The following is a 142,919-nucleotide window of genomic DNA, read 5'->3' as shown; positions in this document are numbered from 1 at the left end:
ACAGGATGGTCTCGATCTCCTGACCTCGTGATCCGCCCGTCTCGGCCTCCCAAAGTGCTGGGATTACAGGCTTGAACCACCGCGCCCGGCCTGCAGAAGGCATATATAATTAACAAGGAGGATAAAATTTATGCTCTTGAAAATATAAACAAATTGTGCAAATTGGGTGGCGCAGGTGCTTAACTTTGAGACAAAGTTTCGGTTTCTTCCAGTGTGTTTCTAAATGCGACTCCCACCTCATTTTCCTGTAGAAACTATGTTGTTCATGATCAGGATGCCCAGGTCAGTCTTCAGGACCTATTTAACTGGTTCATACAAGTGAAGATTGGTTTTGTATTAAGAAACTTAACTTCCACCATGGCTAACAGTATTTCTAATGATTATTCCTTCATTCAACATAGGTCGTGAAAGACCTGACCCACAGGAATGTTCATTCAAACTCCAAATGAGGCTGCCAGAAACTCATCTTTCTCTGGTTGGAATTTAAGATTCCTTTAAATCTATAGCTTCTAGGAAGATGAGGGTGTATGGCACAGTGCAGAGCCAATAAGAAGCTGGGGCAAGCTGATAAGGAGTTTTGAAAGATTTCCATCTATCTGCTTTTGATATAAACAGTTTTGTTTGACTTAATACCCTGGGCCTTGGTTTCTTCTGGTCCATCAACATTTCCCCGCCCTTAGTGAATTAGGAATCTGTCAACCAGGTATAGGAATCTACAGTAAGATATTTGTAATCTGATTGTATAGACAGACTGGCAAACATGTGGCACTCTTTATTTTCTGGTAGACATAATTAATCAACCCCAGAAATTTTTCCTGCTGTAGTCAGATCGTAAGATCCTTCTCAATACAATGCTCTAGGTAGCCACTACTCATTTGGAGGTGACAATTCAGAATTTTTTTTTTTTTTTTGAGACAGTCTCACCCTGTTAGCCAAGCTGGAGTGTAGTGGTGTGATCTCGGCTCACTGCAACCTCCGCCTCTCACGTTCAAGCGATTCTTCTGCCTCTGCCTCCAGAATAGCTGGGACTACAGGGATGAGCCACCATTCCTGGCTAATTTTTGTATTTTCAGTAGAGATGGGGTTTCATCATATTAGCCAGGCTGGTCTTGAACTCCTGACATCAAGTGATCCACTGGCCTCGGCCTCCCAAAGTACTGGTGTGAGCCACCGCACTCCGCCAGAATGTATTCTTTATCCCTGATCTAGACAATAGGTGTTTCAAAAAGAGAGAGAGAGAGAGATCAACTTCTATAACTCTTGGTAAGTTCCTCTTAAAAAAAAAAAAAAAAAAACAAACTATCTAAATGGATGGATCTAGAATCCTGTAGAAAAGATTTAGAAACATAGGCCATATCATTGCATAGGGAGTAAGGTGAAGGTGAATTTGCAGCACTTGAATAATTAGCAAATGTCCAAGTGAAAGGGATATCCAGAGGGGAGTATCCTTTACCTGTCCTTCTCAACATCTTTATTCGTGATGTAGATGGAGATACAGAAGGTATCCTCGTCAAATTAATGGCGTCATCAAGCAAGAAGGAATGGTCAAACTGTTGGAAGTCAGAGTTAGGTTGTGAACTATCTGAGCAGGTTTAATGATGGTCCAAAAACAAAAGGGGAAATTTTACAAGGATCTGATGCATTTGGAGTCTACATCTAACTAACACAAAAAGAATAAAGAAAAAGACAAAGAGAAAAGAAAATCAACAGCATGGTTACGGAGTAAAGAAGACAGGACTTTTTAGCCATTCATGTGGAAAAAAAAAAAAAAATCTAGACGTTGTAGTTCACCTCGAGCTCAGTGTTAATTAAGATTGGGTTATAGGGTTGGGTGTGGTGGCTCATGCCTGTAATCCCAGCACTTTGGGAGGCTGAGGCGGGCAGATCACCTGAGGTCAGGAGTTTGAGACCAGCCTGGTCAGCATGGCAAAACCCTGTCTCTACTAAGAACACAAAAATTAGCTGGGCATGGTAGCGGGCACCTGTAATCGCAGCTACTTGGGAGGCTGAGGCAGGAGAATTGCTTGAACCCAGTAGGTTGCAGTGAGCAGAGATCGTGTCACCCCACTCCAGCCTGGGTGACAGAGCCAAGACTGTCTCAAAAAAAAAAAAAAAAAGGCCAGGCGCAATGGCTTATGCCCATAATCCCAACGCTTTGGGAGGCTGAGGCGGGCGGATCACAAGGTCAAGAGATCGAGACCATCCTGGCCAACATGATGAAGCCCTGTCTCTACTAAAAATACAAAAATTAGCTGGGTGTGATGGCGCGCATCTGTAGTCCCAGCTACTCAGGAGGCTGAGGCAGGAGAACTGCATGAACCCAAGAGGCGGAGGTTGCAGGGAGCCGAGATCATACCACTGCATTCCAGCCTGGTGACAGAGCGAGACTCTGTCAAAAAAAAAAAAAAAAAAGGAAATAAAAAAGATTGGGTTATACTTTTTAAAAAATATAATAACTTTGTTTAATTAATAGATGTAGATTTCAGATCAAAAGGAGTCAGATTTCAAAGCAGACATTTCTAGTCAGACCACTTTTGAGGTATTGCTTTCAGTTCCAGGCACCACATTTTAAGAGACAGGTAATTTTGCATTCTTAAGATAATGAGGAACTTAAGATTTGTATCTGACAAAATAATAGCTGTCTTCAGATGTTTTCAGATTTGTATTTGAGAAGAATACCCAGAACTGAGGAACAAAATGTGCAGATTTGCAGATGACTTAATTTGAGATCATTCAAATCTTTAGAGCTTCCAATGGAAAGAAAAAAATTCTTGTCAAGTTATGAGCACTCAGTCATTGAAAGTACTTAAGCAGAAGTATTTAAGCTGAATTATTATTGTATTAGTTTTCTATTGTTGTTGTGTTATCTGTTTACGATCTCCTAAGTCATCCAGTCTGGACTCTTATTGGATGAACCCACTTCCAAGATCATTCAGACTGTTGGCTGAATTCAGTTTCTTGAAGTTGTGCAACTGAGATCCACGTTTAATTCCTCATTATAAACCAGGGTCTTCTCTCAGCTCCTAAATGCCATCCACATTCCTTGGGATGTGACCCCCCAACTTCATCAAAGCCAGAAACAATGCATTGAATTCCTCTTGTGCTTTGTATCTCTGACTTCTGCTGCTGCTAGCTAAGACAAGTTTGTTTTAGAAGACTATGTTACTTGATTAGGCTTACCCGGATTATCCAAAATAATCTCCTGTCTTCACGTCAACTGGTTAATAACCATAATTACATCTGCAAAGTCCCTTTTACCATGTAATATAAAATATTTGTGGATGTTATATTTCATCCTGTTCACCCAGGGATTAGGGTGGGAAATCTTGAGGGGAGAGAATTTGTAGAATTCTGCCTACCACATTATCTTTCAGGAACATTCTAGAAGAGCTTATTGCAACAGGTATTTTTACCCATTTTTCTCTCCATGATCATAAATTAACCTTATATACTATTCTGCCTCTAATCAGAGTTGTATCTTTGAATTAAGCATATTTTTAGTCCTCCAAAGACATGGAACTTGTATTCCTGAGACTTTCAATCTCTAATAGTCACCTTTTAGCCTGAATTTATGGTACATACCAATCTGGCTTTACACAGCGTAATAACTACAGATATCTGTTCCCTTCTATAGTGGTAAAATACTTTATGTTTTATATTTTCCTATTGTGAAACAGCAACTATATTTTCCTTTTTTACCTGAAACTAGTCCTTTTCTGCTAGCATCATGTGACTTCCTACATGGTAGCTATAATTTAGAGGACTAAATAATCTATTTAGCTAGTTCCCTTTAGTATGTAACTCTTCAGTTATTTTTTAAAGTATGTTATAATTGGCTGGGCACTTTGGGAGGCTGAGGCAGACGGATCACTTGACGTCAGGAGTTTGAGATCGACCTGGCCAACATGCCAAAACCCCGTTTCTACAAAAATATACAAAAATTAGCCAGGCATGGTGGCACACGCCTGTAATCCCAGCTACTCAGGAGACTGAGGCATGAGAATTGCTTGAACCTGGGAGTCAGAGGTTGCAGTGAGCCGAGATCACGCCATTGCACTCCAGCCTGGGCAAGAGAGTGAGACTCTGTCTCAAAAACATAAAAATAAAAAAATAAGAAGTAGGATGGGCACGGTGGCTCATTCCTGTAATCCCAGCACTTTTGGAGGCCGAGACGGGTAGATCACCTGAGGTCAGGAGTTCGAAACCAGCCTGACCAACATGAAGAAACCCCATCTCTACTAAAAATACAAAATTAGCCTGCCATGATGGCACATGTGTGTAATCCCAGCTGCTTGGGAGGGTGAGGCAGGAGAATCACTTGAACCCAGAGGCAGAGGTTGCAGTGAGCCAAGATTGCACACTTGCACTCCAGCCTGGGCAACAAGAGTAAAACTCCATCTCAATAAAAATAAAATAGTAAATAAAAAGTATGTTATAGCTAGTTGCTTTTCTTTTTTCTTTTTTCTTTTTTTTGCATCAGATATAATCATGACATGAACAACCCCTCACAGTCAGAGTCCCACCTGGCCTTGTAATCTCAGCACTGACACAATCTCAGTAACTTTACTTACCTGTATAGGACAGACTGTGGTATAGCAACAAGCAGTTCCTCAAATCTCATGGCTGGAGTCATTAAGCTTTTTCTCATCCATGCACAGTCTGATGAGGGTTTATGGGGGCATTTCTCAAAGCTGTGACTCAAAATCTAGGCTTCTTCCATTCTGTGGTGCTGCTAACTCAACATGTGACCCCCAAGGTCATCGTGGGAAGATAAGAGAGAACTGAAGGAGGATGTTACCTATTCACTGCCTCATCCAGGAAGTGACACACATCAGTTCCACTCACAGTCTGTTGACCAGGCTAGTCACAAGGCTCTGTGAAGTCACCAAAATCTGGCTTCTTACTCCTCCTGGAGATGTAGAAGGAAGTATTAGCCCTGCTTCTCCTTAAAGTTAGGCAATGTCCGTGATTTACTCCAGGCTAATGACATATGAACTGAAGTCAAATGAGTGACTTCCAGGAAGAAACATCTAAGAGCTATGTTTGCCATCACACTCGGCATCACAGTGGGCTGTGGTTTCCGATGGCACAGCCTCCGTCAGTTCACATTCAGGAGTGAGGACAATGTGGAACAGAGTCCCAGACATCATACAATGAATCTACAGCATGAGTTAGAAAGAAGCCTATGTTTTTTTAACCACTGGAAAAGAAATAGGGCTGCTTGTTGTTGCAGTCCATCCTTGCCTGTCTTGACTAATGCTAGGAAGTCAGGACTGATGGATAGTACTCCTCCTAACTCAAAGTGTACCCACTGCAGCCTTCTTCAAAAAGAGCCTAGCAGCTTGAGTCCTATCTGGGGCAAAAAAGACATAAATCAAAAACAAGCAAACACAAAATCAGAGTTCTGTTTTTTTTAAATAAATTCATTTCTAATCTTATTTTCATTAAAATAATAAAGTAGCCACATTATTACCTTCTTTATCAAAACAATATGAAGGGCCAGGCATGGTGGCTTATGTTTATAATCCCAGCACTTTGGGAGGCCGAGGCGGGTGATCACCTGCAGTCAGGAGTTCATGACCAGCCTGGCCAACATGGTGAAACTCCATCTCTACTAAAAATACGAAAAATTAGCCAGGCGTGGTGGCAGGCACCTGTAGTCCCAGCTACTCAGGAGGCTGAGGCAGGAGAATGGCGTGAACCCGGGAGGTGGAGCTTGCAGTGAGCCAAGATTGCACCACTGCACTCCAGCCTGAGCGACAGAGCGAGACTCTGTCTCAAAAAAAAAAAAAAAAAAAAAATTAGCCGGGCATGGTGGCATGTGCCTGAAATCCCAGCTGCTTGGGAGGCTGAGGCATGAGAATCACTTGAACCCAGGAGGCAGAGGTTGCAGTGAGGCAGAATCATGCCATTGCACTCCAGCCTGGGTGACAGAGCGAGACTTGGTCAAAAAAAAAAAAAGTGTATATATATATATGTGTGTGTGTGTGTATATATATGTGTGTGTGTGTGTGTGTGTGTGTGTGTGTGTATGTATATATATATATGCAAAGAAAGGCTAGGCTCACATCTGTAATCCCAGCACTTTGGGAAGCCAAAATGAGAGGATCACTTGAGGCCAGGAGTTTGAGACCAGCCTGGTCAATATAGTGAGACCCCATCTCAAAAAATATATATATAAAGAAATACAAAGGCCCTTTCTGTACTGTGTGGCATGGTCATTTCTTCTGCTATCCCTTCACTTCTTTTCAGCTACCAGGCCTTTGGAAATTCCTTTATGTTCTTGGTCGGGTGGTCTCTTTCCACACAGATTTTTCTTTGGGCAGTGTTACTTATTTGTAAATAGGAGATATGTTCATTGTTCTCAGTTTACATTGATTTCTCCCCGTCTTTTCCAACTTTAACTTTTATACAACACATGACAGAAAACATGTCCTTTTGCTGTATTCAACTGGTATGCCTCTACTGTTGACTGTGGTAGCTTAATGGTTGTCTTTATACATTTCAGGAGTAAGTACTCTGAATTATAGATTGGTTAAGGTGTTAAAGCTACATTAACTTTGTCAGATGTATAACAAAGGAGCATTTGATAGTCTGTGTACTTCTCAGTTCATTAACAAATTACATGATCTCAACATAGTGTCACAGATCCAAATAGTAATGTCTGTTCTTTTCTGCATTTACACCTGTTCCTTTGGCCGTTCAATAAATTCAATGAGAAGGCCTTGTGTACTGTGACTTAAGAATAATTGGACAAATATTTCTGGAGTTCCTCTGAATCCCTTTTATAAATCCTATTATCTGATGTATCTTTTTTGTACATCTGTGTTTTTTTTTTCAATAAGTCCTTGTTCGAGGTCTTTAACTTAAAATTACACAAACCATGTTATCCGTTCATTGATACATTTCTTTGGGAGGCTGAGGTGGGTGGATCACCTGGGGTCAGGAGTTCAAGACCAGCCTGGCCAACATGGTGAAACTCTGTTTCTACTAAAAATAGATCTACTAAAAGTAATTAGCCCTGCATGGTGACACATGCCTGTAATCCCAGCTACTCGGGAGGCTGAGACAGGAGAATCGCTTGAACCCAGGAGGCAGAGGTTGCAGTAATCTGAGATTACACCAGTGCACTCCAACCTGGGCAACAAAGCAAGTGTCTCAAAACAAAACAAAACAAACAAACAAACAAACAAAAAACCACATTTACTTCAGTTTGCTTAAGGTTAAAATTCATTGTACCCTGGCTTCTATCATTATTCCACATTTCATTTCTTGAAGCTCTCCGATAACATCATGGCTTTAAAAGTTTTATTATGGGACATTTCATGCTTACATAAAAATATAATAGTACGATTAATCTCCATGTCCTCATACCCATCTACAACAAACAGAACTTAAGGGCACTTTGGTTTCATTATTCCCTCCCTAACCTCAACCTCACATTATTTTGAAGCAAATCATATTATTGGTAAAAGAAAATAAACTACTTTACAGTTCTTTGGCTGATCATTTCCTTTTAGTGTCTGTCTTTAAATGCTGCTAGAAAAGATATTTTCTGGATTATGGTAAATTTCCATAGGCTATATTTTTTAGGCTCTCATTTATTTCATTTCCAAATATATTAAGTTCTTTCATCAATTTTTCTTTGGGTTTATTCTTGTTTATCCAAACAGGCACTTCGGGGGCTTGGATCTGAGTCAACTATTTCTTTTGTACATGTTGGTTCTAATCACTTTAATAGCCTGTGTAATAGAGTTTAATACCTTCTGGCCTACATCTTTGAGCTTTCCTGCTTTGTACTCTAAATCCAATTTTAGAGTTGTATCAGCAAATGCGTCTCCATGGCAACATGTTCATTGTGATCTTTGTGTTTTCTTGATGTGGTGGAAAACGTTAGTATGGACTTTGATGTATGCTTTATCCTGGTGATTCTCAAACTGAATCAGGTTGTAAAGTTCAGTGAAAGCCAAGAAATGGGATGGCATGAGCTCTTGATTTACGTCAAATCTGTAAGTCAGGCATAATTTTACTACCAGAAAATATTATATGAATATAGATGTCTGCATTCCAACATAAAAGTAAAACTGCATACAAATTGCAAGGAATCACACATCCACTCTTTTCTTTGATCTTCTATTGATTCTTGTACGTTTCTGTGTGTCATCTGCTAACATGAGCTGGAAGACAAGAATGGGTAATAAAACTTGACAGTTACAAAAAAAATAGCCAGGCGTGATGGCAGGCGCCTGTAGTCTTAGCTACCTGGGAGGCTGAGGCAGGAGAATTGCTTGAACCCGGGAGGGGGAGGTTGCAGTGAGTTGAGATCACACCACTGCACTCCAGCCTGGGCAACCGGAGGGAGACAGACAACAACTTGGTAGTAAGTTTCGAGAAGGGAAACTTAAAATACAGCTTTTCTATCCACTAACTGAATTTCTTTTTAATTAGGAAAAGACCACCAGCATTCTCTTTTAGTAGCGGAGCATCTTGATTCTGCCCGAAGTACACCAGGGTTCTGAAGGTGCATCTGGTGATCTGGTATGCAGTAATCTGACCTTTTGACTAATAATACTGTGTTAATTGACTCAGGGATGATTCTTAGCTTTGAGTCACAAGGAATCCATACAGTTCCTCATGAACCGTCATAACATAAGTAAAGTGCTTATAAAAATGTAGTGTTGGCCAGGCACGGTGACTCACGGTGACCTGTAATTCCAGCTACTCGGGAGGCTGAGGCAGGAGAATTGCTTGAACCTGAGAGGCGGAGGTACAACTTCCAACCTAAAATTATACAAAATTTACTCCTGTACATTTTATCAGTGAGCTAAAATCACACCACTGCACTCCAGCATGGGAAACAGAGTGAGACTCTGTCTCAAAGAAAAAAAACAAAACAAAACAAAAAACCAAAAAAACTACTGTAAGCCTATGTGAAAAAGTCAAAATGGTAATTAAACAGATTTGTTATAAGAAGTACTGATCTCTTCCTAAACAGAAAAAGAAAAAAACTAGTTTTCTGGCATGGGTCATGTTTGGCTGAGAGAAAGCAAGGAGTGGGTGTCCCCTGTGGCTTCTCTCTCAGCACAAGCAAGGAACTTCTTGAGAAGACAATGGGTGCTTATCAGCACTCAAACCAGAGCGTTGGTGGTCACTGCTCACGTATTCCAGTTAATTTCTGCAGCCTGTGGGGTCCACAGGAGGAGCCCCTATCTGTAGGAAGGTATTATGCTTTTGCCCTTTTTTTTTTTCTTTTTGAGATAGATTCTTACTTTGTCGCCCAGGCTGGAGTGCAGTGGCGCAATCTCGGCTCACTGCAACCTCTGCTTCCCAAGTTCAAGCATTTCTCCTGCCGCAGCCTCCTGAGTAGCCAGGGCTACAGGTGTGCACCACCACACCTGGCTAACTTTTTTGTATTTTTAGTAGAGACAGGGTTTCACATGTTGGTCAGGCTGGTCTCAAACACCTAACCTCAAATGATCTGCCCAGCTCAGCCTCCCAAAGTGCTGGGATTACAGGTATGAGCCACTGCGCCCAGCCACTTTTGCCCTTTTTATAGATGGGCAAACAGACCCAGAAAAGTAAGTCATTGCTCCAGAGACACAGCCAATAAATAGGCCTGGAACTGTTCAGCTCTTTGGCTCTGATCAGGTTTACAACTTTGCAGACCCTTTGTCTAGATTCTAAATGCCAAGTGCATTTTCCAGAAAAATATCCATTAATGGTAGATAGGGTTATCACCATCATTATCACCATCACCTACTATTTTACTTTGCTAGGGGCATCATGACAATGTACTACAGACTGAGTGGCTTAAGCAACAGAAATGTATTACCTCATAGGTCTGGATTCGCAAAGTCCAAAATCAAAGCGTTGGCGGGGTTTGTTCCTTCTGAGGGCTGTGAGAGGAGGCTCTGTTCCAGGCTGCTGTCTTTGGCTTATAGATGGCCATCTTCTCCCTACGTCTCTTCATATCTTCTTCTTTTTGAGACAGAGTCTTGCTCTGTTGCCCAGGCTGGAGTGCAATAGCACGATCTCGGCTCACTGCAACCTCCGCCTCCCAGATTCAAGTGATTCTCCTGCCTCAGCCCCCTGAGTAGCTGGGATTACAGGTTCGCACCACCACACCCAGCTAATTTTGTATTTTTAGTAGAGATGGGGTTTCGCCATGCTGGCCAGGCTGTCCTCAAACTCCTGACCTCAGGTGATCCACCAGCCTCAGCCTTCCAAAGTGCTGAGAATACAAGTGTGAGCCATTGCTCCTGGCTACCTTATCTTTCATAGTGCCAGTGGTTGGCAGTGGATGGTTTTGTAATATTTGTTCTCAGTCTCTTCCTGAACCAACCTACCTACCTTCCTTCTTTCCTTCCTTCTTTCCTTCCTTCCTTCTTTGTTTCCTTTCTTTCTTTCCTTCTTTCCTTCCTCCCTCCCTCCCTCCCTCCCTTTTTTGTTTTTTTTTACGGAATCTCACTCTCTTAACCCAGGCTGGAGTGCGGTGGCCCGATCTCAACTCCCTGCAATCTCTGCCTCCTGGGTTCAAGTGATTCTCCTGCCTCAGCCTCCCTAGTAGCTGGGATTACAGGCGCCCGCCATATTTTTAGTAGAAATGGGGTTTCACCATGTTGGCCAGACTGGTCACAAACTCCTGACCTCAAGTGATCTGCCTGCTTTGGCTTCCCAAAGTAATTCCTGGAATTACAGGCATGAGCCACCGCGGCTGGCCATATTCCTGAATGTGTCTTGAAGATATTTCACCTGAGTATTGAATTGCTTTTTTTAAAAAAAAATTAATATTAAAAACGAAGTTCCATTCATGTTTTCAAACAGCAAGAAGATGTTAAAAACTTTAAGCAACCATCGCAGTAATGGATCTCTGTCAGAGAAATGAGACTGACTTAGAAAATGGTGAAAATAATGAAATTCAAAGCACAGAAGAAACAGAACCAACCTGTACTTGTCCAGATGGAAGAAGTGAAAAGAATCATGTTTATTGTCTTCTCGATATCAGTGACATTACGCTTGAACAAGATGAAAAAGCCGAAAAGTTTATTATTGGAACGGGATGGGAAGAGGCAGTGAGTATCTTTCTGAGTCACAGCTTTTCTATCTCTTGCACATCAGTGTTTTGGTGCAAGCCTCTTTTTTCCAAAAACAGTTAATATTACCAAAAAATGTAGAATCAATGACATGTAGAAACCCTGGAATCGAGGTAAAATATTACTGATGATAATAGCAGCACCTACTGTGTGTATTTATGACCACTTAGTATGTGGACAGGACAGTACTAAGTGCTTTGGATACATTAATTCATCTAACCTCTCAATAGCCATATGAGGCAAATATTATTCCCAGCCTCGCTTTGTGGATAAGTATACTGAGTCACCTGGAAGACAAAGTAACATGCTCGAGATCACCCGGCCAGTAAGTGGCCAAGGCAGGGCTTGAATCTAGTTCTCCTGAACTCTAGAACCCTGACTTCTTAACGGCTATGCTGAACTCCCTGAGAGAACTGAGGTTCTATCCTAATGGTTCCTACTCAGAACTCTGCAGGCTTTTATTTTTCCCCCCGCGATGAGATAGAGTTTCACTGTCGTCCAGGCTGGAGTGCAGTGGTGCGATCTTGGCTCACTGCAAGCTCCGCCTCCTGAGTTCAAGTGATTCTCCTGCCTCAGCCCACTGAGTAGCTGGGATTTTAGGTGCCCACCATGCCCAGCTAATTTTTGTATTTTTAGTAGAGACGGGATTTCACCATATCGGCCAGGCTAGTGTTGAACTCTTGACCGTAGGTGATCTGCCCACCTGAGCCTCCCAAAGTGCAGGGATTACAGACCTGAGCCACTGTACCTGGTCTGCAGGCTTGCTTTTAAACAATTCTTAGAATCAATAATAGAATCCTATGTTTAAAACTATAAGAAAACTAAAAAAAAAAAAAAAAAAAAAAGGGCATAAAACTATAAGAAAACTTGGTCTAATCCAGTGATTAAACATAGGATTACTAGATAACACCTCATTTATCAGTATAAGTATGTCCAAAATGTGATCCTGTGTTTTTATTTGGCAACCCTATTTTTTTTTTTGAGACGGAGTCTTGCTCTGTCACCCAGGCTGGAGTACAGTGGCCGGATCTCAGCTCACTGCAAGCTCCGCCTCCCGGGTTCACGCCATTCTCCTGCCTCAGCCTCCCGAGTAGCTGGGACTATAGGTGCCCGCCACCTCGCCCGGCTAGTTTTTTGTATTTTTTAGTAGAGACAGGGTTTCGCCGTGTTAGCCAGGATGGTCTTGATCTCCTGACCTTGTGATCCGCCCGTCTCAGCCTCCCAAAGTGCTGGGATTATAGGCTTGAGCCACCGCGCCCGGCCGCAACCCTATTTTAAGCGTGATCTCTGTGGCAAGATCAGCCAGAGGACTCTGGGCGTGGATGGGGAGTAGGTGTCCCTGGGTATGCAGGGCTCCTCTGCGTTCCAGGACTTGCCTCTGCTCCCGGTCTCCCTCCAGCCTCTCCAAGCAACAGTGTTCCCCAGGTATGGGAAGCAGAGACTGGCGGTGCTTGAAATCCTTGTTGGTGGGCCAAGTATGAGCGGTTTTCGTTTTATTTTAATAGCTTCGAATTTAAATGTGCATTTGAAAAGAAATATAGTCAGCACCTCAAAGTGGCCATTTACAAACACTATTGCTTAGTGTTTTCGTATTAACAAATGCCATTGCTAGTATTTAGGAGTAACAAATCCTATTACAAATACTGTTATTACTTTGTAGGGGTGAAAGTAGATATTACACTTTTTTTTCATGCTTTGAAACTTTGAAGAATTTGTTTTTAAGTGAATGAATTTTAAGAAAGTTATTGGTGGGGGAAGGGGTAGTAAAAAAATAAATAAAAATAAGAATATTGTTTCACGTAAGACTGCCAAAATAGGAATGTGGCCAAAATTGGAGCAGGGACAGTTTGGGCCCTTCGGCTGGGGGAGTAACATGATGCTTTATTTGCAGGTCCAAGGGTGGGGAAGGACTTCTCCAGCTGCCTGCATCTGGCCGAGGAAGTTACCAAAAAAGGCGAGAGTAGGGGAAGGTGCCTGCAGTGACTGCTTGGTGTGTCTTAACCTGGCCCACAGGAGCCTCGAGACCAAGCCTCCTACGGAGGGGGGCCCAGAGAAGGATCAGAGCAGCCCCTCCCAGACTCAGGCAGCCCCCCAGGGCCCCAGCACCGCTTCCAGGGCGATTAGCAACATCTGCTTTCCCACCTACTTTCGAACAGAGAAAAAAAGTCTGCAAATCAAGGAGTTTATTTGGTGCACCGAAGACTGGGCCATCCCGGACAGTAGTAGGGGCAAGGCCCTTCGGAACCCCAGTGGAGGGGCCCACAGAGGGCTGTCCATCCCAGGCCCCCTGACTTCCAGGGCCCTCCTAGTTCTGCCACCCCTGAAGGCTTCACTTTCAAATGCCTTGGATGTTCTGGGTAAGAAGAGTAAGAACTCTTTCTTGCAGTCAGAAGAGAAGGTGCTGAGTGTGGAAAAGGATGGGTGTCTGGCTTGTGCATATGGCTTGAAAACAGCAGATGGGAAAGGTGAAAAGAGACCCAGTGAGCTGGCCAAACACACTGTGGTCAACGACACGCCATCCTCCCCTTCCCCAGCGGCCCGGACATCCCTGCTGGCCGATCCGGAGCAGTGCTGCCTGCACTGGTCCCTCCTGTCTGAGAAAAACCTGGCGTGCCCTTCAGACTCCAGTAACGTTCGCTATCTTGCTGCCTTGCAGCTTCTGCAGAAACGGGGAGTGCAAAACTACAAATCCAAATTCCAAGCCAAGGATCCAAGACCTCCTGTCATCACCCAAAAGGCCAAGCAGGAAAACAGGCCCCAGATGCTGGAGACCAAAGTGTTCACAAGACCTCTCTTGCCATCCCTCACAGTGAGCAGAGTTGTCATTCCGGTCTCTACCCACAGGATCCTCTGAGCGGTCACGGGAGAACCCTGGGAATAAGCGCTGCGTGAGATGCAGCCATCCTTTCTCTTTCTTCTCTCTCACTTCTCACCCACCCCCGATTCTTTCTTTCTCTCCTCTCCGTCAGTCTGTTTTTCCTCTTCTTTTCCTCCTTTTTTTTTTTTTTTGTAGTACAACCGAAGAAAACTGAACCTCTGTGAATGGGTTGGGATTTATTCTCTAAAACACCATATTCATGTGTTACCTGCTTCTGCTACTTAGCCATTCACAAAATGCCAATTGATCATGCCAGCCCTGGCCTCTGCCTGCCTCATGTCCACACCCAGCAGAAGCCACACAGAAGGTGGGGAATCCAAAGGGCCTCCTTCCCTCCATGCTGGCCCCAGGCCAGCCCAGAGCTGTCTGGCAGGTGCCCTTTCGGCCCCACCCCCGTGCCTCAAACTAAGTATACTGGACTGGTTTAGACCAAACTGCCTCCTGATCTTTTGAACGAAGCAGGTAGCTATCTGCTGCCTCATTTGCTCTTGCAACAAAGATCTAAAGAATTGCTTTAATAGAAAACTCCAGGCCGGGTGCGGTGGCTCACGCCTGTAATCCCAGCACTTTGAGAGGCCAAGGCGGGTGGATCACCTTAGGTTGGGAGTTCGAGACCAGTCTAACCAACGTGGAGAAACCCCGTCTCTACTAAAATAATACACAATTAGCCGGGCGTGGTGGCGCATGCCTGTAATCCCAGCTACTCAGGAGGCTGAAGCAGGAGAATCGCTTGAACCCGGGAGGCAGAGGTTGCGGTGAGTCGAGATTATGTCATTGTACTCCAGCCTGGGCAATAAGAGCGAAACTCCGCCTCAAAAAAAGGAAAAGGAAACTCCAGCTTGTGTCCAGGATGTCCGAGGCATCAGAGACCCTGTGTGTCCAGGGTGTCACGCCCTCAGATTGTTTCCATGCATATACACTGTCTGTCGTTTCCTGCATGTTCAGATTGCTATATCCTCAGATTGCACCCTCATATTAATCTCTGTGTCTGGAAGTTTTAGCCACAGTGCTACAAAATCTAGCCTGGGAAGCAGGTTAAGAATAATTACTTTTTGGGGCCGGGAGGGGTGGCTCATGCCTGTAATCCCAGCCCTTTGGGAGGCCGAGGTGGGCGGATCACGAGGTCAGGAGATTGAGACCATCCTGGCTAACATGGTGAAACCCCATCTCTACTAAAAATACAAAAAATTAGACGGGCGTGGTGGCGGGCGCCTGTAGTCCCAGTTACTCGGGAGGCTGAGGCAGGAGAATGGTGTGAAGCCGGGAGGTGGAGCTTGCAGTGAGCCGAAATCGCACCACTGCACTCCAGCCTGGGCAACAGAGCGAGACTCCGTCTCAGGAAAAAAAAAACATTACTTTTTGGGAAAAAAATAAAAAGATCACTGTGATTATCACCTCAGATGCTTCCTCTGGCCTTTGCATCTAATATTTGGAAACCCTCAACCCCAGACACTTTTGGAAAGGGGCTGTTACTTTCTCCCTCTGTCCTTCCTCTACCCTCATTTTACCCCAACTCATATTCCCACAATTGTATCTAAATTAAATAACATTTGTAAATGAGTTATATTTTAAATGCCAACTGATGTTGCTATGTAGACAACATGTCCTGATGAACCGTTCTGTGATATGAGTAATCATTAAGCTGCTTTGTAATGACATAGTTTGAATTTGCTTAAGGTAGGTTGGACTTGAGCTCTGGATTTCCCGTCTCCTAAACGATGGAGTAGACAGAATATATGACTGTATTTGTAAATATCTGCCTCCATAGTGGTCTTTGTAATGTCTTGTCTGTTTGCCTAGGGTTTTTTTTGTTTGTTTGTTTGTTTCGTTTTTTTGAGACAGAGTCTCGCTCTGTCACCCAGGCTGGGGTGCAGTGGAATGATCTTGGCTCACTGTAACCTCTGCCTCCTGGATTCAAGTGATTCTCATGCCCCTGCCTCTCAAGTAGCTGGTATTACAGATGCCCACCACCACACCCAGCTCATTTTTGTATTATTAGTAGAGACCGGGTTTCCGGAGGTTGCAGTGAGCCGAAATCATGCCATTGTACTCCAGCCTGGGCAACAGAACAAGACTCTGTCTAAAAAAAATAAATAAATAAAATAAGAATCCAAGGCCTCTTCCCAGACATTCTCTTTTAATCCTGCATGTATGCATGGGAATCAGGGATCATTTTCCTCCTCTAACCCAAGGAGAAATTGTTCAACAGAGGGTTGGTTTTGTTCAGGACAGCATTAAGGTTTGTAGCCTGGGTTTCTGAAGGCTCAAACTATATTTCACAGGTTGGGGACATTTGAAATACTAGGTGGCAAATATCATGTGATATTTGCAGGAAGGAGGGCTCAAGAATGTCATTTCTTCCTGTAAGATGGGAACAATTTTCAGACACAGGATGTGGTGCAGATGACCAGGTAATGTATGTTGAACTCCAACAGAGATCTGTGTTTTTCCTGAATGTACTGAGCGGATCAAATATAACAAGCTGGATAATTTCCCTCTAATGAATGACTGACTATTCAAAATTGTATGGAAGTCCTTTGGCCTGCGAGCTGGCATTTGGATATTTGATGATGGGTCTTTACTCTTGAATGGGTTCTCAGAACTTACCTTTGCAACTTGTCAACTAAGGTGCTCCTTGCTTGGGTCCAGTCCATCTTAATTCCCTTGCCTTTTTCCTCATCCGGTTTTGCCTGTATTTCCACTGTACCAGTCTAAACACCATTACTGTGCAGATTAAGGCTTGACTCTTGTACTAAATTTGTGCATACGGAGGTGTTCCGGGAAAAAAACTTTTCAAGTTCAATCTCCTAGAACGAAAAGCATCTGTATATTTTCTTGGACACAGTCTCAGGATAAATCCAGTATTCACTGCAATAAGTAAGAATAAGAACCATCTTCCTTTTTCCTAGGAGCTGAGAACCATTAGGATGTATATTTTTTAATACCCCAACTTTGTCACTGAGCATTTCTGCCTTTGCCTATAAAATGAGGGAGTGATGTCTGAAATTTTTAATAGTTCTGTCATTTTAATGCATTTAACTTGTTATTATAGAGACTCAACATTTGTTAACAGTTGTTTCTGTTTTAGGTTTTGATCAGTCTTGCTCTGGATCCTGGATTTTCTAATGTGAAAATTAAAAAAAAAAAATACTAAATGAATTTCAGTTTATACATTTCAAAAGATGATGATAGTAAAAACCCTAAAGAAATTTTAGTTTTTTTAAACCTAAGACTATGGGGACTTACCTTCTCTACCAACACATACTTTTTTCGTTTGTTTGTTTTTTTTGAGACAGGGTCTTGCTCTGTGGCCCAGGCTGGCACGATCTCAACTCACTGCCTGCCTCCCAGGTTCAAGCAATTCTCCTACCTCAGCCTCCCAAGTAGCTGGGATTACAGGTGTGCACCACCACGCCCGGCTAATTTTCGTATTTTTAGTAGAGATAGGGTTTCACCATGTAGGCCAGGCTGGTCTGGAACTCCTGACCTCAAATGATCCACCCACCTTGGCCTCCCAAAGTGCTGGGATTACAAGAGTGAGCCACCGCTCCCAGCCCCAATACATTCTAAACAATATACATAACTTCTTAGAGGACTGAATGGGAGGACTGAATGGCCCAGGTGCGTGCTGTATTTACAGCAATGCTGAAAGCCACCCCATCACCTGGCCTATCTTTAGGACAGGACTTTTCAACCTTGGCCTTATTTGGGGCTGAATCATTGTGGTGGGGCCTGTATGTGCACTGCGGGATGTGTAGCAGCATCCCTGGCCTTGACATATTAGATGCCAATACCACCCCGTCATGACAACCAAAAACGTATCCAGACTTTCCCACATGTCCCTTCAGGGCAAAATACCCTAGCTGAGAACCACTGCTTTAGGGAATTAGGAATCTGGAGCCCACCACCTTTGCTGCAGCTTCTCTGACAGCTTTACTTACAGATCAAGCAGGTGCCTTGGTACAAGTGTGAAGGGAGCTGGGAGAACGCCCAGCTTGCCGCATCCCAGAAGGCACATGTGCTTTCCATTTTGTGCTGGTCCTCTAGGGTCTCCTGGTGGCACGTGCCTAGGTCCCTTCTAGAAAGAAGCTAAGAAGCAACCATAAGTCTGCTTTTTTTTTTTTTTGAGACTGAGTCTCCCTCTGTCACCCAGGCTGGAGTGCTGTGGCGCAATCTCAACTCACTGCAACCTCCCCTTCCTGGGGTCAAGTGATATCAAGTGATTCTCCTGCCTCAGCCTCCTGAGTAGCTGAGATTACAGGTGCCCGCCACCATGCCCAACTAATTTTTGTATTTTTAGTAGAGACGGGGTTTCACCAGGTTGGCCAGGCTGGTCTTGAACTCCTGACCTTTAGCGATCCACCTGCCTCGGCCTCCCAAAGTGCTGGGATTACAGGTGTGAGCCACCGCACCCTGCCAAGTCTGCTTTTCTCTGAGAAGAGTCAGAGTAACAGGAGGGTCCATTCAGCCAGGACCCTGAGTGACAGGAAGAGTTGTGGGCGTTCTCTTTTCCTGTCTTCAGGAGAATGTGCATTATCGGTTTGGCAAGGTTCTCAGGATAAGTTGAAGATGTTAAGTTAATGTATTTACATTTAATGCCAATATTCAGAGTTCTCTAATGTTTAACAATTCACTTTTCCACACTCACTGCTTGGGCTGAACGGGTGTAAATATGAAGAGGCAGCCAATACTATGTGGGATACAACTTAGCAAGCACTGGCAATCTGTGCTTCATATGTATATATCAAAGTGGCTGTTCTCTCCTGTTTAGCTTAAACTACAAATTTTCCTCCCCTGTGTTTCTTTTAAAATGAAACAGTTGGCCGGGCATGATGGCTCATGCCTATAGTCCCAGCACTTTGGGAGGCTGAGGTGGGTGGATCACTTGAGGTCAGGAGTTCAAGACCAGCCTGGCCAGCGTGGCAAAACCCTGTCTCTACTAAAAATACAAAAATTAGCCGGGCGTGGTGGCACATGCCTGTAATCCCAGCTACTTGTGGGGATGAGGCAGGAAAGTTGCTTGAACCCGTGCAGGCAGAGGTTGCAGTGAGCTGAGATCCCAACACTGCACTTGGCGACAGAGCGAGAGTCCGTCTCGAAATAAAAAAAAAAAAAAAAAAAAAAAAAAAAAAAAAAAAAGAAACAGTTTCTGTACGTATTTTATGAGACAGGGTCTCACTCTGTTACCTAGGCTGGAGTGCAGTGGTACCATCACAGCTCACTGCAGCCTTAGCCTCCAGGGTTCAAGCGATCCTCCTCCCATAGCCTCCTTAGCTGGGACTACAGGCACACACCACCAGGCCCAGCTAATTTTTTTTTTTTTTTTGAAGAGACGGGTTTTGCCATGTTGCCCAGGTTGCTCTCAAACTCCTGGACTCAAGTGATCCACCTGCCTTGGCCTCCCAAAGCGCTGGGATGACAGGCATGAGCCCCCATGCCCAACCAGTTTCACCACTTACTAAAACTTGAGGAGAGCTAGCTTGAAAACATAATATAGTTTCTTATTTTCAGCACCACACAAGGGTTCTGATGATTCACTAAGCCTCTGGGTTTTTTTTTCCTTTTTATCTGCCCGAGAATAACCATGATCACTAAACCTCTAAACGTGAAAGAACTGTTAGTGATTTCATTTGTTCCAATCTGCATGTCCTCTGAAGGTAAAAAGAAATCCGATATTGAATTTGGGATAAATACTACTGGCCTTACTACTGTTCATGACTCTATTTTAATTTCTTTGGCTGTTCAGCAAAATCCTCATGACTGACTTCCCTAAATTTCAGGAAAGTAGGATGTCTGAGAAATACTTGGTATTTTGGTAGTTAGAGAACTTTAACTCTGAAGAGTTCTTACTAGTTAAGCACATATCTTGTAACAGAATAGTGATTTAAATGCTTTAAAAATATACCACATCTTGGCTGTGAGTTTCTTTAAAAATAAATGGCATTGGCCGGGCACAATGGCTCATGCCTGTAATCCCAACACATTGGGAGCCCAAGGCGGGTGGATCACTTGAGGTCAGGAGTTCAAGACCAGCCTGGCCAACATGGCAAAACCCTGTCTGTACTAAAAATAGAAAAATTAGCTGGGCATGGTGGTGCGTACCTGTAATCCCAGCTACTCGAGTGACTGAGGCACAAGAATGGCTTGAACCCAGGAGGTGGAATTTGCTGTGAGCTGAGATCATGCCACTGTACTTCAGCCTAGGTGGCAGAGCGAGACTCTGTCTCAAAAAATAAAAAAATAAAATATATCACATGTGGCCAGGTGCGGTGGCTCACACCTGTAATCCCAGCACTTTGGGACGCCAAGGTGGGTGGATTGCTTGAGGTCAGGAGTTTGAGTCCAGCCTGGCCAACATGTATATAGATATATATATCTCATGTTACCAAAAAAGAAGGTGCAAAAAATTGATACCAGCTTGCAGTTCTTTAATAGTATTGACTCTAAAATATAACAAAACTAAAATTTCCATGAGCTGAAATAAGACAATAGAGAGTAAAAAATTCCTAAAGCATAGTTTGCCGAAGTGATGACTTCCCAAAATTAAAATCTTAATTTTGGTGGGCTCACTTTTTAAAAAGAAAAGTTTTTTTATTTTTTTTATTTTTGTTGTTTGCTTGTTGGTTTTTAGAGACTAGTTTCATCTACCAAGGAAAAAGTTATTGAGGGGAGTCTTAATGGTTGATTATTGTTTTGTCATAATTCAGATTCATTGACTTCTGCCACATTTTTATTGCAGCATGGGCTCTACATTTTCTGAAGTCACTAAATTTCTCGTTACAGCACAGGAAAAAGAAGATAAAGTAGGAGAGGGGTCAGTTTCACATTCAGTCCTAAGCAGCAACATGGTTGAGATGTAATCATAAAAGCAAATGTTTCACCCAGGACATGGAAAAGCGGTGGATCACCAGAAAGCAAAGAGTCAGACGCCGCAAGCAGAAGCAGTAAGAAGACGCCACGCTTGGAGCAAGGTCTTATTTAAACCTGCCATAGTCATCAGCTCGCTCTGTTAGGTCTCCCCAGCCCGCCCCTCAAAAAAAGGTTATATGCAGAGGTAATATAATATATGTACTTTTGAGAATAACAAAGTCACCGTGGAGATAATTTCAAAACTATTTTTTTTTCATTTTCAGATATATTGGACTATTTCACTGATGCTAAAAAGAGTATCACTTGTTTAAATTTTTTGTGGTTTCTTTTTTGCAGCCTAATGTTCTGTAATAGTAACTTGCTTCCAAGTAAAGTATCAAAAGCTAATGGAGGGGCCATGGCTGTGGTCACTCATGGATCAAACTTCACTATTTTGGAATGCGTGGAGTTGGAACAAAGTTTTTATTTTGTTATTTATTAGTAAAGCAATAAATAACATTATCTTACTAATATTCATTAGTTTTTGTTTTGTTATTTATTAGTAAGGCAATAAAACATTTAGAGTTTTTTCTGGAGTTTGTTGAAGAAACTGAATATTGATAGTGTTCCAGCTCAAGTATGGCATAGACAGTGCGGCTTTTACTTATTTGCATAGTTGGGGCCTTGCTCCTTTCAAGCAAGCTGATTTTTAAGCGCAGTGCCCCTGTAAACGTCAAGAACACGGACAACCTGAGAGCCATCTCTGTTTGTTTTTTTAGCCTGCTTCTCTGAATATGTAAACTAAAATATCAATGTATCTACTAATAAATACTGTTCCAACAACGGAGAGAATCCTTTGGATTTAAACATTGAAAACAATGTAGTTATCTTCTTGGCCTTAAGAACATTTTACTGGCTAACACTTTGCTGAAGAAACTAGATTAAAATTCATGGCTAGGCGCGATGGCTCACACCTGTAATCACAGCACTTTGGGAGGCCAATGTGGGTGGATCACCTAAGGCCAGGAGTTCAAGACCAGCCTGGCCAACATGGTAAAACCCTGTCTCTACTAAAAATACAAAAAATTAGCTGGCATAGTGGCACATGCCTGTAGTCCCAGCTACTCGGGAGGCTGAGGCAGGAGAATTGCTTGAACCCAGAGGTGGAGGTTGCAGTGAGCTGAGATTGTGCCACTGCACTCCAGCCCGGGCAACAGAGCGAGACTCCATCTCAAAAATAAATGAATACATACATGCATACATACATACATAAAATTCATGTCATTTAACAAATCAGAGCCATTTAGAAGTTGAGAGTATGAAGGCATATATGTTGTCCCCTCCTAGTTGTCGAATCTAATTAATGCAACTTAAACACACTTCAGAGGACAACACACATGGATATACTGTGAGAGACAAGGAAAATAAAACTGCATAGTACTTCAAAGCCTGCCTCCCTAAACCCCCCAAAGTGATACTGTTATACTGGGGGTCCTTGATTCCAGAGCTCCCAAGATGGTGGCCGGTAGCTTCCAAAATGGTGGTGGGCCGTTTCCAACATGGTGGCAAACCTCCAGTTCTCTGACCTGGGGTTCTCCGCCTCATGGATTCCAAGGAATGGAACCCTGGGCCATGCGGTGAGTGTTATAGCTCTATTAGAAGCTGTGGGTCACGGAAGAGAACCGTGGAACCCAGTGACTAGTGTTCAGCTCGATTGGGATGAACCTGGGCACTTAGCTGTGTGGGAACAATAGCAAGCCTTTAGCCTGATCGGGAGTGTGTTTCATGCGTTATTGAGGAAACATGTGTATTCTGCTGTGTTTTGGGGGAATATTCTGTCAATGTCTGTTAAGTCCATTTGGTCTATTTTGCAGTTTAATGTTGCTGATTTTCTGGATGATTGGTCCATTGCCAAAAGTGGAGTGCTGAAATCCCCTATTATTGTTGTATTGCAGTCTATTTCTCCCTACAGATCTAATAATATTTGCTTTATGTATTTGGGTGTTCTGGTGTTGGTTGCATATATATTTAAAATTGTTATATTAATTGTTATATAATGACTTCCTTTTTGCAGTTTTGACTTAAAGTCTGTGTTATCTAAGTATAGCTACTCGTGTTCTCCTTTGGTTTCCATTTGCATGGGATAACTTTTTCCATCCCTCCACATTAGTTTTTGTGTGACCTTGCATGTTAAGTGAGTCTCCTGCAGGCACCATGTAGTTGGATGGTGTTGCAGGTTTTATTTTCTAAATCCATTCAGCCACTTTATATCTTTAACTGGAAAATTTAATCTATTTACATTCAAGGTTATTATTATTATTATTAGAGGAGGAGTCTCGCTCTGTTGCCAGGCTGGAGTGCAGTGGTGCAATCCCAGCTCACTGCAACCTCCACCTTCCGGGCTCTAGCGAGTCTCCTGCCTCAGCCTCTTGAGTAGCTGGGATCACAGGCACGTGCTACCATGCCCAGCTAATTTTTGTATGTTTAGTAGAGACAGGGTTTCACCATGTTGGCCAGGATGGTCTCGATCTCTTGACCTTGTGATCCATGCCCCCTTCGCCTCCCAAAGTGCTGGGATTACAGGTGTGAGCCACCACACCTAGCCCAAGGTTATTATTGATAGGCAAAGACTTACTCCTGCTATTTTAAAAATTATTTTCTGATTTATATATCCTTTGTTCTTTTCTTCCTCTTTTGTTGTTTTGGTGGTTTTCTGCAGTGCTAAACTTTGATTCCTTTCTCTTTCTCATTTGTGTATTTGAGGTAATTTTTCTTTCTGTGGTTACTAAGGTACTCACATGAAAAATCTTATACATATAATAGACTTTTTATTTATTTATTTATTTATTTATTTATTTATTTTTTCTTGAGACGGAGTCTCACTCTGTCACCCAGGCTGGAGTGCAGTGGCCGGATCTCTGCTCACTGCAAGCTCCGCCTCCCAGGTTTACGCCATTCTCCTGGCTCAGCCTCCCGAGTAGCTGGGACTACAGGCGCTCGCCACCTTGCCCAGCTAGTTTTTTGTACTTTTTAGTAGAGACGGGGTTTCACCGTGTTAGCCAGGATGGTCTCGATCTCCTGACCTCGTGATCCGCCCGTCTCGGCCTCCCAAAGTGCTGGGATTACAGGCTTGAGCCACCGCGCCCGGCCTAATAGACTTTTTAAAGCTGATTAACAACTTTGGTCCCGTACAGATACTCACACAAAAAATTTTTGCCTTAATTTACATCTTTTTATATTGTGTTTTCCTTAACAGTGTATTATAGCTGTAGTTATTCACACTAGAGATCTGAAAGACATATGCCACCATTAGAGTAATGGTATATTCTGAATTTGATTATGAATTTACCTCTACCAGTGAGTTTTATACTGTCATATGTTTTCTTATGACACACAAAATGATGAAAGTAATTATCATCCTTTTGCTTTTGGTTGAAGTACTTCCATACCATTTCTTGTAAGGCCAGTCTAGTGGTGATGAATTCCTTCAGCTTTCGCATGTCTGAAATATACTTTATTTCCCTTTCATTTCTAAATGACAGGGTATAGCATTCTTGGGTGACAGTTTTTTGTTTTTTGTTTTTTTTTTTTCTTTCAGAACATTGACTATATCATCCCATTCTTTCCTGGGCTTCAAAGTTTCTGCTGAGAAATCTGTTGATAGTGTAATGGAGATTCCCTTATATATGATTTGATGCTTTTCTCTTACTGCTTTTAAAACTCGGTGTCTTTGAATTTTTACAGTTTGATTACAATGTGCCTCTGAGAGGACTTCTTTGGGTTGAATCTATTTGGGATTCTTTGAGTCCAATGGATCTGGATGTCCATATATCTCTTCTAGGACTTGGGAAGTTTTCAGCTATTATTTCATTAAATAAGCTTTCTGTGCCTTTCTCTATCTCCCTCTGAAAATCTCATAGTGTATCTGTTAATGATGTCCCCATAAGTCCTGTCAACTTTCTTCACTCTTTTTCATTCTCTCTTTATTTCCTTTGAATGCATTATTTCAAAAGTGCTGTCTTCAAGTTAACAAATTCTTTTTATTTTTTGACTGGGTGTGGTGGCTCACACCTGTAATCCCAGCACTTTGGGAGGCTGAGGCAGGCAGATCACCAGAGGTCAGGAGTTCAGGAACAGACTAGCCAACATGATGAAACCTCCTCTCTACTAAAAATACAAAAGTTAGCCAGGTGTGGTGGTAAACACCTGTAATCCAAGATATTAAGGAGGCTGAGGCATGAGAACTGCTTCAACCCAGGAGGTGGAAGTTGCACTGCACTGAGATGGCACCACTGCACTGCAGCCTTGGTGACAGAGGGAGACTCCGTCTCAAAAAAAAAAAGAAAGAAATTCCTTTTTTTTTCCTGCTTGATCTAGGCTGCTCTTGAAGCTCTCAATTGTATTTTTTATTTCATTCGTTAAATTCTTCAAAGATTTCTGTTTAGTTCTTTTTTAAATATATCTATCTCTCTTGAATTTCTCACTCAGATCAAGAATTATTTTGCTTATCTGTATTCTCTTTATGCCTTGTTGAGCTTCCTCAAGATCATTATTTTGAATTCCTTTTCAAGAAATTCATACATTTCTCTCTGACTTTGGGGTTAGTTATTGGAGAATTATTGTGTTTCTATGTTGGTGTCATATTTGTTTGCTTTTTCATGCTTCTTGTGTTCCTATGTTGATTCCTTTGCAGCTGATGGATCAGCTGCCTTTTCCAGTTCTATAGAGTGGCTTTCATAGGGAAAGGCTTTAACATGCAGATGGGGCCTAAGTATCAGTTGAGTAAGGCACATTGGCTTTGGTTCTGCATGGGTACAGTAGTAGTGTGGTCTTCATGCACATTCTTCAGCTGTAATCAATGTCAGCAATGTCTGCAAGTGCCTCAATGGCCTAGGCTGCAGGAGACTGTGTGGCTGGCATACCCGGTTGAGTATGGCTCCTTTGTGGATGGAGTATCAGGCTTTTTGCATGCTGAGGGATGCTGGGCTGGTCCACTGGCTTGAGCTTGGCTTCCTCGCTGAGCAAGACTTCCTGTTCCTTTGGAGGCAGGGCACTGCATGGGCTTGGGTGCTAGGGTCATGGCTGTTCTGCTAGGCCTAGGTTCTGAGTAGTTGAGTTCAGGACTGTGCTGCCTCTAGGATGGGTAAGATGGAGCACCTCTTGGGCAGCTTGTTCCCAAGGAGTAGGGAGCTGTAGCACCTCAGCTGGGGGATGCTGCACTACTGTGTGTGAGATGGTACAGTGACAGCAGAGCCTCAGGGATGGAGAGATGCAGTGGTTACTGTCCCCTAGAGCAGTGGGTCCAGTTTGAAAATGATGCCATGCTGTAGCAGCTTGGGTCACAATGTGGGCTTCTTCTCTGCAGTAACACGGCCATGTAAATTTGAGGCAGCTCTCTAAACTGGGCTCAGGGCCTGAGAGAACTGCAGGATTCCCCAGCAGAAAAGACTACAGGTGTCTGTGGTGGTAATGGGACCTGTTGGCGACCTTCTGCCTTTCTTTCCCCCAGACAGAAATCCGTCTTGGTTCTGAGCTGATCCTGACTGGGGAGATGGGGTGGCAGAGCAGGGTGTTTCACTTCCTTCTCTCTGTGGCCATCCTGAGTCTCTGTGTACCACAGGTTCTCCACCACTCCCCTGACATACTCCAGCATTTTCTTTTTTTTTGATGGAGTCTCGCTCTGTTGCCCAGACTGGAGTCCAGTAGCATGATCTTGGCTCACTGCAAGCTCCACCTCCCAGGTTCACGTCATTCTCCTGCCTCAGCCTCCTGAGTAGCTGGGACTACAGGTGCCCGCCACCACGCCCAGCTAATTTTTTTTAATTTTTAGTAGAGACGGGGTTTCACTGTGTTAGCCAGGATGGTCTTGATCTCCTGACCTCGTGATCGGCCCACCTCAGCCTCCCAAAGTGTTGGGATTATGGGCGTGAGCCACCGTGCCTGGCCTTCTCCAGCATTTTTTTTTTTTTTTTTTTTTGTGAGACAGTCTCACTTTGCCACCCAGGATGGAGTACAGTGGTACAGTCTTGGCTCACTGCAGCCTCTGCCTCCCAGGTTCAAGTGATTCTCCTCCCTCAGCCTCCCGAGTAGCTGGGATTACAGGTGCATACCACCACGCCTGGCTAATTATTGTATTTTTAGTAGAGATGGGGTTTCACCATGTTGGCCAGGCCGGTCTCGATCTCCTGTTCTCAGGTGATCCATCCACCTCAGCCTCCTAAAGTGCTGGGATTACAGGCATGAGCCATCGTGCCAGGCCTCATTTTCTTTTAGATACTGTAGTCAAAATGTATTTTATTCATTCTTTTGGTCCTTTTCTATGGATGCAACAAGCATTAGGGACCTATAGTCAGCCATCCGGCTGGTATTACCTGGAATGTCTTTTCTAGGAAAATTGTTAGCATATTTTCATGAACAAAAGAAAAACAATAATGAAAATAACTGGGTATGATGAAATAAAATCATTTTATCATATGGCTTTCAGAAGACAATGAGTGTGAAAACTTAAGGCAATAAAATAAGTCATATTTATGAGTAGGTTCAAGAATTCACAAAAAAGGTACAATTCTGGCTTCTCTTTAATCACTAAATTTCAGTTTTTACAAATAATTCAAGTTCAGGTTTTGAGGGGAAACAGTTCTTGTATTATTACATGCTCAATTTTTCTGTAAATAACTCTATTGGCTAGATTTACAAACGTCACAGAAACAAAAAAATTTTTTAAGCCATAGATCACTCCATTTATATTTACAAAACAGCCATAAACATGCATTTCTCCTTTATTAGGAGGACTTAAATAGAAGCTTGAATATTAAGGCAGTGATGATTCTAAAACATAATGAAATTCTAAGTTAAGGCTTTATGTTTGTTTTGAAACCCACACTCATAGGCAACTGTGACCAAAGCAAACTCTCACCTACTAGGTTGAGTTCATCTGCCCAGGGTATGTTATTTATCCATTACCAACACTTCTTTTGTATCAAATGTATGGGATAGGAATTAGTAGCAAAACCATCAATTTACTTTAATGAATCATTAGTCCCCTTACTAGGTTTTGAGGATTTAGCTTTCAGTAACACAAGGATGTACCACAGAAAGGAGCATTTGTGTGTGTGTGTGTGTGTGTGTGAGTGAATGTGGCGAACTTACAGGCTGCACTGATTCCTATTTGACTGGAACTTAGCCAACAATTAAGAATCCAAGATCTCCTAAATACAGAAAATCCCCAAAGTATACTTGATCATGCTCCCACCTCAAAACACAGAAAGCATTCTTGATTATTGAAGCAACAGGTCTTCACCTTCTTTGTTTTCTTTGAAGATTGTTTGGTATTATTCTCTTAAAAAAATGCAGAATACCGTATTTTAGATGAATCTATCCTGTAATTGCTAGCCTCAAGGCACAAGTAATATCCTTGCTAGATATCTTTTCTTATTCAAGAAAAAGATAAAGAATGGTGGATGGAAGGAAATTCCCTTTAAAATAATTGTAGATTGCACTCCTGTCCTATCAAGCTTAGTAGAAGTGCAAAGTATTGAAACCTAATGGGGGATGCCCCTTTCCCACTTTTCTTCTTGCTTTTGAGTGACAAAACTCAGATCCAGCCTGTGGGTGCACTTTGGGAAACAGCTCCAGAGCCCCCAACTCTGGCCTACTGTGGAGAGCAGAAAGGATCTTCACAGGGCACACCCCAAGATAAGGTCATAGGCCTGTTTCCGTAACTCCCTGTTCTCATGGTTTGGATAACCTACCCTTATTTAGCAGGAACACTACACTAGGTGCTTGCTGCTGGGTTTTGTTTGTTAAATTTTGAGACAGGGTCTTGCCCTGTTACCCAGGTTGGAGTACAGTGCCATGATCATGGCTCATGGCAGCCCCAGCCTCCTCAAGTGATCCTCTCACCTCAGCCTCCCAAGTAGCTAGGATCACAGGCGCATGCCATTATGCCTGGCAAATTAAAAAAAAAAAAAAAAATTTCCAGAGACACAGTCTCCCTATGTTGCCCAAGCTGGTGTTGAACTCCTGGGCTCAAGTGATCCTTCTGCTTTGGCCTCCCAAAGTGCTGGGATTACAGGGGTAAGCCACCACGCCTGGTCCACTGCTGTTTCCCTAGCTGATAATTTTACATCAATAAACCTCTTGTGTGTAAAGTGCTATACACTTGTATGCTGGTATCAATAGTTCATGTAGGGAAGAGGTGGCATTGATTACATGAAAACTGCTTCAAAGCTAAAGAGAGTTGTAGTTTTCCTTGGTGTCTTTAAATCAGAAAAGAGGCGTCAAAGCTGACGAAGGTGCAGGCAGCAGAAGTCTAAGAGTACAGAAGCACCACTGCTTAAATCCTACGGTGGCAGCATCTCATTTCTTCAGTGATTAGTAACAGGAATCAGGAATTTCTAACAAGCATGCCAAAGATATTTTAGGTGCAATTTAAGTATATTGCACTTTGACTAAAATGTTTTGAAGATCTGAGAAGTTTGTACCCTTGAACCTGGTAAGCTGGGCTTCAGCTAAATGGCTATAGGTTTTAAAGGTATGAAATACATTTTTTTTTAACATGAAAAGACTAGCTGTGAAAAGGCAAATGTAGGCAACACAAAAACAATTTAGATCAACATCTCAAACTTTATAATATACTCACATTTATACACAAATTTCTGTTTACAAGTTCAAAAGGCAAAGAATCGCAAAGAAGCTAAGCAACTGCATCATCAACTACATTCAATCGAATTAATACTGTTGTCCCTAGTCCATAGTTTTACTCCAGAGGAAATGGTAGATGCTGTTTCACACACGGACTCCACTGTTAGTTTTAGAAGTCGGAGACTGTGTGTGGTTCCGCAGAAGTCTGGGTTTCTACAGAGCTGAACTGAGACTCCATCGTGTTCCAGGCCAGATCGGCCAGAAGAAAGTCGTCCATTGCTGTTTGAGTTTCATTGCTGGTGAAGAACAAGCTCCCCAGGGTTTCAAACCCAGAACTCATGGTCTGTGTTTCTGTGCTATTCAACTGAACTTTGCTTTCTAGAGCAGGTATATTTTTAGCAGTAGAAATTCCTTCAGTTTGGGTCTCTGTGTCAGATGAATCGGTACTCATGGAAAAGCTGGAGTGTTTCAGAATACTTCCTAGAGGCAGATGAGGGCTACTGTCTAAGAAAAAGTTTAAGTCTGTCTGTGTCTGTGTGTCAAACATCTCAAGGCCTAAGAAGTTAGAATTTCCCCTACACCCGTAGGACTGAGCAGAGGTATCTGCGAGTAAGAAGTCCGTTTGAGTCTCTATGTCCAGTGACTCCAAAACTGGCTCCGTGTTCATGGTGCTAAGTTCACTCTCTTCAGTTTGAGTCTGGATATTTGAGGCCGAAAAGAACTCTTCAATATCAAAATCGATTCCAGGGTTCTGGGCTGGGCCAGATGGGAGCTGGGTGTCAGGTCCAGGATTTGTGTCAGACAAAAGACTACGATGATCCAATGTCTGAGCAGGTAGATTACTTGACAAGATGTTTTCCAAATCACTTAATAAATCTATGGTTTGGGTCTGATTATCTGTCATGTTCTGTGAAGGAAGCATACTATTCTGGGCACTGAAGTTTATAATTGGTGCAGATTTCTCAATATCTTGATTTAAAGTCTTAGGCTCATTCTGAGGTAACAAACTATGAGTTACTGTCTCTGCTACTAAATTGTTACTTATAATGTTACCTGGAGCAACATTATATGATGAATGAACACTCTCAAAAATGTCTCCGCACATTCTAGCTTGGTCCATCTGTACATGGTCATCTGTTGGACTTTGTATCCCACTGGTTTGAGTTTCTCTGGAGACCCCACCTGACTGGAAACAGGTGTCCATAAATGCATCAGTCTGAGCAGCTATAGATGAAGTTACCTTAGAGCTGGGCAAAAATGTCTGAGTGTGAACACTAATGGGAAGAGACACTTGAGAATCAAACGACAAATCAGTTTGAGAACAAGATGACACAGAGGAATCAGCGGTGGCCCACTGTGCAGAAGGTATAAAGTTTTGTGAGGCGTAAGAGAGATCTGTCTGCACGTTGATTGAAGAAATGCTGTTCTTTTGACATGTGTTCCCCAGTTCTTGTAAAGGATTAGATGGACTTTTACCCAAGTTCACTTGAACACCAGTACTTATTGGCTCAACAGCAACAGGATTAGCAATTTTGAAAAGAGGTAGGCTCTCCTTAAGAGAGCAAGCCTCTGAATCTAGGCCGAGGATCAGGGTTCCTACTGACAAGGGTAGTAAGTGCACAGCTCCTGTGGCAGAGCCCTGATCAACACCTAACACCGCAGGCTGGGCTGAGGAGTCGGCTGTAGGCACAAAGACAGGCATGAGAGAAAACTGCATCACGGGTAGTTTAACCAAAGCCACTTTGGGCTTTGGTAAAAGCAACTTCTGAGGATATCTTGGTGGTGTTGTAAGACTCTGCTTGTCAGTGTTAGAGCCACAAGAGTCTTCAAAAGATGGTTCTAGTTTTATTTCTGAAGCTTCTAGTTCTTGAGTGTCTGGTCTAGGGATTGGTTGGTTGTTCAATGATTCAATGGTCTTGTTGGATAACTTCTGGTTTTGCACACAGTTTTCCATTTTCCTTTTCTTACTAGGTGGGTCCCTGAAAACAATGACAGAGCAAAAAGAAAACCTTAAAATACAACTTTCTTTGACCATGACACTCTATCCTCACTGACAAATGTCATTTCCTCCCTCTATAGCAGAGGTCATATTCAACCCAGACAAGATAAATCCCTTCTTTCGCAACTCTGGGAGTTGGTCCTATTATGGCAGGTGAACGTTCAGAAACATGCAAACAGAAAAAGAGGGAAGCATACCTTTTTTTTTTTTGTTAAGATCTACGTACTAGAACTCAACTCAGATCTTTAAGCCAAAAGAAGCTAAAAGACTTACATAATGCAAGTTTTATCATTTCTAAGGCAGGAAGCTATCACACTAAATGAAAATTTGACCTTTAAATGAAGTAGTTTCATGATAAAATTTATTCGTTGGCAGTTTGGTTCCCTCTAATAGAAAATTCTAGAAGCCGAGATTTTCAAATGGAAATAACAACGGACCCTCAAAGAGGGTTAGCAGAAAAAACGGGAAAAAACTGAGTCAAAATTTCAGGCCCAGACATGGGTCATTTGCAAGACCTGCTTCCATTTTCAAAAGCTTCCTTCTTTGACGTCACACATTTTCTAGGATTCCTTTTTTCTTCCCACACCACTGGCTCTCCAGGATGTTTCATCTGAAATGCTTCGCATAGCTACTAACTTTTGTGCCATCATTTCTTTCCCTTCACCTGTGTTCTGCAGGGATCTCGTGGCCCGTTCGGTAGATGTGAGACTGCAATGCCGTTCTACTGGCGTAGGGACAGCCGCATGTGCACCGAAAGGTCTTGCCACAGTCCTCTGTGTGTCTTTTCAGGTCCCATTCTGTACCATATGAATTGCTGCACTTACTACATTTGTGCTTCTTCTCAGCATGTATTTTCATAAAGTGCTAGGAAGAACACAGAAGGGATTACTATGAAAAACAGCAACTGGTCAAAACATTTCAGAAACCGTCATCCACCCAAATAATGATTTTACACTGTTAATATAAATAACACATAAAATACAGCAGTCCAAGTCAAAAGAATGTAAAAGCAGGCACATTGCAGTTAAAATTATATATATGCCTCTTCCTGTTGCTTTGCTTTGTGAAAAGTGAGGGGATTGTTCTGGAAACAACTATGGTCCCCAGCATTTACACTCTGATCTGTCAGTGCTGTGGGCAGGAAAAACATGTCTTTCCAATGCTCTTCTCGGACACCCACCAGCAGACCCTCGGGGGAACATTTCAGATGCCAATCTCTTCCAGTTCTGAATCACCTCTTGTCCCAGTCACTGGGGCCCTCCCTCCTCTTAAGATTGCGGCTTCCAAAACGATTCTTTTCCTGGATTCTGCAGGTTCTTATTCCCCTGGGAAGAAGAGTTCCTTTGTGCCTTTGCTCTCGGCCCTCGGAGGTATGCAGACTCACAGAGGAAATCTGCGGGCAAACATGTTCTCATTCTTTGCTGAACTGGTTTACTCTCTCTATTTTAACTCACTTCTAGACATATTCCCTCCAGACCAAGCCGCTTTTCCTTCCACTTGTGTGACAGCATACTCAGGTTTACACCAACTGGGAGACACGCAGGCATCTCCTCTCACAAGCAGCTGTCTACTCCATTCTGTAGTTATGTCTGCTAAGTAATCAGAATGCACAATAGGTTTATAGCATCTGTATCTCATCCTCAGAGAAGTATATAGTACCTGTTTTACGAGAGAAAACTGAGAAAATGGTCTGTCAGGGCCTCTGGGGCAGCCTTCGATTGGACAACAGTAGAATTTCGGTACAGTTTTCAAATCTTTTCTTATTGTTGGATTGACTATGCCATCCTGCAAAATGAAAATTACTTTAAATAATTATTTCAAAAAACCAATACAACAGGCTGGAGTGGAAACAGAATGACTGAAAACAAGCACATTTTGTGAAATACTTTTAATTAACTTATAGTTTTTCCATCTAGTGTTAGCGGTAAGAGAAAAAGACTATGAGTAGATTAAATGAAATGTGGTGAGAATACTAAGCAAGACTCTAAAATCCAGCATTCATTTGACCGTTATTGAACTCCTCTTAGTCAATTTACATTCCAGGGAGATATCCCCCTTGTATGTTCCTAGGCTGTGAAATGCTCCATAAAACCACAGATTAGGATCACTACAAGATTCCTGCTCATTTTGAAGACATTGTCAGTGATGCTCGGTAATCCTTTCATCATCCCTTCCAACCTCCCTCATGCTCCCCCGTAGTGTGTGCTCTCATCGTTGAATGCCTTTTACTATCTCCTGTCCTCTTCTTTGTCAGTGCCCCTTCATTCAAGTCCTCCTATTTATGTGGATTTTGTCATTAGCCTCTTAATCTAATTTCTAGACCTTCAGTCTCTTTTTCACTCATACTTTATCAGATTCACCTTTCTCACGTATAGCTTCGATCATGTCATTACCTCCCTCAAACGTTTTCAGCAGCACCCCCGTACTGTTCAAGTCCCAACTTCTTGAGCCTGGGATACTCGAAGTCCCTTACTCCGGAGCTTCAAACTACTTTGTCTTCTCTCATTACTTCATGACACCTAAGAGAATGCGTTCTAATGCCCCACACCTTTTCATGGGCAGGGATTTATCTGTATCTTCTGTTGCCTTTGGGAATGTTTTGAACAGAATAAATGTTCAATAAAAACTGGTAGCATTATACTGAATCTCTTCAGGTGGCCGTCTAAGCCAAAACTATCATGCCTGGGGAAGAGACCACTAAAGACAGTCAAAGTGGATGTTAATAACCTCACTGTCATGGCAACAAGCTGACACTGCCCATGCTCCTGCTTTCCGAGAGCCAACACCCCACCACTCGCCAGCACAGCAGCCTCCTCCCAGCCCCACCTGCTGCTTTTGGAGCCTTCTTCCCATTTCTGTCCTCAGAGAATAAGCTCAAGGGTAGGATGGCTGAGATGAGAAATGGCAATGGCATGATAAAATGGAAGTTCAGTGAGAAAGTGGTGTTTTTATTCTGAAGTTCTATATACTTTCAAGACTAAAATGCACTAGACTTTTTGTACTGTATCTTTTGTGCGCATAACTGAATAAAGAACCTATGAGAGGAAACAATCCAGTAACAAGACAGAAAGAAAACACACAAGAGGAAAAGGAACACACAGTTGAAGAGTAGAGGGTGAAAAGAAAGGATTGTAAGAACTATAGCAAAAACTAGGAAAAACTGTCTTTCTAGCTACTTTAGCACCACCTGACTGCCTTCCGAGAAAGCATCCAAGAAGGAAACGGTTTGCTTTGTCATCTTATTCTAAATTTAAAATTAGAAATCTTTGCACAATATAGTCTATAGAGCAACTTGGAACCTTTCCTTTCCTTAAAAAATTTCTGGCAAATCATTAAAAGCAAACCTCAGAACTAAAAATAACACAAAATCCTCTAAGCCATGTTTTACAAATAGAAATGTTGCTTGATAAGAGGTTAAGTGCCCGCCTGTCCCCTCACTGCTTTCATACGCAAGGAACAAAAGAATTTCTAGTAGTAAAAAAATGTGCATTTACTTCTATTCTTCCTGCCCCTAAATCCTCATAGCTTTCATTTCTCCATGAATCCCACCGTACACAAGGCTGGGCTAGATTTCTGGATTTCCTTACAGACATGGAATATGGCCATATACCTTAGGCACCCACATCAAACCAGAAGGCGGCACATACTCTACAGCTTGCAATCCAATTCCTCATTCTCACCCATCCTGGTTCTGTAGGGCTTGCTCATCATTTATGTTAAGAAGGGAAGATTTGGTTGCGGGTGGGGTGTTTTGGGAAGAAAGATTAGAATAAAATAAGAACCATACAGCAACTAGTGGGGAGAGGAAGAAAATATAATCTAGAAAATATATAAACAATGAAAGAAATTATGCAAGCAGCTGTAACCAAGACTGAAAATTTCCACTGCCTATAAGAAAACCTGCCAATGAGATACTCAGGGCAGAATGTAGGTGGAGTCTCTGGTCAACACAGCTCTTAAAACCTAAGATAGCTTCCCAGCCAGGCTTCCTCCCGGTTCCTTGTCCTTACCTCTCCCTCCTTCCAGTACTTTGAAAACAGGTATCAACAATAATGTTTGAGGCCTGGCGCAGCAGCTCACTCCTGTAATCCCAGTACTTTGGGAGGCTGAAGCAGGCAGGTCACTTGAGGTCAGAAGTTCAAGACCAGCCTGAGCAACATGGCGAAACCCTGTCTCTACTAATAAAAATTAGTCGGGCGTGGTGGAGCATGCCTGTAGTCCCAACTACTCAGGAGGCTGAGGCAAGAGAATTGCTTGAACCTGAGAGGCAGAAGTTGCAGTGCGCCAAGATCATGCCACTGCACTCCAGTCTGGGTGACAGAGTGAGACTGTCTCAAACAACAACAAAAAACAATGTTTGAGGCAGAGTATGGTGGCAGAGCCTATAGTCTCAGCTACTGGGGAGGCTAAAGCAGGAGGATCACTTGAGCTCAAGAGTCTGACAGCAACCTGGGTAACAGAGCAAGACCCTCAAGAGCCTTCTATGTAGTAACCAGACCGAGGGTACGGATCACCATACTGGGCACCATCATATAGATGGCTATTGTGTCACACAGACCACCTTCATTAAAGGAAGACACCAAGACAGCAGCTGCTCAGGGGCCACTGGGCACTGTGGTTAGAAAGCCAGGACAAGACAGGAAAGTCAGTCTGTTTGTCAAGAAAAAAAGTGATGGATCTGGTGAGATGTAATTCCTGCTAAAAAAAAAAAAAGTTTTCCCTGGCTGGGCGCAGCGGCTCACACCTGTAATCCCAGCCCTTTGGGAGGCTGACGCGGGTGGATCATTTGCGGTCAGGAGTTCAAGACCAGCCTGGCCAACATGGTGAAATCCCATCGCTACTGAAAATACAAAAATTAGCTGGGCGTCGTGGTATGCACCTGTAATCTCAGCTACTAGGCAGGCTGAGGCAGGAGACTCGCTTGAACCTGGGAGGCGGAGGTTGCAGTCATCCAAGATCGCGCCACTGCACTCCAGCCTGGGTGACAGAGTGAGACTGTCTCAAACAAAACAAAACAAAAAACCCAACATAATTGAAACAAACCTACTGTATACTAACCAGTCCTGAAAAGTAAATGGTATCTTTATGTTCAACAGATGTTTACCAGGGTTTTTAAACAGCTAGAGCTCCTAACAGCAAGTCCACAGAAAGGAACAACAGAAACTATTAAGAAATAGTTCATTCTAAGTTATGATTAAATAAAGGATTTAGGTTGGGCACGGTGGCTCACACCTGGAATCCCAGCACTTTGAGAGGCCGAAATGGGTAGATCACCCGAGGGTCAGGAGTTCGATACCAGGCTGGCCATCGTGGTGAAACCTGTCTCTACTAAAAATACAAAACAAAATTAGCAGGGTGCGGTGGCAGGTGCCTGTAATCCCAGCTACTAGGGAGGTTAAGGCAGGAGAACTGCTTGTACCCGGGAGGTGGAGGTTACAGTGAGCTGAGATGGCGCCATTGCACTCCAGCCTGGGTGATGGAGTGAGACTCTGTCTCTAAAACAAACAAAAAAAACCCACAAAAACAATAGGGAAAAAAAGGATTCAGTTAAAATTTAGTATGAAAACAAAACAATAGGTTGAAAGCCATTCCCAGAGTTACACTTGTGTGCTGAAAGAAACCTAGAGCTTTTCAGTCCAACAATTCAGCCCTACCTGCAGGGTCTTCCTCAGCATACCTCAAGTACATTTCCTGACTGGCTCCCTGATCTTCATTTGAGAACGTTGTTGTACCTCAGTTTAGATGGTGGTAAGAGCAGATCACCCTTCACTGGCGACACATCTGTCCTACTAGAGACTACAACCTCAGAGTTTTCTGCTGTGAAATTCTTATCAGAAGCCTGACTATGGGCAGACAGAACATGCAATACTCTGGGTACTCTAAATTTACTCCTGATCATCAAAAGCTACATATTCGCAGAACGGCTTTCAATGACTTGCGCTTTTGAATTACGTCACTGCTGGCCTGGAGTGGTGGAAGGAAACTTGCCATTGTAATGACTGAGAGATTATGACTTAATAGGTCTGGGGTGGGGTTGGACATCTGGATTTTTAATAAGCTTGTCACAGATGTGTCCCGGGGTTGAAAATGACAGCCCCGTTTTGCATAACATGGAGGGTTGTTCAGACTATTGTCATGGTGTATTTACTGTGTCCCCCTCTTAGAGAACAGCCACAGGGGCAATTTCCCTTAGGTCTCAATCCTGAGCTGATCTTACCAACACCGTGAAACTGACTGATGGTGTTTAGAGGCAAACCTACCGCCCCTTTAAAACATTTTTTAATTCTTAATCGACACACAGTAATCATTCCTACTGATGGGGCGCAGTGTGCAGCATGGATGCACATATACATTGCATAGTGATCAAGTCTGAGTATTTAACGTGTCCTTGACCTCAAACGTATTGTCTCTTGGTGGTAAGGACATTTAAAACCCTCTCTTCTAGTTATTTTGGCACATACAGTCCACTGGGCAGCACCTAAGGGCGGAATTGTGGGTGTGGTGGCAAGCACAGGGCTTCAGAACCAGAGGCCCCGGTTTAAAGCCCCGCATCACCTAGGTTGTTGCATAATCTGTTTCTCATTAATATAATGGAGACGACGCGTCCGTCGCCAAACTGCCGTGAGAAGTCACGGGCAAAAACGTGTAGAATGCCTGGGCCGGCGCCCGGCACAACACTCGGGGCCAGGGAACCAGGGAACCGGCGCGTGTGGCAGACCCGGGGCTCCCGGCTCCTCCTCCCCGCCAGATGCCGCACCTGCGGGGCCAGTCGCGAGAGTTCGACAGCCGCCTCCAGCCGGGGCGGGCAGAGGCCGGCGGGGCAGCGGCGGCGCGCAGGGCGCTCGTCCCCCCTGAGGCCGGGTTCGCGCGCCGGCGCCGGGCGCTTTGTTGGAGCCAGGCCCAGCTGCCCGGGCCGCCGGCCGCCGGCCGCGTCGGGCTCACCTGCAGGCGGTGGCTCTTGACCAGGTGCATGTTGAGCGCGGGGCTGTTGGGCAGGATCTTGCCGCAGCCGCGCACGGTGCACAGGATGTTGGTCCGCACGGCCCGGGACAGCTCACTCACCGACGGCTGGATCAGCTCCCCAGCCGGCGGCGCGGGGGCCGCGGGCTGCTGCGTCGCCCCCGCGGGCCGCGGCCGGCTGCCCCTCAGTCGGGGTCCCGGGGGCACCCACGGGCCCGAGGCGGCGGCGGCGGCTCCTCTCGTGGCCACCGGGACGGCCCGGGCACCCGCCGCCAGAGCCGCTGACCCCGCCGCCGCCGCCTCCGAGGCCGCCATGGTTCCCGCACGGCCGCGGGGCCCAGCTCGCAGGCCCCGCCCCCGCCACTTCCGGCAGGGGGCGGGGCCGCCAGGCTCATTAGCATCCGGCGGGCCCAGGAGGCCGCGGCGCCCCCTGCCGGCTGCGGAGGGCGCGCCTTGGATGGAGAGGACTTTAGGTGAGGCCGCCAGGGGGCGAAATTTCACCTGCCAGCAGGTAAAAGGTATTGCCCCGCCCCTCTAATCGATCCATTCTTCCTAGGAACGTGACTTCAGGCAGTAGTCAGATAAAGGAAAAATCAATACGTTGAGCAATGCGTTTACTTCCCAAAGATTAGAAACAACCCAAATGTCTAGTGGCAGGTGAGGCAGAAGTACAGTAATTTCCGCCGTTTTTACCTAGGCCTTGCCGGGTACCAGGGAGGTCTGGTGGATACACTTCTCATGCTGTGTCTCATTTTGTCTTCAAAACGACTGTAGCGGGTATGTACTGTAACTTGCCCCACCGTGTGCAGAGAATGACATTTAGGCTTATATAAATTAAGTAACTTGACCTAGACCACACTATACAGATGAAAGGATTGTTATAATTGATGGGGTTAATCATTTTAGGGAAGCAGGATTTGCTTGCTTCTATTTTAGTTGCTGAAATTAGGATTACTGTTTGGGAGACACTGTAGTTCAGTATATGATTCCAAAACTTAAATACTTAGACTGGGTAGGTCATGTAAATGGACATAGGAGGCTGGGGTAGACAAAAGGGAGGGGTGAGGACTGCAGTGAAATTGGAAACACATCCTTTATTAAAAGGGGGCAGCTGCTACTCATCTTTGGCATGGCTAGAGTTTTATGTGAAAACTTCCAGCTTTTACATACTAGCAGCTATATTCGTTTTCTCTTGCTATTAACAAATTACCATATGCTTATTGCCTTAACACAAATTTATTATCTTCCAGCTCTGGAGGTCAGAAGAAATGAGTCTGCTGGGCTAAGATCAAGGTGTCAACAGGGCTGTATTTCTTCTGGAGGCTCCAGGGGAGAATCTGTTCACTTGCCTTTCCCAGCTTCTAGAGGTTGCCTACATTCCTTGGCTTATGGCCCCTTCCTCCATCTCCAGAATCAGTAACTGTGAGTTGAGTCTTCGTCACATCACATGACTCTGATTTCTTCAGTAGTGATCCCTCTGACTCTTCTATTCTTGAGGCCCCTTGTGATGACATTGGGCCCATTCAAATAATCCAGGATAATTTCTCCAACTGCCAAGTGCCTTTGCCTTGCAAGATAACTGTGATAATGTGAAGTATATATTTGGTCTTTGTCCTGGCATGCAACTCCTAAAATCCTTGGAATCAGCAAACTGATTAGTGTCTTTTTTATGCTAATTAGTTGACTGATGACTTGCAGTCCCTAGGTAGCTTTAGGATGGGACTGGTCATTGGAAAGACCAAGGTAGGATTAGAGGCTTGAGACTTTCAGCCCTCCCCCTCATCCTTTGGGAAGGAGACAGGGGCTGAAGCTTAAGATGATCAATCATTTCTGGGTAATGAAGGCTCCATAAAATCCCAAAAGAACTGGGTTTAGAGAGCTTCCAGATAGCTGAACGCATGGAGTTTCCTGGAGGGAGGCACACTCAAAGAGGGCATGCATGGAAGCTCCATGTCCCTTCCCACAAGCCTTGCCCTATGCATCTTTTCATCTGAATCCTTTGTAACATCCCTTTGCGAAGTCAGACTATGTGTTTTCCTGAGTTCTGTGAGCTGCTCTAGCAAATTAATTGAACACGAAGAAAGGGTTGTGGGAAATGCAATTTATAGCTGGTTAGTCAGAAGTGCAGGTGAAACAACCTGGGGCTGGCAACTGGCCTCAGAAGTGGGTGGTAGTTTTGTGGGACTGAGCCCTTAACCTATAGGGCCTGATGATATCTCCAGGTAGTTAGTGTTGGAATTGAACTGGAGTACACCCATCTGGTATCTGCTGTAGAACTGATTCCTTATGTCAACCAAGAAGAGGTGAAAGGGCCAGGCGCGGTGGCTCACACCTGTAATCCCAGCACTTTGGGAGGCCGAGGCAGGCGGATCACAAGGTCAAGAGATCGAGACCATCTTGGCCAACGTGGTGAAACCCTGTCTCTACTAAAAATACAAAAATTAGCCAGGTCTGGTGTGCATACCTGTAATCCCAGCTACCCAGGAGGCTGAGGTAGGAGAATTGCTTGAACCCGAGAGATGGAGGTTGTAGTGAGCCAAGATCGTGCCACGGTACTCCAGCCTGGTGACAGAGCAAGACTCTGTCACAAAAAAAAAAAAAAAAAAGAGGTGAAAGACCACACTGCAAAGCAGTAAGACAAGGTATTTAAAAAAAAAAAAAAAAAGACAGACAGGGTCTCGCCATGTTGGCCAGCTCGGGGTCAAGTGATCCACCTGCCTCGGCCTCTGAAAGTGCTGGGATTACAGGCACAAGCTACCACATTTGGCCAAACAAGACATTTGTATTGGGGTCTTAGAAATTACAATTTGGGGCCAGGTGCAGTGGCTCACGCCTGTAATCCCAGCACTTTGGGAGGCCAAGGCGGGCGGATCACGAGGTCAGGAGATCAAGACCATCCGGGCTAGCATGGTGAAACCCCGTCTCTACTAAAAATACAAAAAATTAGCCAGGCCTGGTGGCGGGCGCCTGTAGTCCCAACTACTTAGGAGGCTGAGGCAGGAGAATGGCGTGAACCCAGGAAGTGGAGCTTGCAGTGAGCCGAGATCACACCACTGCACTCCAGCCTGGGTGACAGAGCGAGACTCCGTCTCAAAAAAAAAAAAGAAAAAAGAAATTACAATTTGGGAGACACAGATTCACCTAGAAGCCAAATGGGGTTGTAGAGGTTTTTAAAAGAAAGCAGAGGGTTAATAAACAAGTTGTTTTGAAAGAATTATTATTGGTGGAGGTGGCTGGCTTAGTACACGAATCCATAGTTGATTGGTTGCCGCTGTTCAGGAGTTGTAGCACTGGTGAAATTCAGTTTTCCAGGAAGTAGTGGTTACTGCAGTTTTGGCCCAGTTCAAAGCTTCAAGGCAAGTTCATATTTTTCGTTTTTGTGTTTTGCAAGTTGCAGGTTGTGCAGGCAGTCCTTCTTAGAATGGCTTCGCAAGTCCATTTTAGAACTCTGGACCAAAGTTACGCCATTTTGTGTATCACTTTTCACATTTCCCTCTTTTGATCAAGATCCGAGGCAGCATAGCTTGTTGGTTGGTTGGCCATAGACTAGTTATGTTTCCCTTAGAGCTAGAAACACCTGTGTCTAGAGTGTCATGTCCCACAAAGAGCGGTTGTCAAGTCGGTGCACATCCAAGCTTCCAAGATTGGTCAAATTTGAGTAATAAGGGGTCTATTTTAACAAGGAGGCCTGCATTAGTCTATAGTAGTTAGCTGTATATCAGGAGAGGCATACATTTGATTAACCATGTCTAAATGTTGTGACATCATGATTTTAACATCTTGTATACAATGGGACATACAGCTGCTCAGGTCCTGGGTCCCTTGACTGTGGCTTGCAGAATAGCAGAGCAGCTTTTGGATCCTGCTAAAAAGTGCTAAAAAAAATACACTGAAAATCAACTGATGAAAGATGGATTAATAGGAGAAAAGGCATACAAGTTTTATTAATGTGCCTGGCGGGGGGGTGGTGGGAAGGGGAGAAATCACAGTGATTATCCCCCAACCCCCAGTGGGGTGTGGATGTTTATATACCCTTTTTCATAGGGGAATAAGGAGATGGGGAACGTGTATAATTCTTTTGAGGAGCAGTAAATTATTATCAGGGAGAATAAAAGGACTAGGGAGACAGAAATTAACTTGTAAATGATTCTCTTTGGAATCTGAATGAGCCTGAGGGGCAGGCCTTATGAAAAGGTCTATCCATGTGTGGCTGTATTTCTCAGTCTTCATTTCTTTGATAGATAACGAGATTTGAAGGACAGAATAGAAGGCAACTGTGTTTCTTTTAGTAAGAAGCTTTCTTAGTCAGACAAGGAAATTCCAGAGGGAGTTCCTCTCTGCCCTTGGTTGAGACAAGAATAAGACGAGGTTAGAGGGACCTTGACTCTCAGGCTTGTTTCTCAGGCCTTTCCATTTTCAAAAGCACCCAGCATGCCCAAGTACCATCATTTTCTGTGCTTCAGTATTCTCTAGTCTGAAATTTCCCTAGAAGTTTCACAAACGAAATAGTGAGTTGGCCATGAAGAGAAAAATCAAGTTAAATAGAATAGAATTTTGGCTGGGCATGGAGGCTCACACCTGTAATCCCAGCACTTTGGGAGGCCGAGGCAGGAGGATCCCTTGAGGTCAGGAGTTCGAGATCAGCCTGAGCAACATGATGAAACCCCATCTCTACTAAAAATACAAAAATTAGCTGGGCATGGTGGCACGTGCCTGTAATCCCAGCTACTCAGGAGGCTGAGGCAGGCTGAGCAGTGAGCCAACATCGTGCCATTGTACTCCAGCCTGGGCAACAGAGCAAGACTCCATCTTAAAAACATAATTAGCCAAGTGTAGTGGCAAGCACCAGTAGTCCCGGCTACTTGGGAGGCTGAGGCAGGAGAATCGCTTGAACCTGGGAGGCAGAGGTTGCAGTGAGCCAAGATCGTGCCACTGCACTCCAGCCTGGGTGACAGAGCGAGACTGCATCTCAAAAAAAAAAAAAAGAATTTTGATTTTGGTAAGCCTGTCAAATATCAAAGGTTTAAAATTAAATATTTAATCAAAATGCTGAGCACAGTGGCTTGTACTTGTGGTCCCAGCTACTTGGGAGGCTGAGGTTAGAGGATCGCTTGAGCCTAGGAGTTTGCATCCAGCCTGGGCAACATGGTAAGACCCTGTTTCTAAAAAAAAAAAAAAAAAAGAAAAATAGGGTGCAGAGGTGGCATTGGGATAGGAGTAGGACTACAAAGGAAAGGTGACACAGGACAAGCACAATCAGATAGACATCTGCTTGGCGCCAGGTTTGATTTGTTCTGAGTTTTTCATTAGAGTTTTTGAGTTGGCATTGTTCTTAGGGATGCTAATTTAGATTCCTGGAGTCTTTTTGATACCTCAAGATACCAAATTACAGTAGACATCCCCGTCGAGCTGTTTAATCTTTCCTTTTATCCCTTTTATTGTTTTTTTGAGACAGGGTCTTACTCTGTTGCTCAGGCTGGAGTACAGTGGTACGATCATGGCTCACTGTGGCCTTGACCTCCTGGGCTCAAGTGATCCTCCCACCTTAGCCTCCCCAGTAGCCGGGACTACAGGCACTTGCCACTACACCTGGCTAATTTTTTTATTTTTTATTAGAGATGGGGGGCTGGGCACGGTGGTTCATGCCTGTAACCCAGCACTTTCGGAGGCCAAGGCGGGTGGATCACCTGAGGTCAGGAGTTCAAGACCAGCCTGGCCAACATGGGGAAACCTCACCTCTACTGAAAATACAAAAAATTAGCCAGGCATGGTGGTGTATACCTGTAATCCCAGCTACTTGGGAGGATGAGGCAGGAGAATCGCTTGAACCTGGTAGGTGGAGGTTGCAGTGAGCCGAGATCGCATTATTGCATTCCAGCCTGCGCAACAAGAGTGAAACTCTATCTCAAAAATAAACAAACAAACAAATAAATAAATAAATAAAAATAGACATAGATTTCACTATGTTGCCCAGGCTGGTTTCGAACCCCTGGGCTCAAGGGATATTCCCGCCTCAGCCTCCCAAAGTGCTGGGATTATAGGCGCCAGTCATCGCACCCAGCCTAGCCCTTTTAATTGCACATGAAGAAAAACATGTTTTGTGAGATAAAAGCATCTCTGGGTTGGCTACTGTAATTCTAGATTACTTTTACTGATATTGGTTCACTAAGAAAGAAATTTGTGAGACGAAAGACTGTCACTTTTGTACATAAAACCAGCAGGGGTTCTGGAAGGGGGACTCGGCACCTATACACTTAGAAGTCAAAGTCCCCATAGGTTCTCACTAAAAAGGGAAAATCCCTTTTCGGACAGCTGGCAACCAAGGACATTGGAAAAAGAACCTCAACCAAGGTAGGGGGTTAGGGAATGAGACAACTCATCAACAGGTCTGTGGCCATGGGAGGCGTGTAGAGCACAAGGGGTTCCTTCTGCAGGAACTGTGCTTGAATCTGTGGCCGCCCCAGAACAAAGAAGAGAGTCGCTTCTTTGTCCCACTCAGTTCTGACACCATTTAATGTCATCCAAGGGGCAAAAGACCACAATGCAAAGCTGCAAGACAAGGTGTTTTTATTGAGGTCTTAGAAATTGCAATTTGGGAGACAGATTCAGCTAGAAGCCACTTGTGTTCTGAAGAGAGAGGGTAGAGGAGGGGGTTTTTAAAAAAAGCTGAGGGTGATTAGACAAGGTGACAAGTTGTTTTGAAAGAGGCGATTGGCTTAGTACAAAAATCCATAGTTTATTGGTTGGTGCTGTTGAGTTGTAGTGCTGGTGAAATTCAACTTTCCAGGATGCAATGGTCATTGCAATTTGGCCCAATTCAAAGGTTCAAGGTAAGTTCCTGTATTGTTTTTTTTTTTAAGCTTTTATTTTTTTCAAGTTGCAGGTCATGTAGGGAGTCCTTCTTAGAATGGCTTCCTCCCTCCATTTTAGAGCTCTGAACCAGAATGATGTCATTTATTTTATTTTATTTAATTAATTAATTTTTTTTGAGATGGAGTCTCACTCTGTTGCCTAGGCTGGAGTGCAGTGGTGCAATCTTGGCTCACTACAACCTCTGCCTCCTGGGTTCAAGCAATTCTCCTGCCTCAGCCTCCCGAGTAGCTGGAATTACAGGCGCACACCACCACGCCCGGCTAATTTTTGTACTTTTAGTAGAGTCGGGGTTCACCTTCACCATGTTGGTCAGGCTGGTCTTGAACTCCTGACCTCGGGTGATCTGCCCACCTCGGCTTCCCAAAGTGCTAGGATTACAGGCAGGAGCCACTACACCCGACCCAGAGTGATGTCATTTTGTATATCATGTTTCATACTAGCTTAATGTGTGGGGGAACTGCCCCCCCACTGCCATATCTGGTATCAGAAGTGTAAGAATACACTAGGAGAAACCTTGGGAAGTGCTGGGATTACAAATGTGAGCCACCATGCGCAGTCTAATGTGTTTTTGTAACTCCAAATCCTCTCTGAAACAAGATAAAGAATAGATTTTAAAATGTTTAAAAAAGACATGCTGACGGGCATGGTGGCTCATGCCTGTGACATGGTTTGGCTGTGTCTCCACGCAAGTCTCACTTTGAATTGTAATAACTGCCATGTGTTAAGGGTAGGGCCAGGTGGAGATACTGGAGTCATGGGAGCGATTTCCCCCATACTATTCTCATGGTAGTGAATAAGTTTCATGAGCTCTGATAGTTTTATAAATGGGAGTTTCCCTGCATAAGCTCTCTTGCCTGCTGTCATGTAAGACATGGCTTTGCTTCTCATTTGCCTTCCACCATGATTGTGAGGACTCCCCGGCCTTGTGGGAATGTGAGTCAGTTAAGTCTCTTTCCTTTGTCAATTACCTAGTCTTAGGTATCTTTATTAGCAGCATGAGAACAGAGTAATACACTCCTATAATCCCAGCATTTTGGGAGGCGAAAATGGGCAGACTGCTTGGGCCCACGAGTTCAAGACCAGCCTGGGCAACATGGAGAAACCATCTCTACTAAAAATACAAAAATTATCTGGGCATGGTGGTGCATGCCTGTGGTCTCAGCTATTCGGAGGCTGAGGCAGGAGAATCGCTTGAACCCAGGAGGCAGAGGTTCCAGGAAGCCAAGATTGTGCCATTGCAGCCTGGCGATAGAAGGGGACTCTGTCTCAAAAAACAAAAAACAAAAACAAAAAAATTAGCTGGGCATGATGGAGCATGTCTGTAATCCCAGCTATTCGGGAGGCTGAGGTGGGAGGATCACTTGAGCCTGGGAGTCAAGGATGCAGTGAGCTGTGATCATGCCACTGCACTCCAGCTTGGGTGACAGAGTGAGACCCTGTCTAAATAAATAAATAGGAAAAAATTTTAAAAAAGATAGGGTATTTAGTGACGATCACTGAAGGACTTTCATCAAAAGTAACTGATGTGCCAGTTTTTTGACACCTTTATTCATAAGTCAGTATAATATTTGTCAGTTTGAATGTTACATACATGGTAAAATAGATTATGAAAAGTATCATATTTACAATAAGAACATTATTTTATATAATGGACTCACCAAATATGCAACCTCTTGGAACAATAACACAATGGACTCAACTCTATCCTTTGAATGGACCAATTTCATGATTCTCCTAAAAACTTTTGAGTTCAGTATAGTTTCTTGTTGCTTCTTTCTGTGATCCGGTGCTTAAGAATCAATCCCTGCAAACCAGCCAGTGGAACCAGACCTCTCCAGAATTAAGAAGAGACAGCCATGGAAGAAAGGACACAAACCCAGAAGTCTCAAGCGCTGTGCCATATGCTTGATTTCAGAGCATTCAGACACTCAAGGTCAAGTGTGGGGCCATATATATGTATGTCCTCTCATCTCAAATGCTACAGTGGCTACAATTAGCAGGATATCGGAGAGAGGAGGCATATCGTGGAGGAATGAATCACTCCCAACAATTATGTGAGCATTTCTAAAAATTCAATACCAAGGATTCTTGAAAATACAAGTTTACAGACAGAAGCTATACAGCTAGCCATGAACTGAAGTGCATGTGCAGTATCAAGAAGGAGGAGCTGTGCTTATGAAACCACACACATCTTATTTATCTCTAATTTTAAAATAATTCTTTCTCTTATTGGGTATGCAAGTGAGCAGTGGAGAAAGTGGTGCATCTGCAATACCTGAAATTAACAACAAAAAAGGAAAAAATAAAATTAAAAGTCATCATAGGAGGATGGATTTGAGTCAGTTTAAAAATGGCTGAGATTAGAGGGTGGATCATAGATGCCCCTCTTCCCCATTAAGTACAGAAGCAGAATATGTCAGAGAGAGCATGATGGGCTAGCAGACTGGGATGATGGGAGAGCTCCGAAGTAATTAGCAGATTATAAGGACGGAATGGAGGCATGTTGTTAATTTTTCTAGCTTATAGAGTAAGCTGACCACTCACCAGCTGGTGCTAAGGATTTCAATGCTTCCAGAAGATGTGGGCTAGAGAACTTTATTAGGCATCGGAGGGGTTCTTCCCTCTCAGCCAAGATGCTCCCATTTAAATCACTTTTGAATTTCGTTTCAAGCTGTCAACGAACATATTTATAAATGACTATTAAATGTATTGTACAAATACGAATGCTAAAATATAATGAAATCAGAATAACATTCCATTAATTCTTGTCGTGAAGAAATAAAGGATTTAACAGGGGTAGGAACCATTTAATCTGCTAACTGCAAACACAGAGGGCAGGTCAGGCATGGTGGCTCATGCTTGTAATCTCAGCACTTTGGGAGGCCGAGGTGGGTGGATCACCTGAGGTCAGGAGTTTGATACCAACCTGGCCAACATGGTGAAACCCCGTCTCTACTAAAAATACAAAAATTAGCCAGGCATGGTGGTGGGCGCCTGTAATTCCAGCTACTCAGAGGCTGAGGCATGAGAATTGCTTGAACCTAGGAGTCGGAGGCTGCAGTGAGCCATAGATGGTGCCACTGCACTCCAGCCTGGGTGACAGAGTGAAACTCCATCTCAGAAAAAACAAAACAAAACAAAACATAGAGGGCAACTGGTATATCAAACAACATTCAAGGCAAAATGCCAGCATGCACAGTGCCTGCCCCATGGGAGATGTTGACTGTCAGTTCCACCCTCAGGTGCCCGTTACAGTTTGCATTCTTAATGGAAAATTAATGCTCTCTTTTGCAATCTGTAACTTCAATGTAAAAATACCACATTTTTTTTGAGACACACTGAGATTTCTTTCTTTCTTTCTTTTTTGAGAGTCTCATTTTGTTGCCCAAGTTGGAGCGGTACGAATATGGCTTACTGCAGCCTTGACCTCCCTGGCTCAAGCCATTCTCCCGCCTCAGCACAAATAGCTGGGACTACAGCCACATGCCACCACGCCTTGTATTTTTGAATTTTTGTAGAGACAGGGTTTCACTATGTTGCCCAGGCTGGTCTTGATCTCCTGGGTTCAAGGGATCCGCCTGCCTCCGCCTCCCAAAGTGCTGGGATTATAGGTGTGAGCCACTGTGCCCAGCTGAGATTTCTTTTTACCTTCTAATTATGGGATATTTTAAACACATACAAAAGTAAGGAGCATGGTATGAGCCCCATGTGCACATCACCCAGGTAAAATAATTATCAACTTGTGGCTGAGCGCGGTGGCTCAATCCTGTAATCCCAGCACCTTGGATGGCCGAGGCAGGCAGATCACCTGAGGCTAGGAGTTCGAGACCAGCCTGGTCAACATGGTGAAACCCCGTCTCTACTAAAAATACACACAAAAAATTAGCCGGGTGTGGTGGCGGGCACCTGTAATCCCAGCTACACGGGAGGCTGAGGCAGGAGAATTGCTTGAACCTGGGAGGCAGAGGTTGCAGTGAGCCAAGATCGTGCCACTGCACTCCAGCCTGGGTGACAAAGTGAGACTCCGTCTCCAAAAAAAAAAAAAAGAAGTGAACCCCAATACCATTACCATACCATCTGATATCATCAAATATCCATGAAATTCTAAATTTCAGTTTTTTTTAAAGTGATCATTACATTTCAGAGGCAATATAGTAAACTATGTGGTGGATGAGTAATGTCTGCGACTAACTCAAATGGTTCAAGTAAATGCACCAAACTGTTAACAACTGGTGAACTGAAGCAAAGAAAAATGGATGTTCATTGGAATATTCTTGCAAGTTTTCTGAAGATTTGACCCTTTTTGTTGAGATGGAGTCTTGCTCTGTTGTCCAGGCTGGAGTACAGTGGTATTATCTCGGCTTACTGCAACCTCCGCCTCCCGGGTTCAAGCTATTCTCTTGCCTCTGCCTCCTGAGTAGCTGGGACTACAGGTGTGCGCCACCATGCCTGGCTAATTTTTGTATTTTTAGTAGAGATGGGGTTTCACCATATTGGCCAGATTGGTCTTGAACTCCTGGCCTCAGGTGATCTGCCCACCTCAGCCTCCCAAAGTGCTGAAATTACAGGCATGAGCCACCGCGCCTGGCCAGATTTGACATTTTTCAAAATAGAAAAGGTAGGAAAAAATTAGTAGAAGCTACGAATAAATGTGTACCTTGACATACAGAATAGTGCCATTCTGAGATGTGTATAAAGGGAAGTTTAGAAAGCACATTTTCTGCATGCTAGACCCGTGGCTCTCATGCTTGCGTGTGCAGACTCAGCTGGAGGGCTCGTGAAAACAGAATGCAGGCTCCCACCTTCCCCAGTCCAGTAGGACTAGGGTGGGGTCAAGAATTGGCATTTCCTCTCCCTTCCCAAGTGATGCTGATACTACTAATCCAGGGACTACGCTTCGAGAACCACTGTTGTAGTTTATCGCCTGTTTAAAGGAACTAGTGTAAAGCCTGCCATTAAGGGACCCAACTTGAAAGGTGTCAATCCATTTCTCCCACTAAAACTAAATCATATCAAACAGGCTTTGGGCCTAAGTGAGCAGATCAATGGCAGATTTAAAGTGTGGCCTGTAGCTATAGAAAGGCTAAAGAGAAAAAAACTTATTGGAAGGCTTGCAGGCAGTAAGGTGTTTTGAGTATGAGCATGGACCGAAATTAGAGTGATCACAATATAAGCCTCAAGTTCTCCTAGTGGTGGCAGTGGGTTTGCATTAAACACCTGTAGCCCCTGCCCTGGCCTTCCCGGTGGGCAGCAGCACATGTCTGGAAGGCACACTTCTGGAACAAGCCACATTTGTGGTACTGCCTAGGTTACTGGCTTTTCTCCGTGTGATGCCGGCTGGAATATGTAATGACTTACCTATTCTTTCTTTTATTCAGCAAGTATTTATGAGTGCCTATTATGTGCCAAATACTGTCCTAGGTTGTGGATGGGCTAGAATGGTATAATCTACATTTTTTCCCCCTCAAATATATAGATTACTCCCAGTTATGCATAACTGCATTAATATGTAAGATGAAATGAAAAGGCAAATTCATAATTTCTTTCTTTTTTTCGTTTTTGAGATGAAGTCTCGCTCTGTCGCCCAGGCTGGAGTGCAATGGCGTGATCTTGGCTCACTGCAACCTCCGCCTCCTGGGTTCAAGTGATTCTCCTGCCTCAGCCTCCTGAGTACCTGGGATTACAGGTGTGTGCCACCACATCCAGATATTTTTTGTATTTTTAGTAGAGACAGGGTTTTACCATATTGGCCAGGCTGGTCTCGAACTCCTGACCTCAGGTGATCTGCCTGCCTTGGCCTCCCAAAATGCTGGGATTACAAGTGTGAGCCACTGCGCCTGGCCCAAATTCATAATTTCTAAAAGTCTCCTTTGCTCACACAGGAACTTATAAATACAATAAAGAGGTTTATTTAATTCATAAATTTATTACATGAAATTTAAGTGACAAATGAAAAAGGAACAGTTTCTTAGATTTGTCTTCCACTTAAGGTTTTTGTTCTTTTTAAAAAATGTTGATATCTTGTAGTTAATATTTATTACGACGTCTTACCTTATATTGTGCAAATTCTAGTTGTGGTTGAGGATAATCTCCAAATGTTTCTTGAGTTATTCGTTGGACTCTCTCTTTTTCTACTATGTTTTCATGTATGATCCTTGAATCCACTATAGGTGGAAGATTTCAAATAAAACAGCCATTAGGAACATATTTCATCCTTAAATTCTTCTCCTTTCATTCCTAACCCTTCAAATTGTTTGTATAATTTTAAAATAATATTTACTGTTTCTTTTCTTGGCTGTAATAATTTCTTGTGTGTGTGTGTATATATATATACACATCTCTAGTAGATATACATGTATCTACCTATATATCCACGGCACCCAGCCTATATATGTATTTTTTTTAAGAGATGGGGTCTCGGCCGGGCACGGTGGCTTATGCCTGTAATCCCAACACTTTGGGAGGCCGAGGCGGGAGGATCGCTTGAGGTCACGAGTTCGAGACCAGCCTGGCCAACATGGTGAAATCCCATCTTTACTAAAAATACAAAAATTAGCCAGGTGTGGTGGCAGGCACCTGTAATCCTAGCTAGTTGGGAGGCTGAGGCAGGAGACTCGCTTGAACTGGGAAGCAGAGGTTGCAGTGAGCCAGGATCACGCCACTGCATTTCAGCTTAGGCAACAGAGTGACTGTCTTAAAAACAAACAAACAAACAAACAAACAAAACAATCAAAAAGAGACAGGGTCTCACTATGTTGCCCCATCTGGACTGGATCTCTTGGGCTCCAGCGATCTTCCCACCTTAGCCTCCCAAGTAGCCAGGACCACAGATGCATACCATTGTTCCTAGCCTCACCTATGTATTTTTAAAACTGGAATTGTAAGAGACACACAATTTTATATCCTGCTTTTTTTTACTTAAAATGAGATCAACAGCAGTTCCTATGACACTGGAAAATCATAGAAGTGTTTAGTTTTTAACAGTGGCACATTTCATTGCCAAATCTCTACTAAGAGATAGGAAAGTTTTCTTTTTTTTATGAATTTATATTTTACCCCACCACTTTTGTAAATTTAGTAGTTGTGTACTCTGTTCTCTTGGGTTTTCTAGTGACAGACTTTAGACATCTGTGAGTAGCAATAGTCATGATTCTGATTGTTCTAGAAGTTTATCCAGTGCATTAAGAGCATGGGCTCAAGATCCAGACATATCCGGATTTCACTCCTGGTTTTGCCACTCCTTAGCTGTGTGACTTTGCCTAGAGAGTTACCATACCTCCCGGAAACCCAGTTTCCTGATGAATAGTGCTTATTCATGGGACTTCTTGTGAGGATTAAGGAAAGACTACATATAAACATCTTAGTGTGCCTGGCACACAAGAAATGCTCAACAACTATTAGCTAATTTTTGTTTTTGTCATTATTGTTTTGTTGTTTATTGTTATCCTAGTAAATCCTAAAGGAGACCTATGGTAGATTAGCTTTCCTCCTTCAACAGATATTTCATTTTCAATTTTTCTGAAAACAATGAAAGTTGTGAATTAAGATCCTAGTATACACGTTTTACCAAGTGAAAGAAATCTATAAGGGAATGATGCATTTCCAAAATTCAGTTTTATATTAACACACACATACTGTTTATATCCAGTCCAAGGCTTCTTTCCTGTAGAGGTGTTGTAGAGTTGTGAGTTTCAAAGGTCTAGGGAAAAAAAAAAGTGAGTATTTTACTAATTTTGACATCTTGATGTACACATATTAATTTTTTTTAGTATATTAAAGTATGCCAAACGCTTATTTTTTTCCAACGGAAAGGTCCAAGGCCATATCCTGGCTCAACTGAGCAGGACACTGACAAGGAGGCTGCTGAGCCTGCAACTCGACCATTCTGTTTGAGGAGCTCTGTGCTTTATCATAGAAATGGATCTGGCGAGTGCAAAGCCCAGGGAATCTATGGAAGCATTTGTACTGTGGTATTTCAGCGTCGTCAGTGCTGAATCTTTATAACCCTAAAAAACTTACTGAGATTGCTTTTGGAAAAATAACTTTCCTTCTCTAAGTCTGAATCTCTTGAACCCCTTCTCCTACCTTCACCCACTGAATCCATTGTTTTTATAGTTCAGTGCTTGACAACGTGGATTTTCCTAAGAATGCCACTGTCTTTGTTTTTTTTTTTGAGACAATATCTCAGTCTGTTGCTCAGGCTGGAGTAAGTGGCATGATCATGGTTCGCTGCAGCCTCAATCTCCCTGGGCTTTGGAGATCCTCCTAACTCAGCCTCCCAGGTAGCTGGGACTAAAGGCATGTGGTACCACGCCTGGCTATTGTTTTTTGAGACGGAGTCTCGCTCTGTTGCCCAGGCTGGAGGGCAGTGGCGCGATCTCCGCTCACTGCAAGCTCTGCCTCCCGGGTTCACGTTATACTCCTGCCTCAGCCTCCCAAGTAGGTGGGACTACAGGCGCCTACCACCACACCTGGCTAATTTTTTTGTATTTTTAGTAGAGACGGGGTTTCGCCGTGTTAGCGAGGGTGGTCTTAATCTCCTGACCTCGTGATCTGCCCACCTCGGCCTCCCAGAGTACTGGGATTACAGGCGTGAGCCACTGCGCCTGGCATGCCTGGCTATTGTATTTTTTGTAGAGACGGGTTTCGCCATATTGCCCAAGCTGGTCTTGAACTCCTGGGCTCAAGGGATTTGCCCTTCTTAGCCTCCCAAAGAACTAGGGTTACAGGCATGAGCCACCGTGCCTGGCCACTACTGTCATTTTATAGCAGAACAGTTTATATCAATTTGGTGAGAGGGTAGTAGGTAGGAGAGGATGGCTAGAGAAGAAAATCATGATCTAACTTGAAAATATATATATATCATTTATCTTTTATTTTGTAGAGATGGGGTCTCCCTATGTTGCCCAGGCTCGTCTCGAACTCCTGGGCTCAAGCATTCCTCCCACCTTGGCCTCCTAAAGTGCTGGGATTATAGGCGTGAACCACTGTGGCTGGCCTCATGACGTAAGTTCTTAATGTTAGTTCTTCCTTAAGGAGGGACTACTTGCACAGAGCCATCACTTCTTTCTGCTTAGAACAGATGAAAATACAGAAGTATAACATCTCTAGTGGCTCAAAGATATACACAGAGCATTAACAATCCACTCACGGGAGTGTCAACACATATGCAGACATTTGCCATGCATAATTGGAAAAAACACCCCTGCATCTGTAAGGACAGATCTGTATTTGTCATTAGAGGGGAACATTAACATTCAAATAATTTTAACACATGAACTTTGGGACTTAAAAAACCACTGCTTTTCCCTTTAATTCCAGTGCCTGTATAACCTACTTGACTGATGGGACAAAAAGTTAATTCTTCTTTTCTGTTGTTTGACAGAATAATATATTTAGCTTCAAAAGACAATGTGAAGTTACTCTAAAGAGAAAACAAATTCTAGTGTGATTAGCTGATTTGGAAGCTGAGACCTACAACATAGACTCCAATGACTAATGACTGGTATAAAACACAATACAATTATAAAAAGATGGCTGTGAGGAATTTTTATTTTCCTTTCATGTTCACTAATTGTAAGCTTTCTTCATTTCGGTAATATCTAAAGTGATCTCCTCTTGTCGGAGGTAGATTTTCCCAGTAGCTACTTTTCCCAGTAGCTTCTAACTCCTGTGTGAAAGAGAAAATAAAGATTTACCTTTAAAGAGAGTCACTGATTGGCTCACCTGATTATACTGTTTAAAAACAATAGCCTTAAGAGAGTCCAGATACCGACTTCTCAGGTCCATTTTCACAATCTGATGGTGTTTGCTAGCAATTGTCAGCGCCTTGAAATGAAAATTTGCAAGACCATTATTAGGATTACTGTCTCTGTGTTTGTAATGTTTGTTGAAGTAAAATGTAAGAGCAGCAATTAGTGAATAGTTTCCCCGTAAATGTAAAAAGAAGTCTAGAAAAAAATCTGATAGCCTGTTACTGAGCTTCAAAAACAAAGTGGTTAATAGCATTAAGATTCTGATAAATGCAGTCTTTTGTATCTTTTTTTTAGAAAAGTGATCCTGTTTAAAGTTAGAAGTTACTAATAAATCAAGTTCAGATTTAGGAATAAACAATAAATACTCAAAATGTTACTGTTTTTGAATACCAGTCATCTAATACTGTAATGATATTGCCATACAAAAATGCAGATATGTATGCTTTAGGACAAATACTGAAGAAAAAAGTGTATACTGAATATAGCTTGTAAGAGTTTCCTGTCATTAGGGGAAAAGAAGACTGAAACAGAATTACTATGATAGGATAAGATGTTTACCCAGATCTAGAGAATAGAGACAAGTATGCCTTAAGATACACAATAGAAATGAATATTAGTCCACCTGGTGGCTCATGCCTGTAATCCCAGCACTTTGGCAGGCCGAGGCAGGTGGATCACTTGAGGTCAGGAGTTTGAGACCAGCCTGGGCAACATGGTGAAACCCAGTCTCCACTAAAAATAGAAAAGTAAATTAGCCAGGCATAGTGGTGAGTGCCTGTAGTCCCAGCTACTTGGGAGGCTGAGGCAGGAGAATCGCTTGAACCTGGTGGGAGGAAGGTGCAGTGAGCCAAGATTGCCTCACTACACCCAAGCCTGGGTGACAGAGTGAGACTCCATCTCAGGAAAAAAAAAAAAAAGAACATTAGCGTTTGGGGTAATGTTTAAACTACCTGTGGCAAGGTGTACTCACCTGGCTGTAAGTGGATGAAAGACCACTATGTATCATGGAGGAGGAGACCCCAAATGTAAAGAAGTATTTTAAGGAAATAGAAGTGAGTAGCAGTCTTTGCCATTTCAATAAACCACCAAAAAACTTAAATGACAAGCAAGTAGTCACAGGGACCCTAGGGCTCGCCTGGTCACAACAGTGGAGTCCTTGGTACTCCACACCGCACCTCCACCCAACTCTGCTGTGGAGTGACAGGACATGATACAGCCAGGATGGCAGAGCTGCCCCCCTACAACCAGCTGACGTGGCAGCTCTGGAACCAACTGAAGGTGCCACTGTGGTTGTGAATGCTAATAGTGGCAGCAGCAAGTGCCAGGCCAATTTAGGGAGAACTAATTTGGGGAAAGATGCTAAGAAGCCTGTGATAGTAAAGGCAGAACCATAAAGAGAAGCAGGTTCTGAACAGAGGCTACATCTTATGTGGAAGCAGTCTCCTTGTGTATGGAATGTGGGAGAAATGGTTACAAAGGAAAATAATGTTTATTAATAAGCAAATTATACAATTATGAAAAAGTAATGTGGTATATTTATTTGTAACCATGTGGAAATGTTGTTACTTTTTTTTTTTTTTTTTTGAGATGGAGTTTCTTTCTCGTTGCCCAGGCTGGAGTGCAATGGCGCGATCTGGGCTCACTGTAACCTCCGCCTCCCGGGTTCAAGCAATTCTCCTGCCTCAGCCTCCCAAGTAACTGGGATTACAGGCGCCTGCCATCACGCCTGGCTACTTTTTTTGTATTTTTAGTAGAGACGGGGTTTCGCCACGTTGCCCAGGCTGGTCTCAAACTCCTGACCTCAGGTGATGCACCAACCTCAGCCTCCCAAAGTGCTGGGATTACAGACGTGAGCACCGTGCCTGGTCTACCCTGGCTTTTATGAGAACTATCTTGTCAAAGGCAATAGCAAACTTTGACAGTAGTTATTTTGAACGAATGGAATAGGGAAAAGGGGTATGAAGCTTTGAAGACTTTTTATCTTTAGAGACTTCTGTATCGGTTGCATTTTTTATATTAAGTATGCATTATTTCTAGATCAAAAAACAATAAAGTACAGCTCCAATCTAATATCTTATGCCATGTTCCCATCTGCAGATAACAACACCCTCTGTTTCTTATTTTAGGAGAACAAGAATTACATGTGGTTTTCTGTGTCTTTTTTTTTTTTAGAGGTGGGGTGTTGCTTTGTGTTGTGATCACAGCTCACGGCAGCCTCGGACTCGTGGGCACGAGCAATCCTCCCACTTCAGCCTCCCAAGTAGCTGGGACCACAGGTACATGCCACTGCACCTGGCCTGGCATTCTCTATCAAATACTTATTGAGCAGTTAAAATCTATATAGATCTTTGAGATAGGATAATAAAATATTATAGCTTGTAATAATTTGTTCCATACCTGACCCAGAAGCGGTGTATTGCGCCTCAGAGTGGAAGAGGACTTGAAGGCATACGGAGTCTGGGAGTAGTATACCACGTAGGTAGGTTTGTACTGGTTTGGCTTTGTGTACTGAGTTCCCCAGGCGATTCGAATCCAGACTGCATTCTCCTCAGTTTCTCTGAAGCTGACTGTCACCTTATTTAAAAAAAAAAAAAAAAAAAAGGCATAATTTCCTAATTAAAATTTCATTGTGGCATCAACTCCAGGTGCTTTTTAGGGGTGAACAATGATGTCCCTATGCTTGTGTATGTGGGTTGAGACCTGGCAGTCTTCTTAGGGGTGAACAATGATGTCCCTATGCTCGTGTATGCAGGCTGAGGCCTGGCAGTCTTTTCTGCTTTTCATGAGTATTTTGGGAATCTTTGGGAAAACATTTTGTGATTTTTTTTAAAAACATCCTTTTCATTTCTTCTTTTTTCTTATGAGACTAGGTCTTGCTCTGTTGCTCAGGCTGGAGTGCTGTGGCATGATCATAGCTCGCTCACTGCAGCCTCGACTTCCTGGGCTCAAGCGATCCCATCTTGCCTCCCTAGTAGCTGAGACCACAGGCATGTGCCATCATGCCTGGCTAATTTTTTTAAAAGTTTTTTTGTAGAGGTGATTGTTTTTTCAATGATTTCTTGGACTTGTCCTGAAAACTGTTCTTCCATCTCTAAGAGTTTATAAGGTAAGGCAGCCTTACAAATGAAATACTTGTTTTATAATGAAGCCTTCTTAGCATTTAACCCAGACCTAGCACACACTATAAAGTTTAACAGTAAGATTTCTATGTAATTAGGCTGGGTGTTGTGGCTCAAGCCATAATCGTAGCACTTTGGGAGGCTGAGGTACGAGGATCGCTTGAGCCCAGGAGTTTGAGACCAACCTGGGCAACACAGTGAAACTCAGTATCTACCAAAGAAAAGAAAAGGCAGGCACAGTGGCATGTGCCTATAGTCCCAGCTAGTCAAGAGGCTGAGGTGGGAGGATGGCTTGAGCCTGGGAGGTCTAGGCTATAGTGAGCCGAGATCATGTCAGTGCATTCTAGCCTGGGCAACAGAGTGAGACCATGTCTCAAAAAAAAAAAAAAAAAAAAGAAGAAAAAAGGAGATTTCTGTGTCATAATGGGCTTGAAAATATACTGTTCCTAATGCTCTTATGCATTTAGCTCAGAAGCTAAAAACTCCTCTAAAGGAATGTTATATGGCGAGACCAAAGGAAGTACTACCTTGTATCCATTTCATGAATAAAATACAGGCCTTTCCAAACTTTTAAATATGGTTGCCAATTGGTCTGGAATTTAATAGCCTGCTCCTGGATTATCAGCTCCCCTCTGATTCAGCTTCCCTTTAAAGCTTTGAGCCTAGAAAGTAGGGACTTGAGTGAGATGCACTTGGCTTGCCAAAGTCTCTGTTTCCTCCCTCTGAGATCTTGTTCTAGGAAAAGTGGGTGGTTACGGTGGCACTAGCAAATTCTGCCCATTCTTTACCAGCTTTTCCAAATTCCCTCAGTGCAGGAGACAATAAAGTTTCCCCAGTCCAGGGTATGGTGGCGTAGAGCTGTCTGACTTTCCTGAGTGAGCAGCACAGAGCTTGGCCCCAATCACGTGCTCAGTGGGCCTCTACTGGCTTGAATGGAAGATCGTCTTATTCTGAACAGCTTCTTTGTTTCACATAACAAAAGCAAAAACATCTGTAAAATCAAGGGTGCTTCAGGTCTGCACTGACCATTACTGGAACTACTAGTTACATGTGGCTATTTAATGTAAAATCATTAAAGTTAAATAAGATTAAAAATTCAGGCTGGGTGCGGTGGCTCAAGCCTGTAATCCCAGCACTTTGGGAGGCCGAGGCAGGGAGATCACCTGAGGTTAGGAGTTCAAGACCAGCCTGGCCAACATGGAGAAACTCCATGACTACTAAAAATACAAAAATTAGCTGGGTGTAGTGGTGCGCACCTGTAGTCCCAGCTACTGGAGAGGCTGAGGCAGAATAATTGCTTGAACCCAGGAGGCAGCTGCAGTGAGCCGAGATCTCGCCACTGTACTTCAGCCTGGGCAACAGAGTCTCTGTCTCAACAACAACAACAACAAAAAGATTAAAATTTCAGCTGCTCAGTCACATTAGCCTCAAGTGCTCAGCAGCTACATGTGGCTGAACTGAACAATGCCAATACAGAGCATTTCCATCACTGCAGAGAGCTCTGCTGGACTGAGCTCCTCCAGAAAAAGCAGCCTCAGGCCCTGAATGGACAGGAGAGAGGAAAGGGAAGTTTTTATAATATTTACAGCGTGTTTTTGATATGGAGTAGAACAGTATGAACTATTACTAACTGAATTTCTTACAAATAAAAAAAAAAACTAAGATAGTAGCAAATTTTAAGTGCACAGATGTTATGACATTGAATTTTATGTAAAAGATGAATTTTATTCTTACATTTTTTAATGCTCTCTGAAGAATTTTCTTAAATGAATTTTTGAATTGTTTCATATCAAAAAGGTCAACATCTTCACCTGCCAAAGTGAAAAAAAATAAAGAAAAATCAAGAGAGCTACAATGTTTTCAGTAAATACATTTGCAAAGTACCATGAAACTAAGCATTTTGTATAATTCCAGAGTAATAATGATTAAATCAAACAAATGCTGCTAGTACTTCTGACATGGCACCAAGAAATATGTTTCTCATTTTCCATAAGTAAGTAATAAATAATCACCTCATTTTTAAAGAAATGAGGAACATACTGCTATTCTTTTTTTTTTTTTTGATATGGAGTCTTGCTCTGTCACCCAGGCTGGAGTGCAGTGGTGCGATCTCAGCTCGCTGTAACCTCTGCCTCCTGAGTCCAAGCCAAACTATCAAATACTAATGTGCAATTGTAAACAGAAAATATTACCTGGTCCTTTACTCATCTGAAAAACATCCCAAACTTTCTGGTGCTGATGAAATTGCGTATCTGAGAGAGGGAAGAAAGGTTTACTATTAGCATATCATAGAACTTTGAACTAATATGCCTATCGATATTTCTATACTATAAAACTGGGGAAAACAGTAATTCATAAATTGGATTATACAGATTTGTGTTCAAAATATAAACTTTATATGGATTAAATTTACTTCATATAAATAAAGCAAATCATAATTACTCAATTCAACCAACTTAGATGATACAGTTCAGTTTTGGTATTTATTCTGTTAGCCCATTTATTCTATTTCCACATAAGCCTGCCCCACAGAATATCACATTAATCTGGCACGACAGGGAATGCTGTGCCCCACAGGACCCACATTTGAGCCAGCTGTTCCTTTGCCTGCAGCCTCTTTTCCTAGCTCCTTACACACCCCACTCCCCACCTCATTCTGCTCTCTACTCAGAGTAGTCCCCACCGTGATCACCCTACCCCAAACGCTCTGCGTTAGTTCCCAGTTCCTGTTGGAGGACTCATCACTACCTGACGTCACATTATGTATGTATTATTATTATTATTTTTTGAGACAGAGTTTCACTCTTTGTTGCCCAGACTGGAGTGCAATGGTGCAATCTCAGCTCACTGCAACCTCCGCCTCCCAGGTTCAAGTGATTCTCCTGCTTCAGCCTCCCGAGTAGCTGGGATGACACACGCCTGCCACAACACCCGGCTAATTTTTTGTATTTTTAGTACAGATGGGGTTTCACCATGTTGACCAGGCTGGTCTCAAACTCCTGACCTCAGGTGATCCACCCGCCTCGGCCTCCCAAAGTGCTGGGATTACAGGCATGAGCCACTGTGCCCGGCCACATTATTTATTTAGATGTTCATTTGTACACTGCCTGTCTTGCCAATTAGACTCTGATGGAAATGAGGGACCTGTTCACTGTTGTAGTCCCGGGTCTAAATTGTGTGGCATAAAGCAAGCACTCAGTATTTGTTTTGTTTTTCTAAGAGACAGGGTCTCACTATGTTAACTGGGCTAGACTTGAATTTGTAGCTCAAGTGATCCTCCTGCCTCAGCCTCCCAGGTGTCCCACACCACAACAGGCTTCCGTATATGTTTGATGAATGAATGAATGACTAAGTATATGACAGAAAACACCTTTCAGAAGTTACACACTTGGAGTATCTTGGAGTAGAAATGATCTAGGAAGTTAGCAAGTTCAACCATATCCCTTCATCCTTCTGGCTTAAAACTCTCTCTGCCCTGACCTGTCTGTGTCTCTGGACCTCAGACCAGGTTTTCTTTTCTTTTTCTTTTTTTTTTTTTTTTTTGAGACAGAGTCTCCTGGTGTCGCCAGGCTGGAGTGCAGTGGTGCGATCTTGGCTCACTGCAACCTCTTGTCTCCTGGGTTCAAGCGATTCTCCTGCCTCAGCCTCCCGAGTAGCAGATTACAGGCACCTGCCACCATGCCCGGCTAATCTTTTGTATTTTTAGTAGAGATGGGGTTTCACCATAGTGGCCAGGCTGGTCTCCAAGTTCTGACCTCAGGTGATCCACCTGCCTTGGTCTCCTAAAGTGCTGGTGTGAGCCACTGTGTCTAGCCAGGTGCTTAATGAATTTTTGAATGAATGTATGAGAAATGGGAATGGTGTGGATCCACTTTTTATGCCTGAGAGAATCCAACCACTGAAAATGAGATAAACTAAATCAGAGGCAGATGCTCTAAATTCAGCAATAGCATGAATTGGAGCATGCCATGAGTTGGAGCAAAGTATTACTAAAGATAATTTCTGTTACACTTATAGAAAACAGCTAATACATAATGATTGCAGTTAGTTAATACCAGGCTCTAAGTATTTAACTTGTACTCTTATTTAATTCTCACCATAACCTTGTGTGATATTATCACTATTATACAGATGGGTCAAATGATAATACCAGAGATGTTGGTATGCCACAGAGATGTTAACCACCTTCCTACAGGGCTCACAGGGAGGCAGTAATGGAGCCATGAAATGAACCCAAGAAATCTGGCCCCAGGGCCTGTGTTCTCAGCCCCTACATTATGCTGCCTTCTGATTAAAAAAACAGACATCTTGAAAAAGTACAGACAGGCAAGCTAAACAAAAATCAATGAAATGGAAGGGAGGAGAGGTGAGAAGCTATACTGTAATAGGAACAAATTTTCAGAAAGTTATTTTCAAATCCTATAGTAATAGTACAGATTCTTCTTGACTTATGATGGGGCTATGCCTGATAAATCCACCTTGAGGTGAAAATAATTCACCTAACCTTTATATCTTAGCTTAGCCTAGCCTACTTTATGTGTGCTCAGAGCACTTATAGCCTACAGTTGAGCAAAATCATCCAAGTCTTCTATCATAAACTGTTGCATACTTCATGTAATTTACTAAATACTGTATGAAAGTGAGAAAAGAATGGTCATATGGGAACTCAAAGTATGGTTTCTGTTGAATGTCTGCTGCTTTCATACTGGTTGAAAAATTTTAAGTTGAGCTGTTGTAAGTTGGCAACCTGAGTAATACAAAGCCTAACATTTACTTTATGCTAGTTACCATGCTAACAGCTTCTCTGGCTCTACCTCATTTAATCCTAACAAGAATCTTGTGAAGTAAATACTGTACTATTATCTCTGCTTGAAGTCTGAGGCTCAGAAAGGTGATGCAACTTGTCAAACAACGTATGGTTGAGTGACATACTGGGATCTGAAACAAGGTCTCCTCGACTCTAGAATCTGAGGCCTTACATACAAAATTGCTTCTGGGACAAGTACAGCGGTTCACCCCTATAATCCCAGCACTTTGGGAGGCTGAGGAAGGAGGAACACTTGAGCCCAGGAGCTGGAGACCAGCCTGGGCAACATGGCAAAACCTCGTGGCAAAAAATACAAAAAATTAGCCATACATAGTGGTGCACTCCTATAGCCCCAGCTACTTGGGAGGCTGAGGTTGGAGGATTACTTGAATCCAGGAGGCAGAGGTCACGGTGAGCTGAGATGACGTTAAAGCACTCCAGCCTGGGCGACAAAATTGCCTCTGATGAAACTGATCAGTTAAGTGTAAATGCCAATCACTAAAACTTACAAATGATGTCTAACAGGGCAGCGTCATTGAGACTTGCACGCTTTTCCTAAAAGAGAAAACAAATTATTTAGTAACCGTGGTGATAGATTTGGTTCTATCCCATTTAAAACACATTTTAGGATTGGTTAGAACAGACTATTTGTACGTTCTCAATACTTTACTGACAAACTGTCTCCAATCTGTTCTCCTGTTAACCAATGGACATTCTGACTGATTCATGTCTTAGTCCAGGCATTCACAACCTTCTCTCACAATTTATTCCTCATTCATCACTGTTAACTTCTTGATTTTTACAAAATTAACTTTATTGAAGTATAATTATCATCCATTAAACTGTTTAAATATATATTTTAAATATATTTAAAGTATACAATTTGATACATTTTGACTTACGAATATACACACAAAACCATTACCACAATCAAGGCAGTGACAATATCCACCAGCACTGCCTCCCAAATTTTCTCGTGTCTCTTTTTTTTTTTTGAGACAGAGTCTTGCTCTATTGCCCAGGCAGGAGTACAAAGGTGCACTCTTAGCTCACTGCAACCTTTGTCTCCCAGGTTCAAGTGATGCTCCTGCCTCAGCCTCCTGAGGAGTTGGGACTACAGGCGTGTGCCACCATGCCCAGCTAATTTTTGTATCTTTAGTAGAGAAGGGGTTTCTCCATGTTGGCCAGCTGGTCTCCTAACCCCAAATGATCTGCCTGCCTTGGCCTTCCAAAGTGCTGGGATTCCAGGCAGGAGCCACTGAGTCCAATCTTGTGTCCCTTTCTTATCACCGCCCACTTCCTTCCACTCTTCTTGGTTCCCATGTCTCTACCTCCCAAGCCTTAGTCCTAAGGCAAACGCTGATCTGCTTTCTGTCATTACAGATTTGTTTACATTTTCTAGAGGTTTTTATGAATGTTAACATAAGTATGTACTCATTTTTTGGTCTGGCTTTTACTCAGCACAATTATTTTCATATCCATCCATATGTTAGCATCTATGAATACTTCATTCCTTTTTATTGCTGAGTATATCCACTGTATGGATACATCACAATCTGTTCATCTGTTTACCTGCTGATGGACATTTGGGTTGTTTCCAGTTTGTGGCTTTTATGAATAATGTTGCTGTGAACATTAGTACACACATCTTTATGTGAACGTGTTTTGTTTTTAAAACAATGCTACAATGCATCTTGATTTATATAACTAAATATTTATCAATTATAATATTTATACATACCTCATTTTTTATTATTTTCTCATCATAAACTTCTGTAAGTAGAATTGCTAGGTCAAAAAGTATATTTATTTAAAAGTGAAGGAGGCCAGGCATGGTGGCTCACACCTGTAATCCCAGCACTTTGGAAGGCCAAGGTGAGCGGATCACCTGAGGTCAGGAGTTCGACACCAACCTGACCAAGATGGCAAAACCTCGTCTCTACTGAAAATACAAAAATTAGCCAGTGTGGTGGTGCGTGCCTGTAGTCCCAGCTACTCAGGAGGCTGAGGCACTAGAATCGCTAGAACCTGGGAGGCAGAGGTTGCAGTAAGCTGAGATTGTGCCATTGCACTCTGGCCTGGATGACAGAGTAAGACTGTCTCAAAAATAAACAAACAAATAAATAAATAGAAGTGAAGGGGGGATGGGTATATTGGAATAAGAAAATTATTTGAACTATATTTGCAACTAAAACATTTTAAAACAATAAACAATTAAGTCGATAAACACACATGAAAGACAGAGTCTCTTTCCTTACAACTCTGCCAATACATTTGGGTGTTGTTGTCTTTTCATCCTTGATAATTTGATAGGTTTAAAAAAATACTGCAAAAACCACTGCTTGTTATTTTAATTTGTACTGTTTTTTCTTCTCCTATGATACTTACTTTTTCCATCTTATTGATTTGTAAGCATTCTTTTAAGATGAAAAGGTCAATTAAAAATTAGGTTTTTTCCCACTGCAGCTATATATAGACCTCATCACTTCACTAATAGTTTAGCAGCTACCTTACATCTCTTTTGGGGTAAGGAATAGAAGAAAGAAAAACCCAAAGGGGTATCACTCTGTTCAAGACTCATCATTTCTAACACTGTTACCTCACACAGATGGATCAAGTGCTGAACTACAGATTCCTTTCTCTGCCGGAAATTTACAGTCTGCAGTTGATTTTCAGACAAAAAATCCCAGGCCTTCAGGATTGTTGTCAGTTCATTCAGGGGGATTTTCAAGATGGTCCTCTTGATGAACTCAGCAACAGTCTCATCCATCTCTTTGGCGCTTTTACAAAACAAAAACAGCACAACAAAGTATTAACCAAATACAATACTTGTCTGTTTTTATTTACACATACACACACACGTATGAAAAATAGAGACAGGGTCTCACTACATTGCCCAGGTTGGCTTGAACTCTTAGGCTTAAGCAATCCACCCACCTCAACCTGCCAAAGTGCTGAGATTACAGGCATGAGCCACCGTGCCTGGCCATCAGCATATTTAGCTGGGATTTTGATTTGTAGGTCAAACACCTAAATGTTTACACTTTTTCAGCTATTCTGCAGTGTTTTAGCATAAGCATTTAATTATTTTCTCCTTAATGTATATTTAAATGTTTTAGAGTTTAAAAATTAGTGCGCTCTCTCCTTTTCTGGCTAGAGTATTTTGATGTTTTGATGGCGATGATACATAAATCTTTCATTCATTCACTGATTCATGTAACCCCTTACTGAGGACCTGTGCATGCCAGGCACTTTTCTAGGCACTGGGGATAGATATGTCTTTGGCCAAAAAGACAAACATCTGTTCCAGTATGGTGCATCCATTCTAGTGGGGAGAGAGAAACAACAGAGGAATCACAAACTCTGTTAAAAGTGAGGAGTGCTGAAGAAAATGGAATAATTTTGGCAGGCTGAGTTGAGGGTGGGAGTGCTGGAGAGAGTAGGCCTCATAGAGACTATGACTTTGGGGTAATCCTTGCAGGAGAAGGAGTCATGTGGTGAAGAGCTTTCCAGGCAGAAGGAACTGCATGTGCAACAGTCCGGAGGCAAAAGCCTGCTTGGGGCCTTCAAGGAACAGGGAAGGGTGGCCTCCAGTGAGGGCACAGCAGAGACAGGAAGGAGGCATAGAGAAGGAGGTGAGGTCAGTGATCATGGAGGGCCCTGAAAGCTACTGCAGGGATCACTGCTTTTTTCACTCTGCAAGGTGCTGAGCACAGCCAGGACATGCTCTTGTTTAGCTTTTCTGCGAGGATCAATCTGGCTACTGTACTGAGAACACACTGTAGGGAGGCGAGGGCAGAGGTTGGAGGTTAGTGAGGCAGGGGAAGAGGTCAGATTCTGGATACACTTTTAAGAGGGAACTCACGGGGTTTCTAGATGGATTACATGTGGGGTGTTAGATCAAGAAAAGAACCAAAGATGAAACCAAGGTTTTTACCAGGGAACTAAAAGACAAAGTTACTATTAGCTGAGATGGTCAAGACTGCGACAGGGAAAGAAGCAAGCTCAGGAATTCTGGAAATCTATTCTCAATCTGTTAATATTAAGATAAAGATGAGAGTCCAAAGGAGATACTGAATAAGCAGTTGGATCTGTGAGTCCACAGGACATGCTAAGAGCTAGCGGTGCAGTGGATTGCTATCTCTCAGTCCTTTTATGCACTGCCTGTGAACAAAGAGCTCTTTCCTCCCTCACTTCTCCTGCCCATGCCTGAAGGTGAGATTCCTCAACTGTCTATAAGGTCCTGAGCCCCAAATCCAGTGTGGCTCCCTCATCAATAGGCAAGGGATATAATCTCCAGAGGAATGACCTAGCGGCTGAAGGAATAAGGAAGGAAGATTCTGAGCTCTTTTATTATTTTCCTCTGGGCAGAAGTTGTGAGCCAATGTTGACAGCTGATCTCACCTCTGCTACTTTATTTGGGGACACCGGTGAGCATCTCTCTCTCTCTTCAAATACAGAACAAAAAAGCAAACAAACATTGATATTTATTTATTTTTTTCATTCAAGATAAGAGTCTCACTGTGTCACCCAGGCTGGAGTGCAGTGGTGCGACCTCAGCTCACTGCAACCTCCCCAGCCTGGTTCAAGTGATTCTCCTGCCTCAGCCTCCCAAGTAGCTGGGACTACAGGCGTGCACCACCACACCTGGCTCATTTTTGTGTCTTTAGTAGAGACAGGGTTTCACCATGTTGCCCAGGCTGGTCTCAAACTCCTGACCTCAAGTGATCTGCCCGCCTCGGCCTCCCAAAGTGCTGGGATTAAGGTGTGAGCCAACGCACGGTCTGCAAACATGATTTTTAAACAATGCAGGGTACAACCTGCATACTTTAATGTCCCTTAACAGTGTATCTTCTAGGAAGGCACACACAGACCTTGGGTGTCTGTGTTTAAGACACAAGCCTGTAGTCTTACCTGTTTCCTTTACAACTTTGGGAATTCCAGGGACAAAGAAGTATCTTCCTACAAGAGTCCTGGCTGTGACTTATTTGTTGAAAACTGAAAAATTATCCTTGTCTACCTCTGAAAAGAAATATAGTTAACTGTATTTAAAAATATACTGAAAATGATAGTAAAACAAAGATAAAGAGGAAGGATTAGGAGTCGTTTAGAAAGAGAAAAATAACTGAATTAAGGCCGTAGGAACAGAATCAGGATCATGAAACAGGAGTCGGATTTGTTTCTTTGTGTAGTTACTGGACCATCTAAAGCCTTCACCATGGTCTACAAGGCCCCGTGTTATGAGGCCCCCGCTTCCCTCTCCTTGATTTTCTGAGCTCCAGCTACACTAGTCTCTTAGTTAAATAATCTCTTTGGAAAAGGACCATTGTGCCTGCAGTTACGACTGCCTAGAAGGGTCTTCCTGCACATGTTCTCTCCAGTGACTTCTTGTCATTCAGGTGTTAGCTTAAATGGTTTCTCCTCAGACTTATCCTGACCACACAACCAAAAGTTACTTCCCCACTCTCCACTGCTAATTTTTTTTTTTCCTTTTTTTTAGATGCAGTCTTGCTTGGTCGCCCACACTGGAGTGCAGTGGTGTGATTTCTGCTCACTGCAGCCTCTGCCTCGCAGGTTCAAATGATTCTCCTGCCTCAGCCTCCTGAGTATCTGGGATTACAGGTGTGCACCATGACACCCAACTAATTTTTCTATTTTTAGTAAAGATGGGGTTTCACCATGTTGGTCAGGCTGGTCTTGAACTCCCAATCTCAAGTGATTCTCCCGCCTCGGCCTCCCAAAGTGCTGGGAGTACAGGCGTGAGCTACTGCGCCAGGCCATCCACTGCTAATTGTCTTTACGGAACTATCTGAAATTATCTTTTTAAATTTTCTTGTTTCTAAAATTGAGCTCCAGGACAGGACGATGTTTTTATTCACAGCTATACTCCTAGACCAGAAAGGCGTCACTATAGCCAAGAACAGTCTACAGCGTCCTTGATAAATACTTGTGGAATGAATGCCTGAGGAGACAACCTGGGCGAACTGGGATTCAACAGTCAGTGAAACATCAAATCAACACCTCTCCCATTAAGAACACGGGCGAGGGGCCAGGAGCGCGCCCGGCACCGTGCATCACTTGAGATCAGGCGTTCGAGACCACCCAGGCCAACATGGTGAAACTCCGTCTCTACTAGAAATACAAAAAGCAGCCGGATGTCGTGACGCACACCTGTAGTCCCAGCTACTCGGGAGGCTGAGGCAGGAGAACCGCTTGAATCCGGGAGGAAGAGGTTGCAGTGAGCCAAGAACGCGCCACTGCCCTCCAGCATGGGCGACATAGCAAGACTCGTCTCAAAAAAAAAAACAAAAAAAAAACACCAAAAAAACCAAAACACACACAGGCGAGGTGAGGCTGTTAAAATTGATTCCTGGGCCCTATCAAATTAAACTGAGGGAAGGGCGCACGGAAGGCTTGAGATTTAGCATCTTTTAAAGAGTACGTCAGATGATTAATTCCCGGTAAAGTTTGCAGAACGCCAGTCTAAAGAAATTTGGTAGAGCGCACTCAATCTCACCAATTAAGATGGAAATCCCTTTAGTAAAAGTTTACCCCTGTGATCATTTTTAAACTTTCCTTTTTTTGTTGTTTTTGAGACAGAGTCTCGCTGTGTCGCCCAGGCTGGAGTGCAGTGGCGCTATCTCAGCTCACTGCAACCTCCGCCTCCCGGGTTCACGCGCTTCTCCTGCCTCAGCCTCCCAAATAGCTGGGATTGCAGGCACCTGATACCACGTCCGGCTAATTTTTCTATTTCTAGTAGAGACGGGGGTTTCACCATGTTGGCCAGGTTGGTCTCGAACTCCTGACCTCGTGATCCACCCGCCTCGGCCTCCCAAAGTGCTGGGATTACAGGCGTAAACTACCGCGCCCGGCCCCATTTTTAAAGTTTATTTGTACTTCCTAGCGCTTTAGTGCCTGGCATACAGTAGATACTCAAGGTCTGTGGAACGCATGATCAAAAAGATCCATTTTAAGTAACGTTCCCGTAGCCACACACCTCTGCAGAGCTCCAACAGGCAGCCCGAGGAGCAACGCAAGAAGCTACACGGACGAAAAACGACGGAAGCCGAGGTGACAGAAAAGCAAAACCCCAATTCTGGGCCAGGAAGCAACCCCAGGCTCGGAGAGCAGAGCCCCTGGTCACATGACCACACGGCCCGCCTCTGACGCAGTCGCGTGCCTACGTACGGCTCGACCCGCCCCACCGCGGGCGAGGTGACGTCACGTCCGGCACAGCGTCACCGCCCCCTCACCTCGGCCCGAACCGTAGTTCCCCGCCCCGAGCCCGAGACCCAGCGCCAATCTTGAGCCTCACAACGTGCGACAATTAAGAAAAAGCCGCTCCCCGAGACCTGGGATCTGGCTTGCTCAAGGCCCCACACCCTCCCGGGCCCGATCCAATGCCGCCCGGGGCTCTCTTACCGGCCCTCATCTCCTTCAGCCTCCCTCTTCAGCAGCTGTTCCCGCCCGCCGCGCCTTCAAAGCCACCAATTGCAGTTCCCGCCGCCTCCAAGCCCTGCCCAGCGGAGCGCAAGCAACAGTCTTGGGCACAGGGGATTGCACGGGGGAGCGACTGAAGCGAAGGTCGCCGAGCCCCCGCGCCGCTGTTCTTACAAGTGTACAGCCTTGCACCACTAGTGGATTTACACATAGGCTCCGATAGCGTCTGGCTTGTGTGCTCGGCTTGTGACTTAGACGCTGTCGTGCCTCAGTGGACTCACTGTGCCTCCCCCCACGACGGACGGAAATGGGCCCGTCCAGGCCAGGCGGTGCATGCGCCTCGGGGCCCGCGGGCGGCGGGGGCGGGGAGCCCGGACCGCCGTGGAGCGGTGGAGGGCGTCACTGGCCTTCGGTGTCTGGCAGGCGGTTCAGCTCTCGGCTCCCCTGCAGCCGGCCTTCGGGTCGGGCGTCTCCGTTGGTGACTGCCGCTTCAGTTCTCCCGGTGTGGCCGCGAGTCCGGTGAGTCTTGGGAGTCCAGGACGTTCCGAGCGCTGTCCGTTGTCCCTCCTCAGGTCCCCTGACAGCGCGTCCCGCCGAGCCCCTTCCTGCCGCCGGTCGGCCCCAGGAGATGGGGACCCGGAAGACCCGACTGCCGCAGGCCCATAGCCGGGCTGCTGCGCTGGGGAGGCTGCGAGTGAGATGGCTGGGCGCTAGCTGGAACACGCTGGTGGCTGGGAGCGGCCTTGGGCGTCGCTCGGGGTTGGAATCCGCCCGCCACTCACTGGCTGGTGACCTTGGGCGCGCTCCTTCCCTCCCGGAGACGGGGCTTCCTCGCCTGTAAAATGGGCCTTGAGGAATGGAGCCCTCAACACAGGGTTTGACACGATGAGCGCCCAATAAAGTGTTGTTGTTTATCTAGCAATTGAGAATTTGCAGGTAGAAAACGGACGCCGTTCAAGCACGTCTCAGCTGCAGTGCCCTGTGCCGGTCAGTACACTTTACTCTTTTTTCCCCTTTAGTGCCTTTCCCCCCCCCCCCCCAGGAAAGTAATACGCTCACCTTTCTTTTCTTGGGTTTAAAGATCAGGCGTTTTATGTAGAGTCTTAAATAGTTTTGGAGGTCTTCATTGAAAACCTTAAAGGCATGGAAGTTTTCGATGGCAAAGGAATTGTGTTGTGATGCCCTTCGTATCTCCTCTCCTGTATATGCATGCCTTTTGCACTTGTTTAGTTGATTTAAAATGAGTTTCTTTTTCATCCTTTTCTTGCTGCGTTGAGGCCCGAACTAGTTGTCAATTTCTGACATTTAGCGAACATGGATTGGGCATTTACCACGTGCATTTGCAAGAATACTCCCTCACGAGCCTGTGCGTTCCTTGAGATGTATGAACGAGTATTTTTCTCTGAAATTCACATGATTTTGGCAGAGTGCTCGGCACCTTGTAAGCCCTGGTAATGTTTATTCAGGGAAAGCTGCGAGGTCGCATTCACTGAGAAACTCTTTGGTGGAAGTCAGAGTAGTTAAGCCCTTCTCCCCAGGCAGCCCCCGGGGTCCGTCTCAGAAGCAGCCTGGCATGGGGTCTACAGTACTAGCGCCAGTCACGTTCTTGGTGGTATCAGTTCAGAATTGGTCCTGTGAGAAGTCGATGTGATAAGTGGAAGTGGGCAGGGAAGGCAGTCCCTGACTGTCTGCTACCTCTGCTGCAGTGTGGCTCATAGTTTGAAAAGTTGAAAAATAATTATTTAACTGATACCAGGGCCGAAATGTAGGCTTTAAAAATGTTTAATGTTATTTATTTTTATATATATATATTTTTAAATTTTATTTTGAGATGGCGTCTTGCTCTGTCGCCCAGGCTGGAGTGCAGTGGCGCGATCTCGGCTCACTGCAACCCCCACCTCCCGGGTTCAAGTGATTCTCGTGCCTCAGCCTCCCGAGTAGCTAGGGTTACAGGCCACGCCCAGCTAATTTTTGTATTTTTAGTGGAGACGGGGATTCACCCATGTTGGCCCGGCTGGTCCTGACCTCAAGTGATCTGCCCACCTCGGCCTCCCAAAGTGCTGGGATTACAGGCGTGAGCCACCGCGCCCAGCCTAAAAAAATGTATTTTAGAAAGCAGAGTGTTTACAGTTTTTTTCTGGAGAACAGATTCTTCAGACCCTGAACAACAGACTTTTCTGGCCTTGTTTTTTGCATGTTTTGCAATAACATTAGAAATTACAACTGTAGTGTAAATTTCTTAGGCAGCCGCACAGTAGGAAAATCTTTCTGAAGAAAAGCCAACTGGCATTAAAATACAGGGTTCTTCCTTGTGATTTTAGATTTGCTGAAGTGAGTTACTAGAATGCTTACCCGTTTTCTTTATACTAGAGTTAATACAGCGCTCTAGTTCTAAAATTGTGCCACCTGGTGGTTGAACTCTGTCTTAGACTGCTCTTGAGGAAAATATGTACCTCAGAGTTTGGTAGACTAAGGTTGAAGGAGTAAAATAAAGCTATAATTTTTTATATCTTCACTAAGAGTACCCTACCGCTTCTGCCCTCTCAGCTTACTCCCCAGGAAAAGTTAAAATTGCCCTGATGGGCCCCTTAGCTAGCTATCAAAGTACATTTGACAGCTGAAAATTTTAAGGGATTTCAGTGGACTCTTTGGTATTGTGTGCATACACACAGTGGATGGGGCTGGATTGAGGAGGGAGGTGGTGAAATCGTGACAAATTTACCCTTTTGATGTTTTCTCAAATGCCAGTGTAAAGATGAGACTAACAAACTCTTTGGTGGAAGTCAGAGTAGTTAAGCCTTTCTCCCCAGGCAGCCCCTGGGGTCACACCCAGGAGCAGCCTAGCATGGGGTCTGCACTGGAATTAAATATTATTACTCTATTGAAATAATAACAGTTTGAATGGAATTTATCCCTCCCTCTCTATTTCACTGGAAACATCCAAGAACGAGGTCTTATGTTCCTTTCACTCTCGTTTCCATCATGCTGATGTTCGTAATTATTATTTTTTGAGATGGAGTCTCACTCTGTTGCCCAGGCTGGAATGAAGGTGGTGCCATCTCGGCTCACTGCAACCTCTGCCTTCAGGGCTCAAGCGATTCCCCTGCCTCAGCCTCTCAAGTAGCTGGGATTACAGGACCCCACCACCACACCCAGCAAATTTTTGTATTTTTAGTGGAGACTGGGTTTCACCATGTTGGCCAGGCTGGTCTCGAACTCCTGACCTCAAGTGATTTGGCCTCCCAAAGTTCTGAGATTACAGGCGTGAGCCACTGCTTCCAGCTTCACATAAGTTATTTTAAACCCATGCCGTCACTGAGATATAGGTCAAGAGCAAATTCCATTTTATGGAAGAGAGACTCAGGTCTCAGATTAGTAACCAAAATGACATAACTTGTGAGTAGCTGACTAATGACAAATAGAATACTCTTCTCTTTTTGTGTGTGTCTTGACAGACTCACTATTTCCACCCTTACAAAATAATATTATGTTGACTGCTGTGGAACTTGGGCCTAGAATGACTACCTGTTGAACTTGTAGTCAGTTAGAAGCTCTTTGGGAATAGTTTTTTCCATTTGAATTTATTTCATTCACAAACTGCTGTGAAGGCATGTCTTTCCTATTTTGAACATGGATTAAAAAATCTGTCATGGTTAGAGATTATGTTGGGTTGTATGTAACTTTGTAGCTAACTGCTGTGTGACCTGGGGCTTAGTTTCTGTATGAAAATATGGGCAGTGCATATTTTGACCTGTAAAAAGACGATTTCTCATGGTTCATCTGAATTTAAAAGGCTACCTGTTTCGTAGGGTTGTTGCATTATAAGACTTGTGCTTAGCACGTGGCAAATGTTCAACAAATTATTTTCTAAACTAATAGTGATGCCTTCTTATGAGTTTGAAGAAATTTTAAGAATAAGAGTATGAAATACATATTTAGCTTTTCTTTAGTTTGTAAAATGTATTTTGAGTTAAATTGTGTTACTGGAATAGTCTTTTAAAGGTGGGTACTGGAAGACATCAGCACTTAATTCCATGTGTTCTGAGAGAACATTGCCATTGTTTTACAGTTGTACCTTATGTATTACACCCCAGAATACAGCAGTACATCTGTGTATGCACCAACATTTAGGTAAAGCCAAGTGACACAAAGTGGATGGAAGGGAGCATAGGTGACGGGTATATAGAAGGCAGGGGGAGGAAGAGCCTATCCAGCTAAAAATATATGGTAGAAGAAAGAAAAGAGTGACGGGGAAAGCAAGGAATCTGTTGGATAAGGGATAAGGTGAGTGTTCAGAGCTTTAGGTTAAGTAGTACTTTCTTACCAAGAATAGGAAAAGGAAATGAAATTAAATCATTTTATTCTTTGACATAGTCATCTAAGCTAAGAAAGCAGAAGAGCCTCGTAAATATATACAATTATTATTTGTCAATTAAAAGTAAAACTAAATAATGAGAATTAGAAGGGAAGACGTTTTACTGGTACACCACCGAGATCGACAATAGCATACATATTTGAGGTAAACTTGTTATAGAGGGAGGAAAATATATACCATTTTATGTACTTAGGCTTATATACATCTTTGCATCTATTAATACTAGTCAGTGTCTTCTCAGGTATTTGTCAATTAAAGAAGTCGTTTTGGTACATCATAAGCTTGTTTCTGAATTGTAAAGGCACATATTTGAGTGCCGGTTGATAGAAAAGTGCAAAAATATTTTGTCAAATACATTTAGAAAATGTTAGAGACATTTTCTAGTGATTAAACCAACGCTTGTTTTCTGTTGTTGTTGTTTTTGAGATGGAGTCTTGCTCTGTTACCCAGGCTGGAGTTCAGTGGTGCCATCTTGGCTCACTGCAACCTTGCCTCCCAGGTTCAAGCGATTCTCCTGCCTCAGCCTCCCAAGTAGCTGGGATTACAGGTGCCCGCCACCATGCCGGGCTAATTTTTTAAATTTTTAGTAGAGATGGGGTTTCGGCATGTTGGCCCGGTTGGTCTTGAAGTCCTGACCTCAGGTGATCCACCTGCCTCAGCCTCCCAAAGTGCTGAGATTACAGGTGTGAGCCACCGCACCTGGCCTATACCAGTGTATTTTCTTTAGGAAAAAGTAAAGCAGGAACCAGGTAACTAACACTTCACATAAATGTAGGTGCATAATATTGGTATGATATTAGATGACTTAAATTGCTGAACTGTATGAAACTTAATTTTTCTAAGGCAAAAAATAGATGTCATTGGAAGGATCTTGGGGTCAGTGGCAGGCAAACAATTTGAACTTGGCTGCATGTTTTTGGTTGCAAATAAATACTTAGCTGGGTGCAATGGCTTTATTTGTGGTCTTCAGCTGTGTGTGTGTGTTTAGTAGTTACTGAATAGAACAGGGACCTACTGCATTTTTATAAGTTGCAATTGAAATAGTAGCTATGCTGTAATCCTTTGGAATTATTTGTTCTGCCAATTTTTTGTTTTTGTTGAGTGGGAGGTGGATGGACAGTTTGAATTTCTCACAGTTTTTTTTTTTAACAGCTTGAGGTGTAATTTACCTACCATAAATTACAGTTTTTTGGTGTATTGTATTTTTGGTATTTTTGGTAATTATTTTGGTGTATTTTTGGTAATTATTGTATGGTGAAATACAGATAACATAAAATTTACCATCTTAACCATTTAAATGCACAGTTCAATGGTATCAAATACATTAATAATGTTGTGCAACCATCACCACTGTCCATCTCCATAATATTTTTTATCTTGTAAAACTTTCTGCCCATTAAACAGTAACTCCCCATTCTTCTCCTCCTGCCCTTCCACCTCCCTCTGGTAACCACCATTCCACTTTCTGTCTCTTTGATTTTGACTACTTTAGGTGCCTCATATAAGTGGAATGTTAAAATACTTGCCTTTTAAAAAATGTATAGTTTCAAACTTTTATTTCAGATTTTGGGGGTAAGTAATGTGCACGTTTCTTACATGGGTGCATTGGGTGATGCTGAGGTTTGGGGTACAGTTGATTCCGTCATGCAGGTAAGTGAGCATAGTACCTAACAGTTTTTCAGCCCTTACCCTCCTTCCACCCTCTATTAGTCGCCAGTGTCTTTTGTTGCCATCTTTATGTTTGTGAGTATCCGGTGTTTAGCTCCCACTTATAAGTGAGAATATGCCATATTTGGCTTTCCATTGCTGCATTAATTCACTTATGATAATGGCCTCCAACTGCATCCATGTTGCTGCAAAGGACATAACTTCATTCTTTTTTGTGGCTGTTTAGTATTCCATGGTGTATATGTATCAAATTTTCTTTATCCAGTCCACTGCTGATAGACACTTAGGTTGGTTCCATGTCTTTGCTATTGTGAATAGAACTATAAAGAACATATGAGTGCATGTTTCTCTTTTTGTAGAATGGTTATTTTCTTTTGGCTATATACCCAGTAATGGGATTGCTGGATCAAGTAGTAGCTGTTTTAAATTCTTTGAGAAATCTCCAGACTGCTTTCCACAGTGGGTGAACTAAATGACATTCCCACAACAGTGTATAAGCATTCTCTTTTCTCACAGCCTCCCCCAGCATGTGTGTTTTTTTTGACTGTTAGTAATAGCCATTCTGACTGATGTGAGGTGGTATCTCATTATGGTTTTGATTTGCATTTCTCTGATGATTAGTGATGTTGAGCATTTTTTCATGTTTTTTGGCCACTTGTATGTCTTTTTGAGAAGAGGCTGTTCATGTCTTTTGCCCACTTTTTTTTTTATATTTGTTTTGTTTTTTGAGATGGAGTCTCACTCTGTCGCCTAGGCTGGAGTGCAGTGGTACCATCTTGGCTCACTTAAACCTCTGCCTCCTGGGTTCAAGCCATTCTCCTGCCTCAGCCTCCCAAGTAGCTGGGACTACAGGTGCCTGCCACCATGCCCCGCTAATTTTTGTATCTTTAGTAGAGATGGGGTTTCACCATATTGGCCAGGCTGGTCTTGAACTCCTGACCTTGTGATCTGCCTGCCTCGGCCTCCCAAAGTGCTGGAATTACAGATGTGAGCCACCGCGCCCGGCCTTTTGCCCTCTTTTTAATGGGATTATTTATTTTTTGCTTGTTGAATTAATTTCCTTATAGATTCTGGATATTAGACCTTTGTTGGATGCATAGTTTGTGAATATTTTCTCCCATTCTGTAGGTTATCTGTTTATTCTATTCATAGTTTCTTTTGCTGTTTTGAGATCTTTAATTAAGTTTCAGTTTTTCTTGTAACTGCTTTTGAGTACTTAGTCCTAGTTCTTTCCTAAGGCGAATGTCCAGAATGGTGTTTTCTTCTAGGATTCTTGTAGTTTGAGGCATTCTATGTAAATCTTTAATCTATCTAGAGTTAATTTTTATATACGATGAAAGGTAGGGGTGCACTTTTATTCTTCTGCATATAGCTAGCCAACTATCCCAGCACCATTTATTGAATGAGAAGTCCTTTTGCCATTGCTTCTTTTTATTGACTTTGTCAAAGATCAGAAGGTGTATGGCTTTATTTCTGGGCTGTTCTGTTCCATTGGTCCATGTGTGTGTGTTTGTAGGAGAAGCATGCTGATTTGGTTATTGTAGCCTTATAGTCTGAAGTAGGGTAATGTCATACCTTTGGTTTTTGTTCTTTTTGCCTAGGATTCTTTTGGCTATTTGAGCCCCTTTTTGGTTCCATATGAATTTTAGGATAGCTTTTTCTGATTCTGAAAAAATGCCATTGGTAGTTTGATAGGAATAGTGTTGAATCTGTAGATTGCTTTGGGCAATATGGCCATTTTAATGATACTGATTCCCCCAATCCATGAGCACGGAATGTTTTTCCATTTGTTTGTGTCATCTGTGATTTCTTTCAGCAGTGTTTTGTAGTTCTTCCTGTAGAAATCTTTAACCTCCTTGGTTAGATGTATTCCTAGGTATTTTATTTTTTTGGTGGCAATTGAAAATGGGATTGCTTTCTTGATTTGGCTCTCAGGTTGAAAGTTATTAGTGTATAGACATGCTACTGATTTTTCTGTGTTGATCTTGTATCCTGAAACTACTCAAGTCATTTGGCAGAGTCTTTAGGGTTTTCTGGGTATAGAATCATATCATCAGTGAAGAGAGACAGTTTGACTTCTTTTCTTATTTGGATGCCACTTTTTTTCTCTTGGCTGATTGCCTTGGCTAGGACTTCAGTACTGTGTTGAATAGGAGTGGTGAGAATGGGCATCCTGTTCCCTTGTTCCGGTCCTCAAGGGAAATGCTTCCATCTTTTGCCTGTTCCATATGATTTTGGCTGTGGGTTTGTCATAGATGGCTCTTACTATTTTGAGGTTTACTCTTCAGTGCCTAGTTTGTTGAGGGTTTTTATCATGAAGGGATGTTGGATTTTATCAAAGGCTTTTCTCTATTGAGATAATCGCGTGATTTTTGTGTTTAATTCTGTGTGGTGAATCACATTTATTTTGCATATGTTGAACCCTATATATATGTTTTTTGACTGGCTTATTTCACTCAGAATGTCCTCACGGTTCATCCATGTTGTAGCATATGTCAGAATTTCCTTCCGTTTTAAGGCTGAATAGTATTCCATTGTATGTGTATACCACATTGTGCTGATCCCTTCGTCTGTTGGGCTCTTGGGTTGCTTCCATGTTTTAATTATTATGAGTAATATGCTGTGAACATGGGTGTTCAAATATCTCTTCAAAATCCTGCATTTAATTCTTTTGAGCATATAGCCAGAAGTGGAATTGTTGGATCTTATGGTAACTTCATTTTTAATTTTTTGAGGAACTGCTATACTGGTTTCCACATTGACTATCCCAGTTTACATGCCCACCAACAGTGCACAGGAATTTCAGTTTCTCCACATCAGTTTCTCCACATCTTCTTTAGCATTTGTTACTTTTTGGGTTTTTTCAGCATTAGCCATCCTAATGGATGTGAGTTGGTTCCTGTTTTCTATTTGGAGCTTTTAAAAAATGAAAGCAACTTGTAGGTTCTTTCTTTTGGTAATCATTTCTGAGTTAGAAAGAATAGGTTAAGCCCAGGTGGAGCGCGGTAGCTTATGCCTATCCCAACACTTTGGGAGGCTGAGGATCACTTGAGGACAGGAGTTTAGAACCAGCCTGGGCAACATAGCAAGACCTCTGACTACCAAAAAAAAAAAAAGAACAGCTGCCCATAATGTTTTTTCTTTGACCTTGGCTGCTAATTTTCCACTTTGTGAATGAACCAGTTAAGCTTAAGTTCAGAGATTTCAGCTTCATGTTTTCAGTGTAATAATTAGTTTTATGGCTATATCTGTTAAATTTGAAATTTTTTTTTTACAACTTCTGGTGTCATTTCATTGTTTAGTTTTTTTTTCAGCCAGCTATTAAGAAAAAAGCAATCTATATTCACACTAATATGAGACTAATGACCCCTTAACCCTCAGAATAATATACATTTTAAAATAATAAGCCAATTCTCTTAACAAATCTGAACAAAATGAATTGTTAATTTCGGGAATGTGGCAAAAATATTTGAAGTCATGCTTATTAATATAAGCAAGCTATTTCTGCTTTAGCACTTATTTCTGGGATTGCGTCTCTTGAGGCTTCCTGCTTTTCTCCTGAACCTGCAGGTTCTCTAAACACTACTGATAACTTGCTGAATATGTTAAATCATTGAATTTAGAAAGCTTTGGCTGAAGTTTAATAATTTGCCTGAGGTCACACAGCTGGTTAATGGTTAACATACTTTTCTGATAAAGGTCACTGAAGGTTCTTACTGAAGATGCTTTTAGGTGGCATAACAAATGTATTTATGCATATTCAAGACACTCTTGTATCCACAGGTTGCACTGCTGTGATCCATCATCATCTCCTAAAGATGCATCCTGACTTATCTCCACACTTGCATACTGAAGAATGCAACGTCTTGATTAACTTGCTTAAGGAATGTCACAAAAATGTAAGAGTTCAGAAAAACGACTGTACAGCCAAAATGAAATTAGGTATAACACACTGATGTAAAATGTTATCTCTGTTAACAGAAGGAAATGATAATGTCTTAGTAAGGAGTCTGAGTTTAGTCAAGATAAGCAGTTGATATGTGTGAATTTTTTTTTTTTTTTTTTTTTTTTTTTACACAAACTACCTCCTTTTATGATTAGTAAAAATCAAACATTGTAGTTTGTTAGGTAACGTCTGAACTGGTATGTAACAGTTGGAATCCATGTTCTTACAATAAAATGCTTTCTCTTTCCTAATTATAGGGCACTAGAACAATTATATTCAGTGCTGACTCTTCTGATTATAATGGAATTGTTCTAAGAGTATCTCCTCTTTGATGGCTACCATTCTGTTTAATGGTAATAGAAATGTGTTACATAATTAGACATTAACTAGATTTATGATTGGCTTAATCTGATGTGTTTAGTTGTTAGTGGAGTGGAAGTAAAATTACATGGTTAAAACCAAAATAGAAAAGGAGCCCATCCATATTTGGAATGCATTAAATCAAGCTGATATTTTTATAGCTGTTGAATATTTAGCTTTTCCTTATATGTTTGATATATGACACCGTTGTTACAAGAAGCATTTGTTTTTTCTTTAGCCTTGCATGATGCATAGTTTTTCTCATGATATCTATAAACTGTAGATATATCAAATTATAATAATAGTAAGTATCACTGAAATGAGTAAAATTTATAGACCAAAAGTAAGGTGGTAAGTAGTACTTATAAAATGTGAAGTCAGATATTTTTACTGGTTCAAAGAATGTTGTCGATGACAATATTTTTTGGGCTATTTTCACTATACATATAGATCAAAATGAGCCAGACTACATAAGTAAAACATAAAGTTTCGATTTTTAAAGTAAAAACTATATACAATGTTCACTGTTTAAAGAACAAGAACTAATTATTTGTGTTAAAGTAGAATATTTCAATTTGTTTATGGTCAGTTACAGTCAGAGACAGAAAAGGAGAGGGGATCTGGCGACAGGGGCACAGTGGAGAGAAGGAGACTCTGTGGAATGACATTTCAGTCTTGTTATTGAGAATTTTGCCAGTACAGCCCTTTAGATGTATGTTGTGCTTTTTGTAATACTGGACATAAATAAGGATATTATCTCTTCATATTTATTTCCTAGGTTAATCAAATTAAGGGCCAGAGTTTTTCAATCCTTGCTTTTAAGTAGTCTTTGTTTTATGTTTATATTTGTATGTTGCTTTTTGATCCATGACTATTTTAAATTGAAATCTATTTAAACATTTTTTTTTTTCTTTCAAATGGATTTCTTCTTGAATCACTGGAACTAAAGATGGATTTAAAAAAATTAATTTTATTGAGGTGTAATTTACATGTAAGGAAATGCATCTATTTTAAGTGTACAGTTTGATGAGTTTTGTCAAATACAGACACCCATGCAACCACCATCACAGTCAAGATCTAAAACATTTCTATCAGAGTTTCCTGTGCCCCTTTGCAGTGAGTCCCCAACCCTTACCTCTTGCCCAGGTAACCACTGATTACTTTTTGTTGATACAGATGAATTTTGCAGTTCTAGAATTTGTTAGAAATGTACACTGCATTGTATATTCTTTTTTATTTTTTGAGATTGAGCTTCATTCTGTCACCCAAGCTGGAGGGCAGTGGTACAATCTTGGGTCACTGCAACCTCCGCCTCCCGGGTCCAAGTGTTTCTCCTGCCTCAACTTGCCTAGTAGCTGGGATTACAGGTGTGCGCCACCACACCTGGCTAATTTTTTTTAATCTTTCGAGAGATAAGTTTCACCATGTTGGGCAGTCTGGTCTCGAACTTCTGACCTCAGATGATCCTCCTGCCTTGGCCTCCCAAAGTGCTGGGTTTACAGGCTTGAGCCACTGCACCCAGCCTATATTGTATATTCCTATATTTTGAACCATGATATGTTTTTGAGGTTCATACATGCTGTTGCACATGTCATTAGTTCATTTATTTTTATTTCTGAGTAGTATTTCATTTTATGGATATGCCACAGTTTATTTACCTATTGATGGACATTTAGGCAAATAAACAGTTTGCAGCTGTGCTGTTTTGGATAAAGCTGCTATGAACATTCATGCACAAGTTGTTTATTTTTGAGACAGAGCCTTGCTCTGTCGCCCAGGCTGTAGTGCAGGGGCACAATCTTGGCTCACTACAACCTCTGCCTCCTGGGTTCAAGCAATTCTGCTGCCTCAGCCTCCCGAGGAGCTGGGATTACAGGCATGTGTCACCATACCTGGCTCATTTTTGTATATTTAGTAGAGATGGGGTTTCATTATGGTGGTCAGGCTGGTCTCAAACTCCTGATCTCAGGTGATCCACCTGCCATGGCCCCCCAAAGTGCTGGGATTATAGGCATGAGCCACCGTGCCCAGCCATCATGTGCAAGGCTTTGTGTGGACATCTTTTTATTTCTCTTGGGTAAATACCTAGGAATGGAATGACTAGGTCATGTGGTAAGTGTATATTTACCTTCATAAAAGGCCACCAAACTGTTTTCCATTTTGTACTACTTTACATTCTTGCCACTCTCCATCACCAGCACTTAATATTATAAACTTTTTAACTTTAGCCATTGTGTGGATATGTAGTAGTATCTCCTTTTGGTTTTAAATTGTATTTCCCTGATGACTAATGATTTTAATGTGCTTTTCATGTGCTTGTTTGGCCATTCATATAAAATTTTTTGCATATATTTTAAAATACGACTGAGCTATAAGCATTCTCTTTATCATTTGGCATACAAGTACTTTGATAAGTGTATTGTGAATATTTTCTCTGTGGCTTTTCTTTTTTTTACTTCCTTTGGGATGTGTTTCAAAGAGTATCTTGTACATTTGATGAAGTCTTTTTTTTTTCTTTCATGGTTTGTGCTTTTTGTGTCTTTGTGTATTCTGTGGTCACAAAGATACTCTTGTGTTTTCTTTTAGTTCTATAGTATTAGCTTTACATTTAGGTCTATGATTCATTTAAAGTTAATTTCATTTTTTTCCTTTGATATTTGTGTATTCTTATCTGATATTTCAAGTTAATTTTTGCGTATGGTATGAGGTGTGAGTTGAAGTTGATTTTCTTTGCCTGTGGGTAGCCAGTTGTCTCAACACCATATGTTGAAGAGACTGTTCTATCCCTGCTGTTTTACCATGGTCCCTTTGTCAAAAATCAATTGACCATATGTGAGTGGGTCTATTTCTGGGCTCTCTAGTCTGTTTCACTGATTTATATGTCTATTCTTAACACCAGTACCATGCTGTCTTAATTACTGTTGCCTTTAGTGAGTCTCAGTCATATAGTATAAATCCTCCAATTTTGTTCTTTTTCAAAGTTGTTTTGGCTATTCTAGGTACTTTCATTTCCATATTAATTTTAGAATCAGCTTGTCAATTTCTACAAACAACATATTTACTGGTTTTTGTTTGAGGCTGAACATTGTTAATGACTTGGATTTTATCTTTTGTATCAGCAGGCAGTTCGTGTTTTTACGTATTTTTAGGGCATGACTGGCATAGCCTTTACTCTAGAGTTAGTTTAGCCTAATTACTAAAATAGAATTCTTTGCTGATTGACTTGAGTGTTCAATGAGATCTCTACTTTGGCTTATAAGGACTCCATTGACTCCCAGCCCTGTGTGAGCTCTGCGTTTTTCAGCTTGTAGCTGCTGTAATTGTTCTTCGTAGTGGTTGTGGCATTGTGAAAGTTCACCCAACACATATGTAGTGAATACTCAGTCAGTGACTCAAGGCAGCTCCATGTAGATGTCTGGAGTTCTTTTGCTGCTTATCTCTACCTCACAAATTCCAGCTGCCCCAACCTGCCCGAACGCTGATGTTTGCCTCCTCCGCTTGGTGAAACCACCATTGTCGTCTTGAGTTCTCTTCTCTGCTACATGGTTTGGAAATTGTCTGTAGATAGAAAACTAGGTGAACATAGGGTTCACTTGGTTTTGTTTCTTTCTTTCAGGTGTCACGCTCCTGTAGTCTGTTGTCCCAATATCTGAAAATAGTTGTTTTGTATATTCAGTTTATTCTTTCATGGCTAGAAGCAGAAGTCTGGAAGATAGATTTTTAAGTAAATAGCATGGGAACAATTATATAGCTGTTTGGAAAAAGTTAAAATACCATACGTATGAATCAACTTCATCATCATCTAATAGGGCAGACATCTAAATGTCAAAAATGAAACCATACAAATACTAAGAAAACCTGGATAAATTCTTATATAACCTAGATGTGGGGAAAGTGTGCCTAAGTAAGGACCCTGAATTCCAGAGGCAATAAAGTAAAATATTAATAAAGGATCGTTTGAGGCCTGGAGTTCCAGACCAGCTTGGGCAACATAGCAAGACCCTGCCTCTACAAAAAATAAAAATAAAATTGCCTGGGCATGGCACATGCCTGTAGTCCTAGCTACTTGGAAGGTTGAGGCAGTAGGATCACTTACACAGTTGTTTGAGGCTGCAGTACAATACATCAGCCTGTGTGACAGAGGGAAACCCTGTCTAAAAAAAAAAAAAAAAAAAAAAAAAAAGGGAGTAGGAGGCCAAAATCAGAAAAATGAGCAAAAGCATGAGAGATAATTTACAAAAAGAGAAAAGATGGCCTTTAAACATGAAAAGATGTTCAACCTCAATAATTAGAGAAATACAAATTACATATACTGAACATACTATTCCTTGTCTGCAGGGAGGCAAAATTAAACAGTGTGACAGGGAATTCTGTTGACAAGGCTGTATACCCTCATACATTTCTGATGGGACTGCAAATTGTTATAATCTTTATAGAGAAATTTGCTGCCGTGTAGCAAAACTGCAGTATATTTGATTTTTAATCCATCAGTCCCACTTGTAGGAATTTTTTTTTTTTTTTTTGAGGCGGAGTCTCGCTCTGTTGCCCGGGCTGGAGTGCAGTGGCGGGATCTCAGCTCACTGCAAGCTCCACCTCCCGGGTTCACGCCATTCTTCTGCCTCAGCCTCCCGAGTAGCTGAGACTACAGGCGCCCGCCACCTCGCCTGGCTAGTTTTTTTTATTTTTAAAGTAGAGACGGGGTTTCACCGTGTCAGCCAGGATGGTCTCGATCTCCTGACCTTGTGATCCGCCCGTCTCGGCCTCCCAAAGTGCTGGGATTACAGGCTTGAGCCACCGCACCCGGCACTTGTAGGAATTTATCTTAAAAGTATAACTCTAACAGTATGAAAAAATGTATGCACAAAGTTACTTACTGCAATGTTGTTTGCAGTTGCAAAATGTTCAGAACACCGTTTCCCAAGAAAGTAGTTGAACGACCTATGGTACATCCACACAATGGAACACTATATAGCTGTTTTGTAATTTTTATTTTTAAATAGACTTCATTTTTTTAGAACAGTTTTAGATTTACAGAAAAACTGTGAATGCAGTACAGGGAGTTCCCATATACCTCACATCTAGTGTCCCTTATTATTAACATCTTACATTGATAAGGTGTTTGTTACAGTTAATAACCAATATCGATTATTTAAAGTCCTTGCTTACTCAGATTGCTACAGGTTAGTGTTTACCTAATGTCTTTTCTCTGTTACAGGATTTCATCCAGGATGCATATTACACTTAGTTCTTGTGACTCTTTAGGCTCCTGTTATCTGTGACATTTTCTTTTTTTTTGATGACCCGAAAAGGTTTGAGGCATAATGGTCAGGTATTTGGTAGAATGCTCCTCTGTTTGAATTTGTCTTGTTTTCCTCATGGTTGGACTGGGATCATGTGTTTTTGGAAGAAGACCACAGAGGTAAATTATATTTTCATCAAGGCTACATACTCCAACATACTTTATCACTGTTGATGTTGACTTTCATCACCTGGCTGAGGTATGTGTTAGGTTTCTCTACGATTTTTTTTTAGGAGACAGGATCCATTGTGTCTTCCATGCTGTAGCGCAGTGGTGTCATTTTGGCTCACCGCAGCTTCAGACTCCTGGGCCTAGGTGATCCTCTCATCTCAACCTCCCGAGTAGCTGGGACTACAGGGCATGTCACCATGCTTGAATAATTTTTTGTATTTGTATATTTGTAGAGACAGGTTTTTGCCATGTTGCCCAGGTTGGTCTTGAACTCTTGAGCTCAAGCAATCTGTCTGTCTTAGCCTCCCAAAGTGCTGGTATTACAGACGTGAGCCACTGCGCGTGGCTGGGTTTTTCCACTTTGAAGTTACTCTTTTCTTCCCTTTTCATAACTCTTTGGAAGGAAGCCACTGTGTGCAACCTACAGGTAAGGACTGGGAAGTTACCCTGTTTCTCCAAGGTGGTGGAGTGTCTACATAATCTTCTGGAATTCTGTTCTAGAGAGTTACTTGTTCTCCCCCATTTATTTACTTACCTCAGTATGGACTCATGTATATTTACTTTATACCTTAGGTTATAATCCAGTATACTTTGTTCTGTTTTTCACATTGTTCCAGCTTTGGCCCCTGAGAGTCTTTCAGTTGGCTTTTTTAAAAAACAGTGCAGCTGTTAAAGAAAAAGAAAAAAAAAAAAAAAAAAAAAAAAAAAAAAAAAAAGCGAGGCTTGCTGGCTCGGTTCTGTAATCCCAGCAGTTTAGGAGTCTGAGGTGGGAGGATTGCCTGAGCCCAGGAGTTCAAGACCTACATGGGCAACATAGTGAGACCCCCTGTTTCTACAAAAAATTTAAAAAAATTGTGTCACTAGATGACACATGGCTGTAGTCCCTCCTTAGGAGGCTGAGGTTGAGGTGGTGAGAGGTGACAACATGCTACCAGTCCTCGCTCTCGGCGCCTCCTCGGCCTCGGCGTCCACTGTGATGGCGCTTGAGGAGCCCTTCAGCCCACCACTGCACTGTGGGAGCCCCTCTCTGGGCTGCCTGAGGCTGGAGCCGGCTCCCTCGGCTTGTGGGGAGGTGTGGAGCGAAAGGCGCGGGTGGGAACCGGGGCTGCGCGCGGCTCTCGCGGGCCATCGCGAGTTCTGGGTGGGCAGGCTCAGCGGCCCCGCACGGCCGCGCCTCGGCTGCCTCCCCGCTGGACAGGGCTCTTTTTTTTTTTTTTTTGAGACGGAGTCTCGCGCTGTGTCACCCAGGCTGGAGTGCAGTGGCGCGATCTCGGCTCACTGCAAGCTCCGCCTCCCAGGTTCACGCCATTCTCCCGCCTCAGCCTCCGAGTAGCTGGGACTACAGGCGCCCGCCACCACGCCCGGCTAGTTTTTTGTATTTTTAGTAGAGACGGGGTTTCACCATGTTAGCCAGGATGGTCTCGATCTCCTGACCTCGTGATCCACCCGCCTCGGCCTCCCAAAGTGCTGGGATTACAGGCTTGAGCCACCGCGCCCGGCCCAGGGCTCTTGACCTGCAGCCTGCCATGTCCGCGCCCGCCCCCCCCCACCGCGGTGGGCTCCTGCGCAGCCCGAGCCTCCCTGACGGGCACCGCCCCCTGGTTCATGAGCCTCCCTGATGGGCACCACCCCCTGCTCCATGGTACCTGGTCCCATTGACCGCCCAAGGGCTGAGGAGTGCAGGCGCGGCTTGGGACTGGTGGGCAGCTGCTTCTGCAGCCCTGCGCGGGATCCACGAGGTAAAGCCAGCTGGGTTCCTGAGTCTAGTGGGAACTTGGAGAACTTTTATGTCTAGCTAGAGGATTGTAAATGCACCAGTCAGCACTCTTGTGTCTAGCTCAGGGATTATAAATGCACTAGTCAGCACCCTGTCAAAACGTTCGAATCAGCTCTCTGTAAAACAGACCAATCAGCTTTCTGTAAAATGAACCAATCAGCTCTCTGTAAAATGGGCCAATCAGCAGGATGTGAGTGGGGCCAGATAAGGGAATAAAAGCAGGCTGCCGGAGCCAGCTAGCCGCAACCCGGTAGGGTCCTCTTCAGTACTGTGGAAGTTTTGTTGTTTTGCTCTTTGCAGTAAATCTTGCTGCTGCTCACTCTTTGGGTCCACGCTGCCTTTATGAGCTGTAACACTCACCGCAAAGGTTTGCAACTTCACTTCTGAAGCCAGTGAGATCAGGAACCCAGGAGAAGGAAGAAAGTGCGGACACATCTGAAGAAACAAAGCAGGAAGAACGAACAACTCCAGCTGCGCCGCCTTTAAGAGCTGTAAAACTCACCGCGAGGGTCCACGGCTTCTGTCTTGAAGTCAGCAAGACCAAGAACCCACCAATTCCGAACACAGTGGGAGGATCACTTGAGCCTGGGGAGGTCGAGGTTGCAGTAAGTCGTGATTGTGCCACTGCTCTCCAGCCTGGGTAACAGAGTAAGACCCTGCTTCTGAAAAGAAGAAGAAAAAAAATTTATTTGAACTGACGTGTAATGACTTCCAGGATACATTTCTTGAAGAAATCAAAGGACAGAACAGTATTTATAGTATCCTAGCATTTGTATAAAGAAGATAAGCAAAACATATTTGTATCTCCTCATTTGTGCAAAAAGAAACAAGATAACTGGAAGCTAATGAGATTTATTACCTTCTGAGTGGTGGGTAGGAGCAGAGTGGAGGAGTGACACTTTTACAAAATCTTTTGGCTGGGGGCAGTGGCTCGTGCCTGTAATCCCAGCACTTTGGGAGGCTAAGGTGGGTGGATCACTTGAGTCCTGGAGTTTGAGACCAGCCTGGCCAACATCACAAAACCTCATCTCTACCAAAAATAAAAAATTAGCTGGGCGTGGTGATGGGCCCCTGTAATTCCAGCTTCTCAGGAGGCTGAGGCAGGAGAATCACTTGAACCTGGGAGAGGGAGGTTGCAGTGAGCCGAGATTGTCACTGCCCTCTAGCCTGGGTGACAGAGTGAGACTGTGTCTCAAAAAACAAAAAAAATTACATATTTTATATAATTCATGTTGTTTGAACTTTGTTCACGTTTCATCTGCTCCAAAAAAAAAAAAAAAAGGATAAAAAAGGGATGAGCAGGGTTGGGCAGAAAACTCAAAAATGGAATACAAGCAAAACCAGACAAACTTACTTCAAATGAGTCAGCTAATTACACTAAAGGATAAAACGAACTAACCCAAGTAATTTGAACATGTGCTAAAGACAAGGTAGAGCTGTTGTTAGTAGTTTGGATTTTGCAGTGGCATGGATTGGCGGTTCTGAAACTGGCTTCTGAGTATTCTGTGTATTCCAAGACTGAGCAAATAAGTAAACATACTGTAGATAATAAGAGACAGGTTTCTTACTGTCATAAATATGGAAGAGGAAAGGCTAGGATGTATGCTGTGATGTTGGATTGGAATTAGAGATATCAGTGTGAACTCATGGTTTTCAGTATATATAAGATGTAGAATAGATAGATATGTATGTCTATGTTTGTTTCATACATGTATTCAATATATGTTTTCCTGTAGCAATGAGCGTACGTAATGCCCAGATTTTGTTTTTGAATACCACTCTTCAGTAACAGGGATCCTTGGAGAAATTACTGATTGTAGGGCTAGGGCTGGGAAAAAACAAGAAGAACCTGCAACATCTTGTACCAGAAAGTAAGACATTTATCAAAGAATAATGGGGGCGGTTAAAAGGACAGGGGCCAGCTTGAAGGGATTCCTGCTGGCCAAAAAGGGGACAGAACAACAAAGTGATGAAAATAATATAATCAATTGAATAAGGATCCATGAGTCCAAACTCATATAAATATATAAATGGATGAAAAGGGAAAGTTTCTATTACAGTAGAATGCCAACTAAAATATAAGAGGAGTGCTAGAATTAGAAAATCACTGTTTGTTAACCGTTGTAATAGTAATTGATTTAGTCAGTAATCATTAATAGATCCTCATACTAGTGGGTGAAAAGTTTGAGGAAATAATTGGATAGTTAAATGGTCTCAAAGTGTGTACCCATAATAATTACAGAGGAAAAAGGAATAACTTTACGGTGTAGAAACTTGGCAGGTAGCTCCTTACCTAGGTAATAGAAGTTAACATCAATAATGGGACAAATTGCCATGTGCCTCTTGATGTGGTACACCGAAGACATAGCATCACTTCTAGGGTATTCCTGCCAAAAAGTCATGACCTGAATCAAGTTGTGAAGAAACACCAGACCAACCCAAATGGGGGAGCATTTTGCAAAATAACTGACCTGTACTCTTTAAAATGTCAAGGTAATGAAAGAAAAAAGGGACAAGCTGTTTCAAATAAAAGATTAAAAGATAAGAAAAATACTGTAAGAGCTGAAAAAAAAAAAAAAGATGAAAGAGACATGACAACTAAATGCAATAGCAATCCTGGACCGGGGAAAAAAAAAACCCCAACTTTTTTTGCCTTTTGCATGAATGATACTATTAGGCCAATTGGTGAAATTTGAATAAGATCTATAAATTAGATACTAGTATTAATGTTAATTTTCTAATTTTGGTAGTCCTATGGGGACTTAAATTTAAGTCCTTGTTTTTTTAGGAAACGTGCATTGTATCTGCAACTTAATCGGTTCAGAAGAAAAGCTCGTGTGTGTATGTAAGAGCTAGAAGAATAAAGCAAATGTGAAATGTTACTATTTGGAAATTCTTTGCACTGTTCTTGCAACTTTTCTTCAACTTTGAAATTGACAGTTGTTTTTAAAGATATCTCCGGTCATCAGGTTTTACCTAAGTGATCTTTCTGAAGACTTGCACTTTTTAAGTGTTAAATTGAGCCCAGGAGTTTGAGGGTATAGTGAGCAGTGGTGTCACTCTGACACTTCAGCCTGGGCAATGGAGCCAGACTGTGTCTCTCAACAGCAACACCACCACCTAGTGACTTAAAACAGCTATAATTCTGCAGGTCCAGATCTGGGGGAGAAAATGTTAATTAAAAGTTTATGGGGAGGATGGGTGACAAAGCAAGACTCCGTCTCAAATAAAAAAAAAAGTTTGTGGGGAGGATGTCTCGCTCTGTCACCCAGGCTCGAGTGCAGTGGCACTATCAAAGTTCACAGCAGCGTTGAACTCCTGGGCTCAAGTGATCCTTCTGCCTCATCCTCCTGAGTAGATGGGACTATAGGTGTGTGCCATCATGCTTGGATAATTCAATTTTTTTTTTCCCCCCCTCTTAGAGAGAGGCTCTCCTGTGTTGCCCAGGCTGGTCTCAAACTCCTGGCCTCAAGTTGTCTTCCTACTTTGGCCTCCCAAAGTGCTGGGATTACAGGCATGAGCCACTGTGCCTGCCCTGATCCCAGTTATTTAATTAATAAATTGAGTGAATTATATTATCTAAGATGTCTTTTAGCCCTGAGTTTGTGTAATTCTGTTTTAGTCTTTTTTTGTTGATTAGTCCGTCTTTCTGAATGCCCCTGTCTGTGCTGGAATGCTGCAGTGCTCTCCAGTCTGCTTGAAGTGCCTGAGTGTTTTATCTCCAAATAGCCTACCTTGCTGTGCTTTTATCATTCTTTCTGTGCTTTTTTAGTTCTGCTGTGATCTTTGCAGACAAATGTTATTTCCACAGCTTTCAGGTGTCTGTGGGTGACTTCTGATCTACTGGCCTATTTTGCCTACATTTGTCAGCAAGACTTAGATATTCTTTCCATCTGAAGGTAAAATACAGAATTTAGAACAGCTGATTTCCTCAAAGCTACTTGGAATTCCTTATGTATTTTTTCTGATTTATAAAAGTAATATGTCAGTTATACATATCATTTTAGATAGTATAAAAGAGGTAGGAAAGTGTAAAGCAAACAAAAATTAACCTTTTGTTCAACCATCCAGAGATAAACTCATTAAGAACTGGATTTTTTCACCATTTTAAAATTTTTGTATTTTGCCTTTTTCTCTTCTTCTTCTTAGCATTTTGAAATGCCCACATTTTTTCCATCATGAGAAAATACATAAGATTCCTTCCCATAATCCCAGCCTTCTGGTATCTTGTGGTAGCGTCTGTTTCAGAGCTGACTCTTGAAAGAACACTGCTTTCTTCTTTCAGTTTGGGTTCTACCCTCACTAGGGTCCCAGAACTACCAAGATCACTAATGACTGCCCTGCTGCCAAATTTGGTGGATGTTTTCAGTAGTTACCTCATTTTTCTCCCAGCAGCATTTGATTCCCTCTCAAAACACTCTTCCACAGGCTTCTACCATAACTTTCTCTTCCCTGGTTTTCCTTAAGTTTCTTTGGCCACTCTTCAGGCTACCCCAGGCCACACCTTCCTGCAAAAAATCATTCATTTTCCTGGTTTCAGTAACTCTCAAATCTGTATCTCTGGCTCAGATTTCCTCTGAGTTCCAGGTCTGTTTATCTCAGCTAGACAGTGGACTTAAGCGTTCCACCAGTAAACTCAACATGTCCAGATACAAATTTATCTTCTCTCTTTTTAAAACCTCCACTGTCATTCTTAGCTGAAAGCCAATGTCATCTTTAATTCCTCCATCTGCCTCACCTCTTCCTGTGAGTCTTTACCAGGTGCTGTTCTCTGCCGAATCTCTCTTGAACCATTGTTCTTCTTTGCCAGGGCCCCTGCCATAGTCCGTGCCAACACTTTTATTGGGGCCACCTGTAAAGGACTTCTATCTGGTCTCCTGGTGGTTTTGTTTTCTTTTTTGTCTAAATCAGTTTTCCACCCTGGATGTAGAGTGATGTTTCAAAAATAAGTTTAATCATTGTTACCTTTTTTTTTTTTTTTTCCGAGGTGGAATCTTACTCTGTCTCCCAGGCTGTAGTACAGTGGTGGGATCTCAGCTCACTGCAGCTGTTAGGAATCTGCATTTTATTTATTTATTTTATTTTCGATGCAGGGTTTCACTCTGTCGCCCAGGCTGGAGTGCAGTGGCGCGATCTCGGCTCACGTACAACCTCTGTCTTCCGGGTTCAAGCGATTCTCCTGCCTCAGCCTCCCGAGTAGCTGGGATTACAGGCGCCCGCCATTACGCCTGGCTAATTTTTGTATTTTTAGTAGAGACGGGGTTTCACCATGTTGGCCTAGGCTGGCCTGAAACTCCTGACCTCAGGTGATCCGCCCAAAGTGCTGGGATTACAGGCGTGAGCCACTGTGCCTGGCTCATTGTCACCTTTTTAATAGATCCTTTTGGCTATAGAATGCATTATAAATGTCTTGCCTTGTGTTTCAAGTCCTTAATGAAACTCATCCTTAAGTAGCTGTTAGTCTTCACCACTCTCCCACAGCTCCTTCCCCCTCATTGCTGTGGTAGTTTTTTTTTTTTTTTTTTTGCAGGTACATGGGAGAATGGAATTTCTGTCTTCCAAGCCTTGATTTTTGTACTTGCTTTTTCTTTGCTGAACTTAGTGCATTCCTTCTGGCTCCACTTACTGTTTTCTAAACCAGGTTTTATCATCCATCAGGTTTTCTTCAGCTTAGTTGGTCATTTCCTTTTCCCTTTCCTGGCCTAGATTCTCCTGGTGCAGTCACTCTGTTTGTGTAGCATCATACACAGTGCCTTTCTGCTTCGTGGCAGTTCTCACACTTTTTGGTCTCAGGACTCCTTTACACTCTTTTAACATTATTGAGGACTCTTGGGAGCTATTGTTTATGTGGGTGATACGTACAATATTTGTTGGATTAGAAATGAAGACTGAGAAATTAAAAACATTATTTTAAAGTTACAATGATAAATTATAATTTTACATGGTCAGATGACATGTTAGCATAGTTATTTTTCACAAAAATTTTACTTTTCAAACCAGAACAAAGCGAAAAGAATGACATCGCTTTTCATTTTTTTAATGTCTGAATTAATAAAGTATACCTGAATTCTCATGTCTGCCTCTACATTCAATCTGTTGTAATGTTAGACTTCATGTAGCCTCGGGAAAACTTCACTGTACCCTTGTGAGAGGATGAAAATGAACAAAACAAATGTTTTTGTGTTATTGAGAAGATAGTTTTGACCTTGTGCATTCCCTGCAAAGGTCTCAGGAACCCCTGGTTGTCTCTGGACTACACTTTGAGAACCACTGCTTTATGGCAATCACTTCTTATTTGTCTTTTTCCCTCTGACTATGTACTGTGAGAGTAGGGCCCAGATCCACCTTGCTCACTTCTGCATCCCTGGTGCCTGGGACATTGTTCTTTATGTAAAAGGTTTGCAGATACCTATTGATTCACTTATTCAATCAATTGCTCGGTTGGTTTGGTTCTCAAGAAATTGACACCAGGCACTAGAGACTTACTCTATATAAGTATGAGAAACTTGTAGCCTGCGGGAATTTCTTCTACCAATTTCTCTGAGGCATTTGGGTCTGATATTTTTCATGTTAACATCACAAAAGTATAATTCTCATTTTACCTTAGTTAGGTAAAAGGAAGCATATAAATTAGTTTTTGTCATGGATTTTTGAATTAAGATGTACATGTATGGAATGATATGAATAAATGTCAACTATGAAATATTGTCTAACATTTGAAAACTGCTTGACTAGAAGGGGTGAAAATTCACTGTCATGTTTATTTGTTGTCAAGGAAGTAGTATAGGAAAAATACACAGGAAATACTTATTCTTTGGGAATGATAGAGGAAAGAAAAAAGTAAAATAAAAATTAAGTACAGAAAGTTTTTTAAATTAAAACATTTATTCTGGAAAGGTCATTAAGTAACAAACAGGAGACTTTAGTCTATCTTAAATGCTTCCTGGAAAAACTGACCACTTACTCAGTGTGGACTTGAAACGTACATTTAAAATGGTGGTGAAGCAGGAAAAAAAGAAATAGCATGAGGCATAGCTTATTAATTATGTGTTGTCTGGTTTCCATGAAAGTCTTAATTAGAACGAAAAGGAAAAGATGTGCTTATTATTACAACTACCAAGTTCAGCATATATGACCTGTCATTATAAAACAGATCACCATGCTATCTGACCCACCCTTGAAAATCGTGAAGTGCAAACACACTAATTACGTTCCTACTGGATTTCAGGTTCTTAACTTCAGGCTTCAGCTTAACCTGCTTCAGAGAGCACTCATACTTTCTGCCACGATGATACTCACAGGACTAGAAACAGCTAGGAGATTTTATTTTTTAAATCAAACTGAACTTCAGGCAGATTTCCTTGTATTATAAATTAGTGGCTTGTCTATATGACCTTTGTAGGGCATCTAATGATAGTGTTATTTTTTTTTTTTTTTCTTCCCAATACGGAGTTTTGCTCTTGTTGCCCAGGCTGGAATGCAATGGCACGATCTCTGCTCACCGCGACCTCCACCTCCCAGATTCAAGCAATTCTCCTGCCTCAGCTCCGGAGTAGTTGGGATTACAGGCATGTGCCACCATGCCTGGCTAATTTTGTATTTTTAGTAGAGATGGGGTTTCTCCATGTTGGTCAGGCTGGTCTCAAACTCCCGACCTGAGGTGATCTGCCCACCTTGGCCTCCCAAAGTGCTGAGATTATAGGTATGAGCCACCGTGTATGCCTGTATTATGTATTTGATGTGTTTTGGTGACATTTTGAATGGGGGCTAATGAGAAAGGGGCTCTGGCACTAAGCATTTAATAATAAGGTAACTCTTACAGGACAGTGTTCGGTAGTGAAGTTACTCTGCCCATGGCAGTGTGGCCACGCTGCAGCTTGACACCAGTCCCTGTAATAGAGAATGGATTGTGCTGATTTTAACATTTCCCTTAAGAAAAGGGTGTTAGGTTATGATAAAACATTTACACTGTCTTTGTGAGGTTTTTGGTGGGTTAGTAAGTAGGCTTCCCTTTCATCAAGAAAAAGTCTTTAAATCTTTGTTTCTACTTGCAGAATGTTTATTCCTTCTTTGTAAGAAAAACCAGGATAATTTGTTCATTTGTGTACAGTTGATCCTTGAACAGCTTGGAAGTTCGGGGCACTCACCACCATGCAGTTGAAAGTTACATATAACTTTTTGACTACCCAAAAACTTGACCGAGAGTTTCCTGTTGTCTGGAAGCCTTACTGACAGCATAAATAGTGGATTAACACATGTTTTGTATGTTATATGTATAATTTATTGTATTCATACAATAAAGTAAGTTAGAGAAAAGAAAATCATAAGGAAGAGAAAATACATTTATAGTATGGTATTGTATTTATTAATATGTAAGTTTACATCATCTGTTTACAAGATGATGTATGTCAGTCTGAAATGGTAGGCAACCCCAGCTGCAGACCTCAATCTACAGTACATTTCAAGTAGTTCAGCTTTTTCCTGTAATGTCATTACTTTTCTCTGCTTCTTGGGAGCACTTCCAGCATTACTAGTGGCGCTTCATATGGGTCCCATGGTGTTATTCAAGGTTTATGGTTATTGCAGTAAACATGACTTGCTTCCTGTGTATGTTATTGGTATCACAGGGTGTTTTAAGTGCATAATTGTAACGCTTGAGCCCACTGTAATAGCAATAGGAGGTGACTTCAAAATTATTACGGTAGTACAGTATATATATCGCAGTTAATTTTATGTAGTTGTGATTTGATACATCTTTACATTTGCTTACATTTCTCTCAACTTTGAATGGCGCTATATATGTTCTGTGTGTGTGTTAGTTTTGATAAATTTTAATGTTTTAAAATTTTTATATGTTTTATGGTAGTAAATGACAAAATAGTATTTACATTTTTTTTTTTTTTTTCCTAAGACGGAGTTTCACTCTGTCGCTCAGGCTGGAGTGCAGTGGCGCAATCTCGGCTCACTGCATCCTCCGCCTCCCGGGTTTAAGCAGTTCTCTGCCTCAGCTTCCCCGAATAGCTGGGATCACAGGCGCCCACCAACACGCCTGGCTAATTTTTTTTGTACTTTTAGTAGAGACAGGGTTTCACCATCTTGGCCAGGCTGATCTTGACGCCTGATCTCGTGATCTACCCACCTGTCTTGGCCTCCCAATGTGCTGGGATTACAGTCATGAGCCACCGTGCCCCGCCGATATTTACATGTTTTATGCATTTATGCTGTACTTTTTGTTATTTCTTTTTTTGGTATTTCTAGGCTATGGTGGTTCATCTGCGAGTTTTTTTAAATTGTTACAAATGTTCAAGAATGTTTTCAATATATTTATTGAAAAAAATCCACGTTTAAGTGGACTCATGCAGTTCAAATCCATGTTGTTCAAGGGCCAACTGTGCTTCATACATGTGATTTAACTATTACTTGTTTATTAACAAAGTGACACTGTAAACTAATTTCTGTAGGAGTATTTAAATTGTATGTGCCCTAAACCTTGGCATATTATGGGATGAAATATTTTACTCCTTTTCTTCCTTTTAGCACAACATTCTGAAATTTTTTGGTTATTGTAACGATTTTGATCGGGAGGTGAGAAAATGCCTGAGAAATGAGGTAAGAAAAGTGTCAAAGGATGGATATAGTTGAACAATAGAACATATTTGAATATTGTATGTTACTGCCATTATTGAATTTTTCCCAAATTTTTGTGTAATGGAGAAAATTGACTTTACATGTATATGACATTCCTCTGTTTAAGGGAAGAAATGAAAGCTTTTCTGGGGACAGTTTTAGAACATAGCTTTTTGGCCATGAGTACAAATGAGGAAAACAACTTCCTTGTGATGATTACTGTAGGTCATTTGGATGAATTTAATGGTTTAGGAAGTTGTATCTCTGGCCGGCAGAAAGACTTATATCAGTCACCTATTAGCTGATAGGCAGGTAATTAAAACTCTCTGGGCCTCAATTTCCGTATATAAATTGAGGAGGCTAGAATTAGGCTCTTTTCAGCTTTAACATTTTGAATTTCTTTGTAGTTATGCTTTGTGGAAGCCATAGGGATCTGATTTGACTTGTTTTGGAACACTCATCTCCTGAACTTAGGGCACGACTTGGACTTGGGCAAATAGCCACCGTACACAGTTCATTGTCTTTTTCCAGGCACTGCCAGATAAGCAGAGTGCATTTTAAACCTTTGAAAAGAAATTTGATTCAATTTGTTTCGTACATCAGATTTTTTGTGTCCAGAACTTTTTAAAATATACGATGGCTAAAATTTTGCGTTTCAGATATCATTTTTGTTATTTCTGAACTTTTTTTTTTTTTTTGCCTCAGATTGAAAAGTTTAAATATAATATTTGAAGTTGTCCAGCATCTTTCCTTTGATTTTGTTTTTTGCTCAGGCTGATTTTCCCTTCCTGGATTCCCTTTTCAGTGTGACACTCACCTTTACTGTTTGAAGAACTGTTCGGAGTTCTGACTGAAGAGTGATAGTTTGTTTCTTTTTTTCTTTTGAGACCGGATCTCTCTCTGTCGCCTAAGCTGGAGTGCAGTAGGGTGATCGTAACTCACGGAAGCCTCAAACTCAAGTGATCCTCCCACCTCAGCTTCCTGAGTAGCTAGGACCACAGGTACATGCCAACCTGTAGGGTGATCATAGCTCACTGAAGCCTCAAGCTCACGTGATCCTCCCACCTCAACCTCCTGAGTAGCTGGGACTACAGGTGCGTATCACCGTGCCTGGTTAAGGTTTTACACATTTTTTTGTAGAGATGAGAGTCTCGCTGTGTTGCCCAGGCTGGTCTCAAACTCCTAACCTCAAGCAGTCCTCCTACCTTGGCCTCCCAAAGTGCTGGGACAATAGGCATGAGTCACCATACCCAGCCTTTTTAGTGTTTTTAAATGATTTATTATAAATATTTGTCCTTTATATGAAAAAACCAGTTTACATGAAAACTACACCTAGGGCAATGTTTCTGTTTTAATAGTAAGCTTATGAGCTGGCATCTGTAATCCCAGCTATTCGAGAGGCTGAGGCAGGAGGATTCCTTGAGCTGAAAAGTTTGAGGCTAACTTGGGCAACGTAGTGAGACCCTGTCTGTAAGAAATCTCTTAAAATTTAGCCAAGTGTGGTTACACATACCTGTGGTCCTAGCTACTTGGGAGGCTGAGGCAGGAGGATCACCTGAGCCCAGGAGTTCATGGCTGCAGTGAGCTATCTAGGTCACCACTGTGCTTCAGCCTGGGTGACAGAGTGAGACCCTATCTCTAAAAAATAGTATTGCCCGGGAGTGGTGGCCCATGCCTATAATCCCAGCATTCTAGGGGGCCAAGACAGATCCCCTGAGGTCAGGAGTTCGAGACCAGCCTAGGAAACATGGTGAAACCCGACTCTACTAAAAATACAAAAAAATTAGCCAGGCATGGTGGCGGGCACCGGTAGTCGCAGTTACTCAGGAGGCTGAGGCAGGAGAATAACTTGAGCTCGGGAGGCAGAGGTTGCGGTGAGCCCAGATCACGTTACTGCATTCTAGCCTGGGTGACAGAGTGAGACTCTGTCTCTAGATAGATAGATAGATAGAGACTCTGTCTCTAGATAGATAGATAGATAGATAGATAAATAAATGAATGCATTCTAGCTAGCCTGGGTGACAGAATGAGACTGTCTCTAAATAAATAAATAAATAGGTAGATAGATAGATAGCTTATGGAAAAATGTAGCTCATATTATTTTATTTGGTGTGGCTATTTGGTTTTTACATTCTTTCAGCTGTATAACGTAGCTTTTTTTGTGTTTTTAGATGTTTTCCCCCGTGGTTAAGAAATTTTGCCACTGCTTTGTCAATTAGATCTTCATATGAAATTGTCTTCTCAGCTGGCCTGAGATCTGTTAGTGACTTTTTAGTAGACTGTTGGAGATATTTTTCTTACTTTGTCTGAGTTTGTTTTCCTATACGTTTTATGTTTTCTCCTTGATTTCTTTTCTAAGTCCTCTATGTAGTTGTATGTTATTGTATTCTCTAATTTGTAGATGTTTTTCTGTCTGCTCGCCCATCACTAATTTCTGAGTCTACACTCATGTATTTCTTCTCTACTCTTAATGCTTGCTTCAGATGCTTTCCTGCTACTCTTTGCTTCATGTGTCATCTGATTACTTCATTCCATGAAGCATTTTTTTGTTTTGTTTTTTTGAGACAGAATCTTGCTCTGTCGCCCAGGCTGGAGTGCAGTGACAGGATCTCGGCCCACTGCAAGCTCCGCCTCCCAGGTTCACGCCATTCTCCTGCCTCAGCCTCCCGAATAGCTGGGACTACAGGTGCCCACCACCATGCCCGGCTAATTTTTTGTATTTTTGGTAGAGACGGGGTTTTACCGTGTTAGCTAGAATGGTCTCGATCTCCTGAGCTTGTGATGTGCCCGCCTCAGCCTCCCAAAGTGCTGGGATTACAGGCGTGAGCCACTGCGCCTGGCCTCCATGAAGCTTTTAAGTAGAAAAAGTATATGGCCATTTCTTGTTGGGACTCTGCTGTGTCACTGCTTTTATTCTTTTTTTTTTTTCTTTTTTTTTTAGGGAGATGGAGTTTTGCTGTGTTGCTCAGGATGGTCTCAGACTCCTGGGCTCAAGCAGTTCTCCCACCTTGGCCTCCCAAAGTTTTGGATTACAGGTGTGAGCCGCTGCACCTGGCCTTTTCTTCTTCTTGGAAAACAACAACAACAACAACAACAAAAACACTAATAATACTTTTGTGGCATCCTCTTTTGTCCATCTTAATTGTTTTGTTTGATTTGGGGTTAATTGGCCTTTTGTTCTGTCTATTGTTTGATGGAGTTTTGTGAGTAACTTCATATTCATTCTTTTCCCCCCTTTTGTTCAGGGACGATCTTGACTTCCTTTGGAGATGTCTTAACATATTTTAATGTACACTGTATTTTGATTTGCCCTGTAAGTTATTTATTGGCCTGCTACAAAGTATTCTGAAGACTTTCCCTTAAGACCCTCCTCAACCTGATTGCTGGGGGCAATCCAGTAGATGTGATTAAAGGTAGATATGAAAGCTTTTTCTCAGCAGGTATCCCTCCTTGTTTTAGAATAGTGTTTTTTGATTTTTTTCCCAAACAATTTTATGAGTAGATTGAATGCATGATAGATAAAATGAATGGCTTTGAAGGGACCTCGTGCTTCATGTGTAATTTGAAGTAGCCTTTTTTTTTTTTTTTTTTTTTGAGACGAAGTCTCGCTCTTGTAGCCCAGGCTGGAGTGCAGTGGTGTGATCTCGGCTCACTGCAACCTCCTCCTCCTGGGTTCAAGTGATTCTCCTGCCTCAGCCTCCTGGGTAGCTGGGATTACAGGTGCGTGCCACCACGCCTGGCTAATTTTTATATTTTTAGTAGAGACAGGGTTTGATCATGTTGGCCAGGCTGGTCATGAACTCCTGACCTCAGGCCATCTGCCCATTTTGGCCTCCCAAAGTGTTGGGATTATAGGCGTGAGCCACCACACCTGGCCTGAGGTAGCCTTTTGACAAGGAAGGAATAAAAAGTTTGAAAACTACCATTCCAGAAGATATGTTAGAATCCTTCAGTCAAAACTTCTTAAAGATTGTCTAGCCCACCTGCTTATATTTGAAGTTACTGGCCCAGAAGAGTGAAGTAACTCAAAGTCATGAATCCCCACATTACACTGTCTCGGATGGCGGGGTTCGTCCGTGATGAGCTCGATATCACTAATCTTCAATTTCTGTGGCCTTGCTCTCCAGATCTGTGGCTCCTAGAAGATTTTGATGTTTAACTGTTCACATGTTTTCAGTTTTTTCTATTGGAATTTACTTTTACCCTTTTCCCCTTCTGCCCAGGGGAAAACACAGTCATTCACCTTTAAAGTGTGTTGGTTTGGTATATATATTGTAAGCTTGTACATATATACATATAAAAACACTTTTAAGTTTCTCTGCTTTAAACGTAGGTTAACTATTTAAGAAAATCTAAGTGCCAGGCTTCATGTCTGCTGTTATTTATAACCTGCTGGCCAGATCAGAATGCTAGGCCGAAAACCTCTTGAGGTGAAAACTGCGTTTATATGTAGCTGATTACGAAACATAGGATTTGAGGAGTATCAGGTTTGTTAACTGTTCATGAGAAGAAACCTTGGGAAGCTGAGCTATGTGTTTCTATATGAGTCAGTAGGATAGGTTGCTAAGAACCAGTTACTCTTTTGATAATGTCTAAAGAAATACAATGTGAGTTGGTCATAACATCTAGGCCCACTGTAGTCCATGTCTGTCATTGTGAGTGGAGCACTGTATTCAATTTTGGTTGTGATTTTTTTTTTTTTTTGGTAAGGGGCATTGATATTAAAGTGCTTTATAAAAAGTCAATAAAAGTCATTTTATAGGTTCGATATTAAAAGACAGAGGCTATGTTCTGTGCAGCAGTTGTAGAAACCAGCAATGTTCAGCCCAAAAGGTAGTAAGTGGGTTATCTGTAATCAAATATTTGAACATTACAGCAGACAAGAAGAAATAAAAGGTGGTAGTTTACAGGGAAGCACTTTTGGTTTAAAATGAAAAACTTTGGAATGAGTAGAATTGTCCAACAGTTAGACAAGGTACCTCTCATGGAGTTTACAGGGAAGCACTTTTGGTTTAAAATGAAAAACTCTGGAATGAGTAGAACTGACCAGCAGTTAGGCTACCTTTCAAGGAGGTGAGCCCCTCCACTAGAGGTACTCAGCAGAAGTTAGAGGACTTGTTAGACTGTGAGCCCCTGGAGAACACGGATAGAATTTGCCCGTCTTCAGTGCTTATTGAATTCATATTTTGGGAGGAAATTGAGCAAACAATTGTGCACCTATTAGGATGTAGATGCTGTACTGTATTGAATTAAGTTGTGCTAGATATGAGATATTCTCTAAGGTCGCTATTTCCAATCTCAGATTTAGTTCAATAAAAGAAGAATTTTGTCAGAACATTTTTAAAAAATTTAACCCCTGTTAACCTCAAAGAACATTTATATTTTGCAAATATTTCTAAATAATATACTGCTATAAATAGTAACATAATCTGCTGTCTCTTTTCTCCCCCCTTCTTCCTTTTATTTTTCAGTACATACAAAACAGGATCAAGAGCAGGGAGGATGGCATTGCAATGCGAAAGAAACTTTTTAATACTCCAGAGGAATCCGAAAAATAAATTGCATTTTCACTGGATGCCTTGGCTGAGAGAAGACCTAAAGACTCTGGGTTGATACCTGAAAGAATCCTATCTTATTTGGTCTCCATAATCCTTTGAATGGAAGGTGACCTGTGAGAGATTGGAACTGTGGAGAAATATGAAAACCCTGGATTCTGAGTGTTTGTTGGGCAGGGCGTTTAGTACCGTCTCCCCTTTACCAGCAAACCTGACTTCACCATGTTTCTTCCCTTTGCCTACAGCCAGTTAATATCTGAGTAACTTATCTCCCTCAATAAAAAATAATTTATTTAAATAATTTTTTTCTCCTTTCTCTTAGAGTCTCCTGGCATTAGGGCAAATAATGCCATTAGGCTTTTTCTTTCTGACAACATGACACTGAAGAGTTCTGGGGAAATACCATCAGTGTTAACTATTTGAAAATGTTCCAACTTTATTGTTTTTAAAGAGTGATTTTCTAAATGATTAAAAAAGATTTTTTTTTTTTGAGACATAGTCTTGCTTTGCCGCCCAGGCTGGAGTACGGTGGTGCCATCTCAGTTCACTGTAACCTCCACCTCCTGGGTTCAAGTGATTCTTCTGCGTCAGCCTCCCTAGTAGCTGGGGCTACAGGCACAGGCTACCATGCCTAGCTGATTTTTGTATTTTTGGTAGAGACAGAGTTTCTCCATGTTGACCAGGCTGATCTCAAATTCCTGAGCTCAGGTGATCCACCCACTTCAGCCTCCCAGAGTGTTGGGATTATAGGCATGAGCCACTGTACCCAGACTAAAAGATTAAATATTTACACGTAACATTGAAAAGTTGCATCTGGTCAGGAATTGAGTCTTAGCAGACTTTGCTTTCCCATTTGGTTGAATGTGCCCACTCGAGGTGCCAGTTAACCTTAGGCCAGTGTGTCTTCTCTCTGTTGAGTATAGGACTGTTCTTCCCGTGCCCAATTCTAGCAGTCATCTCACCAGTGTTCCTTCTGCCAAGTGTTTCTGAGACCTGTGACAACCTGGAAGTCAGCAGCTTCCAGCTGCAGCCACAGCAGGGGCTTGATCTTCTTGTCAGGTGTCAGGGAACAGACTCAGCTGTGGGCTCCTTCTAGTGGAGTTCTGTGTATAATGTCCAGCATGAGGCCTTGTTGGTGTCGGTGTTTAATAAGTGATTTCCCCATCACAGGAGGCGTTCAAGAGGCTGGACTTTCAGTACGTCAGTTACAGAGCATAACAGACATTCAGTGGAAGGATGGGGAAAGAACCAGAATTAATTCTGAAGTACCTTCCAAGACAAAGTGTATGAATATTTATTCAGTCCCCCTAGTGTCAGGCAGTAGAAATACAGAAATGAGACGTTTTTGCCTTCAGAATCTTGTAGTAAACTGGTAAGTTGACGTTTAGTCACCTATAATCATCAAAGTGCCATGATTAGGTAGGTGTCATAGAAGACAGAGGACATTCATGTTCAGTCTTCATGAAGAAGGAGCTATTCCAAGAAAGCTATTTAGCAAAGATGACCTTTGACAAATGAGTGAAAATGGGATACATTCTGAGGCGCACTTTAAGTCATTTAGCATGACTAGAATATGGGAGCTTAGAGTGGAGGAAGATCACAAACAGCTTTGAAATCTGTTGGAATTTTATTTCCAGTGCTTTGATGACCAGTTGCAGATTTTAATATGGTGATTAGGGATTTGGGGAGAGGAGTTAGTTAGAAGGCTGATATATTTCAATTTGTATTTTAGTAAGATTTTTTTGGTTATAATTTGGGGGATAAATTGGAGGGGAAGGACGATTATGCCCAGGGAGACCAATTAGATTTTTGTCCTAACTGAAGTTAGAAATGAGGGCCTGAATGAAAGATGTGGCTTTGGGGATCAAGAGGAATGACGAGTCAAGCATGGAGGAGTCAGCATGGCTGACTAGGTGTAGGGTTTAAGGAAGCGTCTAGGATGTCTCAGGCATTGGATTTGTGCCTGTGTGGGAGGGAGTACTGGGGAGGTGAAGTGTGTGTGAAAGATCCAGGGGGAGGTGGCTTCCAGGTTGCTGCTGGGTATTTAGGTCTGCAGCTCGTTAGAGTCGCCTGGATTAGAACAGAATTGGGAGATGTCAGCATGCAGATGCCAGCTAAGGCCCTGTAGGCCAGTGTCAGTAGTTGACCATAAGAGCTGGATGAAACTTTGGAAATGAATTTTTAAAAATTTTATTAGTAATATATGAGTGCATTTTTTGGGGATATTCAAACCACCTAATGTTTTCACATCTTACACTCTGTATTCCAGCTGTTGCTGATCCCTGTAGAATAAAGTACACACTCAAGGCTATGGCAATGATCTACCTTTCCAGCTCCCTCTAGGAAGGGAGTTTGAGAAATAAAATGCTAGTGAGCTGGAGCACAGTGAGCAAGGGAGAGGGTAGCATGAGTTGAGGACACAGGTGGGCAGGGCGAGAACACGCGGGCCTTGGACACCACCTCAGGGAACTTGGCATGTTATTTGGAGGGTAATGGAAAACCATTAGAAGGTTTTAGGGATTGGTTGTAATTTCATTTATTTATATTTTATAAAGATCTTTCTGGTTATTCAGTGAATAGTTATGGTTAAACCAGTTCAACCCAGTGACGGTACCTGTCACATAGAGTTACTGTGAGGATTGGTTGAGACGTATGTAATGAATTATCTGGCACAAAGTAAGGGCCCCCTCAATATTGTTATTCTCTCAAGTGCACCCAAATGGGAGTATTGGAAACACTTCCCCTGTACTTTGGTAGAATGCACCAAATCACTAGGGGTGATACCATTTGAGTGGGGCTCCAGCTGATGGGGTAGGGGGTCGAGGGGTGAGGGGCTTAATATGAGGCAGAAGGAAGGGCCAGGCCTCTAGAACTCATCCCAAGCCGGCCCCATTCTCTGGCTCCCTGTAGATCCTGCCTTTCCATAGAGGAAGCCAGTCCCAGGGGTGGCTGCATCTTATTCCATGCTTTACATCTCGTCAGCCTTGTTGACTTTCCCCAGCCTACTGTAGATCAGAGTGAAATCTGTTTCTCCTGTCTAGAGCAAGCACACTTCTTCCTGAGGATTTCCAAATACTTTAAGTTCCCACATGCAGTAGAAACCCAAGAAGCTAGAGGGAGAATGGGGTTGGGAGGTGCAGAGGTTCCATGTCATCTTACCTTTATGAAGCATGAGGCGTTGTGCATGAGGCAGGTGATACCATGGAATAAGATGGATGTGGTTCTAGTGACGGTTCACATCACGAAGGACCATCTGTGTCCTCTTAGGGAGTCTGGCTTTCCCACTAAGGGCAACAGGAAGGCATTGTAGGGTCTGTGCAGGATTCCAAGTGAAGGAAGATACTTACTTACTGTTGACTTGCAGACGGTAAGTACACCTTTGGGTCACAAGAGACCATCTCTTGGGAGCTGAAGAGCTTAGGCCAAGGTTTTCCTGAGAAATCTAGTTTTGCAGAATGCTGTGAACCTTGATGCTCTGGTGACAGTGAATTAATGGTTTATTTTAGGAAGCACTACACAATTTTACTTAACAGTGAGGATAGAACGTTGAGCTGTTTCTGACCTTTTATAAATGAGGTTTAAAATCAGATTAATCTCCACGGAGTGTTTAGCACCAGGCACAATTAGTTTTCTTTAGAAAGGGCTTAGGCTGAACCAAATTATGCCATTGACCTGCCTGGTGGACATACAAATCATTCTGTTCTTAGGAAAAAAAAAAAACTCACTGTCCCAAGGGAGTTGCTCCTTTCACTACACCCTGATATTGAAATTAGTGCCCCTTAAATGATACCATATTCAGGGAACCAGCTATGCTGGAATCTACCTTAATCCATAGACATTCCTGCCTCCCCTAGAGAGGTCACTAAAGGAGATAAGTACATAGCAGAAAGTGGTGAAGGGAAAGCAAAGGTATGCTTTATTGTTACCGGTCTCCTGCCTCTGATGTCAGATGAAGCAGGTGGCCTGAGCTAGAGACCTGTGGGGCCATTTCTGTCCTCTAAGCTCTAGTCTGGTCTCACCAGCAGCTGGTCACATGGGAGGACAGGAGATGGAGGACAAGGTTGACAGTAGGGAGGGGAGAGCAGAGACAGGTGGCTGAGTTTCTCTCACTTGGAGAAAAGAAACTGGTTGAGTGTATACCACGTCTGAAATGAGGGAAAGGGAAGATTGCCCAAATCCCATAAAGGACCTTTTTTGTGCTATTAATGCTGTTCTTTTTTGTGACAAAATGTTTCAAAATTACAGAAAACTATGCAGAGTAATATGAACACGCACATAGATGCTATCTAAGTCTATTGATATTTCATCATACTTTTAAAAAATACAGGTTTAAAAAAATAATAATACAAAACTGGCTAAAGCCTCCTGTGTTTGTCACCCCAAGCCTGTTCCACTTATTTCTTTATTGGTGGTAACTACTACTACTACTACTCTACTATACTTTAATATATTTCATTCCCATGTATGATTTCATATATGTGTATACACATATATATATATATGTCAGTATCCATAGCCATATTTTATTTTGCATGTTTAGACATGTTACTTAGGAGAGGTCATGATGTGTGTAGTCTTTGGTAGCTTACCTTTTTTTTAAAAAAAATATTATGTTGATAAATGAGGCTTTTGTTTATTTGTTTTGCCTGCTATATAGCACTTCGTTGTAGGACTATACCAACGTTTATGTGTTTCCCCGTAGATGGTCACTTAGATATCCAGTCTTTGCTATTATAAACTTCAATGAAAGTTCTTACATACCTTCTTGTGCAATCTCGGAGAGTGTTTTTAGGTATAAACCTAGGATTTTAATTATTGGGCTGTAAGGTATGCATTTTCAGACTTACTAGAAGTTGCTAAATTACACCCCAAATGGTTTTAAGATTTTATGATTTTGTTTTGTTTTGTTTTTTTTTTTTGAGACAGAGTCTCACCCTGTCACCCAGGCTGGAGTGCAGTGGTGTGATCTTGGCTCACTGCAACTTCCACCTCCTGGCTTCAAGCAATTCTCGTGCCTCAGCCTCCTGAGTGGCTGGGACTACAGGTGTGTGCCACCATCCCTGCTAATTTTTGTATTTTTTAGTAGAGACAGGGTTTCACCATGTCCAGGCTGGAAGATTTTGTGATTTTTAAAATTGTGATCCTATACATCTTGTGCTAGATTCGTTTCTAAGGGGTGTTTTAAAAATTACTTATTCTAATATCTCTTTAAAAATTTTTTATAAAGCTGGGATTATAGGCATGAGCCCCTCATCCAATTTATTCTAATTTCCTATTACTGATACATTGGAGTATAATTGATTTCTGTATATTTATCTTACATTCAGAATGCTTGCCACACTTGCTTAGTAATTCTGGGACCTATAGATTATTTTAGATTTTTCTATGTAGACACTCATGTCACTTTTAAATAGTAACCGTATTAAATCATTTGTTTTTTTCCAATGTTTATACTTCCATCTTTTATTGTACTTAGAACATTCAGTATAATGTTTAATAGATACATCGGACTTCTCTTGTTACAGATGTTAAATCCTTATGTTTCACTGATAAGTAGCAAATTTGCAGTAGGTTTTTGGAAGATGTCTGTGCCTCCTTAAGGAAGTTCCTTTTGGTAATTGTAGATAGACTTGCTCAACCTCCACTCCACCTCCTTCTAGTGTGCCTTCCCATACTTATGAAACTCAAAAGTTAAATACTGCATTTTCTCCAATTCCTTTACCGTTAGGATTCCAGATGGGAATTAATGTCCATTAATCAGTGAGATCTGGATTTGGAATTGACTTACATTGAGAGAGAGAGATGGTCTATGAAGCATCCATTTTCTGGTATGGATCAGAGCAGAAATGGTGGGGTTATAGAGCTTGCAACTGTAGCTACAGTTTTCTCTTTTTTGCTAGGCAGCTTCTTAATTGCAATGTGGCTCTGAAGTTTCTTCATCCCTCCCAATGGTCAGGTAAGTTATTTAAATACCTGTCTGTCATTGCTTACTACACTGTCCTTTTAATCTTCATTATATAAACAATAAGGACATATTTAATGCTCACCGTCAGTCTTGTGTTAATATCGCCCTAGTCATTTTGGTTGTCTGAGCCTCATTTTCCAGCAAATTCCTAAGGAAGTTCTCATGGGAACAATATTCTGTGGGTTTTTTTCTTTTCTTATTGAGACGGAGTCTCGCTGTGCCACCCAGGCTGGAGTGCAGTGGTGTGATCTTGGCTCACTGCAACTTCTGCTGCCTGGGTTCAAGTGATTCTTGTGCCTCAGCCTCCCAAGTAGCTGGGACTACAGGCATGCACCACCATGCCCGGCTACTTTTTTTGTACTTTTAGTAGAGATGGGGTTTCACCATATTGATCAGGCTCGTCTTGAACTCCTGACCTCAAGTGATCCACCTGCTGCGGCCTCCCGAAGTGCTGGGATTACAGGCCTGAGCCACTGCGCCTGGCCTTTTTCTTCACTTCTTTTGTCCCTGTCCTGTTCAATTTTGATTCTGCTCCCTGCAGTTTTTCCTCACTGTGGAGTCTTGTCCTGGAAGGGAACCCTAGGGGGTCGGTTTTGAGAGTTCATTAAGTAATTGCTCCAGCCCCTTCAGACCTTCCTGTGGGCCCCATTTACTTACCCACTATTGAAGAACATTGCCAGTATCAATTGCTGTTCTCAAACTGGCCCTCTGGGCTTTGCAGTGAATATCTGTTGATTGTTTTGTGTTCTTCAGTCCTTAGTTGGTTCAGGTACCTCGTGCCTCCCTGTGCTGCTTTCCACATTGATGCTGAGACCTCCCAGGACTCTGGCTGTTGATGCTCTGTCCTCACCTCACTCATTTGTATTTTGGGATATGGGGGTTACATTTTAACCTAATTTTATTGTAAATACTGTGTCTCCTGCCCTTTTTTATGTGGGGATTTGGAAAGATCTAAAACCTTTGCTTCCACAGTCACAACTATCTTTCCAGAATTTCCTGCCAGTAACTTTCTGACATGCACACTTAACTTACCAATGGGAAACATATTTTTTCTGCTCAGAGCCCAAGGTGAGTCACACAGGCCTTACTCTTACCTCCATATGCTGGCAAGTGGATGTTTTCTAGTTAACGTTTTCTTAGAGGATTACCTTCTGGCTTTATGTGATACTGTTTCTCACATCATTCCTTGTAGAGACTCAGTATCTTCCATCTTTTTCCATTGTGTGTATGAAAACCTCACTTCCTGGTCCTTGGAACTGGTCTAGGCTGCGTAGCATGTGCTGATGCACTTACTTTCTGGTTTACAGTTCTCTCTGATTTCAATCCCCAAGGATTTTCTTTCCTTTCTTGTGAGCTCAACTATACCTCTGAAAATCATATTTGATATATGCTATGTAGTACTTGTAGATAGCTTTTTAGCTGGAGGGTTTTCAGATTACCTAATGAGCCATTTTACCAGAAACGGATACCCTTTACATAAAATTTTACCTTGGAAAGACTGCCCAGTAGGAATGATTATATTTTCAACAGTTAGAGAACTAACTCATTCCTAGAAGATGGGGGGAGGTTGGGAGGATGGGGAGAGCATGGCAAAGAGAGAGTTGTAAGAGCATCTTCTGTTCAGAGACCTTCATCTGCATTTGGGCCATTAGACTGTGGTCCATGGGCCAGCAGCTTTAGCATAACCTGAGAAAGCTTGTTAGCAGTGCAGAACCTCAGCCGTGTATGGTGGCTTGCACCTGTAATCCCAGTACTTTGGAAGGCCGAGGTGGGAGAATTGCTTGAGGCCAGGGAGTTCAAGACCAGCTTGGGCAACATAGTAAGACCCTGTCTCTACAAAAAAAAAAAAAAAAAAAAAAAGGAGAGTCTTAGGCCCCACCCTGACCTACTAACTGAGAATCTGCGTTTTAACAAAATCCCCAGATGATTTGCATGCATATAAAAATTTGAGAAGCACTGACTTAGACTCTTTCTGATGTAACTACCTTCCTTAAAATGCCTACTTCTTTGGGGTTAATGACCTTCATCCACTCTTGTCATCACTTCTAGCTTACTCTTTTTTCTCCAGTTAATTTTTAAGCACTTTCCTCAAATAACTTTTGTACTGAAGTTTTTGAGAAAAGTTCTTATTGATGCTGTATTATGTTGAGGATGTGATTTGAAAAAAAAAATTTAGGAAGCATTAATATAGTATGTTGTCATTGAATATGACAGCAAAATCTTAAGGGCAAAGCTGTTAGGAAATTCTCAGGGCATTTACTTTTTCTTCAACTCTGGCGAGTAGAGGGCTAAGAAAGTAAAGCATTCTGCAGTTTGTATAGAGAAATTTAGACCTGGCTATTCTTCACTGGAGTATTTGCTTACAGAGCATCCATATTTCCTAAAATCCTGTGATTGGATTATTGAGCTACTGATTGGACTTACTACAAATATTCAAAAATACGAGAATATCTTTTCAAAGCAGATACAATTAAAATAAAGGAAAATTCTCTAGAGATAGTTCAAGTTGTTGTGATGGCTTTATCTGCTAAAATTTTAGTTTAGTTCAGCTAGCAGATAATTTATCAGCAAGTTCATGATACATGGAATTCAGGTTATGTGTAGACTGAAAGCTCTCTGGGCTGACACCTTTCTGGGCAGACACCACATTATTCCTGTATCTGCAGCTCTTAGGACAGTGGCTAACACATAATTGGTATTCAGTAAATACTTTTTGACTGAATGAATGAATTTTTAGTGAATAAAGAATAAAGTGTTGAAGTAGTCCGAAGGACTTTAACATTTACATTTTCTTTTTCTGTAGATCATTTGATAGGTGTATTGTTGGATGTAATTAAAATAAGAAGGGCTCTATATGTCTACCAATAGGACACTAGTTAAATAAACAATGATGCGTTTACACAAAGGTGTACCATGAATCTATACAAAGGAATGAAGATTTTGTGTGTGTATGTGTGTGTATGTATGACTATATGGTGATTATCTGTATAAAGAAAAAAAGAGAAATTCCCAAAACTTGAAAACAAACTGAAACAAATAAGTACATGTCAAGTTGGTTGTATAACCACAGAAAGGAAATGATTATAAGTGTTGTTCAAATACAGTATTTTGACTTTACATCTCCAGAAGGTGATACATCCTGAAGATAAAGAGAACTGCAAAAAAAATGTAAAACTATTTGTTCATAATAAAAATAATACTGTTTTGTGATTGGTATTATAAAATATCATATATATAATGTTAGTGTCAGTAGAAACCAAGATTTTCAACCTAAGACCAAAACAAGATACAAGAGTAAAATTCAACTCAAAACACTGCAGTATTAAATTTGAATTGGAAATAGTACTTTGAATTCATTATTTTTTTCTAAAAAGTATTTCCTAAATCTGTCCACTGAAAAGGTCTTTGAAGCAATGACATCTCAGTAGCAATTAGCATGCTTAGCACTCAAATTATGCTTTCTAATAGCATTGCCCACTAAAAGAAAACCAGGTCTCTTTGGAGAAGTGGCTGATTCCAGCTTTTGGGCAGTAAATGTCATGTTGAACCTGGGCTATCTTATGCCAGAAAGCAGGGGAACCGTCAAAGACTGCTGGGGTCCTGTCAGTAAGACTCAGGAGCTACTTTGAAGGAGTGCCCAGTGGCCACAGATGAAACTGCTCACATCAAAAAGAATAGTGAATGCAATAGATTGATACACATTGAATGCGTAAATATCCATGAGTTCATAAAAACACTTTGAAAGGCGTTAACATCACTGAAGGTTGTTAGGGTATCCAAGTCGTTACTGTGAAAGGAAAGCAGCATATTTATCCAAACTTTCCGGTATAAACTGTTGAAAATAACCATAACCAAATGGATGACTAAGAGAAAGTTTTTTTTTTTTTTTTAAGACTGGGTCTCACTCTGTCGCCCAGACTGGAGTGCCATGGCATGATCTTGGCTCACCACAACCTCTGCTTCCCAAGCTCAAGCGATTCTCCTGCTTCAGCCCCCTAAGTAGCTGAGATTACAGGTGTGTGCCACTACTGTCCGGGTAATTTTTTTGTATTTTTAGTAGAGACACTGTTTTCACCATGTTGGCCAAGCTGGTCTCGAACTCCTGACCTCAAATGATCCACCCACCTCGGCCTCCCAAAGCACTGGGATTACAGGCGTGAGCCACCACACCCAGCCCATAAAGTTCTTTTTAACATATTTCTTGAGATAGAATTCATATACCATAAAACTCAATCATTTAATAAATGGTTTTTATTATATTCACAAAATTGTCCAAACATCACCACAACCCAAGTTTAAAATATTTTCATTGACTCCAAAAGAAGCCCTGTACTCCTTAGCAGTCACACCCCATTCTCTTTCACCTTCACAGCCCTAGGCAAATACTGATATGTTTTCTGTCTCTGTGGATTTGCTTGTCTTCCAGACCCTTTAGATAAATGGAAACTGTAGTTAAATATGTGCTCTTTTGTGATTGGCTTCTTTCACCAAGCAAAATGTTTTCAAGGTTCATCCACACTGCAACATGATCAGTACTTTATACCGTTTTATTGCTGAATAATAATAAAGTTCTCAGCCTGGCCAACATGGTGAAACCCTGTCTGTACTAAAAATTCAAAAATTAGCCGAGCATGGTGGTGAGCACCTGTAGTCCTAGATACTAGGTAGGCTGGGGTGTGAGAATCACTTGAACCTGGGAGGCGGAGGTTGCAGTGAGCCAAGATCGCACCACTGCACTCCAACCTGGGTGACAGAGTGAGACCCTGTCTAAAAAAAAAAAAAAAAAAATTACAAAACATCATTTTGTAGCTCCTAATATAATAATGGGCAAGTGATGTTTAAAATTATCAGTGGGTGTTTGAAACCATTAAGTGAAAGAGAAAGGTGGATGGAAAGGTATAAAATTGGATGAATCACACCAGTGAATCCTGAACTCAGTGGTAAATCTTAAAATTATTAAATCATTCAAAGACTCACATATTACATGCCTCCTATTTTTTTTTAAATGAAATGACTACCATATTATTTTTGAAACTAATCAAACTTCTAGAGTTAACTTTCAGTTTCTGAAGGCTAGAGAAACGTGTTACCACAGAAATCCAAAATGTGTGTGTGACATTCTATAGGACAAATGACTCAATTGTCTTTAGCAAATAAGTAGCATAAAAAAGAAGAGGGAGAGGGATTCAATTTATGCTTTAGATTAAGAGATTTAAGAACATAACCAAATGCAATGTGTGAATCTTGTTTGGATTCTGATGGGAACAAACCAACTGAAAAAAGACATCTTTGTTACAGTTGGAGAAATTTGAGGATGATTGGGTTTCAGACAATGTTAAGAAATTGCTGTCATTTTGTTAAGCATAGTAACGGCATTGTGATTATGTTTTAAAAAACGTCCTTACCAGTTGAAGTATTTACAGGGAAAATGATGGATGTGTGGGATTTACTTTAAATTACCAGCAAACAGAGTGGGTGTAGCAGGATTAATGAAACAAGATTGGCTATGTGTCAGTAACTGTTGAAACTGGATGATAGATTCATAAATTTTTTTTTTTTTACATTTCTCTCTAATGAATGCTTGAACATTTTTATAATAATTTTTTAAAAAGACTCCTAGATGCTTAGAGTCAAGAAGCAATTTCATCTAGAATATAGCTTGTCAGAATATGTGCTTTTCTGAGAAAAAGGCTCAGAACTTCTGTTTTTTCTTAAATGCTTAACATTTATTTTGGTCTTTTTGATTTTGAAGAGTTCTAGGATTTTCTGTTAAATAAAGGGCAGCCTTTCAAAAGAGAGACAAATGTTGGCAATGGAGATGCCAAGAGTGGAATAGGAATTTGGTCAAAACAAGAAATATATAGGCCTACATAGAAACTTAGGACTATTTTGAAGGCTGCTTCTCCCCAGGGCTGCATTTTCTATGACAAATTTCTGTGAATCTAAACTATTTTAATCTTTCTTGAGAGGCAGAATACTGCCACGGTTAGACGTTTGAAATCAGACAGACCTATATTCAAATTCCAACTCTTGTCACCTATGAGTTGTGATGGAGGGCAAATTTACTTAAACTCCTCAAACCTCAGTTTCTTCAACTGTGAAATGGGAATCATGATGGTATTTACTTCATAGAGTTGAAATGAGGATTAAATTATCCCTTTTGACATACGGTGTGGTTTAAGTTATGTGTTTGGAATACCATGAGTATCTATGGAGTCCTAGCTGGTGTGTGTGTATGAGAAAACTAGAAACTAAAGCACATGGGTATGTGGACACAAATGCCTTTCGTCTGCCTTTACAGCCCTTTCTCAATAGAGAGAACACAGCCTTGTGTTTCAATATAAGGAATCAGTGAAGTAAATTTGCACAAAATTCCTATACTTCTGGAGTTAAGAACTCAGAAGGGCAATTCCAAATATTTGTCTCATTTCTCTTTGGACTCTATTGATCTTCTTCGCCTCTCCCAGTAAATGAGTGTGAGATTTGAAAACCTGGCTATGGACTGGTTGAGACAGGCACAGCTAGATGCCACCTGACTACAAAGATGAGCAAGCCCCACCTATACCTGCAAGAAGACTTGGGGCATGTCTGTATATCTTAAGGGAAGACGGAAGAACCAGTGGTGGTGTAAAAGGCAAATTTTACTTTTTAATTTCTTTAAATTTTATTTTTAATTGACAATTATATATATGGGGTATATAATGTTTTTTTACACATGTATAAATTATGGAATGATCATATCAAGGTAATTAGCCTATGTCACCTGAAATATTTACCATATCTTTGTGACGACAACATTTATTTTTTATTTTTTTATTTTATTTTACTTTTTTGGAGACAGAGTTTGGCTCTGTTGTGCAGATTGGAGTACAGTGGCACGATCTTGGCTCGTTGCAAATTCTACCTACCAGGCTCAAGCAATCGTCTGCCTCAGCCTCCCAAGTAGCTGGGATTACGGGCACATGCCACCACACTTGCTTAGTTTTTGTGTTTTTTTTGTAGAGACAGGGTTTCACAGCCTTGCCCAGGCTGGTCTTGAACTCCTGAGCTCAAGTGATCTGCCTGCCTTTGCCTCCCAAAGTGCTGGGATTACAGACATGAGCCACTGCACCTGGCCCTGGGTGAGAACATTTAAAATCCTCTTTTTTAGCTATTTTGAAATACCCATTATTAACTGTAGTTCCCTTTGCTGTGCAGTAGAACATCAAAAGGTATTCCATCTGTGTAACTAACTTTGTATCCATTTGCCCAACATTGTCCTTTTCACTTTCTGCTTACTCCCATCCTCAGCCTCTGGTAAGCACTATTCTACTCTCTACTTCTGTGAGTTCAACTTTTTTAGATTTTACGTGTAAGTGAGATAATATGGTATTTGTCTCCCTGGGCCTGACTTATTTCACTTAACATAATGCCCTGTAGGATCACTATATTTCACAAAAGACAGAATTTTCTGTTTCTTTTCTTAAGGCTGAGTAGTATTCCGTTGTTTGTATTTACCACACTTAATATATCCGTTGGTAGGCATTTAGATTGTGTCCGTATTTTGGCTGTTGTGAATAATGCTGCAGTGAACATGAGAGTTCAGACATCTCTTTGACATACTGATTTTGATTTCTTGGATATGTACCAATAGTGGGATTGCTGTATGGTATGGTAATTCTATTTTTAATTTTTGAGGAACCTCCATACTGTTTTCCAAAATGGTTGTACAAATTTCCAATACCACCAAGAGTGTATAAGGATTCCCCTTTCTCCACATTCTCACCAACGCTTGGTATTGTTCATCTTTTTGATAGCAGGCATTCTAACAGTTGTAAGGTGATATCTTTTTTTTTTTTTTTTTTGAGGCCGAGTCTCGCTCTGTCACCCAGGCTGGAGTGCAGTGGCCGGATCTCAGCTCACTGCAAGCTCCGCCTCCCGGGTTCCCGCCATTCTCCTGCCTCAGCCTCCTGAGTAGCTGGGACTACAGGCGCTCGCCACCTCGCCCGGCAAGTTTTTTTTTTTTTTTTTGTATTTTTTAGTAGAGACGGGGTTTCATTGTGTTAGCCAGGATGGTCTCGATCTCCTGACCTCGTGATCCGCCCGTCTCGGCCTCCCAAAGTGCTGGGATTACAGGCTTGAGCCACCGCGCCCGGCCTGTAAGGTGATTTCTCATTGTGGTTTTAATTCACATTTCTCTGATGATCAGAAATGTTTAGCATTTTAAAAATGTATCTGTTGAACATTTGTATGTCTTCTTTTGAGAAATGTCTATTCAAGTCCTTAGCCCATTTAAAATTTTTCATTTTACTTTTTTTTTTAGAGATGGGTCTTGCTATGTTGCCCAGGATTGAGCACAATGGCTATTCACAGGCATGATTATAGCACACTACAGCCTTGAACTTCCAGCCTCAAGTGATCCTCTTGCCTCAGTCTCCTGAGTAGCTGAAACTACAGATGTGCACCACTGTGCCCAGTCTGCCTATTTTTTAAGAGAGTTACTTGTTTTGTTGTTATTGAGTAGTTTGGGTTCCTTATACATTTTGGATACTAGTTTCTGATTCAGTGTAGGATTTGCAAGTATTTTCTCCCAATCTGTAGGTTGCCTCTTCATTCTATTGTTCTCTTTGCTGTGCAGAAGTTTTTTAGTTTGATGCAGTCTCATGTGTCTATGCTTGGTTTTGTTGCTTGTGTTTTTAAGGTCGTATCCAAGAAATCTCTGCCTAGATCGATGTCATGGAGCTCTCTCCCTGTTTTCTCCTGGTAGTTTTACAGTTTCAGGGTCCTACACTCAAGTATTTAATCCATTTTAAGTTGATTCTTGTGCAAGGGGTGAGATATGGATTCATTTCCATTCTTCTGTAGGTGGATATGCAATTTTCCCAACACTATTTATTGACAAGACTGTCTTTTCCTCATTGTGTATTCCTGATGCTTTTGTCAAAAATTTTTTTTTTTTTTGAGACGGAGTCTCGCTCTGTCACCCAGGCTGGAGTGCAGTGGCCAGATCTCAGCTCACTGCAAGCTCCGCCTCCTGGGTTCACGCCATTCTCCTGCCTCAGCCTCTCGAGTAGCTGGGACTACAGGCACCCGCCACCTCGCCCGGCTATTTTTTTTTTTTTTTTTTTTAGTAGAGACGGGGTTTCACCGGGTTAGTCAGGATGGTCTCGATCTCCTGACCTTGTGATCCGCCCGTCTCGGCCTCCCAAAGTGCTGGGATTACAGGTTTGAGCCACCGCGCCCGGCCTGCCTTTGTCAAAATTTTATTGGCTATTGGTGTGTGGTCACTGGGGGCCAGGAACGAGTCCTGGTGCACAGTAGTCCTGTGCAGAGTTTCCAGTTTCCTTCCCCGTCAGCCCAGCCTTCCTCTGTCCACTCTTGGTGCCTTCCCCTTAAAGGTCTGTTAGGAGTGTACCAGTCATCTTGGTCCCTTGGTGACAGCTGTTCTACCTGACTGTCTAGTTGGCATCTTCTCTCTTTTTTTTTTAGTCTAGCTAAGGCTTTCTCAGTTGTGTTTGTCTTTCAAAAAACCAACTCAGTTTTGTTGATCTTTTCGATTGTTTTTCTAGTTTCTATTTCATTTATTTCTGCTCTGATCTTTATTATTTCCTTTTTTTTTTTTTTTTTTTTTGGTAACGTTGAGCTTCGTTCTTCTTTTTCTAGTGCCATAAGCTATAACATTAGGTTGTTTATTTGAGATCTTTCCTTTTTTTTTTTTTTGATATAGGTATTTATAGGTATAAAATCTCTCTTAGTACTGCTTTTGCTGCATCTCATAAGTTTGAATATGTTGTGTTTCCATTTTCCTTTGTCTCAATATATTTTTATATTTTCTTCTGTAATTGGACCCAGTAGTCATGCAGGAACATATTATTTAGCTTTCATATATTTGTTAATTTTCTATGATTTTTCCTGTTACTGATTTTTAGTTTCATCTCATTGTGATCAGAGAAGATACTTGATATAATTTCAGTCTTCTTTGATTAAGATTTGTTTTGTGGCCTAACATGTGATCTATCTGGATAATGTTACATATGCACTTGAGAAAAATGTATATAAAAGTAAATTTTAGAGTTGGAATTTTTCATTGGCTCTTGGCTTCCCCACATACCTTTGGTAACTCACCTCACCTTACCTCTTTAAACCTCCATTTTCTGATCTGTAAAGTGAAGATCTTTGCTTCACCAAGTTGTTATATGCATAAAGGAGACCATAGTATTGCTTTTGAAGTATAAAAGGCCATACAAATATTAACTGATATTTTCTAGAGAGTGTGTAATAGAGTATATCAGACTTCTTTTGGGATCCCAAGAGGACGTCCCATCAGAACAGCCCAGCAGTGGCCTCTGATGGGTGCTGTGAATGCTAGGTGGCTTTGGGAGCTCCTTGGACTCTCCTCAGTCATGAGTTGGGTCTAGTGAGGGTCTAAGAAGAGTGTTAGTCTCCTTTATCTTGTTCTCAGCCTCCCTCTGCTGCTCCTGGGCTCAGCCAAGGAAGCTTCACTGGCTGTGGTCCTTGGCCCATATTGCAGTGACCTTCGGGGCATGCACGAAAGCCATACACAGTCCCTGGTGCCTTCATATATCTTTACTGGATTCCCAAGGTATCCTGGCCAGTGTACTAGGTGTTGGTATATATTAAGAAGAAAGAGACATGGAGTTTATAAGTCTGGGGAGAAGTCTGCTGGGTTCTCCAGGTGTCTTGTCAAGCACTGTCCGGTAGCACTTCCTACAGTGATGGTAATGTTTATAGATCTGTGCGGTAGATCTATAACTGTGCAATGTTGTGGTCCTATGCCGTGCATGAGAGTTGGGCTCTTAAAATGTGGTTTGTGCAAATGAGGGACTAAATGTCTAATTTAACTTAATTAATGTAAAGGTCACATGTGGCTAGTGGCCATTATATTGGACAGCATTGGTCAGTGCTAGAAACTTCCTGAGAAGGTTAGAAGGGCGCCTCAGCTGGCCAGAGGCTTGACTTCTCTTCCTAAGAAAGGGCTGTGAGACCCAGAAGTGTCCCGAGTCCAGGCCTTTGCTCTGTCTCCCACTGTGTGTATGGATTTTTCAGGCCACTTGACCTCTTCCCTGTTTAGTTTTTTGATCTGTAAAACAGGAACAGAGAGAAAATTGGATTAATTTTTTAATTGCTAAACCCTTGACTCTATTGGGATTTGTCTTTTAATCCATATGTAACAGATTACTACAAATGTGATTGGCTTAAAACAACAGAATTTTATTCTCTTTCAGCTCTGGAGGCCAGAAGTCTGAAAGCAGTTTCATTGGGCTGAAACCAGGGTATTAGCAGAACCACCCTCCACTGTAGGCTCTAGGGAAGAATCCATTCCTTCACTCTTCTCGCTGCTGGTGGCTGCTGGCATGTTTTGGCTTGTAGCTGCATCGCTGTGATCGCTCCCCCAGTGGTCATGTGACATTCTCCTCTTCTGTGTTTAATCTCCCTCTGCCTCTTTCTTATAAGGACATTTGTGATTGCATTTAGGGCCCCTGCTAGATAATTCAAGGTTATCTCTTCATCTCAAGATCCTTATTTAGGCCGGGCATGGTAGCCTATTCCTCTAATCCCACCTACTTGGGAGGCTGAGGTGGGAAGATGGCTTGAAGCTAGGAGTTTGAGACCGGCCTGGGCAACATAGTGAGACCCCATCTCTAAAATAATGCAAAAATCAGCCAGGTGTGGTGGCATGTACCTGTAGTCCCAGCTACTCAGGAGGCTGAGACAGGAGGATCGCTTTAGCCCAGGAGTTCAAGGCTGCAGTGAGCTATAATTGCTACTGCTCTCCAGCCTGGGCAACAGCATGAAGCCCCACCTCAAAAAAAAAAAAAAAAAAAATCCTTAATTGAATTATATCTGCTAAGATCCGTTTATTTCACATAAGGTACCATGTATGAATTCCAGGGATTTGGACATGATATTTTGGGGTGCCATTATTCGGCCAACTATACCTAGTAATACTCATTAATAGTGGACTCGCTTTAGATGAAATGCTGTGGCGATGTCATGGGATGTGTAGAAGTTGCTGCCTGTCTGCCAGGATCTCCGGAGAGAGTTTTCTCAGTGTTCTGAATGAGGCTCAAGTTTGATAAAAATCTTGAGATTGCTCCCTTCCCTGTTTCTACCATGAATTACCTTGATTGGTTTATGGCAGCTCATCTTACTGAAAGGTTGGTCAACTTACAAATGTGCCCCACTGCACACTCTACCGATATTTGAATTATTCCCCATATCACCTCCAATTCCTAAAACGTGTGGAAGGAACTTTGACTGGGATTTGAGTTAGGAAAACGCAAACTGTATTGCATCTGAGTGAGAGGAGAGAGCATGTGTTCTATCAGCTGGGTAAGCGATGTTTCTCTGGTAGTGTACTCACAAATTAGAAAATATAGAGGCTTGGCCCTGACACAGCCCAAGAACAGCTTGTGACTCTGCTTCGGAATGTCATGTTTTACTGTTATTTAATCCAATCTGAGAGCAGTGGTTGGGAAGTGGGTTTTGTAAATATTGCTCTGAAGCATTCACATTTCAACAGAAAACAGATGTCAAGTGTTTTCATTAGTATCGATATGCAGAGTTACTGGAATAAAACACAAATCTACTTCTTGGTAAAGCAAAACACCTGCAAAGGCCTGGAGTTGGCAGGGGCGGGGAGAGGGTGGGGGGAATATCTATGTGTAAAGTTTGAATAAGGAATAAAGTTGGCTGGAAGACCTTCATTTTTTCAAAAGAAACCTAAAAATGAAATATTTATAACTAGAAGGATATAGGAACACAATTATAATTTAAAGTGTGAGTCACAACACTGTCTTGTTCAACCAGGGAACAAAATGACTTAGAGGCAGAATAAAATTACTTCATTTATGTGTCTTAAGAACATGACATTCTTTCAGTCTGCTCATGTCCTTGGGTTAAATCGCAGAGTGTCTGTTCTGTTCCCCGAGGTGATCAGTGGCTTTATTACTGGTCATTCGTCTGGGGCGACTTTTCCAAGAATTAATAATGATAATAGCAGTTCACTGCCAAGCACTGCACTTTACTTATGTCATCTCACTTAATCATGTTGCCTTGTCGGGTAAGTATCATTGTCCCCATTTGATAGATAAGGAAACTGAGGCTTGGAGAAGCTTGACCACTTACCCAAACCCACTCAGTTACTAGCTGTCAGAGCTGAGGTTTGAAACAGTGCCCTTGATCTGGAGCCCAGCTCTCAGTCACTTGCCCTACCCTCCCGAATGTGATGGGCTTGGGTACTCCCCTCACTTTCTTTTGAAAGACTATGTAACTACCTCCTCTAGCAAATTTCACTCTGCTATGTTTGGTCATGGTCACCGTCAGTAGAGAGGGATTAACTTGCATACTAAGGTTTTGACTTTTTTGCAGCATCTGGGCATTTATATATATATACACACATACACACACATATACACACACATATATATATGGAGTGCAGTGGTGTGATCTTGGCTCACTGCACTCGAGTGTGTGTGTGTGTATGTAAAAAGATACATATCTATGTATATACAAAAATACTTATATATGTATATATTTAAAATACATATACATGTATATATAAAAAATTGTGTGTGTGTGTACATATATATATTTTTTGAAATGGAGTCTTGCTCTGTTGCCCAGGCTGGAGTACAATGGTGCAATCTTGGCTTACTGCAACCTCCACCTCCTGAGTCAAACAATTCTCCTGCCTCAGCCCCCTCAGTAGCTGGGATTACAGGTGTGTGCTACCATGCCTGGCTAATTTTCCCATTTACAGTAGAGACGGTTTCACCATGTTGGCCAGGCTGGTCTCAAACTCCTGACCTCAAGTGATCTGCCTGCCTCAGCCTCCTAAAGTGCTGAGATTACAGGCATGAGCCACCATGCGCAGCCTTATGTATTATTATTATTTTTTTTACTATGACTATATCTCTTCAAACCTCCTCATATTTCTAAATGAGAGATGAGATAGAACTCAATAGCTTCCCAGGAATAGAGAAGATCTCCCCACATCTAAAGAAAATTTCATTTACTTTCTCACAGGGGGATATTTCTTCTTCAGATTCCTAGTCTGCCTTTTACTACTGCTGAGTTAACACCCTGGGTTTCAGTGTGCTTATGCAGGCCCTTGAGTTCTGTGAGCTGGTGCCATGAGGTGCTGGCTTCACTCATGCACTCTCAGGGAGTTTTCCTTGAGCTCCCTCTCTGTGCTGGGCCAGGGCTTATGTCGGGGACACACTTTGGGAATATATCAGGCCATGCCCCTGGCCTCCCAGAAGCCTCAGCATTTGCAGTGAGGGCACTGCCAGCCTTTGTGCCTAGACAGTGCCGTGTTGTGCAGGTGTATCCTGCCTATTGCAGGCTGTTCATCGAGCCTGGCCCTGACCCACCACCTTCCCAAGCAGGGGGACCATAACGATGTCACCATACCTTTCCAGGTGCCTCTAGGGGGCGCTGCTGCCCCTGGTTGAGAACCACTGCTGGGAAGTGGCAAGTTTGGATAGACTCCCCAACAATTCTGTCTTGGGTGTGGTACCCACTTGTCTTTATTTCTAGGAATTTGGCCCATTCTAAGTTAGGATGGCAGAAGTAGATATTTGAAAAAGGAGAAGGAAAACCAAATCCATTTATCAGGGTCCTGCACTGACAGTGGCTGATCTCAGTAGTAGAAAGTTGGTGTGTTTAGCTGTTCTCCACTGAGGCTGCCTTCCACAATCTCTTCCTTCACTCCCTTCCCTGCTCACCCCTACCCCAGCTCCATCAAAAGGTAAATTACATGAACCTTAACCACTCCCAGCCTGAAGCAGAGGCTGAGGAAGACCTTGGTCAGGAGGGAGAATGGAAGGGTTGAATGGCCCAGAGCACTGTGATGATGGAGAGGGAGGAAGTCTCCCTACTAAGACTGATAGGCAGCTTAAGGGCAAAAGCAAAGACATCTTTTTCCCATCCTCTAGAATCCGTGTGTGTGCTGATTCAGCTAATAGCAAGATTTTCCCAGTAAACAGACTATACCCTCCCTCCATTCTTATTGTTAACAACATAGCAAAGGAGTGACACAGACAAGAGCAGAGAGGATGGGGCCCTGCCCTCGAAAATCTATTGTTTGACCATTCTCCCTCGTGAAACCTGCCAAGTACTAAGCGTTGTCTAGGGTCTGGGAGTGAATGAAATAAACAAAATCCTTGCCCATGTGGAGTTTAGAGACTAGAGTGACAGATGGTTGAAAGAAAATCTACAAGATTAACAAATTTTAAAGTTGGACCCAGTATGCACTGGTAGGGATGTAGAGGGGCAGAACTCTCATACGTGGTTTGTGAAGGTTAGTACAACCTCTGTTGAGAACAACAAAAGTTATGACTCAATCATGCCACTCCTGTTTACATTCCCCAAAGAAACTCCTACAGATACAGAGTCAAAAGTGTCTACAACAGCTTTTTTTTGTAGTATTAAAGAAAAAAGAACAAAAATGTTTATGAACCGGAGAATGAATAAATACACTGTAGTACATTCGTACATGGAATGCATCAATGAAAATGTGTGACATGCAGGGCCTGATTAGAAAGAAGGATGACCCATTGTTCTTGCCTGTGATTTGTTCCCACCATACTCTCTCCCTGTCTGTCTGCTTGCTGAATATAAGAGGAAGCATGCTGCCCTGCTTGCCCATGGCAGCCTTCCTCCAACAGAAGAACAGCCTTAAAAAGTAACTGACACTGTAAATGGTAGAGTAGAGAGACGATTAAATCCATGTCAACTCTATCACCCTGGTTCTGAGGCTGTTGCTGTTTCAGAATGTGAGTTGGGCATTGTTCTTGAGGCTAAATCTACCTTGGTTTGCGTTTTCCATTGTCTGCAAGACATGCACCACATAGGTTGCTATGGAAGCGTACAGCAATCATTTCCTAATCAGCAGGAAAATTGTGTCTTAATTTACTCAATTTTAAGTTTTTCTCTATTTTTACTTAAACATTTGCATCTGCTTGGTTGGCTGGTTCTGTCAGTACTAGCAAGAGTTAGCCTTTAAGGAAACCCATGAACACAAAGAAACCAACCTTAATGGAAAAAATCATGAAGAGTCCAACATGGCTGGTGTATCAGCTTATCTTTTTCTGGGAACATAAGTCTTAGTTTCCATTGTATTAACTGGTGTCTACTGTAACAAAGTACCACAAACATGATTAAACCAACAGGAATATACTTTTTCACAATTCCGGAGGCCAGAAATCTGAAATCAAGGGATTGGCAGGACGTGCTCACTCCAAAGGCTCTAGGGGGAATTCCATTTGTTCCTTGACTTTTCCATCTTCTGGAGGCTGTTGTCATCACTCTGATTTCTGCCTCTATCTTTACATGGTCTTCTTGTGTCTTTGTGTCTCTCCACTGCTATCTCTTATAAGGACACTTATCACTGGATGTAACCCCAGCTGGGTAACCCAGAATGATCTTATCTCAAAATCCTTAACTTAATTACACTTGCAAAGACCAGTTTCCCAAATAAAGTCACACTCACAAGTTCTGGGGATTAGGATATGGACATATCTGTATAGGGCATCATCATTCAACCAACTACAATGTGGTGGTTCTTTGTTTTGATTTTATAGTGCAAACAGATAACATGATCTTATTTTCAACTTAAAAAGTGGTTCCTGATTCATAAAAATAGGAAAAAATAGATCAGTATTTACTGGTGCTCCGTAGAAAACATTGCCTTCTCTTACCCGAGTTGGATAACAGCTTAGTTAACACTTGAGAGAGAATTTTTTTAAGATTTTAATATAGGAAATATGATTGCGCAATATAAATGTTGGACAACATGTTCTTGATAGTGTGAGTTCCTTGCTCCCTGCGAGAGAGGCCATGTTCAGCCTCAAATATGTCCCAGGACAAATGTGGACAAAGAGGCTCAGCATCAAATATGGGGGTTCCAGAAAAGGAAAATATGAATAAAATTAGCAGAGAGCAGATGGGCGTGAGAAGGGAAACAGTGTCATGTTTTGAGGCCATTTCACCTCCTCTGAGAGGTGGTAGAGAGATCCCAGAAGGACAGCTGTGAACATTGGAAAGGAAGTAAAGGACATTGAACCTGGAATCAGATAGACCCAATTCAAGCTTTTGACATATTTCCAGATGATCTTGGGGAAGCAATGTGTGCATCCTGAATCAATTTTATCTCCCCCATATTGTAGAAATTTTATAAAATGGAGATGACCATGCATACCTCTCAGGGTTGTTGTGAGGATAAACTGATTTATCCTCTGTGAGAGTACTTTCCCCATAGTAGAGGCTTAGGACATTTCTGTCAAGTTAGAATCTAAACTAGAAATGTCTTCAGTGAGTGACAGGTTGGAAACACCCACAGTATGAGGGTGTTATCACAATTCTTTCAGATTCACCAGTTTCTACGAGGTTTCGACTTGAAATGGAAAGGTCAGGATAAATAAACTGGAGTTCAGTTTCTAGCCATGATGGAGTCACTGATATGGATTATCTTTCCCATGCAAACAACTTGGCCTGGCCAAAATATGTAGGGCAGCTTTTTATTTTCACCATCCCTGACAGTGGATAGTAGATATAGCAAGACTTTGGTCCTTGAGAGTAGAGAAATTCATGAGAAGATTCCCATAATTGTCCAGCTCCCTGACTGGGGACATTATTCCAACTGTAGAATAAAGAACTGGAATTTGAGCAAAGGACAGTGATCCTACTGACTGAAGGAGGAAGAGATCAGCGTTCAGGGGAACAGAAGAAGTTGGAACCTGTGAGGTGGGAGATCGGAGAGGAGGGAGCTATCCAGAGGGAGCTGTGTGTGCAGATTCTCTGAGTCGGTGCCTGAGAGACACATGTGCACACAAGACCACCTGAGGCTCATCAGAGAGTGGCTGCTTCAGGGGTGAGAGTGGAATATAGGTACCAGAAGGTGGGCAGTGCGAAGGATGAGCAGCTCTGGGGCACGGTGGAGTTTCAGGTTCTGCCAGGGTAGAGAGAGATCATTAATGGCTGATTAATCCCCTTGGTACCCAGCGGAGGTGCCAGAAAGGCCACATCTAAGCAGCAGGGTTTTCTCTAGAGCAGGGTTTCTCCCAGGTAGTATTGCATTTTGGACAAGAGATATCTGAGTAGGGGCATCCTTTGCATTGCAGGATATTTAGCAGCATCCGTGGCTCCACTCATTAGAGGCCTGTAGCACTCCACCACCAACATGCGATATCTAAAAAGACATTGCCACGTGTCCCCTAGGTGCAGAATTGCCTCCAGTTGAGAACCGCTGCCCTAGAGTAAGACCTACCTTGTACCTTGTACTTACCTAACAAAACCCTGAATAAACTCCTGATAAGATTAGCAGTGAGGGCAGGGTTTAAAAGTTGAGTCCTCAAGTTAGAGGGGCCTAGGAAACACTTTGGGCTTTCCAGAGATCCGTACTAACCACTCAAAAACCTACATAAGTTCAAGATGATCAGCCAGTAAATGAACTGCAGAATCAATGCCTTTCAAGAGAAAACAAGAAAATTCAGGTACATGTACAGTAATATGTACAATACATAGCCTACTATGTGTTAATCACAATGCCCATTTTTCAAACAAGAAATACTAGACATACAAAGAAACAAGAAAGTTTCATTTTTAGGCAAGAAAAAAGGCAGTAAGACTAAGCCCAAGATGGCCCCAGCATTGCACTTAGAAAATAAAAGCTTAAATGCAGCAATTATAATATGTTCAATGAATTTAAGAAAGTAAAAAGAGGTAATCTTAGCAAAGACATAGAGACTGCAAAAAAAAATGCAAATGCTAGAAGTGAAAAGTAAAAAATGAATAATACCTGGAGGTATTTTACAGCAGAGTCAAGATGGCAGAGGACAAAGTCAGGGAAGTTGAAGGCAGAATAATACAAATTATCCCATCTAAAGAACAGAGAGAGAAAATTTTTTTGTTTGCTTGTTTTTTTGTTTTGAAACGGAGTCTCACTCTGTCACCTAGGCTGTAGTGCAGTGGCACGATCTTGGCTCACTGCCACCTCCACCTCCTGGGTTCAAGTGATTCTCCTGTCTCAGCCTCCCAAATAGCTGGGACTACAGGGGCGTGCCACCATGCCTGGCTAATTTTTTGTATTTTTAGTAGAGATGGGTTTTCACTGTGTTAGCCAGGATGGTCTCGATCTCCTGACCCCATGATCCACCCGCCTCGGCCTCGCAAAGTGCTGGGATTATAGGCGTGAGCTACTGTGCCCGGCCTTTTTTTTTTTTGAGACAGAGTCTCACTTGGTTGCCCAGGCTGGACAGGCCATAGTGCAGTGGCACAATCTTGGCTCACTGCAACCTCCGCCTCCCGGGTTCAAGCAATCCTTCTGCTTCAGCTTCTCGAGTAGCTGGGATTACAAGTGCGTGCCACCACGCCCAGCTAATTTTTGTATTTTTAGTAGAGACAGGGTTTCTCCATGTTGGCCAGGCTGGCCTTGAACTCCTGACCTCTGGTAATACACCTGCCTTGGCCTCTCAAAGTGCTGGGATTACAGGCATGAGCCACTGTGCCTGGCCAAAGATTTTTGAAAACAAACTGAGCCTTAGGGATATGTGGGAAAATATAAAATAGTCTTATATATGAACATGTAAATAAATGTGATATGTAAAAATACATAAATATATTCATGTGTAATATATAACTGTATGTATATAGAGTCCCAGAAGGAGAAAAGAGTGAGATGGGGGCAAATGAAACATTTAAATAAATAATGGCTTAAAACTTTCATCTTGATATGATGAAAAGCATCAACTTACAGGTGTTAGTAGCAATGAACCCCAAGCACGATGAATATAAAGAGAGCTACACCTAGGCTCATCTGCAGTCATACTGCTGACAATCAGAAATACAGAGTAAAATCTTGAAAGCAGCCAGAGCAAAAAGGTACATTACATACTGGGAAACAAGGATTAGAACGATTGCTGAATTTTCATCAGAAACTATGAGATCAGAAGACAAAAAAATAATATCTTTAAAGAGTTGAAACAACTCTCAACCCAGAATTTTATATCCAGTGAACATGTCTTTCTAAAAAGGTGGTTGAGAGAATTCACTACTAGCAGACCTGAATTACAAGAAATGCTAAAGGGTATGATTCAGGCGTAAGAGAAATGATTCTAGATGGAAATCTGGATCTACCGGAAAGAATGAAGAGCAACTGAAATGGTAAATAAGTGGGTAAATATAGAGTGTTATGTTTTCCTTTGTGGTAATGTTCTGAAAGACAATAGACTTTTTAAAGCAAAATAACAACCCTGCAATATGATGTTTACACTGTATGCAGAGGTAAGTGATGTGGTAACAGTTGTGCAAGGAATGAGGGAGAGTGGATAAGCTGAATTATATTGTTGTCTATGTGTGAAGTGGGAAATGGTACAGCGTTAACTATAAATAGCTTTGATAAGTAAAAGTTTATATTGTTATCCCTAGATCAATCACTATAAAATAACAATAACAACAAAAACCCACAATCTTCAAAGAGTCATAGGTAAGAAGCTAATAGAGAAAATAAAATGGAACACTAAGAAAAATTCAGTTAACCCAAAAGAAGTCAGGTAAAGAGCAATAAAGGAAAGGAAACAGAACGATAAAATGGAAAACAGATATCAGATTGGAATACCTAAATCCATTCTTTTTTCTTTTTTTTCCTTTTTTTTTTTTTTTTTTTTGAGACTGAGTGCCGCTCTTTTGTCCAGGCTGGAGTGCAGTGGTATGATATCAGCTCACTGCAACCTCCACTGCCCGGATTCAAGTGATTCCCCTGCCTCAGCCTCCTGAGTAGCTGGGATTACAGGCAAGTGCCTCCATGCCCAGCTAATTTTTGTATTTTTAGTAGAGATGGGGTTTCGCCATGTTGGCCAGGCTGGTCTTGAACTCCTGACTTCAGGTAATTCGCCTACCTGGGCGTCCCAAAGATCTGGGATTACAGGCATGAGCCACTGCACCCAGCCTAAACCCATTTTTATTAGGCTTTTCTTGCATTGTTATAGAGAAATACCTGAGACTATGTAATTTATATTAAAAATGTTTAATTGTCTCACAGTTCTGCAGGCTGTACAGGAAGCATAGTGGCATCTGCTTCTGGGGAGCCCTCAGAAAGCTTCTGATCATGGCAGAAGGCACATGGGGAGCAGGCACATCACATGGCAAAAGCAGGAGCAAAAGAGAGAAAGGGAGGTGCCACACACTTTTAAACAGCCAGATCTTGTGAGACTTCACTATCATGAAGACAGCACCAAACCATGAGGGATCCGCCACCATGATCCAAACACCTCCCGTCAGGCCTCATCTCCAGCACTGGGGATTACAATTCAACATGAGACTTGGTTGGGTACAAATATCCAAAGTATATCACCATTCATATCAGCAATTATATTAAAAGTAAGTAGATGAAGCACTCTATAAGAAGAGATTGGGCCGGGCGGGATGGCTTACGCCTGTAACCCCAGCAATTTAGGAGGCCAAGGCGGGTGGATCATGAGGTCAAGAGATCAGGACCATCCTGGCCAACATGGTGAATCCCCATCTCTACTAAAAATACAAAAATTAGCTGGGCATGGTGGTGCGCACCTGTAGTCCCAGCTACTCGGGAGGCTGAGGCAGGAGAATCACTTGAACCCAGGAGGCAGAGGTTGCAGTGAGCCGAGATCGCGCCACTGCACTGCAGCCTGGGCAACACAGCAAGACTCCATCTCAAAACAAACAAAAAGAAGAGATTGTTGTAAGACTCAACTATATACTGTCTACAAGAGATGTATTTTAAATATTAAGACACAGGTTGACACAAAAGATATAAAGAATGAAAAAAGCAAGCATAAATAAGCAAGTTTACAATCATCATACAAATGCATCACCATAAATGATGCAATATGAAAGCACTCAATGAGCCTGCCATATTTGTTATGGTTTGTTTTTGAACTGCGTGGTGGTAGGAGGTACTCCCACAATTTTCATTTTATGAATATTTATTCCTTGATTTAACCCACCACCCCTACAATCACTGTCACTAACTCATCAAAAACTTGTTTTTATTAATGTTTTTTAAATGTACATATAGCTCACAGTTATTTCAATATTTAATATTAGAAGTGTTTGGGTATTTATTGAGAAGTTTGGTGATGTTTTTGTGACCAGAAATATGCTATAGGAACTTAACTCTTGTTTATATCAATTAGCGTATGGTAAAATTGGTTTTATTACATGCGGTTTTGCCTAAAGTTGAAGTTTTCACGAACCTGTTGACAGTGTTTATTACATGACAACTTGCTGTATGGTAAATAAGCATCACCAGAAATCGTGGCAGCCTGTGCTTACAGGAGAAAATATTCAATCATTTTCTTCCTTGTTCTACATTTCCAGTGATTATTAGAGATGATCACCGGCCTGAAAGCTTTCCTTCTACACATCAGTCTATAATAAAACATATTATTAATGTTACCCAGAAATATCCATGGGCACAATATAGACCAATCTAGGGACCAGGCCATATTAAAGCAACAACAGTAACAACAATTATGTAGCCAAAATGAAAAATAATTCCAAGCCTCATATGCAGACCTCCAATAATACTCAAGGGAATCAAATTAGCAATCCACAGAAACACTCCCTGCAATCCCTGTCTTGGTTTTAAATGTATTCAAATTCTCTGACACTCCTCCTTTCAAAAGATGGAAGCTATTTTCCTTCCTCTTCAGTGTAGAATGGGCTTAGTGACTGTCTTCTAATGAACAGAATGCTGTGGAAGTGATAATGTGTGATTTCCAAGACTAAGTCATAAAAGGCCTTGCAGCTTCTTCCATATTCTCTCTCGGGTCAGGGAAGCCATCTGTCATGTCATTGAAGACACACAGCCCTGTGCAGAGCCATTGTGGTGAGAAACTGAGGCCTCTTGCCAACAGCCTCATGAGTGAGCCATCTTGAAAGATGGTCTCCCAATCTTTTGAGCTTTCAGATGACTTCAGGCCTCGCTGACATCTAAACTGCAATCTGATGAGTGACCTTGAGACAGAATAATACAGCTAAGTCTGTCCCAAATATCTGACCCATAGAAATAGTGAGATGTAATAATGTTGATTGCTTTTAGCTGCTAAGTTTGGGGTAATTTATCAGGCAGCAGTAGATCACTAATTCAGTCTCCTTCCCTGATTTATCTCAGTCACCACCTCTCACACTATGTGATGGCTCCAAGATCTCTCATCCTGTTTCTTGTTCTGCACTCTTTCCTTTTTATTTATTTATTTGTTTTTTTGAGACGGAGTCTTGCTCTGTTGCCCAGGCTGGAGTGCAGTGGTGCATTCTCGGCTCACTGCAACCTCTGCCTTCCTGGTTCTAGCAATTCTCCTGCCTCAGCCTCCCAAGTAGCTAGGATTACAGGTGCCTGCCACCGTGCCTGGCTAATTTTTGTATTTTTAGTAGAGACGAATTTAGTAGAGACCATGTCGATCAGGCTGGTCTCAAACTCCTGACCTCAGGTGATCCACCTGCCTCAGTCTCCCAAAGTGCTGGGATTGCGGACGTGAGCCATGGCGCCTGGCCTCTGCACTCTTTTTAAACCTTCACAAATACTGCTGCTTCTTTCCTTTCCTTCTGTGATTCTCTCTTTCTTTTTCATTATTTGTTTATTCTTGTTTTTCTTCTAGAGTATTCTGTTGCAAATCCCCATTCCTGTTCTCTGGTTCTTCTCCCACTCATTCATGCACCAGATTCCCCAATAAGACCCCAAAGCAGAGGACAGTGTAGGAGAAGGGGCTGAAGGAGGATTTGCTGACCAAATAATACTGGCTTTTAATAGGAGAGGAAGGGGAAAAGCTACAGCAGACACCCAAATACTAATCATTCTGATCCTCATTACATTAGTGTTGATAACAAAATTTCTTTGTTCACTATATGACAAGTCCTGTGCTAGGAGCTTTAGATGTGTATATTCAATCCTAAAACACATCCCAGTGAGGTAGATACTCTCATCATTCCCTTTTTCAAGGACAAAATTGAGGCACAGAGAAATTAAGTTCCTTGTCCACAGTTGCAGAGCTGTCAAACAACAGGGCCAAAGTCTAAAGCCAGGGGCCGGCTGGGCAAGGTGGCTCATGCCTGTAATCTCAGCACGTTGGGAGGCTGAGGCAGGCAGATCACTTGCGTTCAGGAGTTTGCGACCAGCCTGTCCAACATAGTGAAACCCCATCTCTACTAAAAATACAAAAACTAGCGTGGTGGCAGGCACCTGTAATCCCAGCTACTCAGGTGGCTGAGGCAGGAGGGTCGCTTGAACCCGGGAGGTGGAGGTTGCTGTGAGCCAAGATCGCACCACTGCACTCCAGCCTGGGTGACAGAGTGAGACTCCGTCTAAAAAAAAACAAACAACAACAACAACAAAAAACAAAGCCTGGGGCCTAAGTCCCTGTGCATATTACATCAAATTGGGCTCAAATAGGCTCAAACTCATTTTAAACTAGTATTTATCTTAGTATTACCAAAACCATGGGGCTGACTTCTTACAGATTCAATGCCAGTGAAGACATGTTTAAGCCCATGTTCCCTAATTTCCCTTCTTGAGCCAGAAAGAAATCCAGGACCTTCTGGATACTGAACTCATAGTGGCCTTTCTTTGTCTTCAACCTCAGACAGAACCTGCAAGTGGAAAACCCCAGGGACGTTTGGATTTTAGACGTTAAGTCTAATTTGTTCACTGATTCACCCCCATCCACCCCCGCCAAAAAGAAAACACCTGAGAAAAAAAGATTATGCTCATTATTGCCTTCCCATTTGTCAGTCATTACAGTAGATGGCAGGACCATTTGCCCCAGGGGATTGAAATTACACACCTTTGGTGCGTCATCGGAGGGACAAACCTTTCCCAGCAGCGTGAGGTTTGGCACAGAAAAGCCGTCGCTTCTGCTGCCCCATGCTGTTTTCAGCTCCAGGGAGGACACAAACACTTTTTTTTAATGCTTCTTTTTCTAATTAAAAAGTAGCACAGTAACTGAATAGAAAACAGAAAAGGATATTACTCATAACCCGATGCCCAGAGACAACGATTATTCTTATGATACACTCGTCAGGCATCCCCCGGGGTCCTTGTATTCTGATATTTTGTTAAGTCCTTGTTTGGGCTCCAGATGTTGGAAGCTCTGGCTCTCAGAACGTTGTTTTTGCCACTGGAACTTGGCCTGTCTGCAGCTGAGACTCTGTCTTTGTTCAGTTCAAGAGCCTGGGAACTTTATATTCTCTTCCATTCGCCCCACTGGAGGGCTCTCTGTGGTGAAAGGTAGATTTGTCACAAGTCCCATTGTTCCAGCACTTGTTTCTTGGTACGATTGATTATGTTATTGTTTGCAACTATCTTCTGCCTCTGTCTGAGGGTATTACACGTCCAACACCCCTTGCCACGTGACTTCCAGGAGCAATCCAGTAAGGGGAATATGTTGGCAGGTTTGGCCTTGTGACTTGCTTCTTCCAATGGAATGTGAGCGGACATGATTTATGCTGTCTGAGCAGAAGCTTTCAATGAGATTGCATAGTTTGGCTTGGCCTCTTGCCTTCCTGCTTTCTGCTGTAAGACCCACAGTTCCCAGATGATGCTGCTCTTTCAGCCTGTGTCCTGGAGTTAGAAGACATGGAGCAGAGCTAAGTAGAGGCAGCTGAGCTGCAAACCTGAGTGCAAGAATTAAACCTCTGTTGTAAACCACGGAGAGTTTTGGAGTTTGGCTTACAACAGAATACTGACTAACACGTTGGTTCTCTAGGTAAACCAGGTGGAGACCCTACGTCTCCTGGGGCAAACATGCCTCAATGGAGGCATCAAAACTGCTTCCAACTCCCTCCTCAAACTGAGGCATAACTTCACCCTGCTTTCACTGACAGGATCCAAATATTGACATGCATTTTCTTATGTTGAAGGAAGTTGAGTTGGAGCCCTACCTCCTGAGTTCTCTGCCACTCACCTGTGTGTGACCTTGGACAATTTTCTCTACCATTTTGTTCCTTATTCTCATTTTGGCAAAGAATACGTATACCTACCTTTTGGCAATGAACACCTATCTCATTTTGGCAAAGAATACCTAAGGTAGTTAGGATAACTCTAAGGTAGTTATTCTCTATTTGAATAGAAATAGATTTGAAGAATGAATGCAGCAAATGGCAGCGATGATGTTTATCGTTCTCCCACTCCCGCCCATGGACGGACTCTCACTGTCCAGGATGTTGTGTGGGAAATTCACAGAATGGAAGGAAGAACGTCTAGAAAGGAGCTGGAGGCCCGGTGCTGCTGGCGCCTCTGCTGCCCAGCTGTCACCTCTTCTGGTTGCTCATGGACTATTCCCGCCTCCTGTAGAGGAGCTTCCTCCAAGGCCACAGAGGCAAAGGGCTTTCTGTGCTGTCTCTGTTCACAGCAATGCAGGGGAGAACTCTGATGGGCCTGACTTGGGTCATCTTGCCATCTCTAAGTCACTCCCTCTGTTCAGGAGGGTATCCCAGCCAGTTGTGACTGGGCTTACAACACACCCTGTTGTGAAGGGCAGAGGCAGGATCTGTTGCTAGAAACACATGGGGGGAATATCAAGATGATAGCACAGTACTCAAGGTTACCACAAAGACCAGTGCATGGTCACTGAAACTTAGATGTGGCTTGTGGTAGTTGGTGGCAGCATGAAAAATGCATGGGTTTGGAAAACAGGCAACTGTGTGACTCTGAGAAAATGTCTTCATCTTAATAAACCTTGATTTTCTCCTGTAGAAATGGAGATGATAATTTCTGTCTGTCAGGTTTATGATGATGAGATGAGGTAACATATGAAAACATCTGGAATGTAGGCTTAAACAAACCCTAGTTATGATTCCCCAAGATTAGTTACACTTGAACCCGGGCCTGCCCAGGTAATCACTTTTCCAGTGTTTATTATTTTCATTTACACTAGTAATCCACAGCATGGTTCTTTAGTTAGTGGGCATGGGGCCAAACTATTCCATAGGAAATGCTTCAGAAAGGAGACATTTCCCCATGCCTGTCTCCCAGCATCTGACTTTGCAATGAGAACCACAGCTCTCAGGTGGATCCAAGTGCTCCCATCAGTAGCTCCCTGTATTCTCGTCCTGGTGGTGAGCCACCTGGCAACCCAGATTGTCAGCGGGTGGCAATGAGACTGTGATATATACAAGAATTTGGGTGGTTTTAAGAGATTGTCTCAGCTAGGATGCCTGAAACACTTTCACTTGTGACATTAGCAATTCTTAACCTGCTAGGTGTAATGAACCACTTTGAGAATCTGAATGAAGTTATAGACACTCTCCTCAGAAAGATGCAGAGCTAGGGTGTGCTGGCTCACGCCTGTAATCCCAGCACTTTGGGAGGCAGAGGCGGGTGGATCACTTGAGGTCAGGAGTTCAAGACCAGCCTGCCCAAGATGGCGAAACCCCATCTCTACTAAAAATACAAAAATTAGCTGAGTGTGGTCGTGCGTGACTGTAATCCCAGATGCTCAGGAGGCTGAGGCAGGAGAATCACTTGAACCCAGGAGGTGGAGGTTGCAGTGAGCTGAGATCATGCTACTGTATTCTAGCCTGGGCGACAGAGCAAGACTCCATCACACACACACACAAAAAGATGCAGAGTTAATTACACATGCAATTTTAGGAGGTTCATAAAACTCCAGGAAGCCAGCCATGAGGCCCCAGGTGGAGACTCTGATACCTGTGTTCACTTAACACTTAGCCTGGATGGGGCTTTGGTGGGCCCTGCCAACTCTTCCTCCATGACCCTCCTTTGTGCAGGCAGTCATGTCTGACCAGCCTTTCTTCTGTTGGACACATTCTATGTCAGGTAACTTAGAGTCTTGGCATGACATATGCTCTCAGTAAGTCTTTGCAATCCAGTCTTGCCTTCCAAAGGGCTATTCTGCCTCTTCAAGTTGATCCCATACTTCTATTTTGATGCATGACATATGAGTTTTAAAGTTTTTCTCTCAAAAGAATATTCTTATTTCAACATCCTTTAGCAGCATGAAGATTCTCTTGTTGCAATAGATGGAAAGTCTGCATTCAAAATGGCATAGGCAGAGCCTGGTGTGGTGGCTCACACCTGTAATCCTAGCACTTTGGGAGGCTGAGTTGGGCAGATCACCTAAGGTCAGGAGTTCAAGACCAGCCTGGCCAACATGGTGAAACCCTGTCTCTACTAAAAATATAAAAAGTAGCTGGGTGTGGTGGCGGGTGCCTGTAATTACAGTTACTCAGGAGGCTGAGGCAGGAGAATTGCTTGAACCCAGGAGGTGGATGTTGCAGTGAACCGAGATGCGCCATTGCACTCCAGCCTGGGCAACACAATGAGACTGTGTCTCAAAAAACAAAACACCGAAAAAAACCCAACACAAAACAGAACAAAACAAAAACCAAATGGCTTAGGCAAAAACAGGGAGTAGCTTTTATAACTAAAAAGTTCAAGAGTCATGACTGACTGCGGGCACAGCCACCTCTATGGGCTCAGATGCCATCGGAACTTGTTCTCATTCAAGCTCCAAACACCATCTTCCTTTGTTTTGGCTCCATTCTCAGGCAGTGTTTTCCTCGTAGGGGCAGGATAGCTGCTAGCAGTTCCAGGCTTACACCTTATTCACTCTCAGAAATGTGAAGTTCATTTCAAACCAGTTTCCCATGCTCTGGTTGGGGAAAAGCAAACCTAAGACCATCTCCCTTCCCCCATCTCCAACCAGAATGTACTCAGCCATTCTTAGTGATCACTGAATGAGTGCTTACTCTGTTGGAGGTGGTGCAGTGGGTGGAGGGGACAGATGGAGACATAAGTCGTCCGGTAAAGGCAGTGCGGTGAAGACTGCGCTGCAGCAGAGATGGGGAGCAGGTGTAGTGGGGGACTCAGAAGGACTGCTACCTTTTGCCTGTGGGAGTTAGATGATGCTTCTCTCAACAGGGGATATTTGAGCTTGTTATTGAAGCATGAGGAGGAGTTTTCTAGTAGAGATGAGGGTAAGGGTCCTTCTAAGCGGAGGAAATAGCACCTGCAAAGGCTTAGAGGAGCAAAAAGGCAAGGAGTGTCTAGGAAACAGTGAAAGATTTCACGTAGCTAGAGGAGAGTGCTTGCGTAGGAGTGCTGGGAGATGCAAAGAATGGGGGCAGAGTGGGAAGGAATGCAAAGCTTGTTATCATGATGTGGAGTCTGGGCTTGATTCAGGGGCAATTGGCAGGGTACTAAAGAGTTTTAAGCCCCTGCCATAACCAGGTAGGCATTTAGAAAGATCACCCTGACTACAACGTGGAAGATGGGTTTGGAGGAGAAAGCCCTAGAGGCAGGAGGCATCTGAGAAGCTACTGCCACCTTCCAGGAGAAAAGGCATGCGTTGACCTGAGGCAGGTGAAGACGGAATGGACTTGTGAGCTCTTTAGGGGGTAAAATGGACAGACCTGGGGACCAGATGGATGGGGATGATGAAAGAAGGGTCTAGGATGATTCCTAGCTTTCTCCACTGGGAAACTGGATGAACGGTGGTGGCCTGCACTAGCTGGGAGAGGTGCGGGTTTGGAGTTGAGGGGAAGATGACGAGTTCACCTGTTAGTGCCCTTGGAACATTAAATGGAAGCTGTCCTGACCTCATCTGGGTTCCTGAGTCTAGCGGTCTGGAGAGGGGTGGATCTGGAGGGGCCCATGAGGCTTGTAGGCTACAGGTGGTGGTGTGTAAGCTATGAGACCCTAGACAGGGTGTCACCACTAGCAAGAAAATGCCCCATGATTGTTATTATTATTGTTACTGTTTTATTCTGTCCTTGCATGTTCCCCTCAAGATTCCAAGTCCTGAGGAAGGGAAGGTCCCTTTGGCCTGTGGGATCATGGGCCCACTCTTGACTCAGGGAGAACAAGAAACTCTGATTTTCAGCTACCTAAGATGGCACAGTGGGGACAAGGGATTTCTCCAGAAGAAATAAAGATATTCACCCTATGAAGAGGAAGTACATGTCAAGCGACACCAAAATGACAAATATCCATTTGTTACTTTACTGCTTATTTCAGCCTCAGTTGTCCCCATGGTGAGCGCACCTCCCCCTAGCACTGCCCAGAGGCTGCATGAGTGATTTCACCCGAAGCTCTGGCACTCTCTGTTTGCATCATAGCAATCGCTTTAAAAGTGTTTATTAATTTTATTTACACTAGTAATCCACAGCATCATTAATTTATTTTTATTAAATTTAATTAATTAATTAATTTTTGAGACAGAGTTTCACTCTTGTTGCCCAGGCTGGAGTGCAATGGTACAATCTTGGCTCACCGCAACCTCCGCCTCCCGGGTTCAAGCGATTCTCCTGGGTCAGCCTCAAGAGCAGCTGGGATTACAGGTATGCGCCTTCATGCCCGGCTAATTTTGTATTTTTAGTAGAGACTGGGTTTCTCCATGTTGGTCAGGCTGTTCTTGAACTCTCGACCTCAGGTGATCCGCCTGCCTCGGCCTCCCAAAGTGTTGGGACTACAGGCATGAGCCACCACGCCAGGCCAGCCTCATTCTTTAGTTAGTGGGCGTGGGGCCAAACTATTTCATAGGAAATGTTTAAGAAAAAAGGCATTTCCCCAAGCTTGTCTCCCAGCGTCAGGCACTACGATGACACAAATCGCTTATGACCAGCGTTCACTGATGGCCATAACTCGGTCACGATCATAGAGCACGGTTGGCCGGCTCCGGGATCCGTCATGACGCGCCTGCAAAGCAGCTTCCTCCCGAGTGGATGAACTAACATTTTTATTGAGCATGCACCACGTGCCGGCTGCTATGCCAGGCACTTTCACACACGTTATTTTATTTATAATCCTCACCTTGACCCTGAGATGTGGATGGCATTTTCTTCATCTTAAAAATGATAAAAAATATATATATATATATGGCTCAGAAGCGTCAAGTGACTTGCCCAAGGACGCGAGCGTAAAGTGGAGGAGCCTAAATGACAACCTGGGCCCTCCTGTCGCAGGCTGTTTCCACCTCGCCACCAGGAGGGCGCCCGGCGTATGCGCGCGCGCGGCCTCCTCGTGGTTCTCCCTCTGGCCTGGTGGGAGCTCGCGGGGCCTTCCCGAGAGCGGCCAGGGCCCCGGAGCCCGGCTCTCCGCAGGCAGCTGCCGAGGTCCAGTTCCACGGAGAAGGCAGCCTATGCCCTGGGCGGAGAGCCCGTGGAGCGAATCGGATTTAATAGACAGTCGTACCGGTCCTCTTCCAGGAGCTGGAAATCTGCAGAGGGATCCCCCTTTCCAGGGAACACGGGTTGGGTGAAACTGACAGGTCTTGGCGCGCGGAGGAAGGGGTGGCGGGGAGCCCGGCGGGCTCCCTCCCAGGCTGCGCTCGCTCGCGGCTCCCCGAGGCTCCGGACTTGGCTCCGCGGTCCCTCAGGCTGCAAACAGATCGGCCCCAGAAAGTAGGTCAGCGTGCTGCAAGCTCTGTCCCAGGCGGCGCTGCCGGCTACCCCGCGCCCCTGGCCTCTCGTCTCCTGCAGCCTCCCCGGCCTGTGGTCGGCGCCCTCGCCCTCCACCTGGGTCTGCAGGGTCCTCCTCTCCTCTGGCTCTTCTCCTACTCGCCTCCTGCCCTCTCTTTTGCTCTCTCCGTCGTTTCAGCACCCTTCTCCTCTCTCTCGCTCCTCTCCCCTTTCTCGCCTCCTGCTCCCCCCAACTCCTTCGGTCTGACATCTCCCCTCCTTCCTCTCCTTTTCTCTCCACTTAACATCTTGGCACATTCACTTCTGGTAGCAGTAGTTAATAACACAACCAGTCTGTTGTCTTTTTAAAGAGGTATGGTGCCTGTTTCAAAGAAATCAAAGGACGTAGAAAAGTTTACATGTGGAAAAAAAAAGAGAAAAATCCCACTACTGAGAAATAGCTTTAGTTAACGCGGAATGCACGCTACTCAGATATATTTTTATGTTTACATAGAGTTAAAGGATATAAATATTTTATAAAAATGCGAAAATATAAAAATATTTTATAAAAAAAGATGCTTTTTCATTAAAAGTATTCATTTTAATAATTTAATTTTGTTTGAATTCAACACAAAAAAACTATAGTATAGTGAAGTGGAAAGAGTTGTTGAATTTTATTTTATTCTAATTATTGTATTATTTCTTTTGGAGATGGAGTCTTGTTCTGCCATCCAGGCTGGAGTGCAGTGGCGCCGTTCTGGCCCACTGCAACCTCCACCTCCCGGGTTCCAGCAATTCTCCTGCCTCAGCCTCCCGCCACCACGCCCGGCTGTTTATTTATTTAGTTTTAGATGGAGTTTTGCTCTTGTCGCCCAGGCTGGTCTCTAACTTCTGACCTCAGGTGATCCGACTGCCTCGGCTTCCCAAAGTGCTGGGATTACAGGGGTAAACCACTGCACCCGGCCTGTACCCCTAGTACTTAGAACAGTGCCTGGAACATAATTGACACTTGTAGGTACTTAATGAGTGAATAAATAATTGAACATGACTTGGAATCTTGCCTAAAAAACCTAGGCACCAACTTCAACATGGTGATCCAAGTACCTAACTTTTCCAAATCAGTTAGACTAGGTTTCTAATGAGAAGGATGGAGCTCTACGACTAGAGGTGTCTGAAGGCAATTAGGACTTTAGTTTTTGTGTGTGTGTGTGACGGAGTCTCGCTCTGTTGCCCAGGCTGGAGTGCAGTAGTGTGATCTCGGCTTACTGCAACCTCCACCTCCCGGGTTCACACCATTCTTCTTGCCTCAGCCTCCCGAGTAGCTGGGACTACAGGCGCCTGCCACCACTCCCACCTAATTTTTTATATTTTTAGTAGGGACGGGGTTTTATGGTGTTAGTCAGGATGGTCTCGATCTCCTGACCTGGTGATCCACCTGCCTAGGCCTCCCAAAGTGCTGGGATTAAAGGTGTGAGCCACCGCACCTGGCCTTAGGCCATTGTTAACTTCTCCATTGGTAACAATGGAAAATTGGGCTCCAAGAGCGGTCTTAGCCTTCTTCAGTCAGATACTTCTTCAGCAAAGCCTTGCCTAATCCCTGGTCTATGTCATGATCTTTTTATTTCCTGCCTCACAGGACAAATTCCATTTCTTGCAAGCACCTATCTCTGTTTTTTTTTTTTTTTTTTGAGATGGAGTTTCACTCTTGTCCAGGCTGGAGCGCAGTGGCACAATCTTGGCTCACTGCAACCTCTGCCTCCTGGGTTCAAGCAATTCTCCTGTCTCAGCCTCCTGAGTAGCTGGGATTACAGGCATCCGCCACCATGCCCGGCTAGTTTTTTTGTATTTTTAGTAGAGAGGGGGTTTCGCCATATTGGCCAGGCTGGTCTTGAACTCCTGACCTCAGGTGATCCATCCTCCTCGGCCTCCCAAAGTGCTGATATTACAGGAGTGAACCACTGCACCTGGTCTTTTGTGGTGTTTTCATTAATGCTTGTCGTCACCACTAGACTATAACCTCCCGGAGGGCAGGGACCATGTCTGTTCTTATTAACATAGTACTCTCAGAGTGTGTGCTTGGTAAGTGTTTATTAGATGCATAGATGGATAGATGGATGAGCGGATGAATGGATGGATTGACAAACTAAGGAACTGAAAATATTTTGGTTAATTTTTCTGAACTACAAAGGCATGCATCACATAAATACAATCAGGAAGCAGACCATGTCCCCCTCAGAGAGCAGCAGGATATGAGTTAGGAAAAGACCTTGAGCTGAGGGCAATGGAGCCACCTGAAAAGCTTTCAGCTGCAGCGCTCAAGATGCCAAATATCTGGAGGAAAAGTGAACACAAACAACCCCGAGCT

General features: G+C 42.6%; 4 protein-coding genes across 12 annotated transcripts in view; 2 read left to right on the top strand and 2 right to left on the bottom strand.

Moving 5' to 3' along the window:
• C20H16orf46 (chromosome 20 C16orf46 homolog) overlaps nucleotides 1–21,353 on the top strand; it is a 22,488-nt gene extending 1,135 nt beyond the window's left edge. The window contains exons 2-4 of one of the 3 annotated variants that reach the window (XM_025370501.1): nucleotides 10,825–11,072; nucleotides 12,985–13,902; nucleotides 20,755–21,353. In XM_025370501.1, coding sequence (XP_025226286.1) covers nucleotides 10,863–11,072; nucleotides 12,985–13,902; nucleotides 20,755–20,778 — 1,152 coding nt within the window. In that variant the 5' untranslated portion in view covers nucleotides 10,825–10,862 and the 3' untranslated portion in view covers nucleotides 20,779–21,353. Of the gene's footprint in view, nucleotides 1–8,448; nucleotides 8,539–10,824; nucleotides 11,073–12,984; nucleotides 14,131–20,754 lie in introns of those variants that run through there. The other 2 variants (XM_025370499.1, XM_025370500.1) reach the window with 2 other exon arrangements.
• Nucleotides 21,354–27,380: 6,027 nt separating this feature from the next.
• On the bottom strand, nucleotides 27,381–38,760 carry ATMIN (ATM interactor). 2 transcript variants are annotated; one of them, XM_025370812.1, is made up of 4 exons: nucleotides 38,405–38,760; nucleotides 33,122–33,247; nucleotides 32,127–32,326; nucleotides 27,381–31,442 (listed from the first exon to the last, which is right to left on the bottom strand). In XM_025370812.1, exons 1-4 carry the CDS (start codon nucleotides 38,735–38,737, stop codon nucleotides 29,633–29,635), a joined length of 2,469 nt encoding a protein of 822 aa, XP_025226597.1. In that variant the 5' UTR covers nucleotides 38,738–38,760; the 3' UTR covers nucleotides 27,381–29,632. The 2 variants fall into 2 exon arrangements, with proteins under 2 accessions (XP_025226597.1, XP_025226598.1); XM_025370813.1 differs by lacking the exon at nucleotides 38,405–38,760 and adding an exon at nucleotides 37,140–37,433 and having other exon boundaries at nucleotides 27,396–31,442.
• A 3,036-nt stretch (nucleotides 38,761–41,796) lies between these two features.
• On the bottom strand, nucleotides 41,797–71,172 carry CENPN (centromere protein N). Of its 4 annotated transcripts, none has more exons than XM_025370793.1 (11): nucleotides 70,399–71,172; nucleotides 65,576–65,756; nucleotides 63,486–63,531; nucleotides 60,362–60,421; nucleotides 59,904–59,980; nucleotides 57,448–57,624; nucleotides 55,022–55,123; nucleotides 52,931–52,994; nucleotides 51,347–51,459; nucleotides 47,840–47,966; nucleotides 41,797–42,297 (listed from the first exon to the last, which is right to left on the bottom strand). In XM_025370793.1, the coding sequence occupies exons 2-11, from the start codon at nucleotides 65,744–65,746 to the stop codon at nucleotides 42,116–42,118; spliced, it is 1,119 nt and encodes a 372-aa protein (XP_025226578.1). In that variant the 5' UTR covers nucleotides 65,747–65,756; nucleotides 70,399–71,172; the 3' UTR covers nucleotides 41,797–42,115. The 4 variants fall into 4 exon arrangements, with proteins under 4 accessions (XP_025226578.1, XP_025226580.1, XP_025226581.1 ...); XM_025370795.1 differs by lacking the exon at nucleotides 41,797–42,297 and adding an exon at nucleotides 46,813–47,570; XM_025370796.1 differs by lacking the exons at nucleotides 41,797–42,297; nucleotides 60,362–60,421 and adding an exon at nucleotides 46,813–47,570 and having other exon boundaries at nucleotides 70,399–70,717.
• CMC2 (C-X9-C motif containing 2) lies at nucleotides 70,750–103,496 on the top strand. Of its 3 annotated transcripts, XM_025370799.1 has the most exons (5): nucleotides 70,750–70,935; nucleotides 76,355–76,441; nucleotides 80,243–80,358; nucleotides 97,550–97,621; nucleotides 103,111–103,496. In XM_025370799.1, the coding sequence occupies exons 3-5, from the start codon at nucleotides 80,278–80,280 to the stop codon at nucleotides 103,195–103,197; spliced, it is 240 nt and encodes a 79-aa protein (XP_025226584.1). In that variant the 5' UTR covers nucleotides 70,750–70,935; nucleotides 76,355–76,441; nucleotides 80,243–80,277; the 3' UTR covers nucleotides 103,198–103,496. The 3 variants fall into 3 exon arrangements, with proteins under 3 accessions (XP_025226584.1, XP_025226583.1, XP_025226585.1); XM_025370798.1 differs by lacking the exon at nucleotides 76,355–76,441 and having other exon boundaries at nucleotides 103,111–103,495; XM_025370800.1 differs by lacking the exons at nucleotides 70,750–70,935; nucleotides 76,355–76,441 and having other exon boundaries at nucleotides 79,843–80,358.
• Nucleotides 103,497–142,919: the final 39,423 nt, after the last annotated feature.

This window comes from Theropithecus gelada, chromosome 20 (genome assembly GCF_003255815.1).
Source record: "Theropithecus gelada isolate Dixy chromosome 20, Tgel_1.0, whole genome shotgun sequence".
NCBI lineage: Eukaryota > Metazoa > Chordata > Mammalia > Primates > Cercopithecidae > Theropithecus > Theropithecus gelada.
Note: the sequence above shows the minus strand (reverse complement) of the source record. Positions and strands in the feature narration are given on the sequence as shown.

Coding starts and splice junctions, on each gene's coding strand:
- CENPN (XM_025370793.1), bottom strand. CDS start 65,746: ATGGATGAGACTGTTGCTGAGTTCATCAAGAGGACCATCTTGAAAATC. Junction 59,981..60,361: donor TCAGATGAGTAAAGGACCAG/GTAATATTTTCT, acceptor TCACTTTGGCAG/GTGAAGATGTTGACCTTTTT. Junction 51,460..52,930: donor CCTTGGACTGGATATAAACA/GTATGTGTGTGT, acceptor TTCCACCTATAG/TGGATTCAAGGATCATACAT.
- ATMIN (XM_025370812.1), bottom strand. CDS start 38,737: ATGGCGGCCTCGGAGGCGGCGGCGGCGGGGTCAGCGGCTCTGGCGGCG. Junction 33,248..38,404: donor TCAAGAGCCACCGCCTGCAG/GTGAGCCCGACG, acceptor TTCATTTTGCAG/GATGGCATAGTCAATCCAAC. Junction 31,443..32,126: donor GAGATCCCTGCAGAACACAG/GTGAAGGGAAAG, acceptor CATTGTTTTCAG/GGACCCACCTAGTAAGAAAA.
- CMC2 (XM_025370800.1), top strand. CDS start 80,182: ATGCTTTTAGGTGGCATAACAAATGTATTTATGCATATTCAAGACACT. Junction 80,359..97,549: donor TTAAGGAATGTCACAAAAAT/GTAAGAGTTCAG, acceptor TCTTCCTTTTAG/CACAACATTCTGAAATTTTT. Junction 97,622..103,110: donor GAAAATGCCTGAGAAATGAG/GTAAGAAAAGTG, acceptor TTTATTTTTCAG/TACATACAAAACAGGATCAA.